This window comes from Ranitomeya imitator, chromosome 5 (genome assembly GCF_032444005.1).
Source record: "Ranitomeya imitator isolate aRanImi1 chromosome 5, aRanImi1.pri, whole genome shotgun sequence".
NCBI classification, from domain to species: Eukaryota; Metazoa; Chordata; class Amphibia; order Anura; family Dendrobatidae; genus Ranitomeya; species Ranitomeya imitator.
In genome coordinates, this window is record NC_091286.1 from 49,997,276 (window position 1) to 50,119,171 (window position 121,896).

The 121,896-nt window shown below is 45.5% G+C and overlaps 1 protein-coding gene across 1 annotated transcript; it reads left to right on the forward strand.

Moving 5' to 3' along the window:
• The first annotated feature begins 42,485 nt into the window (after positions 1-42,485).
• GTF2A1L (general transcription factor IIA subunit 1 like) lies at positions 42,486-120,985 on the forward strand. Its single transcript, XM_069768655.1, has 9 exons — positions 42,486-42,515; positions 44,824-44,925; positions 57,441-57,564; positions 71,747-71,784; positions 86,912-87,005; positions 97,468-98,060; positions 103,913-104,149; positions 108,109-108,198; positions 119,939-120,985. The coding sequence occupies exons 1-9, from the start codon at positions 42,486-42,488 to the stop codon at positions 120,044-120,046; spliced, it is 1,416 nt and encodes a 471-aa protein (XP_069624756.1). The 3' UTR covers positions 120,047-120,985.
• Positions 120,986-121,896: the final 911 nt, after the last annotated feature.

Here is a 121,896-nt window from a genome sequence, read left to right on the forward strand (position 1 = left end):
TTAGGGCGAATTAGGTAGAGCCTAAGTTGAGCGGGGGCGCCACTGGGCAGGATTTAGGGTGCCAACCTCTGCGGCAAGGTAGGGTACAGATAGTTTGTTTATCAGAGATATTGTGCACCCTGTATCTTTCAGCCAAACAACAGGCATTGTCTGAAGGTCGCATGTGTTATGTGGTTGTCATTTTAATTGATTAATATTTTAAATGTTGTTTTATTGGGTATATTTAGTTAATCTTGTGTATATAGTGCTTTATGTTGGTGAAGAAAAAAAAAAGAATAAAGTATGATGCCAACAAAAGTGACCGCAAACTAAGTATGATACCCCCATAGTGAATTCCCCCAGAGTGCCCTCCACACGCGTGCCATGATGACTGTACTGTACACCCCCCTCAACGCTCCTGGCAAAATATGGTGACCTCAACACAGTATGATTCCTCAACTGTAATCCCCACATAGCCTTTGGGCGTCATGGTTTATTTTGACGCTGGCCGTGGGAAAGAAATAAATTCCTGCCCCGGCCGCCTTTGGGGAAGCTCCATCTCCCTGTTTTCCCTTTAACACCAGCATTTTTAGTTGATGATACTACCTTTCGCCAAACATGGGAAGAGGCTTGCAATTTGTGTTCCTGCTCCATGATTGAATTACTGATTGGCCATGACAGAAGAAGCCTTGTTTTACTTGAGATAGAAATTGAAGATCTACAGAAGAAAATCAAAGAAACCTTATCTATCAGTCAGTTGGGGAAAAGGAGATCCAAGAAATGAAAACCAGTAAATTTAAACGTGACCTCCAAGATTATCAAAACTTTAAAGTATACAGTTGGAATGATAAATCCATAAGAGAGCGCACTCCATCTGTATCATTGCCAGTGTCTTCAACCTCTTCTGAAACAAGATACATGGAAAATCCAACTGGGACACATCCATATGACCTGAGGGGCAAGAGAAGAAGAGGACCATACTGGGAACAACAGTATTTCAAGAGGAGGGATCAGGAAGGAACAAGAGACCTCAAGAGATTACAGGTAATTCATTTATCTGATAAACCGTTATCTTCCTCCCAGATTGATGTGCTTAGTCTAGGGCATACCTTTTCTCCATCTAACGGATTTGACTTATTTTCAGCGATGATAGATTTGAACCTTTTTTGCCAGAAAATTGGTCTTTAAGAAGATCTATGGGAAATCAAAGTCTATAGAGCCGACATGGACAGAACAGGAGCTACAAGCTATTAAGATCTTGGAAGAACTGGAGATGGAAAATGAAGAACAATGTATATCAGGTAAGATTATTTGACCCTTCAAACCTAAATCTAAGAAATTTCCTCCTCTGAACATGTATCCTAACATAGAACTCTTTGTCAAATTGGTCTCAGAAGAATTTTCAAAAATACCCAATCGAATCCGAAGGGATAACCTATCTAATGAACAACGACGAGCTCTAAAAGATCTCAAGGAACTCAAAGGGGTGCTCATCAAATGGGCAGACAGGGGTGGCAATGTGGTGGTCTGGCCTGTAGTATTGTATAAGAAGGAGGTGTTTAGGCAATTGCGGAACACAGAGTGCTATAAGAGGTTAACATTAGTGATGAGCGAGTGTACTCGTTGCTCAGGTTTTCCCTAGCATGCTCGGATGATCTCCGAGTATTTGTTAGTGTTCGGAGATTTAGTTTTGATCGCTGTAGCTGAATGATTTACAGCTACTACCCAGCCTGAGTACATGTGGGGGTTGCCTGGTTGCTAGGGAATACTTCAGCAAAATATCTCTGAAAGACCTTCGATTACATATGGAAGGGTGAGAAATTTAAAAGACCACCTTGTCAAGAGCAATTACATAGGGGTAACACCTCAAGACACCTTTGGCACAAGTGGTCCTAAAAAAGGTTTTTTTTCCCTGTGGGACGTGTCTTGCACGCCCAAACAGGAGAAAAGATACAGCATTTTACTCTAGTGATGGTACCCAGGAATTCAAAATAACTAGACACATTACATGTAATACAGAAGTGGTCATTTACTATGCAACATGCCCGTGCAACTTGATATATGTGGGACTGACCTCCTGGAAATTACATGTTAGGATCCGCGAGCACATTTTGGATATCATCAATGCGGAAAAAATTGAAGATTTAAGTTCCTTAAAATGGATCCCAAGACACTTTAATTTTGCACATAAATGTAATTCCAAACTCTTGAAAGTAATTGGAATTCTTTGTGTCATGGCAGATCACGAGGAGGCGATGTTAAGAGGATACTTTCACAATTAGAATCAAGGTGGATATGGAAACTACAGACAGTGCGTCCTAAAGGCCTTAATGAGATTCTGAGCTATGCTCCCTTCTTGTAATTTGCAAGATTTTTATGTGGTTTTAATTCTTTTTTTAACTTCTAGTGTTGGTTCGTCATCAGACCACCAGATATCTAATCCTGGCTTGATTATACTCACCTTTATTGATCCACCGGAGAATTACATGAAGACTGAAACATCGTTATTCTGGAGGAAGTTTATAACTGGCATGAACATTGTTTTGAACGCCTCAGTCAAGCATCTGAGCAATACCGTTCGAACTGGAGGACTGTGTTTTTGAAAAAAAGGGACTAATGTGGTTTCGGACCAATTGTATAGCAGGACTTCCAGGGAGTTATCTTAAGAGACACTGTCTTTTTCTTGAAATTTTCTGCAACAATGTTTATGCTATATATCTTTTGTAAAAATGAGTAATTTCTACCCTCGTGTACCAATTCTTAAGCAAACCGATTGAAAGTTTGGTGAGAGTTTTGTGCCATTTGTATATTTGATTGACGCCCTGCAGCTTTTCGCTAATTTTTTCTCTTCCCTCTTTTTTCTTTCCTCCTTTTCGCATATATTTACTTTCTCATTTAATTACATATATAATGTTGCAAGACATGCTGTTGTGCACACCTATAGCTTTTGAGGCCTTATTGACTTACTGTGTATCTCTTTTTAGAATTAATAGTTAATGCCTTCATGGTTACAGTACTTATTTGTGTTTTACATGTTTTAGTTATATTATGGTATTATATCTTGCTGCTATGTGATGTGTTTTCAACACCCTTTCACACTTTCACATTATTTGTAAATATCTATTTATATAATCATCTAAAGGGTACTTCCGTCTGTTTGTCTGTCTGTCTGTTTGTCTGTAGCTGAAATCCCACGTCGCTGATTGGTCGTGGCCGGCCACGACCAATCAGCGAAAGTTTTTTTTTAATCAAATAGATTTTTATTGATTTATAAAATGCAATAAACATTTAACAATAACATATGTGTTTTTCAATTCCCCCCAAGCATTAACCCCCCTTTACCCATCCCACCCCCTTCATCCCCATCCCTCCCCCCTTTCCCAATTAGACTGCTCACGTCCTTCTTTTAACATTTCTTGTAGCATTATATACTTTAGTATAATATAGTGTCCTTCACTATGAATTTATATACCATTATTTTATAGGAAAAACCTCCTCAGGCCTATTTCCCCTTAATCTCCTCCTAACCCAATTCCAACCAAGGCGTCCACAATTTGTCATTTTCCCTCTTTTCTGATATACTCCTTTTTCTAAGGCTATGACCTTCCCTGCATACTTGATGTATTCTCCCCTCGAGGGAGGCTCCTCTTTCATCCAGTTTCTTGCTATGACCTTCCGAGCCATGTATAGCAGTCTAGCGATTGCTATTTTCAATGTGTTATCTACAATTATCTCATCCACATATCCCAGCACGCACACCACTGGTTCCCTTGGAATTACACATCTATACGCCCCTTCTATCTGGCTGAGAACTACTAACCAAAAAACAGTCAACCTCGGACACGACCAGAGCATGTGGAACATTCCAGCATTATCATTCCTACACCTAGGGCATTCCCTAGCAATGTTGGATATATTTTCCCAAGCATCCCAAGGGAGCCATCCTCTAAACACTGTACCGCCGGACTTCTTTTGGTGATCTTTTCTATTAAGAGTTGTACCCTGTTGGCGGACGTCACCTGCTCCCAGCCCTTTAAATGTTGACATTGGGCCGCAAGGAAATATATCTCAGGATTAGGCAAGGCCAGACCCGCAGCATCTTTAGGCCGCTGAAGCGTCTCCAACCTAATTCGTGGGTGCTGTCTCCCCCACACCAAACTTCTAAATAATGAGTTAATCAGTTTGAATCTCCCACGTGGTATCCAGATAGGTGAATTATGAAGAATATACAATATTTTAGGCATCAGAATCATTTTGATAAGGTTAACTCAACTCACAACTGACAAATGCAGCTTAGACCAAGCCCCTACCTTAGCCTTAAGAGTTTCCAGTACCGGTGTCAGATTCTTATGCAAGTAATTTGTAATCTGCAAAGAGATTGATATCCCAAGATATTTGAATTGGTCTATCTTAAGTCTACCCCCTTCCGCAGATTCACCCAGCTCACGCCCCACATCATCCACCATGAATAAAATTGATTTATTCCAATTTATTTTAGTCCTAATAGAGAGCCAAATCCCTCAATGAGCCACATAGCATTGCTCAATGAGTCATGCGGGTCCCCCAGAAATAGCAGTATATCGTCAGCGTAAAGCGCTATCTTTTCTTCTATCGACCCCTATTTGAACCCTAAAACCTCGGTGGACTGTCGAATTTTGGCGGCCAACGGTTCCACGGCCAGACCAAACAAAAGAGGGGAGAGCGGGCACCCCTGTCTCATTCTTCTATGCAGCTGAATCGTATGAAAAAGCTCACCATTCACTCTCACTCTAGCTGATGGTTGCTCATATAGCAGCTAAGCCCAAGACACAAAATTTGGGCCAAAGCCAAAACAGTGCAATACCTGCCACAGGTACCCCCATTCCACACTATCGAATGCCTTATGGGCATCTAAGGAAGCAATAACTCTATGCCCACCGTTATCAGCCCCAGTTGTAAATTCAAAAAGAGTCTTCTTAGATTCACTGCCGTAGACCTATCAGGCATAAAGCCGGACTGATCTGGGTGAATTGGTTTAGAAACAACACCTGTTAATCGGGCCGCTAAGAACCCGGCCAGGAGCTTAACATCTGTAATAAGTAGAGATATCGGGCGATACGATTCAGGCCATCGCAGATCTTTATCTTCCTTCGGAATTACTACTATTATGGCTTTCCTCATGGAAGCTGGCAAGGTTCCCCTAAGCTTGGCCTCCTCCAAAACCACTCTTAATCTGGGTATTAACACCTCTTCCATTTCTTTATATATTTCGGCAGGTAGCCCATCTACTCCTGGCGCCTTACCTCTTGCCATTGCCCTTAAAGCCCGACTTAGTTCTTCATCAGTAATAGGGCCCTCCAAACTTTCCCTATCCTCCTCACTCAGTCTAGGCAAGGCGATGCCCTCTAAAAATGCCATATTGTCTCCCTCCGATGGGACCACACCAGAGGAGTACAGATCCGCGTAGAATTCCATAAAGACTCTTAAAATCTCAGAGGTCTCCGATACTTTCATACCATTGTCAAGTTCCAATGAATGCACGAATGATGTACTCCTCTGAGCAGAAGCCACCAATGACAACATATGTCCAACTACCTCTCCATCCTGGTAAAATGCCAGATGTTGGAACTCTCTCTTCCTCTCTGCCCTCTCCATTAGAATTGTATCCATGCGGTTCTCGGCTTCTTTTAGCAGTTTCCCAGCCTCAGGAGTACCCAGTGTAATCAAATAATCTTCAGCAATTCTCAGCCTTTCTCTCGCATCATTCTCCGCCTGTTTTGACCGACGTTTACATCTACTAATATCCCTAAATAGCAGCCCTCTCAAAAAAACCTTCATAGTCTCCCAAATGGTAAGTATATCCGCACTACCCTCATTAATGTCAAAGAACTCCTCTACCTCTCGCTGTATGGTCTCCAAACTCACACTATGCAACCAGCTAGGATGAATTTTCCACTCTCCCCTTTGTCGTGCCCATGTCCCCGCCGGCCTCAACTCCACCTCCAATGGATTATGATCCGAGAACGCCCGTGGCAAATACCTGACTTCGCCCACCAAAGTGTCAAACATGTTATTCCCGAGCGCCATGTCTATTCTAGTTAGCGCGTCATGAGTCGGTGAGTAGCAGGAGTATCCCCTCTCCCCCACGTGTCACACTCTCCACAGATCAATCATACCGATCTCTCGCACATATGTTCCAAATGCCATAGTATGACTTTCCGTCCTATGGTGTATGTTTTTAATTCTATCCAAAAAATCATCGCAAATGTTATTGAGGTCTCCTATAATTAAGAGCGGCAACGGATCTCCCCGTCCAATCAATTCCAAAACTTCTCTAATTTTTGGGCTAGAATAGGGGGGAGGGATGTACATAGCCACCACATACATCAAAACCCCAAGCTGTCTACATTTCACTATCACATATTACCTTTCCACATCAACATACACCTTCACCTCTTCATAACGCACACCTGCTGGGACCAGCACCGATACTCCTCTTGCGTACATAGAGAAAGTGGAGTGATATGACCTCTGCAGCCATCTTCTACTCAAGACATCGACCCTCTCACGTACCAAGTGCGTTTCCAACAGACATATCAAGGAGGCCCTTTGATCACGAGCATATTGAAGAACCGCCGCTCTTCTGGTCTTGTCTGCTAGGCCTCTAACATTCCAACTTAGTATTTTAATGCGTTCCCCCATTATGTCGCAGAATAGTGATCCAAGAATCCTTACTCCCTAACCTGAGCTGTCTAACCCCCCTCCCCCCCTTGAACTCTCCCCTCCCACCCCAACAAGGCCCGTTTGAGACACTCTCACCTAAGTTATCACCACCCTCTGGCTTCTGCCACCAACAGCACCACAACTCCTTACATTGATTAATAACATATCAAAACATACAATAAAGTAAAGAAATTACAAAGGCAATATTTGCAGAACACCCTGTCAGCATCCCCCACCCCCCTCCATATTATCCAATTCAAACTCTGTCTGGCCCATTAATCAACCTGGCCATACTCCACTCTTCCAAGGTTTGAAAGAACTATAAGCAGAAAATAAACATAGACAGAAGCCCAGTTCTCTTCTGTCAAAAGTGAAGCAATAACCACACATGTTGCCACAGAAAGTCAGTCTCCTGCAGCCTGCAGTTTCTTGGCATTAATATCAATCCACTGAGTAGAGTCCTCTGGCATTGTGAAGAAGTGTGCTTTATTGAAGGCGACCACTCTCAACCTCGCAGGGAAAAACATGGAATATTGCACCCCAGTTCTCTCAATCGCCTCTTGACGCCATTCTCTGTTTCTGGACCGCAGCAGAGTAGTCCGGATAAATGGCAATCATCTGTCCTCCAGCACTGAAGTCCTCCATTTCCCTGGCCTTCCTCAGCGACAGGCTTAGTCTGGCCGCAAATTGCCCCTCCCTACTCTCCTACTGTCAGTGCCAGTGTGTCACCCCATCCCGGACCAACGTTTTACTATTGATGCTGCCTATATAGCAGTGTGAGCACCATATCCCTAAAATAAAAAATAGTTATATACTCACCCTCCGGCGTCCACCAAAGCTGTCCCGATGCGCGCGATGATGCCGTCAGCTTCCGTTCCCAGTGATGCATTGCGAAATTACCCAGATGACTTAGCGGTCTCCGTGGGCAGAGTGTGGGCGGTGACTGTGTGCTAGTCTGTGTATGTGTGCGGGGTCTGTGTGTGTGGATTTGAGGGGCTATGTGCGGGATCGGCAGGGCTGTGTTCGGGGTCGGAGGGGCTGTGTGCGGGAGTCTGTGGAGCTGTCTGTGGGTCTTTTGGGCTGTGCAGGGGTCTTCCGTGGCTGTCTGGGGGTTTGTGGGCTGTCTGGGGGTCTGCGGGGCTGTGCGGGGGTGTCTGCGGGGCTGTCTGAGGATCTGCGGGCTGTCCGTGGGTTTGCAAGGCTGTGCGAGGGTCTGCCGGGGATTTGCAGGCTGTCCGGGGGTCTGCGGGGCTGTCCAGGGGTCTGTGGGCTCTTCGGGGGTCTGCGGGGGTCTGCCAGGGCTGTGTGTGTGTTTGCAGGCATTATACGATGGGACTACAAGTCCCATCCGGCTATGCCTGCTACAGTGACAGTGATTGACACATTAGCCAATGATGGGACAGTAGTAGTCCCATCATCCAGCTAATATGTTGAATGTAAACAAACAAACAAAAAAAAATACAGTATATACAGTATATAGTTCATACTCACAATCTACACCTAATCCCCAAAGCCCTCGCTCACCTGAAAAAAAATTAGCATAATAAACCAACAATATACTCTCTGTGTCCAACATAATCCAATTAATACGATTGTCCCACGACGATCTCCCGTGGAGATCTGTCAAATCAGCTGATGCGACCGCTCTCCAGGGGCTTCGGGATACAATGGCGGAAGGTATCCTTCCGCACTGTATCCCTCTACCGCAATGAGTACAGTAAAGTTCATACTGTCACTTGCGGCACAGCTGCGTGGGAAAATTCCCAAGCAGCAGTGCCATAAAGCGAGACAATGAAGTAAAGTAACCTCTTCAGTGATGCACTGCAGGAGCTATTGTCTCCTGTCAGTGTGTTACTGGAGGCCCTATAGAGCACCCGATGTCACTGTTCTATAGGGGAGATCATCGTGAGACACTTGTTATTAATTGGACTGCATCGGACAGGGAGTACACGGTTGGTTTATTATTTTTTATTTTTTGCAGACGATCGAGGGCCTCGCAGGAATTAGATGTGGTTGTATGTATGGTGAAATTAAGATTAAAATACTTTTTTCTGCAGTGTTATTTTTTTTTTAAACTCTTTCACTACTATAGGATTAGTAATGGATAGGTGTCTTATTGATGCCTCTCCATTATTAACCGGGCTTAATGTCACCTTACAATACAAAGGTGACATTAACCACTTATTACCCCATATGCCACCACTAAAGGGCAGTGGGAAGAGAGAGGCTAAGTGCCGGAATTGGCGCATCATACAGATGCGACATTTCTGGGGCGGCCGGCAGCTTGTGTTTGTAGCCGGTGGGGGGGCAATATCCATGGCCCCTTCCTAGGCTAAGAATATTAGCCGGCAGCTGTCTGCGTAGCCTTTCTGGCTATAAGATAAATGGGACCCCCCATTTTTTGGGGTGGTCCCCCTATTTTAATAGCCAGTAAAGGCTATGCAGACAGCTGCGGGCTGATATTCATAGCCTGGGAAGGGACCATGGGTATTACCCCCTTCCCAGACTACAAATATTGGCCCCCGGCCTTCGGCTTTCCCCCTCTGGCGCAGAAAACTGCATGGGAGCCCACGCCATTTTTTCCCCATTTTTTCCAAAATTAACCATATTGTTCATTAATAAACATCGGCCTTGCTATTAAAAATGTATGGATATATCTATGGATATATGCAGTTTTTATTGTGTAAAAGCAGGAAAACATAAAAAATACTGTATTAATGTGGTGTCGCTGTATTCGTATTGACCTGAAGAGCAAAGCGCATCAATTTTACCACACGATGAATGGCGGAAAAAAAACCATTTCCTGAATTACTGTTTTTTTGCACTTGTTTTGTTCATTCAGCCTCCTAAAAATTGCAAAAGAAAATTATCTAAAAATGTTATGTGCCCCAAAATGGCATCAGACAGTTGTTTTTTTCACTTGAGACACATGCCAGTCCGGCTTGGAATAAAAGCCACAACAATATATTTTTCGATCAAGGATCTTAATTTTGATTAACGCTGCCCAAAACTGTGAATTGAGTTTTCCTTCAAGCATCCTGGTGGATTTCATCCCCCAGCAGCAGCCGCTATTCAGCTTTCTCAGGAGTTGAACAACTCCCTCAGGTGAGCGTATTAACTGGATCAATTATATCTTTTTATAAATGTATCACCCTATGGTCTGGTGCACGCTGGTGTTTCCCTACGGTGTTTATCTAATAAAAACTACTTATCCTGCAAAAAATAAGCCCTCACGTGAGAAAATACAAAATGCATAGGTCTCAAAGTATGGTGATACATATATTTTTTGTTTGTAAAAAAATGTATGTGATAGTAGCAAAACCTAAAAAAGTATATAAATCTGCTATTGATGTAATTATACTTATCCAAAGAATAAATCAGTCTTATCACTTGTACTGTATGATGAATGTCATAATAAATAGATGAATAGCTAAAACAAATTTTTTACCTATTGTTGGTTTGTTCATTCTGTCTCCCAAAGATTGCAGTAAGGCTCGGCTCACATTTAACCTGCGCTCTGCGCTGAGAGCTTACACCGGGGTTTCCATGTAACTACGTGATTCAGATGGAACCCATAGAGGAAGATTTCCTATAAGGGTCTGTGCACACGTTGCGGATTTGTCTGCGGATCTACAGCGGATTTGGCCCTGTGGATCCGCAGCAGTTTTCCATGCGTTGCACAGTACCATGTTAACCTATGGAAAACCAAATCCGCCGTGCACATGCTGCGGAAAATTCAGCACTGAAACGTTGCGGATTATTTTCCGCAGCATGTCAATTCTTTGTGCGGAATTGGCAGCGTTTTGCACCTATTCCTTTATAGGAATCCACAGGTGTAAAAACGCAAGCGAAATCCACACAAAATCTGCTATAAATCCGCAGAAAACCCACAGGGAATCCGCAGGTAAAATGCAGGTCATTTTACCTGCAGATTCTGCATAATCCGCAAGGAAAAATCCGCAATGGAATCCGCAACGTGTGCACAAACCCTAATGAGGCAGATGAGGCACTGCAGACGCTGTCTGGCCTGTTATCTGGCAGTGTCGATCTTTTTAGGCGTGCATAAAAGTGCCTATATGCAACAGTTATGTGCACCATGGAAAAGATGGAGAAGTCTGTACAAAGGCCAGAGTAAGTCCAGAATCACTCCGCTGAGTCATTATAATTAACAGATCCCTTTAGGACTTCGTCTGAATCACACAATTCAGATATTTAGATGAAAACCCTGATGTAAGTGCTCAGCTTAGAGCAAAGGATAAATATGAACCGAGTCTGATCAAAAATGTTCTATGTCTCAATATGGTTTCTGTTGTTTTGGCACTTTGGGGAAAACTATTCTAGGAATAATTGCACTCCAAAAGTCAAATAGCGCTCCTTTCTATCAAGCCCTGTTGTGTGGCCACACAGTATTGTACAGCCATATATGGGTTATTACCGCATTCAAAAGAAATTGTGTAGCAAATTATGGGGCTAGTTTTACCTATTTTCTCTTATGAAAATTTAAAATCTGGGGCTAAAACAACATTTTAGTGTTAAAAATGTTCTTTTCAACGCCCAATAATATAACATTTTGTGAAACACTATGGTGTCAATATATTCTCTATACCCCAAAATGAATTCATTGAGGGGTGAAGTTTGTAAAATGGGGTCTCTTATGGGGGGTTCTGCTGTCCTGACACCTCAGAGGTTCTACCAATGTGACATGGCACCTGCAAACCATTCCATCAAAATCTAAACTCCAATTTGGCGCTCCATTACTTCTGAGCTTTTCACTGAGCGTGAAAATGCACTACATATGGGATATTGGTGTACTCAGGAGAAATTGCACAGCAAATTATGTAGTCAATTTCCTCCTATTAACACTTTTGAAGATTAAAAACTTGGGGCTAAAACAACATTTTAGTGATGAAAAATTAATATTTCATTTCCACAGCGTAATATTATTCAATTCTGTGAATCACCTGAGGGTTTAAAATGCTCACTACACCCCTAGATGAATTTCCTAAGAGGTATAGTTAGTGGTCACTTGTGGGAAATTTATGTTGTTTTGGCATCTCAGAGGCCCTCCTACTGTCATGTGGTGTCCATAATCTATTACAGCAAATATTTTGCTCCAACAGTCAAATGCTGCTCCTCCCCTTCTAGGCCCTGCAGAGCGCCCAAACAGTAATTTCTGACTATTTGTGGGTCACTGGCATACTGAGGAGAAATTGAACAACAAATCATGAGGTCTTTTTTCTCCTGTTTCCCTTATGAAATGAAAAATTTGGGGCTAAAGCAACTGTCACGACAAGGATGGAGAAAGCGGAATAAACCAAAGTAGAGGCGGGAATGGGAATGACCACACTTACAAACCACGCAACAGTCACAGATAACTCCTCCAGAACTCCTTCTCATATGAACTCCTCTCCTCCTAATTCATGCAGCAAATGCTAGCTCTGACATGGATCTGAATCAGGAGCCAGATTATAAAGGGACTGGGAATGGCTAACTGAGCTCAGTTGAGAGTTCAGGGTTTTCCAACATGGCCAATTATCCCCTGTTCTGCCAAAAGGAATAAACACCATTAAAACGAAGGAGAAGTGCTTCCTCTCAGCGCAGGAGTAGAAGCAATCAGATGCCGCGGTTTTCTGGCTCCTCTCTGTTGCAGAAACCCTGTGACAGCAACATTTTCACTGTGCAATATTATAACATTTTGTGAAGCACAAGTGGGTTGAAGATGCTCATCACACCCCTTGACGAATTGCTTCAGACAAAATCAAGCATTACACTTTTCTATATCTGGGATCCCAAAGAGCGACCGATCACTATTGACAATTTCTTCCATGACCCGAAGAGTCGCCAAAAAAACAAACAAGAAAAACACAATTTGTGTCATGTATTTCCAACAGATATATATTGATGCCACCTAAAATGTCACCTATTAGTTGTTGGAAGCAAATAAAATCATTATTGTAGCAGATTGACATCAAATAAGTATGATAAGAGTTACCAAACAAATATTCTCCAGACCCCTAATGGATCCATAATTTACCTTGTCATGTATCAGTCCTGGGTGTTATACAGACCCTTTCCCTCCAGTGGTCAGGATGTTTCACATAATACAGCAGAAATGCTTTAACGCGATTATGTCCATTTTAGCCGCATTTATTTATATATTATAAATTGTACACACAGCAGGCAGAACATTAGTTTAGGAGTTTGGACGCTTAAGCAGTTTTTCCAAAGCACAGAACAAAAGGGTCAGCAATTTTAAAATAAATATCCTTTCTTATTGTACAGTCAGTGTCCTAATATACAGGGACAAAAAAAACACAACAATATATAAACTACAGAATAGAAAAAAAAAACCTTTATATATCATCTAAAAATGATGCCTTGAATTAGACACAATGCTGTCCAGCAGGAGGTCCCTCAAACATATCTACGACCTTAAAATAGTTGATCTTTTATTAAATATTCTGTATTTTCTTTTATATCACACCATCATTTTATGTGGAAGTATTAAAAGAAAATGTGTCTTTATGGATAGATTCTGATTAGGCTTTGCAAATTTAGTCAAGGATTCACATTTCTAAATACATTATTAGGACAGGCTAGCAAGTGCTCGACATGCTGCAGTTCACATCACGACCATGCAGCCACATAAAGCATGAGCCATCCTTGACAGAGTATCAGAAAATCATATATTTTTTCTAAGCTGGTGTTTATCTAACGCCAGTTATGTTGAGAAATATTGCGCCAAGAGAAAAGGTAATGAAGAATACTTTTGTTCTTATTATGGTGCCTGTTCATGTTCTTTGGAGTCCCTCTCTCGACATCCGCCAGTATCAGTGGACACATGTACTTCGAAGTCCAGCCCCGCTGCCTGGATCCTTAGGCGGCGCATGCGCAGTAGCATCTATCACGTACCGAGAGATGCTCATGCTCAAATGCAGCCGCCAATGCCATTTTGTTGTTGTGTACATTTTTTGGCTGCAGCAACAAGGAGATGGCGACGGCACTTGAGCTGTAGCATCTATCGGAACTCTATAGATGCTAATGGCAGGGCCACCCGACGGCGGCATAGTGATGGTGATTTTTTTTCCTTTGAAACACAGGAAGATAATAGGTACTGACGGATAAGGGAAAGTGCGCAGGCGCCCCCCATTTTGATTAAGCGACATGCTTTTTTTCAAATACACACATTAGTATATTCATTATGCAAACTAGGGGGGGGGGGTCAGTGAGGGAGCAGTGACCTGTCAGCAGTCTGCATTATGAATACCTAATCAGAGCGCCACATACATGAACCCCGCCTTAGGGCACGAGCATATCATTAACACAAAACTAAGAAACAACAACAAGACGGATTTCATCAACCAAGGTATCATTGTAATCAGTATAATGGCGCCGACCTGACACTGTCTGTAGTTTACTGTGCACAATCCTGCTGACAGGTTCCCTTTAATAAAAGTGAGTGGCAAATTATAGAGCATGATAATTGGGAAAGTTCCTGGTCATATTAGACAGTATTGACCCCTTAAGCAGTTTTAACTTGGCAGTAATGGTACGAAGATCACGGTTTTAAAAGGACGGGTACACTGTAAAGTACACCATTATACAGATTACTGTTTCCAATGACCAGAAAAGACAAGAACGCAGCAGTAGCACATGACACAGACCGCACATGAAGCATTTCAGAAACCTAATTGAAAACTGTAGAAAGACAGGAGACGGGTGTCTCAGCGTTATGACCGTACATCATCACTGCGGAGCTGTAGTAATTATGATCACAAAGCAGGGAAGACAAGCGCAGGATATTCTCTCTGATGATGTCAATGGAAGTTCAAGGTTACGAATAACTTCACTATAATGTAAGAACCCCGTCATGAGACTCGGTGATATGAACCTTAGCTTCCAGAACGTAGCATTCAGACCAGCATGGCAGAATTACAGTTTAGACCTGGCTTGTTTATTTCTTTACCCATGAAAAATACAGTATTTCTGATCAGGATGAGACCCCAATTTTTTTTGTTTTGAGACAGATATTCGCAACGCTCCATTTCTACAACATTTTCCAACTCTTCAGACATCTGCTATGTGATTTCACTAGTACCAAAATATTAGGCTGATATCTTCATCTTAATTGTATTGGACAATAGTTAATTGTAGCATATTGGTGATCCATTTCAGCAGTAGATCCGGTATGTACAGAACTGAGAGGATCCATTCTTTATTTATGGCTAAAGTTGGTAAATCTAACCCCTTATTGACCAGGCTTAGAGTACACAAGTGTATTTTCTCTCATCCGAGAAAATTGGGCTGATTATGCTAATCACACTCTGATCAGACTGTGATCCGATTCTCTCGGATGAGGAGAAGATGGAGAAAAAAATATTTCCATCTTTCCATTTCGTAAGGCCACGGAAATTAGACTGCACTCAGATGACATGATGTTTTCCACAGACTCATTGACTTGCATCAGAATATGGGATCAAACTCGGGTCTGTCCAAGGATAAATTGGAAAATATGCACGGCCTCATAGAATAGTATTGGTCTGAGTGAGATCCGATGTTTTTTCAGATCGTACACTGACCGATAATACAGTCATGTGCATGAGCCCTTAACAGGACCCAATGACTGGCCATTTTTTTTTCATGTAAGCCTTTGAGATGGTAGTATGGGGGCTTGTTTTAAAGGGGAGACATGACAATTGTTTCGGTGCCATTTGAGGGTATTTAGAATTTACTGTGAAATGTATATAGATTTTTTTTCAACCCAAATATAGTAAAAAAATACATTTATGGCATTTTTTTAAATGTTTATTTGTTTCATACTGTTCAACTGAGCTGGACTATGAGCTGGTATACGTGCAGAGTGTAAGCGCATATTCACACTGTGGCCATTTCATAGAGAAAAACCCAAGCAAAAAACCCCAAAAATGAGCATATACTCTACAGCAAGTAAATCAGTAAATAGTAACAGCGCATGTAAAAAACATACGGTACTTAGTAAACGCTATTTTGATCAAAAAAGCATAAAAATAATCCCACCACGACAAGGTGTAATTTGTCTCTGGTATTAAAACCTTACCATGAGTCAAACACATCAATGTGAATAAGGGCAAAGCAGGACATGGCCTGTCAAGTATATTACTAAGGTCAGGGAACTCAGGTTAGTAGCACCACTCCAGCGCTGAAATAAAAATAAACCATTGGAGTGGTACTTTAAGGGTATGTGTAAACAATGTCCTTTATACACCAGCGTGTGCACTGAGTTTTTCAAGCAAAAGACACTTCAGGAAAAATAAAAGATATACTTGATGATCATGGAACCATCGGGTCTAATTGAATCAGTGGTATTGGTACCTGCTGCAAAGAGCTCTGAGGGCTTTATGTCCTGAAAAATACTCTTATACAGGTCCTTCTCAAAAAATTAGCATATAGTGTTAAATTTCATTATTTACCATAATGTAATGATTACAATTAAACTTTCATATATTATAGATTCATTATCCACCAACTGAAATTTGTCAGGTCTTTTATTGTTTTAATACTGATGATTTTGGCATACAACTCCTGATAACCCAAAAAACCTGTCTCAATAAATTAGCATATCAAGAAAAGGTTCTCTAAACGACCTATTACCCTAATCTTCTGAATCAACTAATTAACTCTAAACACATGCAAAAGATACCTGAGGCTTTTATAAACTCCCTGCCTGGTTCATTACTCAAAACCCCCATCATGGGTAAGACTAGCGACCTGACAGATGTCAAGAAGGCCATCATTGACACCCTCAAGCAAGAGGGTAAGACCCAGAAAGTAACGTACTAGTGGACTAATTTGGGAGCAAGCAATAGCTCAAATAGGTGCCAGGGCACAGAGCAGGCAGTGCCTGGATAGTTACTAGAGAAGCGCGCCAGCTAGGCTGCGGAGTAGAGGTGAAGTACACATGGGTCAGACGCGGTGGACTTCACCTCTACTCCGCAGCCTAGCTGGCGCGCTTCTCTAGTAACTATCCAGGCACTGCCTGCTCTGTGCCCTGGCACCTATTTGAGCTATTGCTTGCTCCCAAATTAGTCCACTAGTACGTTACTGATGAAGGTCCCAGTTGTAGCGGACCGAAACGTTTCTAGTACTACAATAAAATTGCATCTGAGCATAATAAGTTGAGTGCAAAGGTTTATCTTTTACTTACGTGAAGGTGTGGGAACCTACCTTGTTGCACCACCACTTAATAGTGCACGCGTTTTTCTCTGTAACGTGTGTGCCACACTAGGCATGGAGAACAGAAAGAGAAGAAGAGAATTGTCTGAGGACTTGAGAACTAAAATTGTAAAAAAAAATCTACAATCTCAAGGTTACAAGTTCATTTCCAGAGGTTTTGATGTTCCTTTACAACCCATGGCACTGGGTTGGAAGTTTACAACCCATGGCACTGTAGTTAATCTCTCTAGACATGGAGGGTAGAGAAAAATTGATGAAAGGTTGCAATGCAGGATAGTCTGGATAGTGGATAACCAGCTCCAATCAAGTTCCCCAGAAACTGAAGCTGTCATGCAGGCTCAGGATGCATCAGTGTCAGCATGAACTAACCATCAACATTTGAATGAAATTAAATGCTATGGCAGGCGTCCCAGGAGGACCCCACTGCTGACACAGAGACATAAAAAAGCTAGACTGCAGTTTGCCAAAATTTACATGAGTAAGCCAAAATCCTTCTGGGAAACCGTCTTGTGGACAGATGAAACCAAGACAGAGCTTTTTGGTAAAGCACATCATTCTACTGCCTACTGAAAACAGAATGAAAGCCTACGAAGAAAAGAACACACTACCTACAATCAAATATGGTGGAGGTTCCAAGATGTTTTGGAGTTGTGTTTCTGTCTCTGGCACTGGGTGCCTTGACTGTGTACGAGCCATCATGATATCTGAAGATTACCAAAGGATTTTGGTTCTCAATGTAGTGCCCAGTGTCAGAAAGCTGAGTTTGCGTCCTAGTTCATGGATGTTCCAGTAGGACAATCACCCCAAATATACTTAAAGAAGCACCCAGAAATGGAGAGTTCTGAAGTAATCAGCAATACGTTGAGATCCAAATCCCATTGAACACTTGTGGAGAGATCTTGAAATTGCTGTTAGGAGGAGGAGGCGCCCTTCATATATGAGTTACCTGGAGCAGTCTGCAAAAGAAGAGTGGATCAAAATGGCAGTTGAGATGTGTAAGAAGCTTGAATGCAGTTATATATTCAAAAGGGTGTACAACAAAATATTAAGTTGAGGGTGCCAACAATTTTGTCTGGACAATTTTGGGGATTTTGTGTGAAATTATGTCAAATTTTCCTTTTTTTCCTCTGTTTTTCTTTGTGTTGTTCCAACACAAACAAAGGGAATAAACATATGAAATACAATATTTCATTTTCTGGAACAATTTCAAGGGTGCCAATGCTTTCGGCCATGACTGTATATGGGCCTTTTATATGCCTGTAATTTTAGTCTCTGCTTCCTCTGACTGTTTGCCAAAAACATGAACAAAACTTGAAAAATATTTGAGAAACATGTTTTTTTCTATGACGAATTTTATATTTAGCTCGATATATAAAATATAAATACAGCTGTTATAAAATGAATATAAATATGGTTATAAAATAAGTAAAATAAATACACTGCTATAAAAGTGTGCAAGCCTACAATGGTCCTTTAAAAAGTCAAGGGCTGCAGTTGAGGTCTCCATAATATTCGAGGTTGACCTCCACTGGTGTAAAACAAAGCCTAGGATCACAGGTGGTGTCGGTATGTGTGTGGTCGTACCTGGCTATCATTAGTAAACTGTCTATTCCAATATCCATTGGTCTGCAGTGAGAAATGAATTTTTATTGAAGCATCTCTGCAGGTCAGTATTTGACCTCTCACAGTATCTATCATTGGAAATCAGAAGTCAGAAGAACACCTTCTACAGCGGGACCATGGGCTGTAAATTGCCTCCAACCTTTTACTCCCCAATAACAAGTATTTTCAACCTAAGATCAAGGATGCGTTATGATACTGCCTGAAGAACTTTGCACCTATTTCACCATTTTGGAGCAGAGTAACATGAATGAACCGGGAAAGTCTTTCTCTAGCAGCGATGGATGTGTTTGGAGCCCTGCTGCGCAGTGTCATGCAATCCAGCTTAGATCAAGCCTAACTCCGTCTAATGAATTACTCCCAAGCATTTATCTGAAATATCTTTGAAGTGTATCTGAATGATGATAAAGAGATCAAATCCAATTCAAAGGGGTGAATACAATGAATGTTCCCCGTCTAGTTGATAAGGATTTAACCCATTTATGTCTTCATAACATTGATCTCTCCAACAAGATTATTATTATTTATTATTATAGCGCCATTTATTCCATGGCACTTTACATGTGAGGAGGGGTATACATAATAAAAACAGGTACAATAATCTTGAACAATACAAGTCACAACTGGTACAGGAGGAGAGAGGACCCTGCCCGCGAGGGCTCACAATCTACAAGATCTTACTATTTTTACCTTATTGGCCATATACAAAATCAATGTTTCAAATATTTCGAATTGGTTGTATATAATATGACACACTGTACCAATCAGTCATTACACCCATGATAACATGCATGCTGTCATGTTTGTCAGAAGCTGCAAGCTGAACCTCGGACAGAGTTGTGCAAGTCTGGCAAATTCCAGAGGAACACTGTCCTTCATACTTATCCATTTCTACAGGGATCTGGACTTAAAACGCAGTCCACTGGATTGCTTTCACGGAAGAGCTGCTATCCGGAGGAGCTGTTAGGAGGTGGATGTGTTGCCCATGTTCCCCCTTGAATACACGTGAATTCTTTCAGTGAATTTGGATGTGCAATGTGTTTAGTGATGTATGTTATTTGCAGTAGAACGGTATTCTGCCCAGCCACTGTGTAACGCTTGCGCCGAGACTGGTTGGCGCGGGCGTCCGGGGGATGTTGCCCCACTGGACCACAGACCAGACTTCCCTGGAAGGGGCGTAACTAAGTAGCTTCCTAGGTGTTCGCTGGAGCCTCTGATGGTGAGGTCAGACTTGTGCAATAGGAAGCTACCAGGTGCCACTCCAGGGTGGAATCTGACTGTGGGTGCTGATCCCACCGGGAACTAGACACAGACAGGCAGGCACGGCTATGACACTGGCTAATGGACGGGCACGGCAGAGGCCCTGATGGGCAGACTGGCTTGACGTGGATGCAGGCAGGCAGACGGGCACGGCTGGCACTCTGGCAGACAGGCGGACAGGGCCGATACTCTGGTAGGAACTGGTATACAAGCGGGTGTATGGAAACAGGTAAGAACCTGTTCAGACTGGAGAATATTAAGAAACAGGTAGAGACCTGTACGGCAAGTTGCTGAACAGAAGCAGAGCAAGAGCGGATGCAAAGCAGAACCACAGGAGGCAGAGTAAGAGCAGGAGGTGGAGCTAAGAGCAGAGAAGGAGAAGATGGAGCTAAGAGCAGAGAAGGAGAAGACAGAGCCAGAACCGCAGGAGGCAAAGCCAAGAGCCAGAGGGTTCAGAACCACAGGTTGTGGCGAGCAAAGCTGAGAGGCACAGAACCACAGGTTGTGGCAGAACTGAGCAGAGAAACACAGAGCCACAGGTAGTGGCGAACAGAGCAGAGAGATGCAGAGCCACTGATAGTGGCAAGCAGAGCAGAGAGGTAAACACAGCACAGTGAGAAAGGTTAACAAACAAAGACGGAAAAGTAACGGACATAGACCTGAGTTCAGACACAGAAGTAATGGAACACAGATAAAGGCCTGCGTATTGCAGCCCTCAGAGACAGGAAACAGACACGACCTGGCAGCTCAGTAGCAAATGCTAACTGAGGTAAATAATTTGCTCAGGCATCCTCCAATGGGTGAGGATGCCTTAAGTATCAGAGGCCTCTAGGCTATTGGCCAGGGACACTTTAGGGAGGCGCACACAGTCTCAATAAGAATCCGTAGTTGCCTTGCCTTGCGCAGGCGTGTACTACGGAGGACAGAGAATGATCTTCAATCAAATATTGTGGCCAGCGGGTAAGGAAAGGGTGAATCAAACACCTGAAAACTCCGCCCATATGACCGAAAACTGGTCCCGCCAAATTCAGGTGACAGGTTCCCTTTAAGTCTGTAGAGACTTTTATATGGGCGACTATGCTTAAATGTATTCATGTGTTTATAATTTTTACAACTACTAGCACTTCTCCTTGGCTCTGCCCTGTCCTTCAAACCGCACATCTAAGCTCTCACCACCTCCTGCCGCCTTCAACTTAACAATATTTCCAGAATCTGTCCTGTCCTCAATCCTGAATCAGCTAAAATTTTAGTGCATGCCCTCATCATCTCCTGCTTTCACTACTGCAATATCCTCATCTGTGGCCTCCAAGATAACATTATCACACCTCAGCAGTCCATCCTTAACTCTGCTTCCCGACTAATTCACTTCTCTCCTCACTAATCCTCAATTTCTCTTCTCTTTAAATCCCTTTATTGGCTCCCATTTCCCCAACGTATCCAGTCTAAACTACTAATATTGACCTAAAAGGCGGTCCATAATCTTTTTCCTCCATATATCTTCAAACTAATCTGATATCCTCCCCATATAATCTCTATTCTTCTCAAGACCTTTTCCTATCTTCCACACTGCTATGCTCCACACCCAATCGCCTCCAAGACTTCTCCTGAATATCCCTCATCCTCCTGAATTCTGTGTCCCAACACATCCAAATTATCCACCACGTTTGGAACTTTCAGACAAAACTTGAAAACCCATCTCTTCAAGAAAGCTTAAAAGCCTGCAATGACCCAGCCGTCAACTCAACACCCCCGGAGCTGCTGCAACCCCCAACCTACTGTCTCCTTCCCCATTGTCCTGTAGACTGAAAGCTCACAAGGCAAGGCCTTCTCCACCTCCGGTCCAGTCTGTCATCGTTAGTTTATTCACTGTAATTTATATTTTGTATGTAACCCTCTCTCATTTACAGCACTATAGAATCAATGGTGCTCTAAAAATAAATAGTAATAATATTTATACAATAGTAGCAAAACCTTTGACATGCTACAATCCTTATCGTTATCACGGGATGGCCACTAATAGACACGTATACCATATGCATTTCCCAACAGAGTATTGCAAACATATGTCTTTTTAAAGCTAGAAATCTAACTCAATATAACCCAGGATGTAAAAAGTAACGTAGGATACATCTGTATGCCCCAGAGGCATAGCGTGGAGAGGCCACAGAAGGGATAACCTGGCTGCAAAATTCTTAAGGGTGTAAAATTTCAAAAGAACAAAAAAAAACTGCCGATTTCTGCTTTTTCTTTTGAAATTTGCACCCCTAAGAAGCGACATCTTTGGCACCAAAGATCCAGGGCAGTGCATATGCCTCAGACTTCTGACAGTGTGCATCTGATCTTTGGGCCAGCACCACTTTGAACTTGTATTGGCATCAACTTGATGCAGATATGGTTGGATCATGTCCTGTCGCCTGTGCCGCCTTGCTCTGTGTGCCGGGATGAAGAGGACTTTGTTGCTCGGCTTTGGTAAGTATAAACAATATTTTTTTTGCGGGAGGTGGCACAAAGTTGGCTTTACTACTTTTGGAGAGTTCATCATTACTTTTTAAAGGGGCACTAACACTTTCTAGAGAGGGTGACATCTATCCATTTGGTAAGTGACATGCAAGCGTAAGGAGACTTATAGGTCATGCAAAGCTCCTCTGGAAAATCAAATAAGAAAATTTCCTTTTCAGAGAGGAAGAAGACTTGAACTTTTGTACCATGTATTGTAAGTAGCAACCTTAAAAGTAATTATCGACCCTTTAACGATCCTTGCCACATGACTTAGGATAAAAGTAAAACTCAGAATCTCTATTTGCGGATATATGTTTCTGATATTGCCCCTCCTCAGTGGAAAAGAAGAGATCTGATTTTTACAGGATAAGAGGCCTCTGACTGGGTTTGAAGGGGTAACGTCTCTCCTTGTGGAGAAGACATGCCTGACATGACAGTGTAAGGAGACTTACACTGGGCATCCGGGCATTGGAAGTAGCAATGCTAAAAGTCAATATTAACCCTGTAATGATCCTTGTCCCGTGAATTAGGGTAAAAGCCAAACCTAGAATCTCTATTTGCAGATGTGTTTCAAGGTGTTAATATAATCCCCCAAAAATATTCATTAAACATATGATGGATTAATTATATTATTTTATTGATACATAAGGAAAAATTACACTAAATACCAAAATAAAAACAAGGAATTTTATTAAAATAAATTAAAATCAAGGATATAAAGGAAACTAAATAATTTGCTAATCCTGTATGCAGGGAGCAGACTATGTCACGCCAATTGGTAATATAACAAAAAAATAAAAAATGTAAAAAATATATTTCCTTTTCCTTTTATATTAAATAGTGGCTGACTGTATACATAAAAAAATAATTAAATATGTGAATGTAAAGTTTTCAAGGTTTTGCCCCTCCTCAGTGCAAAGCAAGAGATCTGATATGGCTGCTTGATTGGCCTCTGACTAGGTTCTATGGGGTAACTTCTCTCCTTGTGGCGAGTGACATGCCTGACATTCCAGTGTAAGGAGACTTCTTGGCCATGCAATGCTTCTATGAAAAATTAAATATGCAAATTGCCTCTTAATAGAAGAAGAGTACTGGAACTCTAGAACCACCTATAGGAAGTAGCAATTTGACCTTTTAACAAGCCTTGCCAGTTCAAGTCCTCTCTAAAGAGGTAATGTCACGGGGCTACCGTGACAGAGAGGTTCCAGAGAACCGCAGCCCTCTGGGCCTCGTTCACACACGATGAACAGAAGCTCTTCTCCTGAATTCTGACCTGGCTGTCTTGTGCCAGCAGGGCAGGAGTTAAACCTTGTTACTGAAGTTACTGAAAGCTATGTCTCTCAGCTTATTTGGTTTTGGTAATCTGCGCTCCTATATAAACTCAGCTTTGCCTACAACTGTTGTCAGTGATCAGTTCTGCTGCCTGGGTTGGAGTGAGAAGGAGCGTGTATTAGGAGCTTGGAGGTTTATTTACAGAGATTGGTGTGTGCTGTTTTGGTTGCATGTTAAACCTGTTTTCCTTCCTAGTTTTTTCCTTCTCTTCCCTTCTCTGTGTTTCCTCTGTGGTTGTGTGAGCATTTGGTGAGTTTGAGACTTTTAGTTACCTTGTCTGTATATCCTGTTAATTGTCGTATTTATACACTGGTGCAGTCTACCTCCCTTGGGGGGAGAGGGGGCCACTGATAGGGCTTGCACAGGAGACAGGGCCCGCACAGGAGACAGGGATACGCTGGCGGCTCAGGCCTCCTAACCATTATAGGTACCCCTGAGATAAGGGAAAGCCAGGGCCCCATTATAGTGGCAAGGACAGGTGCAGGTCCCAGTACGCCGTCCTGCCCCTTTATCGCCATTAACGGCGTGACAGGTAATTTCCATATTTATTTTATGGAGGCATTGTTTGTTTTAAGGAATTACTTAGGGGGCATCAATATTTTAGAAAGGTGGCATTATTTGTTTTCATGGGGGCATTTGTACGGGATAGGGGGTACAATACTTGCTATGCCCCGGGCATTGGCATCCTATGCTACACCTCTCACTGGCACATAAATAACACTTAAGGTCAGTAAAGTGATTGTAACATTGCATTTACAGTAAATTGCTGTTTCCTACGGACATAATATCAGTTTTAGCAAATTGCATTTAAGCATGACGTTCCTAAATAATAAAAAAAAAGGTAATCCTTGAAGTCCTTTATGCAGAAACAGCAACCGCACAATGCCAGTGGCTAGTTTCCAAGGTGACATCGTACTACGCTGGTATTAAACTATAAGTGTCATGATTGCTTCTTAACTCTTTCCCGTCTATGGCCAGTTATAATTGCATTGCAGCAGGGAATGCTCGTCACTTGGAGATATCAGCATATGAGCTCGGGGAATGTAATTTTCCTGTAATCAGCTGAGACAAATTATATTTCTTCTCTTGGCAGATCCTGCAGATTGTAATGATACCCGTGGTTCGGATTTACTCGGCCACATGTTTTAAAAGAATTATTTAAGATGTTTTTTTTTTTTTGCTCAGAACTTCTTTAAATCATTTATGCTGCCTCCGTAGCCAATGTATATGAAAATGTTCTCAATTTCCATATCCTTCAAATAATGTAAATGTATTACCCAGAGATTTGCATCAATCTCTGATTGCTAAGTATGTGGCATGTCATATTAATAGAAGAAGAGAAAATGTATGTGCTGACATGGAATATGAGCGATGACACCCAGCAAACAGGGAAACAATGATAAGAGCAATATATAACGTCTGCTTAACAATGCGACATGTCAGAGGTTCCCCGACTAAGTGAGCTCATTACTTATCTTTCCGTCCATTGCCCTTTCCATCCGCCCAGGGGCTCATGTACTCATGTCCTTTCTCCTGACCCCAGGCGGCAGATACTGACATTGAAGCATGGAGATACATCAGGAGGGCATTACCTCGGAAATAGAGCTTTTAATATTAAGGGTGGATCACATTAGAAATCATAACATTTCTTTGCAGCTCTAAACTTCCATTTTTATTAGCTCGGTAAAATTCCATAACTGGTAAAAACTAAAGATTAGAAGAAGCAGGTGAAGCAGAAACCGCTAAAAGATAATGGTAAATGCAATTACAGCACAGATGTAGCAGCACCGTGCCATAGTGCTCTATGATATTTGCACCATTCTTAGGAAATGTGCACACGTGTATTTGCAGCAGAGTTTTTCTGCACCAAAAACCAGTGTTGGCAGGAAAACCACTGTATAAAATTTTTTTTTGATTATTTTTTAATTCGCATTTTTCCCCCCATTTAATTGAAAAGGAGAAAAAATTGTGATGCTGCAGAAGTGGTTCAAATCTGCAAAGAAAAAGTAATCCGCATGCGCAGGAGATTGCAGAAATCTCATTCATTTATGTGGGTACAGAAAAGTGCAGCACTTTTTACCCTTGAAAAACGAGCAAGAAAAAAGCAGAAAAAATACAGAGTGGGAACAAGCTCTAGTAGAAAGTGTATTAGAGTGGCGTGCTACTGAAACAGCGCAGCAAACCATGGCTCAATATTCAAACCGTGGACGTTGTACTTGCTACATTTCTTATAACTATAAACACTGTTGTTGTATTATGTTGTATTATGTCTGACTGGGTGAGATGATTCGACTCTTCAAATAAAAAGGTCATAGTCAACCTTGTACATCTTTGTTGGCCTTTCTTCCATCTTCCTTCTAACTTTCCATTACAGATAGTCTTTCTGTCTACTACATCTGTTTCATTAGCCAAACGTTCCTAATTTTAAGATCTGTCATTAAGTCTTGGTGATCGCATATCAAGTTCCTTGTTGCCATTCTTCACCATCAACTAGACCAAGTATCTTCCTTTGTGTCTTGCCCCAACACATGTCTTACTCTTGTTTAATCACCGTTGAAGTGTTTGTGCCACATGTGACATCTACTTTTTCTTACGGTGCATAGATCACTAGAACTAAAGTTTGCGAACGTGGCCCTGACGGGCTCATATCCATTACAAATAACTGTACAAAGCGTACAGCATTGGAGATGCCATACCAAAAAATAATCAGTTCAATGGGTTAAACAAAAGGGTTCAGTGAATTTTAAGATCAAATTGGATGCCCCCTTTTTAAGATGTCAATCTATGGCCCCTTGCCCATGACGTTCAGGAGATAGGGTGGATAGTAGAGAACCAGTGCAATGGGGCAGAAGTGTAGAGGCAGGACTGCACACACACTACTGAATTCACGCAACGGAAGCGGAGCAGGAAAGCACATGGATTGGGGTAATGAGTTGTCAGAACATTAAGAGTTTCACTTTGGGTGTTTTTATTTTGGAATTTGAAAACCTCTAAGTCTTCACTTACAAAATAAAGCAGAAAATTACACTGATCACTACTGTGCAACCTTCCCTTTGTGGTTTCTGGATGTCCTCCTCTCACCGCCTGGCTAGTGCCCAATAAAAACATACATAGGAAATGATTGTTTTAACATGTAACTCATATGCAAATTGTACTCTTAACACATGCCCTGGAGCAAATGCATACAAGAAATGCTTCCTTAGCTTTCACAGAAAGCTGAGCTCTACTCATTTGTAAATGCCAACGCAAAGAATACTTGCCAACGGGCCTGAGAAAGAGGGAGAACCTCACCCTAGGAAAATTGGCAAGTCACTTGATGCCACACAAACCTCCTACAAGGAAACCCTTTCACAAGGTCTCATTTGCCATCATGCTGAACCTTGTGACTGCAAACTTCTGAATTTTCACTGCATGTGCACTGCAAGAATTATCCAGTGTCGGGAGTGTCAGGCGCATCATTGCAAGTAAACGATTTGCATACATGTGGTCACATGCCGACTAGACGTGCGCGCTCTCTCTCCGTGCAAGTGTATTGAGCGTGAACAGACACATCTAGTTGGAATATGGCTGGAAGTATGCAAAGCGCATACTTGTGGTCACATGACCGCCCGCTCCTGGTGACGGCACCGCAGAATTCTCACAGCATGCAGTGTGCACCATGTGAGGATTCAGTTGTTTGCACTACAGCTCGCAGACTTGTCGCCTAAGGCCGGACAACCCCTTTAATACGATCGTTCTGTTCCCATGCAGCATCATGTTGTCAGCAGCATGTTCCTTGTTTACACCAGGAGATGTGCTACTGAGGATTTATATGACAGCAAAAACGATCAAATCACCCGACGAATGAGTGTTCCTCTCATTCACGATGGCGAGCACACTGAAACAGACAGAAAAGGGCCCCTGTGCAAGGACAACTCATGGGCCCTTTGCAGTCCAATAGCTCGTCATAATGTGCAAATCCACCTGTTTTGGAGGTGGAAATGGACCCTCTTAAATCTTGGGCCCCTGTGCAGTTGCACATGTTGAACCAATGATATGTCCGCTCCCTGGGCGAGCATGTATATAATTGGGAACGAGCGTTCGTAAGAACTCGTCTAAATGGACAATACGGTCTCTTGTGACTGACGGGAAGTAAATCCCTGCAATCGCAGTCCCAAATGTTCCACAAATACATATACAGTATAAAGGTAATCGTGGGTGTGAAATGCAAAGAATAGAGGGTGGATTGGTATAAAATGATGCTCACAAGTTTCCTACATTTAAAAATACATCGTAGAGAGAGAGGTAGCTTTCTTCAAAAAGCTCTTTACCTTTATTAGGTGATAAATGAACAGCTTCACAGCATATTTAATAATGGGTCGTAAGGATTTTGCTTGGAGAGACTATTTCAGAAAAGCACAAAATCTCCGAAGCACATAAATAAAAAGTCTCGGTGATACAGAAAATAACTGACAGTATATTTAAAAGTAAAATTGCCTTGATACAAAGACAGACTGTAAGAAAGCCTTCTTGTGTCTGGAGGACGAATAGCGCCAGTCATTCATCATAGTCTGCCAAACTGGGGCAAATATAATGCACTGAAATGATATAAAAAAAATCATTATTGATTTCAATGTCAGGGTTTCTGTTGATTGATTTGAGGCAGCTTTGTGACCCAGTTGCGTAGCCAGAAAGCTTTTGTTGGTAGGTGTGTGGATGATGACAATAGCATTTCAAGAGGCTTAACGGGGGCACATCCATCAAATGAGGTGGTGAAAATGGTGCAAGTAATTGCTGCAGATTTGCCAACGCAATGTAGATTGGCCCACATAGTGTAACATACTAGAATCAATGGTGAACACAATTGTGCATGAATTATGCATGGATGATGCATGAATGGTGTATGGATGATGCATAGATGATGTCTGGATGATGTATGGATGGTACATGGATGGTGCATGGATGATGCTTGGATGGTGCATGGATGATGCATGGATGGTGTATGGATGATGCATGGATGGTGCATGGATGATGCTTGGATGGTGCATGGATGATGCATGGATGGTGTATGGATGATGCATGGATGGTGCATGGATGATGCATGGATGGTGTATGGATGATGCATGGATGGTGCATGGATGATGCTTGGATGGTGTATGGATGATGCATGGATGGTGTATGGATGATGCATGGATGGTGCATGGATGATGCTTGAATGGTGCATGGATGATGCATGGATGGTACATGGATGATGCATGGATGGTGCATGGATGATGCTTGGATGGTGCATGGATGATGCATGGATGGTACATGGATGATGCATGGATGGTGCATGGATGATGCATGGGTGGTAAATGGATGGTGCATGGATGATGCATGGCTGGTGCATGGATGGTGCATGGATGATGCTTGGATGGTGCATGGATGATGCATGGATGGTACATGGATGATGCATGGATGGTGCATGGATGATGCTTGGATGGTGTATGGATGATGCATGGATGGTGCATGGATGATGCTTGGATGGTGTATGGATGATGCATGGATGGTACATGGATGATGCATGGATGGTGCATGGATGATGCATGGATGGTACATGGATGGTGCATGGCAGGTGTATGGATGATGCATGGCTGGTGCATGGGTGATACATGGATGATGCATGGATAGTACATGGATGGTGCATGGATGATGCATGGATGGTGCATGGATGATGCATGGATAGTGCATGGAAGGTGCATGGGTGCAAATCTTAGTTGTCGCTTATGCCATTTATGCAAAACACTTTTTTTTAATTAAACTAATGTATCCGATATGAAAAATTAAATCAACTTTGCAATAGGTTTTCATAAAAAAAAGTCTTTTTTTTATTTTTCACAGGTCTAACGCTAGGGTCAGAAAGGTATCTTTTTTTATCTGAGAGAATTGGGCAGATTATGCAAATCATACTCTGATCATAGTGTGATCCGATTTTTTCGGATGAGGAAAAGATAATAACCAAAAATTTCTCCATTCTGTCAGTCCATGAAAATTGGACAGCACTCAGATGTCATCCAACTGCACTCCGATGTCCTCCACGGACTCCTTGACTGTCATTGCCGAGTACAATCCTAATATTGGATCCAACTCGGGCATGCTGTGATTTTTGACTCGGAAAAGCGTGATGTAAGTAGGAGACACAAAGAAGGAGGCATGACGCTAGGATTAAGCACAAGACTTATGTGAGGCATCTAAATAGGAAAGGGTTCTTTACAGTTAGAGTAGGCAGACGAGTACTAGTCAGTACTATTAGTGGTCAGAATGCCCTCAAATAAGAGGTAGTAATGGCAGCTATATCAGCATTAAAAAGGACTGAATGCTTTTCTCACACCAAAAGGCATTGTGGGTTATAAATAATAGATAATGTTTAAGTGGTTGAGAAAGGATGAATTTGATGGACCTCTAATTTTTTTCAACTTATATAACTATGTAATATGTTGTGAATTCTGTGGTCGAGCTCCCTCCTGTGGTCACAAGTGGTACTTCGGCTGATTCTGTCTATGGGCTTCCGTTGGTGGATGTGAGTGGTACTGCGGCTTCTGAGTTTCCTTCCTCAGGTAATGAGGTTAAGTCGTTAGGTGCTGCTCTATTTAACTCCTCCTAGTGCTTTGATCCTGGCCTCCAGTCAATGTTCCATACCTCCCAACCGTCCCTCATTGTGCGGGACTTTCCCGGATTTCATGCTTGTCCCGGCTGTCCTGCACGGGACGCAGAGCGTCCTGCAGACAGAACAGGAGAAGCTGCTGTCACACGCCCCCTTTTGTTAGGCCACGCCCCTTCCCCGTCGGTATGTTCCTGAGTCTTCCAGTGTGCCTCTGCCTCACAGTTCAGAGAGAGAGGGGACACCTGAGGTGAACATAACACAGCCGGACACAGCCTGGGTGCCAGCGACAATGTAAGCAGCAGACCATGAGTGGACTGGAGGCTGCTAATGGGACAGATGCAGATCAGTGAGTAATGGATGTCACAGAGATGACGCACTCCATCCAGTGCATTGTGGAGGAGGAGCAGCTGCAGCTCCCTGGGAGATAGTGACAACACTAATCAATGTGGCTGCTTTATTTCCCCAGGCATAAAAGGGCTAAGCCTAAGCCCCTATGACAGTCAGTCACTGTATCATCATGTGCTAATTACAAGCTGCAGCTCAGCTTGGTACACACACACGGCTGAGGCTCCGCTCAGTACACTTCGTACACAGACACACACGCGGCTCTGCTCGGTGCACCTCGTACACACACGCGGCTCTGCTCGGTGCACCTCGTACACACACGCGGCTCTGCTCGGTGCACCTCGTACACACACACGCGGCTCCGCTCGGTGCACCTCGTGTACACACACACACGCGGCTCCGCTCGGTGCACCTCATACATACACGCGGCTCCGCTTGGTACACCTCACACACGCACGCGGCTCCGCTTGGTACACCTCGTACACACGCGGCTCCGCTCGGTGCACCTCATACACACACGTGGCTCCGCTTGGTACACCTCGTACACATGCGGCTCCGCTCGGTGCACCTCGTACTGTGAAAGGTGTACGGAGCAGAGTCGTGTGTAAGAGGTGTACGGAGCCATGTGTACGAGGTGTACGAAGCCATGTGTACGAGGTGTACGGAGCACAGCCGCGTGTGTACGGAGCGGAGCAGCATGTGAAAGGTGTACGGAGCTGAGTCATGTGTAAGAGGTGTACGGAGCCGTGTGTACGAGGTGTACGGAGCACAGCCGCTTGTGTACGAGGTGTACGGAGCACAGCCGCGTGTGTACGAGGTGTACGGAGCGGAGCAGCATGTGAAAGGTGTACGGAGCTGAGTCATGTGTAAGAGGTGTACGGAGCCGTGTGTACGAGGTGTACGGAGCACAGCCGCTTGTGTACGAGGTGTACGGAGCACAGCCGCGTGTGTACGAGGTGTACGGAGCGGAGCAGCATGTGAAAGATGTACGGAGCGGAGTCGTGTGTAAGAGGTGTACGGAGCCATGTGTACAAGGTGTACGGAGCACAGCCGCGTGTGTACGAGGTGTACGGAGCGGAGCAGCATGTGAAAGGTGTACGGAGCGGAATCGTGTGTAAGAGGTGTACGGAGCCATGTGTACGAGGTGTACGGAGCACAGCCGCGTGTGTACGAGGTGTACGGAGCGGAGCAGCGTGTGAAAGGTGTATGGAGCGGAGTCGTGTGTGTACGAGGTGTACGGATCAGAGCAGAGTGTGAAAGGTGTATGGAGCGGAGCCACGTGTGTACGAGGTGTACGAAGCGGAGCCACGTGTGTAAGAGGTGTACAGAGCAGAGCCAAGAGTGTACGAGGTGTGCGGAGCAGAGCCATACGTGTACAAGGTATACGGAGCGGAGCAGCATGTGCAATGTGTATAGAGCGGAGCCGTGTGTGTATGAGATGTATGGAGAGGAGCCGTATGTGTACGCAGCGGAGCCGTGTGTGTGGAAGGTATACGGAGCGGAGCAGCGTGTGCAATGTGTATGGAGCGGAGCGGTGTGTGTATGAGGTGTATGGAGTAGTGCCATGTGTACGAGATGTATGGAGCGGAGCCGTGTGTGTATGATCTGTATGGAGCGGAGCCGTGTATGAGGTGTATGGAGCGGAGCTGAATGTTTACGAGGTGTATGGAGCGGAGCTGAATGTGTACGAGGTGTACGGAGCGGAGCTGAATGTGTACGAGGTGTACGGAGCGGAGCCGTGTGTGTATGAGATGTATGCAGTGGAGCCGTGTGTACGAAGCGGAGCCGTGTGTGCAAAGTGTAGGAGTAGCTATGCGTGGCCATTATATGATACGAAGTATCATGTGCGGCCAATATACAGTATGGAGGATCATGTGCGGTCATTATACAGTATGAAGCATCATGTGCGGCCATTATGCAGTATGGAGCATCATGTGCGGCCAATATACAGTATGGAGCATCATGTGCGGTCATTATACAGTATGGAGCATCATGTGCAGCCATTATAGAGTATTGAGCATCATGTGGGGTCGTTATACAGTATGGAGCATCATGTGGGGTTGTTATACAGTATGGAGCATCATGTGGAGTCGTTATACAGTATGGAGCACTGTGTGGGGTCGTTATACAGTATGGAGCATCATGTGGGGTCGTTATACAGTATGGAGCATCATGTGGGGTCGTTATACAGTATGGAGCATCATGTGGGGTCGTTATACAGTATGGAGCATCATGTGGGGTCGTTATACAGTGTGGAGCACTGTGTGGCCATTATACAGTATGGAGCATCATGTGGGGTCGTTATACAGTATGGAGCACTGTGTGGGGTCCTTATACAGTATGGAGCATCATGTGGGGTCGTTATACAGTATGGAGCATCATGTGGGGTCGTTATACAGTATGGAGCATCATGTGGGGTCGTTATACAGTATGGAGCATCATGTGGGGTCGTTATACAGTATGGAGCATCATGTGGGGTTGTTATACAGTATGGAGCATCATGTGGGGTCGTTATACAGTATGGAGCATCATGTGGGGTCGTTATACAGTATGGAGCATCATGTGGGGTCGTTATACAGTATGGAGCATCATGTGGGGTCGTTATACAGTATGGAGCATCATGTGGCCATTATACAGTATTGAGCATCATGTGGGGCCATTATACAGTATGGAGCATCATGTGTGGCCATTATACAGTATGGAGTACTGTGTGGCCATATTTTTTTGCTTATAATTATTCTTTATGAACAGTGTGATCAGCAGTGCTAAATGGGTGTGGTTGGGACGTGGATATGGGTGTGACTAGTGAATGGGTGTGGTCAGAGGCGTGGCCTAAAATTTGCCGCTGCGCGCGTTGCGCACCGCAAACTTTGTCCCTCTTTCCCAACTTCAAAAGTTGGGAGGTATGATGTTCTAGTATTGGTCTTGCTTCCTCCTGGATCGTTCCTGTGGCCTGTCTGCTCAGCATAAGCTAAGTTCTGCTTGTGTTATTTTTTGTTGCTATATTTTCTGTCCAGCTTGCTATATTGGTTTTTCTTGCTGGCTGGAAGCTCTGAGACGCAGAGGGAGCACCTCCGTACCGTTAGTCGGTGCGGAGGGTCTTTTTGCCCCTCTGCGTGGTTGTTTGTAGGTTTTTGTGTTGACCGCAAAGCTATCTTTTCTATCCTCGGTCTATTCAGTAAGTCGGGCCTCACTTTGCTAAATCTATTTTATCTCTGTGTTTGTATTTTCACCTTAACTCACAGTCATTATATGTGGGGGGCTGCCTTTTCCTTTGGGGAATTTCTCTGAGGCAAGGTAGGCTTATTTTTCTATCTTCAGGGCTAGCTAGTTTCTCAGGCTGTGCCGAGTTGCATAGGGAGCGTTAGGCGCAATCCACGGCTACCTCTAGTGTGGTTTGATAGGTTTAGGGATTGCGGTCAGCAGAGTTCCCACGTCTCAGAGCTCGTCCTATGTTTTTGGTTATTGTCAGGTCACTTTGTGTGCTCTGAACTTCAAGGTCCATTGTGGTTCTGAATTACCTATTCATAACAGTACTGGAGGCCCAAAGTACTATGCTTCTCAATAGAGGGAAAAAAGAAGTTCTGAGACCATTTTTTTTTCTTTGCACTGTGTTTTGCCTTTTTTTTCCCCTAGACATTTGGGTGGTTCAGGACACAGGTGTAGTGATGGACATTAAAGGTCTGTCTTCATGTGTGGATCTTCTCACTGCATGAGTACAAAATATTCAAGACTTTGTGGCTCAGAATTCTATGTTAGAACCAAGAATTCCTATTCCTGATTTGTTTTCTGGAGATAGAGCTAAATTTCTGAGTTTCAAAAATAATTGCAAACTGTTTCTGGCGTTGAAACCTCACTCCTCTGGTGACCCAGTTCAACAAGTTAAGATCATTATTTCTTTATTACGTGGCGACCCTCAAGACTGGGCATTTGCCCTTGCGCCAGGAGATCCTGCATTATGTAATATTGATGCGTTTTTTCTGGCGCTCGGATTACTGTACGATGAACCTAATTCAGTGGATCAGGCAGAGAAAAATTTGCTGGCTCTGTGTCAGGGTCAGGATGAGATAGAGATTTATTGTCAGAAGTTTAGAAAGTGGTCCGTGCTCACTCAATGGAATGAATGTGCGCTGGCAGCTATTTTCAGAAAGGGTCTCTCTGAAGCCCTTAAAGATGTCATGGTGGGATTTCCTATGCCTGCTGGTCTGAATGAGTCTATGTCTTTGGCCATTCAGATCGGTCGACGCTTGCGTGAGCGTAAATCTGTGCACCATTTGGCGGTATTATCTGAGCATAAACCTGAGCCTATGCAGTGCGATAGGACTTTGACCAGAGCTGAACGGCAAGAACACAGACGTCAGAATGGGCTGTGTTTCTACTGTGGTGATTCCACTCATGCTATCTCCGATTGTCCTAAGCGCACTAAGCGGTTCGCTAAGTCTGCCACCATTGGTACGGTACAGTCGAAATTTCTTTTGTCCGTTACTTTGATCTGCTCTTTGTCTTCCTATTCTGTCATGGCATTTGTGGATTCAGGCGCTGCCCTGAATCTGATGGACTTGGAGTTTGCTAGGCGCTGTGGGTTTGTCTTGGAGCCCTTGCAGTGTCTTATTCCATTGAGAGGAATTGATGCTACGCCTTTGGCTAAGAATAAGCCTCAGTATTGGACCCAGCTGACCATGTGCATGGCTCCTGCGCACCAGGAGGATATTCGCTTTCTGGTGTTGCAAAATCTGCATGATGTGGTCGTGTTGGGGTTGCCATGGCTACAAGTCCATAACCCAGTATTAGATTGGAAATCAATGTCTGTGTCCAGCTGGGGTTGTCAGGGGGTACATGGTGATGTTCCATTTCTGTCTATCTCATCATCAACCCCTTCTGAGGTCCCAGAGTTCTTGTCTGATTACCGGGATGTATTCGATGAGCCCAAGTCCAATGCCCTACCTCCGCATAGGGATTGTGATTGTGTTATCGAGTTGATTCCTGGTAGTAAGTTTCCTAAGGGTCGACTGTTTAATTTATCTGTACCTGAGCACGCCGCTATGCGGAGTTACGTTAAAGAATCCTTGGAGAAGGGTCATATTCGCCCGTCGTCATCGCCATTGGGAGCAGGGTTCTTTTTTGTGGCCAAGAAGGATGGTTCGCTGAGACCTTGTATTGATTACCGCCTTCTAAATAAAATCACGGTCAAATTTCAGTACCCCTTGCCGCTGCTACCTGATTTGTTTGCTCGGATTAAGGGGGCTAGTTGGTTCACCAAGATAGATCTTCGTGGTGCATATAATCTTGTGCGTATTAAACGGGGTGATGAATGGAAAACTGCATTTAATACGCCCGAGGGCCATTTTGAGTACCTAGTTATGCCATTCGGACTCGCCAATGCTCCATCAGTATTTCAGTCCTTTATGCATGACATCTTCCGAGAGTACCTGGATAAATTCCTGATTGTATACTTGGATGATATTTTGGTCTTCTCGGATGATTGGGAGTCTCATGTGAAGCAGGTCAGAATGGTGTTCCAGGTCCTGCGTGCTAATTCTTTGTTTGTGAAGGGATCAAAGTGTCTCTTTGGTGTTCAGAAGGTTTCATTTTTGGGGTTCATTTTTTCCCCTTCTACCATCGAGATGGACCCTGTTAAGGTCCAGGCCATTTATGATTGGACTCAGCCGACATCTCTGAAGAGTCTGCAAAAGTTCCTTGGCTTTGCTAATTTTTATCGTCGCTTCATCTGTAATTTTTCTAGTATTGCTAAACCATTGACCGATTTGACCAAGAAGGGTGCTGATGTGGTCAATTGGTCTTCTGCTGCTGTGGAAGCTTTTCAAGAGTTAAAGCGTCGTTTTTCTTCTGCCCCTGTGTTGTTTCAACCAGATGTTTCGCTTCCGTTCCAGGTTGAGGTTGATGCTTCTGAAATTGGAGCGGGGGCTGTTTTGTCGCAAAGAGGTGCTGATTGCTCGGTGATGAAGCCATGCGCCTTCTTTTCCAGGAAGTTTTCGCCTGCTGAGCGAAATTATGATGTTGGCAATCGAAAGTTGCTGGCCATGAAGTGGGCATTTGAGGAGTGGCGTCATTGGCTTGAAGGAGCTAAGCATCGCGTGGTGGTCTTGACTGATCACAAGAACTTGACTTATCTCGAGTCTGCCAAACGGTTGAATCCTAGACAGGCTCGTTGGTCGCTGTTTTTCTCCCGTTTTGACTTTGTGGTTTCGTACCTTCCGGGCTCTAAATATGTGAAGGCGGATGCCCTGTCTAGGAGTTTTGTGCCCGACTCTCCGGGTTTGCCTGAGCCGGCGGGTATTCTCAAAGAGGGAGTAATTGTGTCTGCCATCTCCCCTGATTTGCGGCGGGTGCTGCAAAAATTTCAGGCTAATAAACCTGATCGTTGCCCAGCAGAGAAACTGTTTGTCCCTGATAGGTGGACGAATAAAGTTATCTCTGAGGTTCATTGTTCGGTGTTGGCTGGTCATCCTGAAATCTTTGGTACCAGAGATTTAGTGGCTAGATCCTTTTGGTGGCCGTCTCTGTCGCGGGATGTGCGTTCTTTTGTGCAGTCCTGTGGGATTTGTGCTCGGGCTAAGCCCTGCTGTTCTCGTGCCAGTGGGTTGCTTTTGCCCTTGCCGATCCCGAAGTGGCCTTGGACACATATCTCTATGGATTTTATTTCGGATCTCCCCGTCTCTCAAAAAATGTCGGTCATTTGGGTAGTTTGTGATCGCTTCTCTAAGATGATCCATTTGGTACCCTTGTCTAAATTACCTTCCTCCTCTGATTTGGTGCCATTGTTCTTCCAGCATGTGGTTCGTTTGCATGGCATTCCAGAGAACATCGTTTCTGACAGAGGTTCCCAGTTTGTTTCGAGGTTTTGGCGAGCCTTTTGTGCTAGGATGGGCATTGATTTGTCTTTTTCCTCGGCTTTCCATCCTCAGACAAATGGCCAGACTGAACGAACCAATCAGACCTTGGAAACATATCTGAGATGTTTTGTTTCTGCTGATCAGGATGATTGGGTGTCCTTTTTGCCGTTGGCTGAGTTCGCCCTTAATAATCGGGCCAGCTCGGCTACCTTGGTTTTGCCGTTTTTCTGCAATTCTGGGTTCCATCCTCGTTTCTCTTCAGGGCAGGTTGAGTCTTCGGACTGTCCTGGTGTGGATACTGTGGTGGACAGGTTGCAGCGGATTTGGACTCATGTAGTGGACAATTTGACCTTGTCCCAGGAGAAGGCTCAACGTTTCGCTAATCGCAGACGCTGTGTGGGTCCCCGACTTCGTGTTGGGGATTTGGTTTGGTTGTCATCTCGTTATATTCCTATGAAGGTTTCCTCTCCTAAGTTTAAGCCTCGTTTCATTGGTCCATATAGGATTTCTGAGGTTCTTAATCCTGTGTCTTTTCGTTTGACCCTTCCAGATTCTTTTTCCATCCATAACGTATTCCATAGGTCATTGTTGCGGAGATACGTGGCGCCTGTGGTTCCATCTGTTGATCCTCCTGCCCCGGTTTTGGTGGAGGGGGAGTTGGAGTATATAGTGGAGAAGATTTTGGATTCTCGTGTTTCGAGACGGAAACTCCAGTATCTGGTTAAGTGGAAGGGTTATGGTCAGGAAGATAATTCCTGGGTCTTTGCCTCTGATGTCCATGCTGCCGATCTTGTTCGTGCCTTTCATATGGCTCATCCTGGTCGGCCTGGGGGCTCTGGTGAGGGTTCGGTGACCCCTCCTCAAGGGGTTGGTACTGTTGTGAATTCTGTGGTCGAGCTCCCTCCTGTGGTCACAAGTGGTACTTCGGCTGATTCTGTCTATGGGCTTCCGTTGGTGGATGTGAGTGGTACTGCGGCTTCTGAGTTTCCTTCCTCAGGTGATGAGGTTAAGTCGTTAGGTGCTGCTCTATTTAACTCCTCCTAGTGCTTTGATCCTGGCCTCCAGTCAATGTTCTAGTATTGGTCTTGCTTCCTCCTGGATTGTTCCTGTGGCCTGTCTGCTCAGCATAAGCTAAGTTCTGCTTGTGTTATTTTTTGTTGCTATATTTTCTGTCCAGCTTGCTATATTGGTTTTTCTTGCTGGCTGGAAGCTCTGAGACGCAGAGGGAGCACATCCGTACCGTTAGTCGGTGCGTAGGGTCTTTTTGCCCCTCTGCGTGGTTGTTTGTAGGTTTTTGTGTTGACTGCAAAGCTATCTTTTCTATCCTCGGTCTATTCAGTAAGTCGGGCCTCACTTTGCTAAATCTATTTTATCTCTGTGTTTGTATTTTCATCTTAACTCACAGTCATTATATGTGGGGGGCTGCCTTTTCCTTTGGGGAATTTCTCTGAGGCAAGGTAGGCTTATTTTTCTATCTTCAGGGCTAGCTAGTTTCTCAGGCTGTGCCGAGTTGCATAGGGAGCGTTAGGTGCAATCCACGGCTACCTCTAGTGTGGTTTGATAGGTTTAGGGATTGCGGTCAGCAGAGTTCCCACGTCTCAGAGCTCATCCTATGTTTTTGGTTATTGTCAGGTCACTTTGTGTGCTCTGAACTTCAAGGTCCATTGTGGTTCTGAATTACCTATTCATAACAGTAATAGCCATCGAGTTTCACAGATAGTGAGCATAAGAAACTACGTAACGCAATAGCAAATATCAGTGCCTCAATTGCGCCCCAAAATTTGCCATGTAGCCTAACCTAAAGACCACCATACACATTAGACTAAAGTCAGCCGAGGACGCTAATATTGGAGGGCTTGTCCGAGTCATGCTGCGGCTCGGAAACGTGAACAGCGGGCGAGTTTACGCAATGTTAAAAAGAAGCACAGTGGGCATGGGATTTCTATAAATAATACAGAACGCAGCATTTTGGGTGCAGCGAAAATACAGTGTCCAAAACGCTACTATTCCTGATCGTGGCCACGCAGGCAGCCTAAGGGCTATTTTCCTGTAAGCTGTCAATTATTATCCTCAATATTTTTGTGAGTACTTTTACAAAGGCCCCATCAGCGCATATGCCCGAATCCCGTTTTCTGGGGCTTCAGGCGTAAGTACTGACAGAGTCACTGACTGTAGGATAAAACACTGTGTGCATGCAGCTTTAGGACAGAGACAGACTGCCATATAACTTGTGCGATGATCGCATCGCACTGCACGGACTGGCCGGCACCTCTCCTCACTTGAGCATGACGGCGTGATGTATTTCTATGCAGCTGTCAAGCTCAGGTCAGAAGTGCAGACAGCCAGTACTAGGTTTACGATGCGATCCTCGCACGAGTTAGGCTACGTTCACATTTGTGTTGTTGGGCGCAGCGTTGTCGACGCATACCGACGCATGCGTCATGCGCACCTATCTTTAACATGGAGGGCGCATGGACATGCGCCGGTATGCGTTGTATTGCATTTTACGACGCATGCGTCAATTTGACGCACCAGACAGGGCGTGGAAGACGCTACTTGTAGCGTTTTCCCTCCGCCAAAATTCAAGAACATTACTAGTTTATGGCAACGCATGCGTCAAAAAAACGCAGCGTTGTGTTTTGCGTTGACGACGCTGCGCCGAACAACGCAAATGTGAACGTAGCATAATACGGCAGTCCGTCTCTGCCCTTAAAGCCATTTTCACTCTCCTTCTTCAGCGCTGCATTTGTCATCTGTAGTACTCTGCTAAGACCAGCGATTGGTAGCAGTGGTCATGTGTGGTAGACCCGGTGTCATTGCTTCATTACACAGCATATTTCACAACTTTTTGGAACATCCGGAAGCTCCAAGGAAAAGCGCAGACCTCGTGGACAAGTTGGCAAATATGCCTCGCCAGCATTTCCAGTGGCCTTTGACAAGTTATGAAGGGGTGAGGCTATTTTGAAAAAAAAAGTTTATTTCCATCAATTTGGAAATCTGATCGATGTGAAGATCTGGAGCACTGCCTTGTAATGGTAGCGGGATATAACAAGTGACTACAGTATGTGCTTATGTATTATTTTATCGCATTTCACCCCATTAAACTAATTTGCCAGGAACTTGTAAAATCACTTACAAATCAGGCTATGTGCACACGTATTCTGGAGGACTGCGGATTTTTCCGCAGCGGATTTGGAAAAACCGCAGTGCAAAACCGCTGCGGTTTTTCCTGCGGATTTATCGCGGTTTCTACTGCGGATTCCGCTGCGGCTTTACACCTGCAGTTTTCTATTGGAGCAGGTGTAAAACCGCAGCGGAATCCACACAAAGAATTGACATGCTGCGGAATGTAAACCGCTGCATTTCCGCGTGGTTTTTTTCCGCAGCATGTGCACTGCGGATTTCGTTTCCCATGGGTTAACATGGTACTTTAAACTCATGGGAAACCTCCGCGGATCCGCAGCAAAATCCGCAGCAAAATCCGCAGCGTGTGCACATACCCTCATAGTGACTCACATTGTGTGACAGATATTTTTCTCTTCCTTACACTATTTATTACTGTACACTAAATATTTGCAAAAAATTGTAGCGCAATTTGACACGTTTTCCTGCCTTCCCAAAGGGGATATTTTCTTCCAGAAGATTTTTTTTTTTTAATTTTTACAACAACATAGCCGTGTGAGGTCTTGTTTATTTGCGGGACGATTTGCAGTTTTAAATTACACCATTCATATTCCAAATAATGTATGGGAAAAATTAAAAAAAAAAAAAATCCAAGTGCAGTTAAATTGCAAAAAAAAAAAAAAAGAAAATAATGAAATGTAATTCCACCATTTTTATTTTTTTGCATTCATTATACTATAAAAATGACATCTTCAGGCACCAATACAACTCTGCTCCTCCCCGACAGGATTTGTATATGTGACACAAAAAGGGAAGGAATTGACAATATCTGAACCTGTTAACAGAATCCGGGCCAGTACCGGGGCCCATTGGCGACATCCGCCAGCCATGTATGTGGGATGCACTCACTGAATGCATGCAGCGGGCACCGGATGTGAGCCCACTCCATACAGCGCACGATCTACCTGCTGCGAGCGCCAATGACCGCAGTTTAACCCCTTAAATTATGACAGCGGCTTTTTAAAGGTTGGAGATGAGGTGTCTTTTCTGATGTCCATCTACTCCCTCCACTTTGCTACGCGATTGTGGGGCGCTGACGGCGCTGTTATGCCATTTTTGTACAGCAAGCATCATAGGAGATCGGCAATCTTACAGTATTCTTCAATATTACACTATCCCTTTGAGGGACTAAAAAAAATGTGAAAAATATATATATAAGTTGTAATCGTGCCGCACTGTTTTCAGAATGTGAATAAAATCTAAGGAAAAAAAATTGGGTATCTAAAAAAACACAAATTTAGTAAGACGATGACCAGAGTGACCTGTGAGGCAAAGTTATCATGTCACAAAACAACGGTGGGATTTTTTTTTCTGTTTTTCGGTACATTATACGGTGAAATGATTGGTGTTCTTCACTATAACTTGTCCGGCAAACAACAAACCGTCATTAGGGAAAAATAAAAAGTTCTGGCTCCTGTAACGTGAGGAAGAAACAACAAAAATCAAAAGTGAAGATCCCAATGGCCTGTGTAAGCCTGGAGGGGTGGAGGGGCGACTGCCTGGGGAGACCAGAGACCTACAACCACTAAAAGGAACAGCCCAGCAGTTGCCCTTAGCAACAAACCAATTTTTTTTTGTGTTTGTTTTTTCCGTCCAGTGCAGGTCAGACATAACAACAGATGCCCTGCTATCCGCACAAACAAGTAGGCACCAGAGCACGCATGCGTACTAGTCTGGATTGGAAATTACACAGACGTCGCCAGTCGACTCGTCTGCGCTGCAAGCACTAGGTGGCGCCTGTGAGCTCTCCGCGGCTGAGTACAGCGCCGGGTCACGTGACCGGATTCCCCGCGCGCTCTTCGGAGACTGCTACGGTCGAGAGGAGCTGCTGGCGGGACAGAAGGTCACAACTTGCCGGAGACCGGTCTGCCTCAGCCATGGCGCACTCTGGTAATCCAAACCCCGTGGTAAGGGCCGCTATTTCATTTAGGAGCACAATGACGGCCTGAGTGTGTGGTAGGAATGGATCCCTGATGTGGCTGCAGCAGGTGTAGAGTTCATGGTCGCTTCCTACAGACACCATCTTGCCTGTCTTATGAGCTGTTAAGCTTAATTTCCATAAGTTTAATCACCGTGACCACACAGTTAAGAAAAAAGTATCAGCAACTGAGCACGCACCACTGATTTTTTTCCGCTTGTAATACCACGGTTCTCCTGTAGTGGCCGCTGTCAGCGAAGGTCATCACTGGTGTCCGATTATTCAAGCAAAATTGCCCCTTCCGGAACCGTCGCCGCGCCCCTTCCGGAACCGTCGCCGCGCCCCTTCCGGAACCGTTGCCGCTCCCCGCCCGGAACCGTCCCGTCGCCTCGCCCCGCCCGGAACCGTCCCGTCGCCGCGCCCCGCCCGGAACCGTCCCATCGCCGCGCCCCGCCCGGAACCGTCCCGTCGCCGCGCCCCGCCCGGAACCGTCCCGTCGCCGCGCCCCGCCCGGAACCGTCCCGTCGCCGCGCCCCGCCCGGAACCGTCCCGTCGCCGCGCCCCGCCCGGAACCGTCCCGTCGCCGCGCCCCGCCCGGAACCGTCCCGTCGCCGCGCCCCGCCCGGAACCGTCCCGTCGCCGCGCCCCGCCCGCAACCGTCCCGTCGCCGCGCCCCGCTTGGAACGTCCCGTCACTGCGACTTGATCAGATTTCAGGGTGTTTTTGATGAGATCAATATTAGTCCTTTCAAGCGTCAGATTTTGGGTGGTTTTCCCAGATATCACATGTACCTATGACAGTCAAAAACTGATGACCCTGATCAAAATCACTATTGAAATGCTGAATGAGTTTTCTCGTCCGAGAAAATCAGTGACAAGTGAATAAGCCCTAATTCGATGTTGTCCTTTTAAAGGGAACCTGTCACCCCCCCTCAGGCGTTTGTAACTAAGAGTCACCTTGTGCAGCACAAATGCTGCATTCTGACAAGGTGGCTCTTTTAGTTATGATGCCTGCACATCCTGAAATAATCACTTATAAAATGTGCCCCCTCTTACCCTGAAATCAGATGCAGCACAGCCGTCACTCCAGGCCTGTGCGCCAGGCACCGCCTCAGCGTTGTTTGAATCTGTCCCGGAGCCTGCACTGTGTTGTTAGCCCTTGGGCATGCGCAGTGTGAATAAGGCTTCTTTCACACTAGCGTCGGAATCTCCCCGTCGCAATGCGTCGAGGAGAGATTCCGACGCTAGCGTTTAACGCTTTGCACAATGGGTGCAGCGGATGCATTTTTCCGGCGCATCCGCTGCCCCATTGTAAGGTGCGGGGAGGTGGGGGCGGAGTTCCGGCCGTGCATGCGCGGTCGGAAAAAGCGGTCCGTCGGGAGAAAAAAACGTTACATGTAGGGTTTTTTTTTCCCGACGGTCCGCCAAAGCACGACGCATTCGTCGCAAGACGGATGCGAAGTGTGCAAATCCGTCGCAAATGCGTCGCCAATAGAAGTCTATGGGGAAAAAACGCATCCTGCAAGCACTTTTGCAGGATGCGTTTTTTCTGCAAAACGACGCATTGTGACGGATTTACAAAAAACGCTAGTGTGAAAGTACCCTAAGTCAGAAGACACTGCGGGGCGGGATGTCTGGCAGGGCGGCCGCGCAGTCAGCTAGACTGCAAATGAGGACAGAGGACGGGCAGCGCTCACTGCGCATGCCCAAGGGTTAACAACACAGCGCAGGCTCCAGGACAGATTCAAACAACGCTGAGGCCGCGCCCGGCGCGCACAGGCCCGGAGTGACGGCTGTGCTGCATCTGATTAGGAAGGAAAGCACTTGATATTTTTTCAGTACACTATATGGTAAAATCAATGGTGTCATTCAAAAGTACAACTCGTCCTGCGGAAGAAAAAGCAAGCTCTCATATGGCGGTGTTGATGGAAAAATGAAAAACTCATGGCTCTTAGAAAAAGAAAAGGGAAAAAATGAAAACGATAAAATGGAAAATTGCCGGGTAGTGAATGAGTTAAATGGGTTTCCCACTTATTTAAAACTGATTCTCCCAGAGTGGTGAAAAAAGTATGCTAGTTGCCGGATCAGCGCTGCGCTTTATTTCTCCGCACCGTGTTCCCCTTCGATCTCCAGGCGAAAGTGTCATTAGACAGACCTGGCCCCCAGCATGTGTGTCCATTATCCATTTGGTGCAGCTTTTTATTACCTCCATTTTATTGAGATTTTTTTTTTTATCATCGCCATTGCAAGTGGTTCATATATTTCACTCACATCATGTGTCGTTTTTATCTTACTTAGCCCAAGCTTTACAAGTCCATTATTGAAGATGTTATTGAAGGAGTGTCAGAACTTTTTGCCGAAGAAGGTGTAGACGAGCAAGTTCTAAAAGACCTTAAACACGTGAGCTATAATTTTTTTTTATTAATAGTATACAATGTGTGCTTTCAGGGCCAGCATCAACACCTGGGCAAGTGCTGGGGCCCTGAGCAAGGGAGGTTGGTCTCACTCGCCGTCGGGGACACCGGCGTGCTATGGGGGCCAGGCACCAGCGCCTGCGAGTAGGCATCTCCTGATTGCAATACCTACCTCTCCCCGTTCGTCCGCAGCTGCGGCTTCATCCTCGTCTTCTGACTCTATGACGTTTCAGGTCAGAGGGTGCAATAATGTCACTGCAGCGCGCTGTCTGCTCTGAACAGTCACAGTGCAGAGAGCCGGATGACGCTGAGGAGTCCAGAGGAGAGCAGCGGCCAGCAAAGTGAGGTGAGTATTTATTTACTTATTTTTTTTATTTTATTTTAATGTTTGGAGCATTATATAGGGCCCATTCTGTATGGAGAATTATATGGGACTCATTATACTGTATGGAGCATTATATGGGGCTCATTATACTGTATGGAGCATTATATGGGGCTCATTATACTGTATGGAGCATTATATGGGGCTCATTATACTGTATGGAGCATTATATGGGGCTCATTATACTGTATGGAGCATTATATGGGGCTCATTATACTGTATGGAGCATTATATGGGGCTCATTATACTGTATGGAGCATTATATGGGGCTCACTATACTGTATGGAGCATTATATGGGGCTCACTATACTGTATGGAGCATTATATGGGGCTCACTATACTGTATGGAGCATTATATGGGGCTCACTATACTGTATGGAGCATTATATGGGGCTCACTATACTGTATTGATTAATATATGGGGTTCATTGTTCTGTATGGAATATGTAATACGTTAAATACAGGCGAGCCCTTTCCTTTGGGGCGCAGTCAGACGTCCGTGCAAATCAGTCTGATATTGGACCTCCATACACAGACTGGTGGCAGGTCTCCCGATTCGGATGTGGCGTCTTCATAGAAATGTATGAAACTGACATGCTCGTAGCGGCAGACTCATGGCCACTCCGTGCATTGCGGTCTGATCTCGGAGCGATTTGTACAGGTGTCTGAATGGACCCATCGTGTGATTTACACACTCTACAGCAACATCATCATCTTTTACTGAAATGTAGCCTTTTGTCGATAAGTGTGTATACCCAACACGCTTCCAGTATAATGGAAGATCAAGATCTAGTGTCTGCAGCTATGGAGCAGCAAGTAGTCTAGATTAAAGCACCCAGGGTGCAAAACATTGTTACATTACAGAGGTGTTCCCACAAATAGCTTAGACAAAAATGTAACTATTTTTCAGTTTTTAATGGGAACCTGACAGCTGATTCATGTTGCGTGATATCTGAGCAGTGTGTATCAGGCATCTGCTATGTGATTTTAGCCAGGTATATTTGACTGAAACTTTGTCGCATTTCGGAGAAAAACCTTTTCTACAAGCCACCGGGCATCAAGCCGCACTGTAGACTAAACGGACAGGTGGGTGCCTTGTAGCTTCTCCCTGAAAGCTCCTTGACCCCCTGTGTGTGTGTATAGGGAGAAACCATTCAGTCACTGGCAGTGGGCAAGAAGAAGCCACTGGTGACCTATCTGTCCAACTAGCCTCCCGTTCAGCTTGGTCCCAAGTGACTTGTAAAGTATGTTTCTGTTTTCTTAAACGCCACGCAAAGTTTCACTGTCAACCATATATGGCTGAAATCATACAGCCGGTGTCTGATACATGCTTATGGATCGGGCATCATGTATCAGTTATCCGGTTCCCTTTAACATCTCCAGCGTCCATCATGAAATAAATGAAAAAAATTGTACCTATGTGTAACCATGTCAGTCCACTTAGCAGCTCTGTTGTGAAAAGATTTCAGATGTCACTCTGTGATGTGCATGGTGGGGGCAGACTGTTGGCGCGGGCGCTTTGCAGACTGTTGGCGCGGGCGCTTTGCAAGTGTGACGTCAGCATCATAAATTGACATGCTGCCGTTTTCAAATCTATTACACCAGTCAATTTATACTTCTGGTTATTCTCTCTAAGCACATGAATGAGAATTTACTGTATTTTTCGGACTATAAGACGCACCGGACCATAAGACGCACCCCAAATTTGGGGTGAAAATTGCAGAAAAAAAGATTTTTTTATAAGATGGGGGTCCATCTTAGTGTCCGAATTTACAGTATCTTACCTGAGGGATGGCGGTGGCAGAGCAGGGTCACAGGAGGCAAGGTGTCGGCAGAGGTGGGGTGATGCTGGGATGAGGAGGTGCTGGGATGAGGAGGTGCTGAGATGAGGAGATGCTGGGATGAGGAGGTGCTGGGATGAGGAGGTGCTGGGATGAGGAGGTGCTGGGATGAGGAGGTGCTGGGATGAGGAGGTGCTGGGATGAGGAGGTGCTGGGATGAGGAGGTGCTGGGATGAGGAGGTGCTGGGATGAGGAGGTGCTGGGATGAGGAGGTGCTTGGACCAGGAGGTGCAGTGAGAGGTATGGCGTGAGAGGGGTCCCTGGCTTACCATGCAGGCTTACCTTGGTGGCATAGGTCCGGTGGCAGAGGTGCGGTGGCGGGGGTGTGGCGGCAGAGGAGGCGCAGTAAGCGGGGTCCCTTTCCCCGGTATGGTGATGCAGCAGGCCCGGTATGCAGCAGAGCCGGGTGAATCCTCTTGTTATCGGTGGGCGCGGCCATCTTCCTGAGGCCGCGCGTGTGCAGATGAAGCGCTCTGCTCCCGGGGCTTCAGGAAAATGGCCGCGGGAGGCCGCGCGTGCGCAGATGGAGATCGCGGCGGCCATTTTCCTGAAGCCCCGGGAAGCAGAGCGCTCCATCTGCGCACGCGCGGCCTCCGGAAAATGGCCGCCACCACCGATAACAAGAGGATTCACCGCACCTCTGCCGCCACGGTAAGACTGCATTGCGACTATTAGACGCACCCCCCATTTTCCCCCCTTTTTTGGGGGGGAAAAAGTGCGTCTTTTAGTCCGAAAAATACGGTACTAACGCTAGTGTACTACATCTTGAAATTTGCAGCGTGGTAGCAGAGCCTAAAAGGAACTGTCTTGCCCACATAGACATCATTGATAGGCAACCCCTTTTAAGATGCGACAGCATCTGTAAGACACAGTACATAGATTTTGCTGAATACTAGTAGATTTGAGAAGAACTGTGACTTATTTTGTTCTTTAATTTACCGTAGCTGAATAAATCTAAAGGTGTATACTGGACATTGTGCCACCATAGCTTCCCGCATGTCTTGATAAGCAAACAAAAACTATTTTTTAGGGTAAAATGAGAAATGAAATAGTAATTCGTGGCGATGCACGCATAAGCCAGAACTAGGGCTATAAATCTCCTTCAGTCATGAAGGCTTTGATGGCCTGACTAAATAACTGCATATAAACTTATTTTTCTGTGTCTAGAACAGCGGGCAGTCATTTTCCTTTTGGCACTTTTTAGCCCTTAATGTTGTTCTGTGCTGTATGTCTTGCCAATACACGCATCCTGTTTAAATATAATTTAATGTCGTCTTTACGTCTAATGTGCATCTGTTCAGTAATGTAGTTCTCATACATGGCTGCTGTGTGTTATCTGTTTGGCTTGCTGATGATTTATATTGCGAGCAGACAGCTCTCGGTCCATTTTACACAAGGATGCTGTGATCCGTCGCCATCTCACCAGGCAAGGTAGGAGTCAGGAGTCTCCTGTTCTAGATGTAGACCCGGAGATCAAATATATATATGGCACATCTTGTGGATCATTTGTGGAAGACAGATCGTACGTCCACAGTCCTCCTAAAACTTCTTCGTGATGTGTGATGCACATGTACCGTATTTTTCACTTTGTAAGACGCTCCGGATTATAAGACGCACCCCAAATTTTGAGGAGAAAAATAGGAAAAAAACTTTTTTTAATAAATTGGTGGGGCGTCTTATAATCCATGCGTCTTATTACTCACCAGGGGTTGTGGCTGCAGCGGATCAGGGTCCCAGGGTCGGTGCTGGAGGCAGGAGTGGAGCATTGCTGCAGGCTGGGATGAGGGGGTCTGCAGGGGGGCTCCTGTGCTGCAGGGCTGTCTCGGGGGCTGCAGGGCTGTCTCGGGGGCTGCAGGGCTGTCTCGGGGGCTGCAGGGCTGTCTCGGGGGCTGCAGGGCTGTCTCGGGGGCTGCAGGGCTGTCTCGGGGGCTGCAGGGCTGTCTCGGGGGCTGCAGGGCTGTCTCGGGGGCTGCAGGGCTGTCTCGGGGGCTGCAGGGCTGTCTCCGGGGCTGCGGGGGGCTCTGGCGACATTTTGTGAAAGACCAGAGCCCGCCGGCAGTTCGTCCATGCGTTCCTGTATGACTGACTCCGGGAAAATGGCCGCCGGAATCTCGAGAGATGAGATCTCAGCGCTGAGATCTCATCTCTCGAGATTCCGGCGGCCATTTTCCCGGAGTCAGTCATACTGGAACTAACTCCGGGAAAATGGCTGCCGGAATCTCGAGAGATGAGAGCTCAGTGCTGAGATCTCATCTCTCGAGATTCCGGCGGCCATTTTCCCGAAGTCAGTCATACAGGAACGCATGGACGAACTGCCTGGGGGCTCTGGTCTTTCACAAAATGTTGCCAGAGCCCCCCCCGCAGCACTGGAGTTTCCAGGATCTCCCGGGACAGCAGCGGACAGCAGCAGACAACCGCGGCAGCGGGCGATAGCGGTGGCGGGCAGCAGCGGACACCCCCTCATCCCAGCCTGTAACGGTAAGCGGTATATCCGCTTTGTAAGACGCACCCCCATTTCCCCCCAAAATTTGGGGGAAATAAAGTGCGTCTTACAAAGCGGAAAATACGGTATGTCTCACAGCAGTGTTGGCTGTAAGGAGGAAGCTCAGGAGCGAACACACAGCGGATGCTGACTGTGTTACACAGCCGACATCTGCCATTAACAGCAGTGACCAAAGCTTGCTCCAGGTACTACTATTAAATTCTTTAAATGCCTCTGTCAATTTCTCACTCTCTGACAGCAGCAATCTGGGTGTCCTTTCCATCAGCGATCACAGGTTGTACATGGTCCCCCATGGCAAAGGCCCCATGACTGGTATGTTGGTGTTCCCACAAAGCAAGAGCAGAGGTTAAAGGGAACCTGTCATGTAAAATAACACTATTAACCTGCAAATATGGGGTTATTCCAACATCGCCATCACTGAGAGCCCTTCTGCCGGAAGGATATGAACTTCCAGTCATTGGGGCGGTGCCGACACAGTTTGTCACTATTCTTTGCATAGCGAGTGGTGGCTGTAATTGCCTCCGGCACTGATTGACAGTCTGCTCTAATGCTGAGCTGCTGGCAGTCCGTGCTGGGGTTGCGATCACAGCCTCCGCTCTCTAGGCACAGAGCCGATTCTGCCCTATGACTTAAAGCCAGATGCTGACGGAGGGCATGAAGATCATTTCCGCCTGGCAGAGGGGCTCTGTGTAGGGGCCACGTGGTGTCAGAACGCTATTAACATGCAGATTAGCCCAATATATGTAGGTTAATAGCGTTATTTTACATGTTCGGTTCCCCTTAACTTCACAGGAGACTTATTTTGACTATAAAGTGCAATACTGTTATTGCTCTATACAGTAGAAGCACTCGGCCAGTCACATAAAAATGTGATTTGACTCATGTTTCCCCCAGTTAAAAGTTAAATTAAAAAAACAAAAAAAACCCAAGTACCGTATATACTCGCGTATAAGCCGAGATTTTCAGCCCACTTTTTTTGGGTCAAAGTCCCCCTCTCGGCTTATACCCGAGTCATACCTAGGGGTTGGCAGGGGAGCGGGGGCTGTCTAATTATACTCACCTACTCCTGGCGCGGTTCCTGCACATCCCTGGCTTCCCAGCGCCCCAGTTTCTTCCTGTACTGAGCGGTCACATGGTACCGCTCATTACAGTAATGAATATGCGGCTCCACCTCCCATAGGGGTGGAGCTGAATATTCATTACTGTAATGAGCGTTAATGGTGACCGCTCAATACAGGAAGAAGCTGCGGGGAAGCAGGGACTGCACTGCGTCAGGAGCAGGCGATATTCACCTGCTCCCCGTTCCGGTGCCGCTCCATCTAAAGCGTCTTCTGCAGTGACGCTCAGGTCAGAGGGTGCGGTGACGTGGTTAGTGCGCGCCCTCTGCCTGAACATCAGTGCGGAAGACGCTTTAGATGGAGCGGCGCCGGAACGAGGAGCAGGTGAATATTGAAAGTGCCGGGGGCCTGAGCGACAGAAAGGTGAGAATGTGATTTTTTTTTTTTTTTTTTAACCGCAGCAACAGCAAATGGGGCAAGTGTCTGTATGGAGCATCTTATGGGGCCATAGCATTTGTGCAGCACTATATGGGGCCAGTGTCTGTATGGGGCCATAACGTTGGTGCAGCACTATATGGGGCCAATGTTTGTATGGGGCCATAACATTTGTGCAGCACAATATGGGGCCATAACGTTTGTGCAGCACTATATGGGGCCAATGTCTGTATGGGGCCATAATGTTTTGTGCATCACTATATGGGGCCAATGTCTGCATGGGGCCATATCGTTTGTGCAGTACTATATGGGGCAAGTGTCTGTATGGGGCCATAACGTTTGTGCAGCACTATATGGGGCAAGTGTCTGTATGGGGCCATAATCATCGTTTGTGCAGCATTATATGGGGCAAATATCTTTATGGAGCATCTTATGGGGCCATAATCAACATTTGTGCAGCATTATATTGGGCAAATGTGTCTATGGAGCATCTTATGGGGCTATTATTAACCTTATTTTAATATGGAGCATCTTTTGGGGCCCATCATAAACTTTATGGAGCATTATATGGGGCTCCTGATTCAATATGGATATTCAAAAACGCTTAACCCACTGATGTCTCAATTAATTTTACTTTTATTGGTATCTATTTTTACTTTTGACATTTACCGGTAGCTGCTGCATTTTCCACCCTAGGCTTATACTCGAGTCATTAAGTTTCCCATTTTTTTGTGGCAAAATTAGGGGGTCGGCTTATACTCGAGCATATACGGTGTATTACTGTATTGCCGCGTCCGTCAAACCCCAGTCTTTGAAAAGATAGTTATTTAACGCGTACCATAAATAATTTAAAAATAAAATCAAGATTCCAAAATTACCATTTTTTGATCTCTGCAGCTCCCCCCAAAATATGTTTAAAAAGCGATCAAAATGTAATGCGTACCGCAACATGGTGCCATTAAAAACTGCTGCCCAACGTGCAAAAAAAGCCCTCACACAACTCCATCAAAGGAAGAATAAAACAGTTATGAATCTCAGAAAATGGCAATATTTAAAAATGTTTCTCTTTTTTTTTTTTTTTTTTAAGCTACTAAAATAATAATAAACAAAACTATACAAGTTTGGTATCGTAGTAATCGTACTGACCCGGAGAATTGTTCTGCCAGATCTATGTTACTGTAAAAACAGAACCAGAACCTGGAATACTGATGTGGTTGTGTTTCAAGTAGTATAGAGATCCCATCAACACCATCCAGGGTGGTTACATTTCTGACAGCAGATATCTTCCATTTACAAAACCCAGTTACAGAACTCACTAGTAGATCACCAGGAGTCAAGATGTTCACACTAAAGTACAGAAGTCTTCCTAGTTCCCCAGCTGCAGAGCTGCTCCTGTATACACACTGACACAGTAGTCATCATCACCGCAGCCGAACAGACAGAAGTGAATAAATCAGAGACAAAAACATTTCATTTTTTTCTTCCAGTCCTTTTTAATTACCAGAAGAAGGCATTTGTATGTCAAGCCGCTTGGATTGTGGCCTCTGGGACCTTGAATTCCAAGGTCTAGTGTGAAGTTTCCACAATCAATGATGGTTTGGGGAGCCATGTCATCTGCTGGTGTAGGTCCACTGAGTTTTATCAAGACCAAAGTCAGCTTCCAAAGAGGAAGATGAGACACTAAACCTAACAGTGCAGACGAGCTGAAGGCCTCTCAAAGCAACCTGGGCTTCCATAACACCTCAGCAGCGCCACAGGGCTGATCACCTCCATGCCACTCCGCATTGATGCAAAAGGAGTCTCGACCAAGTATTGAGTGCATTTGCTGAACATACATTTCAGTAGGCCAACATTTCAGATTTTGAAATCCTTTTTTCAAGCTGGTGTTATAAAGTATTCTAATTTACTCAGATAATGACTTTTTGGTTTTCATTGGCTGTAAGCCATAATCATCAACATTAGCAGAAATAAACACTTGAAATAGATCACTCTGTTTATAATGACTCAATATAATATGAGTTCCACTTTTTGTATTGAAGAACTGAAATAAATAAACTTTTTGATGATATTCTAATTTTGTGAGAAGCACCTGTAGGTTGTGTCCGGCAACCCTTCCGAACTTCGAAATGTATACAGTTCTCAACATAAATGAGTACACCTCCTTTGAAAAGTATGATTATCTCACAGAATATAAAGACTATTTCCCAAATTTTGGCAAGGCTGAATTTCACAGAACATCCAACATTCAGGCACCAAAGGAGGACGTCCTTGACGAGCGGAAAAAGATGTTGCAATTTGTCACCAACTTGTTTATTCCCTGCCTAGAAGACTTACTGCTGTCCTTAAAAACCATAGAAAATACTGGTGTATTTCAGGTGGGGTGTATTCATTTTTACATCAACTAATTTGAGTAAAATTGGTGATTTTATAATGAACGTTATATTATTAACTTAACTTTCATGTTGGAGATAAACACAAAATGTTCTGTGCAACTCAGTCTATCAAAATGTTGGAAATTGTTTTTGGGTTCAGTGAGATAATTATTAAAATCTTACTTTTCAAAGGGTGTACTTATTTATGCTTAGCACAATATATCCCATGAAATAAAGGCTAATTCATGTGTTCTCCAATTATATTTTAAAACCGGATTCTCGTTTAGGTATATATTTTATTAGAAATATATTTTTTTTCTTTTTAAACTAAAACTTTTAAGATGTAGTTGGAGAGCAGATAAAGTCGCCTTTTTCCTGGGGTGTCTGTTCTTCTTCATATCCATCAGATCTGCCTGTGGATGAGGAGTGTATGTAACATGAGACTCGTTCTGGCATGTGCACTTCTTATCTAAGGCAATTTTTAATTTATATCTTATAAAATGCTCAAACGTCATTTGTAAAGTTATATTAAAAGCAGATGGTTGTAGGCGTTGTCGGGATGACTTCTGCCCTGATTTATGTTACCTCTTGTCTGTCTTCTAGAGATATTAAACTCTGCAGCGCTCTGTTTTCTGGTCGAGTACTCGGGACCTGCCGTTCCTGGCTCTAGAATAATCATTTTGTAATATGCGTTCCCACCCCCCTTCACTGTGAGAAAATCTTCTGCATACATTTGTGTTGTGATAAACCAATCGATCAGCCTCCGACCACCAGCAGTCAATGTAGACAGAATGCAAGGGAAACTGGATTAAAGGTGTTGAAAAGATTAGCCTGCCTTCTACCAGGTCTAGTTTGATGCAGTTGCAAACTCCTACTAATAGCAAGTAGTGATGAGCAAAAGTGCTGGGATAAGGTGTTATCCGAGCATGCTCAGCTGCTAACCGAGTGACTTTGCCATGTTTGAGTCCTCGCTGCTGCACGTCTCGCGGCTGTTTGACAGCTATAATACTTGTAGGGATTGCCTGTTTGTTAGACTTTGTGAAAGTTTCATAAAATGGATTTGCAAACGTGGCGATACCAATTATGTTGTGGGTTTTGTTTGTCTTTCTAACAAGGGGCTAATTTTTTTATTATTACCATATATACTCGAATATAAGCCGACCCGAGTATAAGCCGACCACTAATTTTGCTACAAAAAAAGGGTAAACTTAATGACTCGAGTATAAGCCTAGGGTGGGAAATGCAGCAGCTACTGGTAAATTTAAAAAATAGATACCAATAAAAGTAAAATTAATTGAGACATCAGTAGGTTAAGTGTTTTTGAATATCCATATTGAATCAGGAGCCCCATATGATGATCCATACAGTTCATGATGGGCCCCATAAGATGCTCCATATTAAAGTATGCCCCATACAATTCTGCACAAATGTTGATTATGGCCCCATAAGATGCCCCATACAGATATTTGCCCCATATAATGCTGCACATGGCCACATAAGATGCCCCATACAGATATTTGCCCAATATAATGCTGCACATGGCCACATAAGATGCCCCATACAGATATTTGCCCCATATAATGCTGCACATGGCCCCATAAGATGCCCCATACAGATATTTGCCCCATATAATGCTGCACATGGCCACATAAGATGCTCCATACAGATATTTGCCCCATATAATGCTGCACATGGCACCATACAGATATTTGCCCCATATAATGCTGCATATGGCCCCATAAGATGCTCCATACAGATATTTGCCCCATATAATGCTGCACATGGCCACATAAGATGCTCCATACAGATATTTGCCCCATATAATGCTGTACATGGCACCATACAGATAATTGCCCACATATAACGCTGCACGTGGCCTCATAAGATGCTCCATACAGACATTTGCCCCATATGCTGTTGCTGCGATTAAAGGAAAAAAAAGTACATACTCACCTCTCAGGCCCCCGGCACTTGCTATACTCACCTTTCCCGTTCCACCGACGGGCACCGCTGTGTCTTCCCCGTCCTCTGCGCTGTCTGTTTAGGCAGAGGGCAGTGTGCACTAATCGTGTCATCGCGCTCTCTGACCTGAGTGTCACTGCAGAGGACGGGGAAGACGCAGCAGCGCTGACGGTGGAACGGGGAGCAGGTGAATATCGAGCTCTGCGTTATACTCACCTGCTTTCGGGTCAGTCCCTGGCTCTCCGGCGCCGGCAGCTTCTTCCTGTATTGAGCGGTCACATGGTACCGCTCATTACAGTAATGAATATGCGGCTCCACCCGTATGCGAGTGGAGCCGGGTCCATACTCATTACTGTAATGAGCGGTACCATGTGACCGCTCACTACAGGAAGAAGCTGTCAGCGCCCGGGAACCAGAGACGGTTCCGGGAGCAGGTGAGTATTATCACACAGCTGCTGCTCCCCCTCCCCTGCCGACCCCTGGGTATGACTCGAGTATAAGTAGAGGGGCAATTTCAGCCTAAAAAAAATGGGCTGAAATTCTCGGCTCATACTCGAGTATACACGGTACATCTATTAATGTTTAGCCTAGCAGGATTGTGCACAGTAACCTACAGACACTGTCAGGTTGGAACTGTTATGCTGAGTAAAATGATACCTGGATGATGAAATCTGTCTTGTGGTTGTTGTTTAAACTGCATTTGTAGTTTTCAGTTAATGAGATTCTGGTGCTTCCGGGGGTCTTCATGTGGTGCTCTATTTACACATACATCTTTATGGGCTTATGACAGGTCACTGATCTGCCCCCTCATGCTGCATAGAATATTGTGAAAAAAATAAATATATATTAACATTTATCACGCTGGCGCCTGCAATGTAGCTTTCTACAATGGATAATATGTATCTATTCATTTATTATTTAGTCATATAGTATTGTGGGGAGAAAAGTCACCAAAATTGCACTGGCAGCCGCAGCATCTATCACGTTCCGATAGATGCCATTGCCCAGTCGCCGCCACCAGAGCTATTTTGCTAGAGAAAAAAAAAATTGGTTCCATCAAGATGGCGGCGCCTGCGCAGTAACATCTATCGGAACGCGATAGATGCTACTGTGCCAGCGGTGCCATTTTGCTATAGGAAAAAAAATTGGCTCTATTAAAATGGCGCCTGCACAGTAACCTCTATCTGTGGTAGATGCAACTGCTCTGGCAGCATTTTGATAGTCACATTTTTTTTTTTAACTTTATCAAAATGGCACCACTGGCGCAGTAGCATCAATCGGAACGTGATGGAAGCTACAGAACCTGCGTCATGAATGTTAATTGTTTTTTCCACACAATATCTCATGCAGTATGTAAAATAGGGGACTTGTCACTGAAGGATCAGTGAACTGTCAAGCCCATACAGGTGCATATGTAAGCAGAGCACCACATAGAGCGTTCGTTATGTTTGTTTCTTCGCTATGAAGCCTAAAATATATATCACACAAATATCGGACCAATGCAAATTGATCATTCCTGACCACTGGCTCCAAAAGAGCTGTGAAAGATTCTTTAATGAGGAAGCTGTTTGGTATGGAAGCGTACTTCCCCTATTCTGCTAAAAACGAACCTCAGCCTTGGTGTTTTCTTCCCAGCAAATGTCCTGCTGCAATTACCTAGTCACTGCAGGCAGGGCCTACCTCAATGGAGATGGAAGTGTCAACTCACACTTCCTCTGCTTTAAATACTGTAGTTACTCTTTTTCAGTTATGATTAGTCTCATAGGTTCAATGTGAGGGTGATATGTCCCCTCTCTTTACATGTCATTATGGATTTTAATTTTTCTCTGACTCAGTAGAGCAACAAAAGTGTATTTTCCCCATGCTTGTTCTGGTTGCTCTGAACATACTAGATTTGTTTTATATCTCTTGTAACATTTTCTTTCATTTTTTTTATGCCTTTTATCAGTTGTGGGAAACCAAAGTTATACAGTCCAAAGCCACCGAAGGTTTCTTCAGAGATCACAGTAACATACCTCAGTTTGTTCTTCAGTTACCACAGCATTTACATCATTCGCTGCATGCATCAACAGGTTGGTGTATCTATATCTAGCGATGGACGGGCAAGAATAATTTGCTTCTTGGTGGGTTGTGAATGGCAAATCTAAGGTTATATGGGAACAAAAGATGTCACATTATTTCCTATTCAGAAGTCCGAAATGGATATAACTAATTGTGGTCCATAATGCTGGTTCTTCATGAACGAGCATAAAGATGGCGGAGAGGGCCTGCAGTGCATTACTAAATTATAAAAGAAAACACTTTGTCAAATCTGCCTGATAACTGAGAACAATTGCACTAGTCAGAATCGTTATTTTCCATTCACCACGACAGCACCCACTAGAGAGGGGATCCGCCCCTAGGAACAGGAAACCTACAGAGAGATAAAAGGGGCGGCCCCCCTCGCTCCTCAGTTGGTTTCCTGTTCCTAGAAGGGAACCCACAGAGAAAAACTCTATGGAGTACAGATGAAGAGGAAGGTCCGCCTGGATGCCGCCTGTCCGTCTCTGATGAGAGACAGGGGCTCCAGGACGGATGGACAGAGTCGGGGGTTCCTGCTGGCTCCCCCCTCATCTGCTGTGGCGTGGAGCAACAATGTCCCTGCTGGGACATCGTTGTGAAGTATGACCGAGGAGGGGAAATGTACCTCAGGTAAGCGGTGCTGCCTTGTGTAGAAGCCGGCGTCGCTGTTTCCGATCCTGGATGGTGGTGAGAGCGGCCGGCAAGCGGCAGGGACGCCGGCGCTGAGCAGTGCAGCGGCGCTCCCTGGACTCAGAGGTCGCGTTACCACTTCCGGGGGCGGCGGTGCGGCCTAGCGATGGCGCCGGCGGGTGGAAGGAATGCCGGCGCATGCGCAGTGCGGCGACGCTCCCTGCACTCAGAGGTCGAGTTGCTACTTCCGGGGGCGCCGCCATATTGGATTTTATGAGCGATCCTCCCCCCTGGGCTGCACTACGGCGCTGGTAAGAGAAAAAAAAAAAAAAAAATGGGAAAGGGGTGTGTGAGACCGGCGCTATAAATTGCAGCTCAGCTGTGTAGAAGGTGCGTTAACATGTCGTCTCATGAGGAGATTTGTGAGCGCCCTATGGAGGTATTGGTTGTACCCAGTGAAAAGGTCAGGAAGAGAGATGGTGCAAAAGTGAGCGACTCCACTGACAAGTCAGGAAGGAGGTCGTCCCGTGGCACACCCCAGGCCGAACAAAAGAGCCGAGACCCGGTATATAGAGATACTTCGGGGTGAGTGTTCATTTAACTTCATGAAAGCTTATGTTAGGTCTCCTCTCCTTATGTGTTTGTAGGGGAAAAGGACGGGGAAGACCAAGCACGTGCAGTGTGCAATATGTACTGAGCCCTTACCTGATGCTTATAGCAAAAAATTGTGCCCAGCTTGTATAGATAACACCCTGCGGCAGGAAGAGTCCATTAAAATGGATGAAATCCGCCTTATGATTCGGGAGGAGCTTCAAAGTTTGCGAAGCAGTCCGTCCGTAAATATTGAGAGGAGAGTTAGCAGAGCATCCTCGCCTAAAGCTGACACGTCGGCAGAAAGTGGGGAGGTCGAGTCAGATGTCTCTCAGTTATCAGATTCACCAGATGAAGAGGACTATGTCTGCTTTCCCACAGATGGCATAAATAACTTGGTTAAATCCGTAAGAAGTACTATGGGGGTTTCTGAATTAAAAGAACCTCAGACTCAGCAGGAGGTGATGTTCGCGGGTCTCTCAGCGAAAGGGCCATGTATTTCCGGTGAACCAGGCTATAAAGGACCTGGTCAAGAAAGAATGGAGTAAGGGTCAAAAGGGGTTTGTGCCAGTGTCCTGTAAGAGACGCTACCCCTTTGATGATGAGGACTTGGCCACTTGGGCTAAAGTACCGAAAGTTGATGCGGCTGTAGCATCTACTGCTCGCCGTTCCTCTTTACCGGTAGAGGATGCGGGTTCTTTGTCCGATCCAATGGACAGAAAATCTGATGCGCTTCTCAAAAAATCATGGGAAGCCTGTGTGACTGCATTTAAACCTGCAATCTCCGCTACATGTACCAGTAGATCCATGTTGGTCTGGCTGGATCAGCTAGATCAGAACATCAGAAGTGGCATTTCCAGAGAAAAGTTGCGAGCCTCCATTCCATTAATCAAGGGGGCTGCGGCATTTATATCTGATGCCTCAATAGACTCTCTCCGCCTGGCGGCTAGATCAGCAAATCTCTCAAATACGGCTCGTCGAGCGTTATGGCTAAAGAATTGGAAGGGAGACGCCCAGTCCAGGGCTAAATTGTGTGCCATACCCTGCCAGGGTGAGTACCTCTTTGGATCTGTCCTGGATGACATACTCACTAAGGCGGGCGAAAGGAAAAAAGGGTTTCCTAATCCCTTTATTCCTTCCTACAGAAGAGCGTTCAGAAAGCCACCATTTGGAAGGAAAGGAGGCTTTAAAGACCGCTGGAGTAACAGGGAGTTCAGGCAGAAGGGCAATCTGTTCAATAAGCGTCCCTTCAGACCAGCGGATAAATTCCGTGAACCCTATTCCACCAGTGGGCGGTAGACTACTACAATTTGTGGAACAATGGAGAGAGATAACGGCTAATACATGGGCCTTAAATTTAATTTCATCAGGTCTCACTTTAGACCTCATCCGGACACCTCCGGATTCTTTTCTTCTTACATCCCTGAAATCCAGGCTGCAGCAAGAAGCACTGGAAACTGAAATCAAGTCTCTTTTGTCTAAACAAGTATTAATAAAAGTTCCACCATCTGAAATAGGAAAGGGCTTTTATTCTCCGTTATTTCTGATAACTAAGCCTGATGGGTCCTTTAGGACTATATTTAATTTAAGGAAGTTGAACACCTTCATAAGACCTAAAGCCTTTAAAATGGAGTCCATTCGGTCAGCCATTAAAAATCTATTTCCCAACTGTTAAAATAAAAAATAAACATATACTCACCCTCCGTTGAAGTCCTGGCCCTGTGTGTGGTGCACGCAGCAGCTTCCGGTCACAGGGTTGGTATGGGCACAGGACCTGTGATGACATCGCGGTCACATGACCGTGACGTCATGGCAGGTCTTTCTCGCAGGACCTGTGATGGCGTCGCGGTCACATGACATGGCAGGTCCTTGTCGCATACCATCCTTGCCGCCGGAACCTGCCGCTTGCATGGAGCAGTTTCCGGAGCGTCGCGAGGAGCGGGAAAGGCGCCAGAATGTGAGTACAGTATATGATGATTTTTTTGAATTTTTTTTTATTTTTAACATTAGATCTTTTTACTATTGAGGCTGCATAGGCAGCACAGGGTTAATAGCAGCGTTAATGGAGTGAGTTACCCGCGGCATAATGCGGTCCATTAGCGCTGCCATTAACCCTGTGTGAGCACTGACTGCGGGGAGGAAGGAGCGGCCATGTTGCCGCCGGATTGCGCCCATCGCTGATTGGTCGTGGCAATGGTCGTGGGCGTTTTGCCACGACCAATCAGCGACTTGGATTCCATGACAGACAGAGGCCGCAACCAATGAATATCCGTGACAGAAAGACAGACAGACAGAAGGACAGAAAGATGGAAGTGACCCTTAGACAATTATATAGTAGATTACGCAAAAAACAATTGCCTGCACACATTTAGTATTAAATTAATGTACAGGTGCACAAATACGCTATGTGGCCAATATACAAAGATGCATGCACTATTTGTAAGCACTCTGCGATTAATGAATACATGAACACCACTATTTCTGTAAATGTTTAAAAACGTAAGGTACTCAGTGTTTTTTGATCAGAGAGCCCAAATCACACTTATGTCTGCTGAGCTCAAGCAACTTGTTCTCGTTCTGCAGTGAGATCGGGGCTGTACATCATGTCTCAAACAGGAGTAAACTGCCTGTTCTGGACTTCTCCTTTGTGAGATGTAATGACACCCTGCTCTGATCTCACTGCAGAGTGAGTGCAAGTTGAGCAAAACAGATATGTGTGATTATTGATACATCTCTGGATAGGACGTTTGGGGATAGGGCAGAACAGCAGAGTTGACAGTGCTAGAACAGGAAAGCTGATAAAAGGGTTTATAATGTGACACCCCTAAACTCCGCTGTGCTGCCATTCTTCCCACAGGGATGTTATCTGAAAGGTGTTAGTTAACTTTGCTATCTAATAATGCAGGAGGTTAGACCAGGGTATCAGAGCTTTCTGTCATACACTCTCAAATCTGCTCTAAGCTTTGGCGTTGGTGTGTTCTTATTTCCTTTGTGTGTTGCTGCCTGCTCATGATTGGTCAGCATCATACAGTGAGAAGAAGTACACACCCCCTAGTGAAAACTATCTCATAATATCCAAATGAACTTAAAATTAACTCATTAGATGCCAAATACTTTGCTAATATCTCTGAATAAAATATTTATTCCACTGTGTAGTCACTATTACATTATGTCCAATTCAACATGAAATATTATGAAAGGTTCTCTTTAACACACATCATGATTGTTTCCGTCCCTGCCACATCAGTGCGTTAAATGTGTAGCACGTTTTCTCAGATTATGATGCAAAGCATGACATGATTGTTCACGGGGCAGACTCAGTAGACTGATAAATTGAATATCTTGTTGAACATTTATTTTTCTTTGCTTATGGTAATGAAAGGACTACATTTTAGTTGCTCACTCGCCTTCTAAACGATGTGGCCAGGCTTACAGGGGCATCTTCGAGGCCATTTTGTTCAAAGTATGTTTCTCATCAATCTATTACTAGATCATATCAAACTTACACCAGAGACCTACGTATGGCATATGTGGACGTGCACAGATCTATATGTAGGCTATGGACACCTTTTTACATTGATAAATTATTTTTATATGTGCCGGTGAATATTTCTCTACCGCCTCTCATTGGGAGACACAGGAACCATGGGGTGTATGCTGCTGACACTAGGAGGCTGACACTAAATTGCGCTAATTTTCAAGCTGCAATCTTCACTCCGTCATTCATTTTCAGCCGTCCTTGATATGCAGTTTGCAGGCATTTATCCAAGTGTCACATTTTTCCTCCTTGTCTACAGTATATTTTCTCTGCCATCCTTGAGATACCTTCTCTTCTTTTCATACCTTGGAATTCTGTGTACCACCACTGCTCCTTTCTCTAAAATCCCTCCATGTATATTAGATGAAAGTCAGCCGAACCTTTTGGTGATCTAATAGGTATGGTGGCCTCTGACTCGAAATCCCCTGCCCCCATTGAAAACCAATGCTGAGCTGACCTCTGCCATGTATGGGGGAGACTGTAAAAATGTCTGTCTAGCAAACAAAGGTCGACAGCCACCTCTTGTATAGCCAGTTTAAAGGGGTTGTCTGGTGAAAATGCATCTATCCACAGGTAAGGGAACTTTTATCACTATTAAAATGCTGCAAAGGTGCACATGTTCGACCACCGCTCCATTCATACCTTGTGGGGCTGCGGACTACTGTACTGTTTTTGTGGCAGCCCCAGAGAGAGAATGGATCTGTGGTCGGGCGATCGACTGCTCCATTTTGTAACTGGGATAAAAGTTCCCCATTGATTTAAAAAAAACAAACAAAAAAAAAACATTTTTCCAAATAGTGCGGGTCCCAGAGGTCCGACGCCCAACGGATCAGCAAGTTCTCACCTATCCTGCGAATGTGCTTTGTGTGAAAAATAGGCTTTAACAACCAAATCACAGGTCAATTTCCGCATTATACTATGAGGCTATGTTCACATATTGCATTTTTGCTGCATTTTTTTTTTTCCCGAAGGCAAAATCTGTTCTCTTTGACAGTAAGAAACTTTCCTCAAGAAAGCATGTTTGGCTTAGATTTTGTTGCGTTCTTTGATGCGTTTTTGTCAGGGTACATTTTTCTCTTGTTGATACCAATAAAGTTTAGCTCATAAACTAGAATCAGATTGTTTTTTTTTAATCAGGTTTTGGCACCAAAAATGCAGTAAAACCTGATACCTGAAAAAATGATGAAAGAAGTGACATTGTACTTCTGCAAAAACCAAGGTCTACCACAAAATACTGAGAACAAAAAAAAAACAAGCTGTTCATGAGATTTCTGAAATCTCACAGACTTCTCTGGTACTTGTAAAACACAGTTGAAAATTTGCATTAAAAAAGTATTAAAAAAACGCAACGTGTGAACATATCCTAATGGTTACCGTACATTTTGTGCGCTCCGCTTCCTCTTTCTTTTTTTCATACAAGGTGATAGTGTTGCCTCCAAGGTGATACATTAAAACACAGTGTGCAATTCTCCGTACACGAGGATAAAGGAACAGTGATGTTTTTTTTTTTTTTTTGTTTTTTTTTAATACATTAAAACACAGTGTGCAATTCTCCGTACACGAGGATAAAGGAACAGTGATGTTTTTTTTTTTTTTTTTTTTTTTTAAGCTGCAATATTTGGAAACCAATCCACTTTTCTAAAAGTCGGTCTGAGGTTTCTCAAGCCTTTAGAAGATATCCCAAGTTTTATTTAAGTAAACCTCTCCTCCTCCATTTTTATAGTAATTTGTTTTCATTTAGTTCAATAATTCATCAAAGTAAATTTCGCTATTTATGAAGTCGAAACACAAAAAGTGAAAAAAAGCTAATTTGATTATTTATTGGGTTCACGCCGAGTGCAAACAGCAGTTGATGTGAGCAGCTGCGTTCCTGTAAGATCCGAGTGATCTAAGGAATTACAATGAGAGGTTCCAGGGTAAAGTTTTAGTTTGCATAAATGTAATAACTCTCGGTCGTTAATTGCTTGATCTGTTTACTTCGCTTGACAATGAAATTGATGATTTGTTAATTTCTTTTTTTGTTTGACATTATTTAGCTGTTCTGATCATGACATTTTTAATATCACTACATAACCACATTCCTGTTAATTTAAGTGTTCTATAGTGTTGCCTATAAAGGGTTATACAGGATACGAAAAACATGGTTGATTTCTTAAAACAAACAACAAAAAAACAGCGCCACCCACTCAGCTGGTTGTTTGTGGAATTACAATTTTCAAAGTTTTATTCACTTTTTAGAAAAAGGAGCACCTGACACGACCGTGGCACAGGTGAGGTGCCATTTCTGGGTAAAAGCGGCTATGGCTTTCTTGTACTCTACCTTTCCAGGGGTCTTTGGCATTTGAGTGAATGAGTCAGAGTAGTAATGCCAGACATGAGCTTTAGATCGTCAGTTCTTGGGGTACGTGCATACGACATCTTTTCTCTATCCCCATGATGGCACCACGGAGAGAGGGGTCCGCCCCCAGGGACAGGAAACCTACAGATGAAAAAGGGCGTACCTCTCTCCCACATCAGTTGGTTTCCTGTCCCTGACGGGGAACCTACAGCACGTACCTGAAGGATTCTTCGTGGGATTCCAGGGAGCTGGCCGGTCGGTTCCTGACAGGGGGCGCCCTGTCACGGCTGGGTCCAGCAGGTTTTCGCCCCCCTTTTCATCCAACCCTGAAGCACCACCACGAGGGTCGGCGGGCCCTATGGGTGAGTGTTGCTGGGGGAGGCAGTGAAGAGGATCGAGCCTGCCTTCCCCAGGGAAAAAAAAAAGGGGGAGGAAAGAGGCAGGTGACGGCGGTCACCGATACAGCCTCTGTACCGCTATTCGGTACATGGAGGTAGCGGCGGCTACGCTACCATAGCAGGCGCAGGAGCGCTAGATCGCGCAAAAGCGCCTCATGTCACCGCCGGACACCGCCGCCCAAACCGGAAGTGCGGGCCAGGGCGGAACGATAGAACGCGCGCCCAGGCGTCCCCGATAATATCTTCCCTATAGGGCGCCTGTGCCGCGAACCGGAAGTGACGCGCGCGCATGCGCAAATGACCGCTTCTGCCGGCGGCAAGTTTAAAAATCAGCGTTCTCTAAGGAGGAAGCGTGGGAAACCCTCTCTTTGCGGAAAACGCAGAGCGAAACCACTATGAGCGATAAAGAGCAGCAAGAGGCACAGGAATGTGCACAATCATCACCTGAGCAAGTACTGCGGCATCCGCGTTCACAGCATCAGCGCAAGGGAAACACTTCCTCCCAGCAGCGCAGCAGCAGCGGACGCTCAGGGTCACAACGCAGCCGAGTCTCTGGGAAAAGTACACGGCCGGCGACGAATCCAGTGGATATAGTCCCGAGGCCAGAGACGGTATCTCTTAGTCGTAAGGGGTGAGTGATCTGCGTGAAAGTAATAATGTAATACGAGATTAATTTTTTCTCCTAGGGAAAAAAATGTACAGGCAAATCAAAGCACAAACAGTGTGCAATATGTTCGGAAGAACTACCGTCCTCATGGGAAAAAAAGCTATGCGGGTCCTGCATAGAAAAAACCATTCAGGAGGAATCTCCGGCGTTCGCATCGGACCTGAAAACACTAATAAAGAATCAAGTTGAGAGTGCCCTCAAAGGCATTAAAATTCCGAGGAAAAAACATAGATCCGGTCATAAGTCTCCCGAATCCAGTGTAGAAGAATCAGAGAATGAAACATCTGACTCTAATGACTCATCGACATCCGAGACCTCTTCACTATCATCAGAGGGGGGACGCAGTTGCTTCCCCATCGAGGAGACAGACGCACTGGTAAAGGCCATCAGAACAACTATGGGTCTGGTAGACGAACGTCCTAAAAGAACAGCACAGGACATAATGTTCAGCGTACTAGAACAAAAGAAAAGAAGAGTATTTCCAATAAATGAGAAAATTCATTCTTTGATCAAAAAAGAATGGAAGAGACCGGATGAAAAAGTTCTCTTGACCCCCAAAAGGAAGTACCCGTTCGATGACCCAGCCTGCTCATCCTGGAGCAAGGCACCCAAACTGAATGTGGCCATAGCAAAGGCCTCTAAAAAATTCGCCCTGCCCTTCGAGGACATGGGCACACTAAAGGATCCAATGGACAAAAAGGCAGACACCTTTTTAAAAAACTCCTGGGAAGCAGCAGGAGGGGGTCTAAAACCAGCCATCGCAGCCACCTGCACGGCCCGTGCTCTAATGGTATGGCTTGAGCATTTGGATTCGCAACTAAAAGAGAAAGTCCCAAGAGAGACAATACGAAAGTCAGTGTCCATGATGAAAGGGGCAGCAGCTTTTCTGGCGGACGCTTCGGTGGACTCAGCAAGATTATCAGCCAGGTCAGCTTCTTTCTCAAACGCCGCAAGACGCGCCCTGTGGCTGAAGTGCTGGCCGGGGGACCTGCAGACAAAGACCAAGCTTTGCTCAATACCTTGCGAAGGTGAATTCCTGTTTGGGTCAACGTTGGACGACATCCTCGACAAAGCAGGAGATAAAAAGAAATCTTTTCCCGGGTTCCCCAACCAGTCATATAGGCGCTCCTTTCGGAACAGAAAGTTCATGCGCAGAAGACCTCCAAAAGGAAATAAAGACGGATGGGAAGACAGAAGAAACAAAAACAGGGGCTTCTTGTTCAACAAACCCCCCCCTCCAGATAATAAAAAATCCCAATGAAGGTACTCCCCGGGTCGGAGGGAGACTAGCCGAGTTTCTTCCAGCCTGGGAAAGAATTTCAAACAGTCCTTGGATTCTAGGTATTATACGAGAAGGCCTCAAATTCAAATTTCGTGTTCCTCCCGGCAACTCCTTCATGGTAACGCCTCAAAAACAATCACTCGAACAGTCAGCTCTCCAGAAGGAGATTCTGAGCCTAATCCAGAAAGATGTATTGCAAGAAGTTCCATACCAGGAAAGAGGCACGGGTTTCTATTCTCCTCTCTTCCTCCGCAAAAAACCGGACGGATCGTACAGAACGATCATAAATCTCAAAAAACTAAACAGTTTCCTGGAGATACAACATTTCAAAATGGAGACAATAAAATCTTGCGTGAGAATACTCTTTCCTTTGTGTTTCATGACTGTTCTAGATTTACGAGACGCATACTACCATGTGCCCATCCACAGAGATTACCAAAAATATCTCAGACTGGCAGTGAATATCCAGGGGGAAGTAAAACACTTCCAATTCCGGGCTCTCCCCTTCGGGATAGCTATCGCTCCTCGGGTATTCACGAAAATAATGTCAGAGGTAATGGCCCACATACGGGAACAGAATATCCTGATAGTTCCCTATCTGGACGACCTCCTCGTGGTAGGGAACTCATTTCAACACTGCGAACAACAGTTGAATCTGGTCATTGCTTCTCTGTCGAGTCTAGGGTGGCTGCTAAACATACCCAAGTCCAAAATGGTCCCATCCCAGGTACAGGAGTATTTGGGGATAGTCCTAGACTCGATCACGCAGACATGCTATCTTCCTCAGGAGAAGGTACAAAAAATGACTCAGGCAGTGTTACAGCTGACGGTATCCCCAGTCACCACTCTGAGGAGAGCAATGTCCCTCCTGGGCTCTATGACTGCCTGCATTCCGGCAGTTTAGTGGGCACAACTTCACTCCCGGGATCTACAATGGGAGACTTTAAATTTAGGCATATCTCTGCACGGAAATTTAGACGGGCAGTTAGGTATTTCTCCAAACACGATACACTCCCTAGCATGGTGGGCAGACCCAGGGAATCTAACCAAAGGGGTTCCTTGGGCGCTACCGACGGAGAAGATTCTAACGACGGATGCAAGCCCCTGGGGCTGAGGAGCACATATAGGCGATCAAGTGGCACAGGGGAGTTGGAACAAAAGTCAAGAGCTAGACTCTTCCAACATGAAAGAACTGCTAGCGGTAAAACTGGCCCTAACACACTTCCTATATCTCCTTCACGGTCATCATGTAAAAGTCTTTTCGGACAACCAGGTAGTGGTTGCATATCTAAACCACCAAGGGGGAACCAGGTGTCGAGCTCTGATGGAGGTAACCCAATCCATCTTCCACATAGCGGAACACAGTCTAAAGTCCTTGACAGCTCTCCACTTAAAAGGCTCAGAAAACCAGACTGTAGACTTCCTGAGCAGAACATGCTTAAAGCAGGGAGAGTGGGAGCTAAACCAATCGGTCTTCGATCAAATCGTGAATCTCTGGGGCCTACCAGTAATAGACCTATTCGCGAACAGTCAAAACCGCAAAGTAAAAACATTCTGCTCAATCGATCCCCGGGGGAACCCTGTAGCTCTAGACGCATTGACAATTCCTTGGAACTATCACCTCGCCTATGCGTTCCCTCCAATGTCACTCATCCCCTTAGTGCTGAGGAAAATTCGGGAGGAGGGGACTACAGTGATACTAATAGCGCCATTCTGGCCCCGCAGAATATGGTTTTCTTGGCTAAGAAAAATGTCCAGATCAAGTCCATGGGTTCTACCAGACACGCCGAAACTTCTGTCCCAGGGTCCAGTATATCACCCCAATGTAAAAAATTTACACATGACAGCGTGGCTTTTGAAAGGAGGTTGCTAAGGGACAAAAGGTTCTCTCCTAACTTGGTGTCCACTCTATTACAGAGTAGAAAACCCGAAACCACTAGAATATATGGGAAAGTGTGGAAAAAATTCATGTCAGTATCGGGGGCAGACCCGTATGGGGAAATTCCTATAGGGAAAGTCCTGGAATTTTTACAGAAAGGTCTGGAAAGAGGTTTGGCTACAAGCACCCTAAAGGTTCAGGTAGCAGCCTTGGCAGCATTGTATAATTATGATCTGGCCAGAAATCGTTGGGTCATGCGATTTTATTAAAGCCTCATCTAGGTTCAGACCCATTCCCCTCCACAACTCTCCCCCATGGGATCTAAACCTCGTACTAAACGCTCTAACCAAACCTCCCTTTGAGCCCCTGACAGAAGTTCCGTTAAAGATCTTATCTCTAAAGACCACACTCCTAGTGGCCCTAACCTCAGCTCGTCGTGTCAGCGATATACAAGCGTTATCTTCATGCCCGCCCTTTACTCAGATACTTGATGACAGAGTCATTCTAAAAACTGACCCGGCTTACCTCCCTAAAATAGCGTCACAGTTTCATAGAACGCAAGAGATTTCTTTGCCCTCCTTTTGTCCCAACCCTAAAAATGAGGGGGAAAAAACACTGCATACCCTAGACGTAAAAAGATGTCTGGTCCAATATCTATCAGCCACTAGGGAGTGCAGGAAGGATAGGGCTCTGTTTGTCTGCTTCCAGGGTCCACGCAAGGGACAAAAAGCATCGAAAGCCACGTTAGCAAGATGGATAAGAGACGCCATCGCCCTATCCTACTCATCCTGTGGGACAGCTATCCCAGAGAACATAAAAGCTCATTCGACCAGAGCAGTGGCATCATCCTGGGCGGAGAGAGCTGGCGCTTCAATACAACAGATATGTAGAGCGGCCACTTGGTCTTCCCAGTCTACATTTTTCAAGCATTACCGCTTAGACTTGACCTCCTCTGATCCTACCTTTGGGCGAAGGGTTCTAGAGGCAGTGGTCCCTCCCTAATAGCTCTATCTATTCAAATCTCTCCGTGGTGCCATCATGGGGATAGAGAAAATGGTAGTTACCTGCCGATAACGGTATTTCTCTGATCCCATGATGGCACCTGTATATTCCCTCCCTTTTCACACACAGGTGTGCACTTGATAATGTACTAGTAATTAATTTTAGTCACGGTGCCTCTGTTAAGTTAAATAGCTTAAGTTTAATTTGTGCAAATATTGAGTTGCAGCTGAAGTTCTGTATAAGGCTCTGTAATCCAACTGATGTGGGAGAGAGGTACGCCCTTTTTCATCTGTAGGTTTCCTGTCCCTGGGGGCGGACCCCTCTCTCCGTGGTGCCATCATGGGATCAGAGAAATACCGTTATCGGCAGGTAACTACCATTATTTTTTGCAGGCATAGCTGCTCCAGGAAACTGACAGCATTTTTTTGTATCTGAAGTGGCTGGCTTCCCTTACTCGCCCTTTTTTTTTTTTTTTTGTGGTTGCTTGTCCGGTGCCATTTTTTTTTTTGCTGTACCTTTTTTTAGTAACCAGAACCAAACCAAAGAATGGTAGCCGTGCGGCACTAGAACCACAACTTTTCACAGGTGTGTGGATGAGCGTCGGCAGCGTCGGCTGCAACACTATCCAGAGAAAACAGCTCAGGGTGGTGCTCACAGAACAATCCACAGAGGACCAAAGGCTTCACTGACGGTATATCAGAAGAGAAAATATGGCACTCACCCCTAGAAATGCTGTGATGAAGTCCTTTATTTGCTACAAACAGCAATCAGGTACACATGGAGAGGCGGCAGGACGTGAACAGGAGAGGGTGCGGGGAACCGGTAAGGACTACGGCCGTTTCGCGCAAAGCTTTGCGCGAAACGGCCGTAGTCCTTACCGGTTCCCCGCACCCTCTCCTGTTCACGTCCTGCCGCCTCTCCATGTGTACCTGATTGCTGTTTGTAGCAAATAAAGGACTTCATCACAGCATTTCTAGGGGTGAGTGCCATATTTTCTCTTCTGATATGCTGTACCTTTTTTTTGCTGTACCTTTTTGCTGACACTAAAAGCGCAAGAAAAAACAAGCAAAACGTATGGTTCTTTTTTTCTACATCTTTACTGTCAAGGGAGCAGGTTTTACCGCAGAAAAAAGCGCAGCAAAAACGCTGCGTGTGAACATAGCCTTAGTAAACAAAAAAAAATAATATATAACTGGTCTATTGAAGATCTTGTGTATCTTGTCCTGATGCATTTATCCTCATAGTCTAAAGGTTAAACAGAGGAGCATCCTGACGAGATGAGACTGACAATCAGCACCATTCCTCTCCTGCGGCTGTAAGAGAGAGTGTAGTCTTGTTACCCTGGTGGTCCTCTTACAGGGTCACACTGGTATCAGCCGTTCTGTCACATGGTGGTAATGGCAGGGTGGGGGGCCGGATGTTATACACAGGGGGCGATGGGACAATGAATAACCTGAATTCACTGATTAAGGGGTGCGTCCCAATACTTTTGTCCACGTTGATGAGGCAGTCGTACTTATTGCTTCCTTGTACCTTCCTTTCACAAGCTTCAATCAATAGACTTGTTTAAAACATACAAAAGTCCAGGTTGTCCTGATTTTTGGAATTTAAGTTCCTTTTTTTTTTAAGCAAATGAGTCTAAGGTCGGCTTACCTGTCTGAGACTAATGGCTGCACTTTATCACCTGAAGCTCCTGTGATTCATGAACCAGGCCCTAGATCATCATAAAAAGCCCTGTAGTAATGTATGGAGAAGTGTATCAGGACCACAGAAGGTCCTGGGCTAATATTGGGACAAAGTTATTGCTCTGCTTTATGGTTATAATAGCGGGATAATGAACTTTTCTCTTTGTTTTGAAGTTCTTCAAGGCGGTAGAAATTTATCAAATTTTACAGGAACTGACATGGTAAGTAAATTTTGTTCTTAATCATCTCATAAACTTGAGAACGTTTCAATTGTAGCGTTTGTTCCTGAGATATTAATCTTATCAGTGTAGATGTGGATGATTTTATAAATAGATTTGTATTCCTCTATAAGTTTGTCCTGTCTTCTGGGTAATGAGAGAGGAGAGGTGGCCACAAGGTGGAACCCCATTCTGGAGATACAGGCATTATCTGTTCCCACCGCGTCACAATGATCTTTCTGTCTTGCTCTCAAATTAGGTAGCAATAGAAGTTCTAATTCTTCAGATTAACTGGAGATCTGGATTAACACCCCCCTTAGGCTACGTTCACATTAGCGTTGTGCGGGGCAGCGTCGGGCTGCTATATTTAACATGGGGGGCGCATGGATATGCATTGTCTTGCGTTTTGTGACGCATGCGTCATTTTGGCGCAACGGTCAGGGCGCAGAGGACGCTGCATGATGCAGTTTTTTCTGCGCCAAAAATCATGCAAAAATGAACGCATGCATCATAAAAAGCTGCGTTGTGCATGCGTTGTGCGTTGCGTCGCCGACGCTGCCCCGCACAACGCTAATGTGAATGTAGCCTTACCCACGTCATACGGCGGGGACGCACATATGAAACGGGCTCACTAACATAGCCAGCACCATAGATGGCGTCTGTCTGTATCAGCAGCTACCAGAGCTAAATTAGATCACTGCTATTTAACAATGTTCTTATTTGGCATTGAAATGGTGCAATTATCGGTGCTTATGTGTTTTTCCGGCCCCGACAGGCTGTTGGATGCCAATGCTTTGTCATGGATGCCTGTTGCTGACATCTAAAAGCGCAAAAAAAGCGATCAAAACAACACTTTTCCTAAGTGGTATCAATGGTGCACTTCGGATCACCACCTAAAAAGAAAACCCTTAGGCAACGTGCACATGTTGCGGAAAGTGGTGCCGATTTTTCCAGACTGATTTTGGTAGACCGCACTGTGGATTTCCTGTGAATTTACCGCGATTTCTTTGCAAATTTTGTGCGGATTCCACCTGCAGTTTTATACCTGCGGATTCCTATTGTGGAGCAGGTGTAAACCGCTGCAGAATCCGCACAAAGAATTGACATGCTGCGGAATAAACAACGCTGCGTTTCCGCACGTTTTTTTCCGCAGCATGTGCACTGTGGATTTTGTTTTCCGTAGGTTTACATGGTACTGTAAACTCAGGGAAAACTGCTGCGAATCCGCAGCGGCTAATCCGCTGCAAATCCGCAGCAAATTCCATATCGTGTGCACATAGCCTTATACAGGTCCTTTGAGGCAAAAATAGTTGAGTCCCAGGAAATGACACAATTTTTTTTTTTTAATACATTTCATAATTTTTATTGACTATTCAAATAAAAAAAAACTATACGGCTTTGGTATAGCCACAATCGCACTAACCTGAATAATTACATTGTATGGACCTTTTTTTAATGCACAGTGAACACAATAAAAAATAACTTTAAAAGCAATGGCAGAATAGTTTTTTTTTTTTGTATTTGGTAAAATGAATGGTGTCACACAAAGCTACAACTTGTCCATTTAAAATGTAAACCCACAAACAGCCATGCCACAGAAAATGAAAAAGTTTTGGCTTCTGGGAGAAGTGGAATTGAAAAAACCTAAGAGCAAAAATTAAAGTTGACTGCAACCGGAAGGGATTAAAAAAAGCAAAAAGTAATATACTTTTAGGCTATGTGCCCACATTGCAGAAATGCTGCGGAAATGTCCGCAGCATTTCCGCTACTCCCTGCCGTGGGTAAAACGCATGTGGAAGACGCATGCGTTTTCCCACAAAACACAAGGGTTTTGCAAGCGTTTTTAGCTTCCAGAATGCTTGCGCTTTACAAGCAATTTGAAGCATCGCTTGGAAAAGTGATTGACAGGTTGGTCACACTTGTCAAGCATAGTGCTTGACAAGTGTGACCAACTTTTTGCTATTGATGCTGCCTATGCAGCATCAATAGTAAAAGAATGTTAAAAAAAAAAAAAGTTATTCTCCCCTTCCGACGGCCCCCGATCTCCTCAGCGGCGCTCCCGGTACTTTCCCAGGGATGCTTTGCGCGAAGGACCTTTATGACGTGACGGTCGCGACGTCATCTCAGGTGACTCACGCAATGCATGCCTGGGAACGGAAGCTGCCTGGTGCACCACTGAGAGACAGGAGGACTCCGGGGGCCATCGGAAGGTAAGTATATCCCTATTTTTTATTTTAATTCTTTTTTTTTTACATGAATATGGATCCCAGGGCCTGAAGGAGAGTCTAGTCTCCTCCAGACCCTGGGTACCATCCACACATGAAGCGCTCACTTCACTAAGGTGGGCATAGCCACATGCGTAAAATTAGCGTTTCAATGCAATCCTATGGTTGTGGAATCGCCGCGATTCCGCAGAAATAATGAAAAATCCGCCGCATGGGCACAGCAACTGCGGAATCCCATAGGATTGCATGGAAATGCTTTTTTCTTTATTGCCTCTCATTGGGGGACACAGGAACCATGGGTGTATGCTGCTGCCATTAGGAGGCTGACACTATGCAAATATAAAATTTAGCTCCTCCTCTGCAGTGTACACCCCACCGACTGGCATTATACTCTTCAGTTTAGCTTAGTGTCAGTAGGAGGTGGACACGGGTCTTTCATTAGACCCTTATCTACCTCAATGTGCGTCGTTTCTTTCAGGTTTCCGGAGGGATACAGGGTGAACAGTCACACCTGTAGTCCCACAATGCGGACTATGAGTACGGTGTGTACTGCCACCCCATATCCTCATAGACCCTTCTGCAGGACCAAGAGCCTAGCACACAAGCGTGCTGAGAAGTCCGGTCCTGCATCCGTCCCCCACCCACTCTCCCACCAGAGCCTATCGGTTGCGGAGACGAGGACGTCCATCAGCCCCTGGACGTCTGATACCTTCCAGGTTAGTACCGGTGTGGGATGTCTAAGGTGAGTATTTTCTTCCACTGTGATACCCCCATCCCACAGATTCTCAAAGGAGGTGCCTTATTTAAGGGGGTTTTCAGGTTCAGGTCACCTTACCTCCTTTCCGGAGCTGGGCCCCATTTCTTTCCTCTTTGGCGGCGGCCGCCTTGCCCCTGGGCCCGGCGCGGCTACTTTACTATAGCACAGCTTTACTATAGCACAGCTCCGCTAGCCGCCGCACCGCTGGTCCGGCCGCTCTCAGCGGCGTCCTTTCTATCAGTGCGGCCTTCTCGGTCCCCCGCACTGCCTGCGGCTGCCCGGCTTCGGCCGCTGCAAGCGGCCGTTCATTATTTTCTTCAGTGCGGCGGCTCTGCTAGCCGCCGCACCGCTGCGGGTCCCTGCAGCTATGCTTTCCCAGGCCGCTGTATGCGGCCGTCCAGCCCGTTTTTGCGCGGCGGCTTGCAGGCCGCCACACTGCGGTGTGCGGTGTCTCAGCTTCCGCGCCGATCCTGCCCTTAGACGCTGCGGCCTTCTCCGGCACCTATCTCTAATTTAGGCCCCGGCTTCGGCCGGGGCCTACTTCTGGTGCCGGACTCCGCCCCCCTTTTCCACTTCGTCGGGCGGGCTTTTTTCCCGCCCGACAACCTCTTTGTGACAGGGGCACAAGTCCCACCCTTTTCCCCACCCACCGGCGCCATCTTGGAACACGAGGTTCCTTCTGCAGACACCTGTCGCACTTCTCAGTGGTCACGTTCGCAGCTCGGCTTCCACTGATCCAGATTGCGGCAGAAGCCCACACCTCCTGCCAGAGGGACTACTTTTTGCCGGAGGTCCATTCCATCAAGCCGGACAGCTTTCTCCGAATTCCGTTTTTCATCTGCCGTGAGTAGCTGCACTGCAGACTGACACCCTCCTCTGCCCCACTGTCCCCTAACCCGCTGGCATTTCTTCAGGGATCTCTTAAAATGTCTACCTCTAAAGGGGACCGCTCTCGCCCCCCTACTTCTTCATCTTCTGCCTTAGTCACATACTTTGCATGTTTGTCCTGTAACAGCAAGCTTCCCTCGGGTCAGTCCTCCCCGCTGTGTTAGTCCTGCAGCAACCCGATTGTTCCCACTGCCCAGGATCCCGCGGCTGTTCCGCCCGAGAGTGATACCCCCATCCCAGGCTGGGCCTCCTCTCTGTCTCAATCCGTGGCCGATTTAACACGAGTGTCTCAAACCCTGGTGGCCGCGCTGGATCGGTTACCCCTGCAGACCCCGGCAGTGGCCAGCGGGTCGCAGGAACCGCCGCCCGAGCCCTCTTTGATAAGCCACAAAAGGTCCAGAAAGGAACGTCGGTCTGAGTCCTCTTCTCGCTCCATCTCGCCACACGGCCCTCCCCTGCGGTCAGTGTCCCCTCGACCCTCCTCCCCTGAGTCAGGCGAGGCATTCTCTGATGCGCCCTCGGAGGATATTTCGGAGCTGGATTCTAACCAAATCGCCATCATGAGGGATATGGTCCAGAATCTCATTGGGGCAATAAACCAATCCTGCGGCATAAAGGATCCCTCTGCGGAACCCGCAGATCAGGCGGTTTCGTTTAGACGGGCCAAACCACCTTCCAAGTTTTTTGCTCCTCATCCTGAATTCGAGGAAATCATGTCCAGAGAGAGAGAGAGAACCCCACTAGGCGTTTTCAGAGGGGAAAACGCCTGGGTGTGTTATATCCTTTTCTTCCAGAACTTACTGCCAATTGGACGGTCTCTCCCTCGGTGGATCCACCTGTGTCCAGGCTGTCCACCAACACGGTGCTTCCTCTGTCCGGCGGAGCATCTCTGAAGGACTCTAACGATAGAGTTATAGAATCCTTTGCGAAGTCAGCTTTTGAAGCGGCTGCAGCGGCTCTATGCCCAGCTTTTGCTTTTGGGTTTCTAAATCCATTTCCAAATGGGCTAAAGATCTCCGTCGCGGTATCCTGGACGGGGCGCCCCCCGTGCAACTAGCTGAGCTTGCCAACCAGATTTCCCACGCTGGCGAATACCTGGTCTCCGCCTCCCTGGATGTCGCGTCTTGTGCGGCTCAGGCTTCCAGCAATGCCGTTGCTATCCGCCGAACCGTTTGGCTCAAGGCCTGGCAGGCGGATTTATCTTCCAAAAAGTCCCTTACTAGCCTGCCCTTCCAGGGCTCTCGTCTCTTTGGCTCCCAGCTGGACCAAATCATTAAGGACGCCACCGGGGGTACAAGTTCTCTTCTCCCCAGGCTAAGCCTCGTCGCCCTCCTCCTAGACGGCAGTTTCGCTCCTTTCGGCCTTTTCGTCGCTTCGCTGCGTCAAACTCCTTTTCCCAGCAGCAACAGAGGCCACAGGCACGTCAAGAGAAGGCGGTGTCCTTTAGGCCTACTCCTTCCTGGCGTCCTCGCTATTCCCAGGGTAGATCCTCCAGGCCCAGGACTGGAAGATCCATCTCGGCATGACTCTCGGCAAGACTCCAGTCCAACTCCCAGGTTGGGCGGCCGTCTTCTCCTTTTCAGGGACGTCTGGATTTCCGCAGTAGAGGACGCATGGGTCAGGGAAGTTGTATCCTCGGGATACAAGATAGAGTTCGCCTCCCGACCCAGGGATCGTTTCTTCCAATCCCGTCCTCCAAGAGATCCCGCTCTAGTTCCGGGCTTCTTCGCAGCCATCGCTTCTCTGCTCAAATCCGGGGTAATCGTTCCTGTCCCAGAGAAAGAACGGTTCATGGGTTTCTACTCGAACCTTTTTGTGGTACCGAAAAAAGACGGCAAGGTTCTCCCCATTCTGGACCTCAAATTGCTGAACAGGAGAGTTCGCCTGAGACACTTCAGGATGGAATCCCTTCGTTCAGTAATTGCTTCCATGGAGGCCCAGGAATTTCTATGCTCAATAGATATCCAGGATGCCTACCTCCATGTCCCGATATTTCCTGGTCATCACCGTTTCCTGCGCTTCGCAGTGCAACGGGAACACTTTCAATTCGTCGCCCTGCCGTTCGGTCTCGCAACAGCTCCAAGGGTGTTCACGAAGATCATGGCAGCGCTGTTGGCCATATTGAGAGTCAGAGGCCTGGTCCTATTTCCATACCTCGACGACATCCTCATCAAGGCACCATCCTTTTCTCAGGCTCACGAAAGCCTGTCCATCGTTCTCGACACCTTAGCCCGTTTCGGGTGGCTGGTCAACCGGAAGAAGTCCTGCCTTATTCCTTCTCAGCGCATCATCTTTCTGGGCATGCTATTCGACACTCGTCAGTCCAGAGTCTTCCTTCCCAAGGACAAAAGATCCACTCTTTGTCGGGACATACGCTTGCTCCAGCGTCCTCGGCCTCCCTCCCTCCGATCGGCCATGAAGGTTCTGGGAAGGATGGTAGCTACCTTGGAAGCGATTCCCTTCGCCCAATTCCATTCACGACCCCTTCAGCAAGCCATTCTGTCTGTCGGACAGGTCTGTCTTCTCCCTGGATCGGCCGATCAGACTCTCTTCTCGGGTCAAGCGGTCTCTCAACTAATGGCTGACGTCACCTCTCATCTCCCAGGGCAGGTCCTTCCTTCCAGTTCACTGGCAGGTGGTGACAACGGACGCCAGCCTGCTCGGCTGGGGTGCGGTTTTCCATCACCTGACGGTTCAGGGCCGTTGGTCGTCGCAGGAGTCAACTCTGCCAATCAATGTCCTCGAAATTCGGGCCATCTTTCTGTCCCTCCGCCACTGGGAAAGGATTCTCAGGGTCCTGCCAGTCCGGATCCAGACGGACAATGCCACGGCTGTGGCATATGTCAACCATCAGGGGGGGACCCGGAGCTCCTTGGCCCTTGCCGAGGTATCCAAGATTCTCCTTTGGGCAGAGGCAACGGTTCCGGTGATATCCGCGGTGCATATCCCCGGCGTGGACAACTGGGCCGCCGACTTCCTCAGCCGCGAAGGCCTCGCGGCAGGGGAATGGTCCTTGCATCCGGAGGTCTTCCATCAGATTTGTCTTCGATGGGGGACTCCAGACGTGGATCTCACGGCGTCCCGAATGAACAGGAAGGTTCTGCAGTTCGTCTCCAGGTCTCGCGATCCTCTCGCAGTGGGCGTCGACGCTCTGGCCATTCCTTGGTCACAGTTCGGGCTGCCCTACCTGTTCCCACCCCTTCCTTTACTTCCCAAACTGTTGAAGATCAAAGCGGAAGGGGTGCCAGTCATCCTGATCGCCCCGGATTGGCCCAGGAGAGCTTGGTTCGCGGAGCTCGTCAACCTTCTCGCGGACGCTCCCTGGCGCCTTCCAGACAGGCCCGATCTGCTGTCTCACTGTCCGATCTGCCACCCGAATTCTCGGTCGCTCAGTTTAACGGCGTGGCTGTTGAGACCGCGGTTCTAAGAGCGTCCGTCCTTTCGGACCGGGTAATTCACACCATGATTCAAGCTCGGAAGCCTTCGTCGTCCAGGATTTACTACCGTACCTGGAAGGCTTACTTCCGTTGGTGCGAGTCCAACCGCGTTCCATCTATGGTTTTTTCCCTGCCTTCTCTTTTGGCCTTCCTTCAGGCAGGACTGGATTCGGGCCTGGCTCTTAGCTCCCTGAAGGGTCAGATCTCTGCGCTTTCCATCCTCTTTCAGAAGACTAGCTTCTCGGCCACAGGTTAAGACCTTCCTTCAAGGAGTAGCCCACGCTGTCCCTCCGTACAGGGCCCCTGTGGATGCATGGGATTTATACCTGGTACTGGACGTTCTCAGGGTTTCACCCTTTGAGCCTCTTAGGGAGATTCCTCTATCAGTTCTATCTTGGAAGGTGACCTTTCTTGTGGCCATCACGTCTATTCGCCGCGTTTCCGAGTTGGCGGCCCTGTCTTGCCGCCCTCCGTTTTTGGTCATTCACCAGGACAAGGTGGTCTTCCGGCCCCCACCTTCTTTTCTTCCTAAGGTGGTTTCCACTTTCCACCTCAACGAGGACATCGTTCTACCTTCCTTTTGTCCAGCTCCGACTCATCCTCAGGAGCGATCGTTGAACAAGCTGGACCTCGTCAGGGCAGTGAGGATCTATCTGGATAGAACATCCTCTTTCCGGAAGACGGATTCTTTTTTCGTCATTCCTGATGGCGCGCGCAGAGGTCAACCGGCTTCTAAAGCGACTATTGCTCGCTGGATCAGAATGGCAATTTTGGAGGCTTACCGGGTCAAGAACAGAGTGGCTCCTCCTGGGATTAAGGCTCACTCTACCCGGGCAGTCGGCGCCTCCTGGGCGGTGCGCCACTGGGCTTCCGCCCTACAGCTTTGCAAAGCGGCAACTTGGTCTTCCATCCACACGTTCGCCAAATTTTACAAGGTCCATACCTACGCTTTGGCGGACGCCAGCCTAGGCAGAAGGATCTTGCAGGCGGCAGTGGTGAGTCCTCTGACCTGAGGGAAGTCTGGTTTTTCCCGCCCGTGGGACTGCTTTGGGATGTCCCATGGTTCCTGTGTCCCCCAATGAGAGGCGATAAAGAAAACAGGATTTTTGGTTGCTTACCGTAAAATCTGTTTCTTGGAGCCTCCATTGGGGGACACAGCTCCCTCCCAATGTTTCTGTTATATGTTCTCTGACTGTTCTCACGTTTACAGTTCTCAAGTTTGTGGTTATGGTTTTTCAACCTTGTTCATTATCTCCTACTGCTTTCTCACTAACTGAAGAGTATGCCAGTCGGTGAGGTGTACACTGCAGAGGAGGAGCTAACTTTTTTATTTGCATAGTGTCAACCTCCTAGTGGCAGCAGCATACACCCATGGTTCCTGTGTCCCCCAATGGAGGCTCCAAGAAACAGATTTTACGGTAAGCAACCAAAAATCCTGTTTTTAAGCGTTTTTATGCGTTTCCGCTATGGCAAAAAACGCGGCATGTGGACACACAGCCTTAAAGTGTAACTAAACTGCTAAAAACAGGATTTTTGGTTGCTTACCGTAAAATCTGTTTCTCGGAGCCTTCATTGGGGGACACGGGAAACCATGGGTGTATGCTGCTGCCACTAGGAGGCTGACACTATGCAAATAAAAAAGTTAGCTCCTCCTCTGCAGTATACACCCTACCGACAGGAAGTAGGATATTCAGTTAGGCTACTTTCACACATCAGGTTTTTGGTTTCAGGCACAATCCGGAAAATTTGTTAAAAAACGGATCCGGTGTAAATAGTGAAAAAACGGATGCAAACTGATGCAGCGGATCAATTTTTTTTTTTTTAGCCGGATCCGACTCTATGTACTGTGCATGAGAGACTGTTAGTTAGTGGTAGGCCCGAACAACCAGATGGAGAGGAAAGGCCCCTGTGGAGCAACACACAATTAAGGTACCTGACCAGTGTGTCCAACCTACCTGAAAGTGGACTGGCCACTTATGCTGCCACTGAGGTCCACCCTGTGGCACTGAGATCCACCTTGTGGTACATAGTAGATCTTCTGTTTAGCTGTTAATAGACCACAGACGTTATTGACCCTGAAGCACACGGTAAAAGTTGCGCCTCTGACTCACCTGAAAGCGGATTGTAACGGCTGCGGCAGCCAACCAGAATTGATGAATACCGGGCACCTACCTCTGAGTGGTGACTAGAGGGAGCCTAGGCATATGCTGCAAAAGACCCTTAAGAGCGTGATAGAGGGCGTTTCTAACTCACCTGACACTGGGGCAAAAGAGCAGGACCAATGCAGCAATCGAACTCAGACATGTCTAAACCACTGGAAAGAAGAAGTATTGACAAATGTGTCTGGAAAAGGACATCTAAAACCTGGATAGCGGACAGCGTACTAGGAATAGGAGAGTGCGTCTGACCTACCTGGATACAGTACAGAACGCCAGTACCACTGCAGTGGTCAATCCAAGACACGTCTGATCCGCTGAGGAAATGACAGTTTCAAATACCGTACTGTACCTGGAATGTGGTGCGTGTGAAACCTGGATGGCAGAGTACTGCTGCGATCGGCTCTCGGTATCCTGCGACTATGGCCAATAGAGTACTGCTGCGATCGGCTGTCGGTATTCTGTGACTAAATCAGCATGGAGAGAACCCTGGAGAAGGGTATAGGAGAGAGTAGGTTCTGTGTTGCGGTCTAGGTCATGATACCTGATGGCATTAGGCAGAATAACAGCTTCTGTGTAGTAAGCCGCAGCACGGAGTCTGTCTTGAAGTATGTCCTGCCTTGCCCATTCTCCTGAAGGTAGGCTTGTCAACAGGGAGACTAAACTCTACTCTCTGTTGTGCACCTGAGTTCAAACCTTTGCGCCTGCTATATGTGGTCAGATTCTTTATCCACTGAGCCACAGCAGACATTCCTGGGAAATACGGACTCTTAACCAGCTGGAAGTCAGGTCCGAACACTGCTGTCGTGAAGTGGGTAGGAGCAGCTCCCCTCTCTGCTTAGAGCAGAGTAAAAGCCCCTTCACATTAAGCGACGCTGCAGCGATACCGACAACGATCCGGATCGCTGCAGCGTCGCTGTTTGGTCGCTGGAGAGCTGTCACACAGACAGCTCTCCAGCGACCAACGATCCCGAAGTCCCCGGGTAACCAGGGTAAACATCGGGTAACTAAGCGCAGGGCCGCGCTTAGTAACCCGATGTTTACCCTGGTTACCAGCGTAAAAGTAAAAAAAAAAAACACTACATACTTACCTACCGCTGTCTGTCCCCGGCGCTCTGCTTCTCTGCACTCCTCCTGTACTGGCTGTGAGCACAGCGGCCGGAAAGCAGAGCGGTGACGTCACCGCTCTGCTTTCCGGCTGACCGACGCTCACAGCCAGTACAGGAGGAGTGCAGAGCACAGCGCTGGAGGACAGACAGCGGTAGGTAAGTATGTAGTGTTTTTTTTTTTTTTACTTTTACGCTGGTAACCAGGGTAAACATCGGGTTACTAAGCGCGGCCCTGCGCTTAGTTACCCGATGTTTACCCTGGTTACCAGTGAAGACATTGCTGGATCGGTGTCACACACGCCGATCCAGCGATGTCCACGGGAGATCCAGCGACGAAATAAAGTTCTGGACTTTGTTCAGCGACCAACGATCTCCCAGCAGGGGCCTGATCGTTGGTCGCTGTCACACATAACGATTTCCTTAACGATATCGTTGCTACGTCACAAAAAGCAACGATATCGTTAACGATATCGTTATGTGTGAAGGTACCTTAATGGTTGCATCCGGAGGAGGCTGCAGGGAGATGGAGGACGAGTGCCTGTGAGCAGGAGATATAGAAAAGTTTGATATGCCAGCGCTCTAGCAACCCTGTGTGTAGAGAAATAGCTGAGCCTCGCTCTGCTGAAAATCAAGGCACAGGTCTGCAATAGCAGAAATCACAACAGCAGTCTGACAAAACGGAAAACTCAGAGGAAAAATTGCAACTGAAACCTTCTGCGAAGTGAACACTATATGGCAGGTTTTATAATGGTCCATCTCCCTGTGGAGGGTGAGGGGCGGACAGTGGCACAGATGACGGCAGCGTGGGGCATACTGCCATACTCCGCTGGTAACTGCACGGCTCAAGGGCACATATTACACCAGCGACTGCATTGCTCTAGAGTACTACTACGCCAGTGACTGTACGGCTCTAGAGTGCTACTACGCCGGTGATAGTGTGGCTCCAGAGTACTATTACGTATTACGCCAGTGACTTCACGGGTCTAGAGTACTACTACGTATTACGCCAGTGACTGCACGGGTCTAGAGTAGTACTACATATTACGCCAGCGACTGTATGGGTCTAGAGTACTACGTATTACGCCAGTGACTTCACGGGTCTAGAGTACTACTGCGTATTACGCCAGTGACTGCACGGGTCTAGAGTACTACGTATTACGCCAGTGACTGCACGGGTCTAGAGTACTATTACGTATTATGCCAGTGACTGCACGGGACCAGAGTACTGATACACCATCGACTGCATGGTTCTAGAGTACTACTACGCCAATGATTGCATGGCTCCAGAGTACTATTACGTATTACGCCAGTAGCTGCACGGGTTTTTAGAGGGTTAGGGGACGGGGCAGAGGGGAGAGTAAATCTGCAGTGCAGAAGTACTCACGGCAGACGAAAACGGATTCCAGGTGGAGGAAGCTGTCCGTCTGGCGGGTGGACCTGCGGGGAAGTAGCCCTTTAGGCAGGAAGGCAATGTGAGCTCCTGCCCCAATCCAAGAAGTGGGAACATGCAGATGGTGACCCCAGAGGACGCCAGGATGCGCGCTCTGCAAGGGGCAGAGCGGCGATGTGTGGCGCCAAGCATAGTTGGAAGGGCGGAGTCTGCCGTGCGCCCAGGAGCACCAAGATGGCGCTGGTGGGCGGAGAATGCGGGGAGGAAGATTGTTGGGCGGGAGAAAAGCCCGCATGAGCAAAACAGAAGTGGGCGGAGTCGTGGCGCCGGAAGTAGGCCCGGGCCGAAGCCAGGATTTAAATTAGAGGCCGGCGGCCGCCTGTGAAAAAGGCTACGGCGCCGAAGCAGTGCGCTGCAGTAAATAAGCGGTGCGGTAACAGAAGGCATTGCGGCCGCCGAGCCGTGCGGCCGGAGGGGGAGGAAGCGCGTGGCAGCCTGCAAAGGCCGCCGCGCTGGAATACATTGCGGCCGCCGAGCAGGGAGACGGCCGCCCTGAGAAGGTAGAGCGGCCGTAGCCACCGGGGAAACGGAGCAGCTGCCAGGAGGGAGCGCGGTTGCCTCAAAAGCCGCCGCACGATACGGCGATTCTGCCCGTGCGGTTGCCTCCATGTAACGTTCCTGGGATCCCCTAATACAAATAAAAAAATTTTTAAAAATCAAGCAGCGCAGCTCCAGAGGGACCCCTTCTCGCCACTGAAAAAAGCCCCCACATCTGCGAGTAATATGGGATGGGGAAAATACTTCAAACATCACATGCCGTTACTAACCTGAAGAGGAATGAGACGTCCAGGGAGCTGTGATGGACGTCTCCGCAACCGACAGGCTCTGGTGGGCGAGTGGGTTGGGGACGGAGGCAGGACCAGACTTCTGAGCACGCTTGTGTGCTAGGATCATGGTCCTGCTGACGGATCTATGAGGATACGGGGTGGCAGTACACGCCATACTCATAGTCCTTATTGTGGGATTACAGGTGTGACTGTTCACCCTGTATCCCTCCGGAAGAACCTGAATGAAAACGACGCACATTGAGGTAGATAAGGGTCTAATGAAAGACCCGTGTCCACCTCCTACTGACACTAAGCTAAACTGAATATCCTACTTCCTGTCGGTGGGGTGTACACTGCAGAGGAAGAGCTAACTTTTTTATTTGCATAGTGTCAGCCTCCTAGTGGCAGCAGCATACACCCATGGTTTCCTGTGTCCCCCAATGAAGCGATAGAGACAAAGCTTTTGACATGTCATAAAGACCTCACCAAGATGAAAAGTTCTCAGCGATCGCTGCTCTCCATGGAGTGAAGACCGGCTCCATGTACTTTCTGTTGTACCATTTTTGGTGTCGGAGAAGAGCAGATTCAGCTGCACCTTCATTTTACTGATCGATGTGAATCTCTGCACCCTGTCGTGTTTTTTTTTTTTTTTTTGTTCCCCAGAAGGGCAGTTACTCTTCCTCCAGGTGTGTACGTGTCTGTGAGCATGATCTATTACCATGTAGATGACTGCTTTCCCTAGTGAAAAAACGGCAACTGGGAAGACCTTTGGAACCATTTCAAAGTGTGAATTATGGCCTAGCTATAGAAGGGTTAAAATCTTTAGCGCTCCCGGTCATTCTTCCTCTCTATGTACATCAGCTGGCTCTGACATAAATAATCCTTTTGAGGCTCGACTTACTGGCACCGAGCTATAGAGATTTTCAGCTTTTACTTTCAGAGCGCTCTTTGGATAAAGTGTGAAATGACAGCGATTTAGTGGTATATAAGCAGGTGATTGATAAAAGCGTGCCGGAGAGCCACTGCCGTATTATATCCATTTGTACTGTGCGCCGTTAACCTATCTATGCTTGAAGAACATTTCAACTGAAACCCCCTCTTCCCCCCAAAAAATCACCTGTAAATCTGTCTTTCAGTCACGTTGTTAGAGCTTCCAAACCCTCCTAGCTATGGAGTAATTCAGGATATGCAGGATACCAGAAAATCGGACTGGGAACCCCTGTGAGAGAGGCTGAGCTCCATTCTCTCGAGGTTCTGGTGTTATTTTGAGGTCTGTTTGCTGTTAGATGACCTCACTGATCTTGGATCTGTCAGGATCCATTCAGATTAGTCCGTCATACCTATCATTACTCTGTTAAAGGGGTTATCCAAAGATAAGTTTTCCCAGTCCTGTGTATAGAAGGTAATTTGCGATTTTAGGAATAACCCTTTAAGGAGAAAAGCCATGGCGGTAGTTCTAACATGGCCAAGTCATGTGCTATTATTTTCATATTCTGCGTTGAGCAAAAATACTTGCAGGACTGATCCGGCGGCCACAGCAGTAGTTTCTAGACTCCAAACCAGAGCAGTACAACCCTCATCCTCCCTTCGGGCAACCCTGGTCTGATTACTAAGCTTAGTGTGACGACGTGTGCCTAAAAACGTTCAGCTGGACCTACTAATAAGAGACCCCAGGAATGCCATCGGGGCAGTAGGAGTTTCGTACTGATCCTGTCCGGAGCCCACAGACTACCTATATGGCTGCGGGACCAGGGTCAACTCTACACATTCTCCAAGGCTTGCGCATTTCAAGGTCAAATCTACACATTTCAGGTTAGCAACCCAGCTATGAATTAGGAATGCTAACCCGAATCACATAAGATTACAGATTCATATTTCTACTTTTAATCTTTTGGTTCACCTTCCAGTATGTGTTTTTTTTTTAATTCGAGTGAAAGTAATTGGAGACAGGATCAATGAACAGAATCAGTCTCCTTCTCCTTCTGGCAGCCACAGTGTAGTCATTTTTTACTTCCCCTTCAGAAGAAGTCTTCTCAGTTGTATTGCCATGCTGTGACCGTGCCATGCTATGACCGTGCCATGCTATGATCGTCGCTTTGCTCCTCTCCTGGCGTGCAGTCTAGTAGGTTATTTCTTTCGGCTGCAGTGATCAGAGGATTACTATGCCGATACCTGGAGTGGAGCGTGAGCTGTGTGTCCACTAGTACAGGGCCCAGTAGTTGGATATGTATGTTGCTCTACACTTTGGACACTTGATGGCTGGCGCTATACTATGTTTATAAATTTCATATTTAATGATGGGACAAACCCTACAAGCCTACATTGCAATATTTTTTTTCAGAGCTCAACTGGATCAAGTGGTTCGTTCACTTTGCCACCTGGCCTCACATATCCCATTCACTTACCAGCTGGGATGACCGTACAGACAGCATCAGGTTAGTTGAGAAATGGTAGTTTTATTTCATGCTTCACCTTTAATTTAAGATATTTACTAGAAAAAGATAATGTGCATTATTAATATCAGAAATGATCTACCTGGGAGTATTTTCTCCCTCGGCAGCTTCATTGACTTATTAGTGTTTTCTGCCCTCCAGTCATTGCCAAACCTGCCCTATGGCGTCATTCTTCTGGTATTTCTACTGGAAATGTATGAGTAAATTGTCACCTGGGTGTCACAATTACCCGCTGTGAATGAGGATGCACACACAAATTCCAAAGCTTTTTTGCTGGAAACAATTATTTTATGCAGAAGAATAGGAATGAACTCACGGACTTGAGAGGAGAGCAGACATTCTTTATTGTATTTGTTTTTATTATGTATACCCCTCCTCACATGTAAAGCGCCATGGAATAAATGGCGCTATAACAATAAATAATAATAATAATAATAAAGGAGCTGTCTCAAAGAACATTTATTGCCTAGCCATCGGATAAGTGCTAAATGTATGATTGCTGGGTGCCCGAACGCTGAGATCCCCCACCAATCGTGAGAACAGGGGATGCCAAATTCCCTTTGTGAATGGAGCAGTAGTGAACGTGTGATCACCGCTCTATTCGCCTCTACAGGACTGATAACTCGACCGCATGAGCCGGTCCCAAAAATAGTGGATTGACAGATCTGTCACTTACACAATCCCTGTTAAAAAGAATCAGTCAGCAGGTTTTTGCTATGTGATCTAAGAACAATATACCCTGATTCCAGTGATTTGGCACTTGCTAGGCTGTGTTGTTTTACTGAAATCAGTGTTTTATCTGCAGGAGATTATCACTAGAGGTCAAGGTGTCTTGTGCCAAGTTGTCCTTTTTTTTTTAATGCGATGTCGCGGCGACCCAAAAAAATACAATTCTGGCGTTTCTAATTTTTTTCTCGCTACACCGTTTAGCGATCAGGTTCATCTTTTTTTTTTTTTTAATTAATAGATCGGGCGATTCTGAACGACTTGATTTTTTTTAATTGTTTTATTTTTAATGGGGCGAATGGGGGGGTGATTTAAACTTTTATATATATATATATATATATATATATATATATATATATATATATATATATATATATATATATTTATATATATATATTTATATATATATATATATATATATATATATATTATATATATATATATTTTTTTTTTAAATCAGATTTTTTAAAACATTTTTTTTTTTACTTTTGCCATACTTCAATAGCCTCTATGGGAGGCTAGAAGCTGGCATAGCCTGATCGGCTCTGCTACATAAGAGCGATGCATAGATCGCTCCTATGTAGCTGAATTACTGTATTGCGATGAGCGCCGACCACAGGGTGGCGCTCACAGCAATCCGGCATTAAGAACCATAGAGGTCTTCAGTAGACCTCTGGTTGTCATGCCGACGCATCGCTGACCCCCGATCATGTGACAGGGGTTGGCGATGCGCTCATTTCCGGCCCGATGCCCAGAAGCGCTAGTTAAATGCCGCTGTCAGCGTTTGACAGCAGCATTTAACTAGTTAATAGTGGCGGGCGGATTGTGATTCCATCCGCCGCTATTGCGGGCACATGTCAGCTGTGCAAAACATCAAAGCAGGGGATCTGACCTTGGACGTACTATCCCGTTGGAGGTCAGAAAGGGGTTAAGATGGGCCCACAAGTTCTCAATAGGGTCTAGGTGAGGAATTACTGGTAACCAAGCAGTGGAGACTTCGATGCTGCGATGGAGCATTGTCCTGCAGAAAAATCAGGTTGTTTTTTTTTTTTTGAAAGATTCAGATTTTTTTTCCTGAAGAGTGTCTTCTAAAGACTGGGAGTAGGTTTGGGAGTCCATCTCAAACCCAAAAGGTCCAACTAGCTCATCTTTAACCCCTTCCCGACCTTTGACGCATACGCTGCGTCATGAAAGTCGGTGCCATTCCGACCCATGACGCAGCATATGCGTCATGGTTTGATCGCGTTCCTGCGGGTCGGGTGACCGGGGTCAATGAAATGTCACCTGACCCGCAGGTACGTGAGGACCTCTAGTTGACCCCAGGGGGGGTGGCTTTGCCCCCCCGTGGCCACGATCGCTCCTGTGCCCCCTGTTTCACCCCCCTCCAGCTCTGATTGGAGAAAGCGTCCATGTGACGCTTTCACTCCAATCAGCGGTGGAGGGGCGGAGTGAAACATGTCTGACATCACTCTCCAGCTTCATCCCGTCCGTGGAAGCTGGAGAGTGAGGTCCCTGCGTGCCGCACCCGCCGCCGCCACTGCCAGATCGCCGCTGCCAGATCGCCGCCGCCCGCTGCCAGATCGCCCCCTGCTGCCGCCTTCCGGTACTCCCCCCTCTGCCTCCCTCTCCCCCCACCATCCGATCCCCCCCCGCCATCCGTTAACCCCTGCACTCCCTCCCACGCCCCAGAAATCAGCCCCCTGCCCAGTGATCACCCAGGCTCCTACATCTACCCTGCCCCCTCCTCCCCCCCCTCCCGCTCCTGACAGCCACCTTCTGACCCCCCCCCCCCCCCGTGATCACCCACCCCAGTGATCACTCTGATCACCCCCTGATCACCCCCCCCCCTGCTGCTGCTGGCTCCTGCATTACCTTAGGCCCCTTCGCTTGACTGCTCCCCCGTGCCCCACTGATCGCCGCCTGTCCGCCTTCCCATCCACTGATCGCCACCTGTCCGCCTTCTGGTACTCCCCCCTCTGCCTCCCGCTCCCCCAACCGTCCGATCCCCCCCCCCTGCCATCCGTTAACCCCTCCACTCCCTCCCACACCCCAGAAATCAGCCCCCTGCCCAGTGATCACCCTTCCTTGCTGCAGGCTCCTACATCTCCCCTGCCCCCACCTTCCCCCCGCTCCTGACATCCACCTTCTGCCCCCCCCCCCCCCCTCGTGATCACCCGCCCCAGTGATTACTCTGATCACCCCCTGCCCCCCTGATCACCCCCCCCACTGCTGCTGCCGCCTCCTGCATCTCCTCAGGCCCCTTCGCCTGACAGCTCCCCCGTGCCCGGCTGATCGTCGCCTGTCCTCCTTCCGGTCTGCTGATCGCCGCCTGTCCGCCTTCCGGTACTCCCCCTCTCTGCCTCCCGCTCCCCCCGCCGTCCGATTCCCCCCTCCCGACCGCCACTCTCTCCCACGCCCCGGAAATCACCCCCCTGCCCAGTGATCACCCTTCCCTGCTGCAGGCTCCTACATCTCCCCTGCCCCCACATTTCCTCCGCACCTGACAGCCACCTCCTGCCCCCCCCGGTGATCACCCGCCCCAGTGATCACCCTGATCACCCATCCCCCCCTCCCCCCCGCGCTGCTGCTGCCGGCTCCTGCGTCTCCTCAGGCCCCTTCGCCTGACAGCTCCCCCGCGCCCCACTTATCGCTCCCGCGTGATCGCTGCCGCGCCCTGCTGATCGCTCCCGCGTGATCGCTCCCGCGACCTGCTGATCGCTCCCGCGTGATCGCTCCCGCGCCCTGCTGATCGCTCCCGCGCCCTGCTGATCGCTCCCCTTACTGCTGCTGCCGGCTCCTGCATCTCCTCAGCCCCCCACGCCTGAAAGCCCCCTCCTGCAGTAAAGTTTCACTAAACACTCACACATACACACACGCACACTAATAAAGCTTAGTTTTTTTTACACGCACGCACACACAATGTCCCGCTCGTCCCAGTCACAAAGGCTGTACTCGGCAGAGGAGGCATATTCTTTTATTGCCTCCGAAGCTGATAGTGAGGGAGAGGACCCTACCTTTCTCTATTCCTCCCACTCTTCCTCCTCCAGTGACACGGACTCGCCACCACCACGAAGTCGCAGGACGAGAAATCGTCCGCAGCCCAGGGAAGAAGAGCCGGAGCCCAGGGAAGAAGAGTCGGAGGCCGGGGGAGAAGACCCACAACCAAGTGTGAGTAACCCCCAACCTAGTGCTAGTCACGCCCAACCTAGCACTAGTACCCCCACCTGGACCCCCGTCCCTGAAAATTTTGCTCCACGGATTCCTGATTTCATTCCCCAATCAGGAATCCAATTTGAGACTGCCAACCTCAGGGAAATAGACTTTTTCAAAGTCTATTTCTCGGAGTCAATCGTCAGTCTCATGGTGGAGCAAACAAACTTATATGCCCTGCAATTTTTTGCCCAAAACCCAGTTTCATCATTTTCTGCTTGGAGTCCCGTTGACTCTGCAGAAATGTTGAAATATTGGGGACTGGTCCTTCACATGGGAATTGTGAAGAAACCAGAACTTCGCCAATACTGGAGTACTGATATTTTATATCAAACTCCAATATATGGCATGGTTATGATTCGCAAGCGTTTTGAGGCGATTCATAAATTTCTCCACTTTAGGGACAACACGGACATCCTTCCCTGCGATGATCCGAATTTTGATAGACTGTTCAAAATTCGGCCGGTCATCGAACACTTCAGCAACAAGTTTGCTGAAGTGTACATTCCCCAAAGGGAAATTTGTGTGGATGAATCCCTCATCCACTTCAAAGGGAGGCTTCAGTTCCGTCAGTACCTGCCCAGCAAGAGGGCGAGGTACGGGATTAAGCTCTATAAGATCTGCGAGAGTACCTCAGGGTACACTCTCAGCTTTAGAGTTTATCAAGGAAAGGACACCAGGATCCAGCCCCCAGAATGTCCACCTGCTCTGGGGGTGAGTGGGAAAATAGTGTGGGATTTGGTCCACCCACTGCTTGATAAAGGTTACCATCTGTACGTTGATAACTTTTATACAAGCATCCCACTCTTTCAATCCCTCTCTGCCAGAGCTACCGTTGCTTGCGGTACCGTGCGCAGAAACCAGAGGGGTCTACCTTTGTCACTAATTGAGCAGGTTCTCCCAAAGGGTGAGAGCCGGGCCCAATGTAGTGGCAACATGCTTGTGGTCAAGTTCAAAGACAAAAGGGACGTCTTTTTCTTGACAACAATCCATGGTCCCGGCACCACGGCCACCACCGTTCGAGGTACCACAGCACAGGTCCACAAACCGGACTGTGCGCTGGGGTACAACAAACACATGGGGGGAGTTGATCTTTCTGATCAAGTCCTCCAGCCCTATAGTGCCATGCGGAAGACAAAGGTGTGGTATAAAAAACTGGCTGTGCACATCGTACAAATGGCATTGTATAACGCATACGTGCTATCACGATGTGCAGGTCAGACCAACAACACCTTCCTTCAGTTCCAGGAGGCGGTAATAAAGGCCCTGATGTTTGGAGACGAGGAAGGAGCGGGCCCCAGCACTGCTGGAACTCAAGGTTCCAGTATGGTACCAGGGCAACATTTTCCCGGTGAGGGGCAAGAAAGAAAAAGGTGCCGGGTATGTTATAAAAGGGGGATAAGAAGGGAAACTCGTTTCCAATGTGAAACGTGTCCCGACAAACCTGGACTGTGTTTGGATGAATGCTTCAGAATTCATCACACGTCCGTGGACTAGCCACATCCTGATATTCGACTACAGCACTCACCCACACCAGGCTGATATACACAATACACCACACACACCAACCTGACGTACACTACACCACACACCAACCTGACATACACTACACCACACACACCAACCTGACCCTACGTCAGGTTGGTATGTGTGGTGTAGTGTATGTCAGGTTGGTGTGTGGTGTGGTATACGTCAGGTTGGTGTGTGTGGTGTAATATACACCACACACACACCAACCGGATGTACACTACACCACATGTACACTACCCACCAACCTGATGTGCACTACTCCACACTCGCCAACCTGACCCTACGTCAGGTTGGTGTGTGTGTTGTAATGTATGTCAGGTTGGTGTGTGGTGTGGTGTACGTCAGGTTGGTGTGTGTGTGGTGTAATATACACCACACACACACCAACCAGACATACACTACACCACATGTACACTACCCACCAACCTGATGTACACTACTCCACACTCGCCAACCTGACCCTACGTCAAGTTGGTGTATGTGTGTGTTGTAGTGTATGTCCGGTTGGTGTGTGGTGTGGTGTACGTCAGGTTGGTGTGTGGTGTATACTACACCACACACACCAACCTGACGTACACTACACCACATCCTGATGTACACGACGTACACTACACACCAACCTGATGTACACTACTCCACACTCGCCAACCTAACCCTACGTCAGGTTGGTGTGTGTGTTCTAATGTATGTCAGGTTAGTGCGTGGTGTAGTGTACGTCAGGTTGGTGTGTGTGGTGTAGTATCCAACACACACACACACCAACCTGACGTACACTACACACCAACCTGATGTACACTACTCCACACTCGCCAACCTGACCCTACGTCAGGTTGGTGTGTGTGTTGTAGTGTATGTCAGGTTGGTGTGTGGTGTGGTGTACATCAGGTTGGTGTGTGTGGTGCAGTATACACCACACACATCAACCTGACGTACACTAGAACACACACACACCAACCTGATGTACACTATGTATGTCAAAAAGTCAAATGGCGCTCCTTCCCTTCTGAGCTCTGCTGTGCGCCCAAACAGTGGTTTACCCCCACATATGAGGTATCAGTGTACTCAGGAGAAATTGCTCAACACATTTTAGGATCCACTTTATCCTGTTGCCCATGTGAAAATGAAAAAAATTGAGGCTAAAAGAAAATTTTTGTGAAAAAAAAGTACTTTTTCATTTTTACGGATCAATTTGTGAAGCACCTGGGGGTACAAAATGCTCACTATGCATCTAGATAAGTTCCTTGGGGGGTCTAGTTTCCAAAATGGGGTCACTTGTGGGGGTGCTCCAATGTTTAGGCACACAGAGGCTCTCCAAACGCGACATGGTGTCCACTAAAGATTGGCGCTAATTTTTCATTCAAAAAGTCAAATGGTGCTCCTTCCCTTCTGAGCTCTGCCGTGTGCCCTAACAGTGGTTTACCCCCACATATGAGGTATCAGTATACTCAGGAGAAATTGCTCAACACATTTTAGGATCCACTTTATCCTGTTGCCCATGTGAAAATGAAAAAAATTGAGGCTAAAAGAAAATTTTTGTGAAAAAAAAGTACTTTTTCATTTTTACGGATCAATTTGTGAAGCACCTGGGGGTACAAAATGCTCACTATGCATCTAGATAAGTTCCTTGGGGGGTCTAGTTTCCAAAATGGGGTCACTTGTGGGGGTGCTCCAATGTTTAGGCACACAGAGGCTCTCCAAACGCGACATGGTGTCCACTAAAGATTGGAGCTAATTTTTCATTCAAAAAGTCAAATGGTGCTCCTTCCCTTCTGAGCTCTGCCGTGCGCCCAAACAGTGGTTTACCCCCACATATGAGATATCAGTGTACTCAGGAGAAATTGCTCAACACATTTTAGGATCCACCTTATCCTGTTGCCCATGTGAAAATGAAAAAAATTGAGGCTAAAAGAAAATTTTTGTGAAAAAAAAAGTACTTTTTCATTTTTACGGATCAATTTGTGAAGCACCTGGGGGTACAAAATGCTCACTATGCATCTAGATAAGTTCCTTGGGGTGTCTAGTTTCCAAAATGGGGTCACTTGTGGGGGTGCTCCAATGTTTAGGCACACAGAGGCTCTCCAAACACGACATGGTGTCCACTAAAGATTGGAGCTAATTTTTCATTCAAAAAGTCAAATGGTGCTCCTTCCCTTCTGAGCTCTGCCGTGCGCCCAAACAGTGGTTTACCCCCACATATGAGATATCAGTGTACTCAGGAGAAATTGCTCAACACATTTTAGGATCCACCTTATCCTGTTGCCCATGTGAAAATGAAAAAAATTGAGGCTAAAAGAAAATTTTTGTGAAAAAAAAAAGTACTTTTTCATTTTTACGGATCAATTTGTGAAGCACCTGGGGGTACAAAATGCTCACTATGCATCTAGATAAGTTCCTTGGGGTGTCTAGTTTCCAAAATGGGGTCACTTGTGGGGGTGCTCCAATGTTTAGGCACACAGAGGCTCTCCAAACACGACATGGTGTCCACTAAAGATTGGAGCTAATTTTTCATTCAAAAAGTCAAATGGTGCTCCTTCCCTTCTGAGCTCTGCCGTGCGCCCAAACAGTGGTTTACCCCCACATATGAAGTATCAGTGTACTCAGGAGAAATTGCTCAACACATTTTAGGATCCACTTTATCCTGTTGCCCATGTGAAAATGAAAAGAATTGAGGCTAAAAGAAAATTTTTGTGAAAAAAAGTACTTTTTCATTTTTACGGATCAATTTGTGAAGCACCTGGGGGTACAAAATGCTCACTATGCATCTAGATAAGTTCCTTGGGGTGTCTAGTTTCCAAAATGGGGTCACTTGTGGGGGTGCTCCAATGTTTAGGCACACAGAGGCTCTCCAGACGCGACATGGTGTCCACTAAAGATTGGAGCTAATTTTGTCATTGAAAAAGTCAAATGGCGCTCCTTCCCTTCCGAGCCCTGCCATACGCCCAAACAGTGGTTCCCCCCCATATATGGGGTATCAGCGTACTCAGGACAAATTGGACAACAAGTTTTGTGGTCCAGTTTCTCCTTTCACCCTTGGGAAAATAAAAAAATGTTGCTAAAAGATCATTTTTGTGACTAAAAAGTGAAATGTTCATTTTTTCCTTCTATGTTGCCTCTGCTGCTGTGAAACACCTGAAGGGTTGATAAACTTCTTGAATGTGGTTTTGAGCACCTTGAGGGGTGCAGTTTTTAGAATGGTGTCATTTTTGGGTATATTCAGCCATATAGACCCCTCAAACTGACTTCAAATGTGAGGTGGTCCCTAAAAAAAATGGTTTTGTAAATTTTGTTGTAAAAATGAGAAATCGCTGATCAACTTTTAACCCTTATAACTTCCTAGAAAAAAAATATTTTTTTTCCAAAATTGTTCTGATGTAAAGTAGACATGTGGGAAATGTTATTTATTAACTATTTTGTGTCACATATCTCTCTGGTTTATCAGAATAAAAATTCAAAATTTGAAAATTGCGAAATTTTCAAAATTTTCGCCAAATTTCCAATTTTTTCACACATAAACGCAAAAATTATCGACCTAAATTTACCACTAACATGAAGCCCAATATGTCACGAGAAAACAATCTCAGAATCGCTAGGATCCGTTGAAGCGTTCCCGAGTTATTACCTCATAAAGGGACACTGGTCAGAATTGCAAAAAATGGCAAGGTCTTTAAGGTCAAAATAGGCTGGGTCATGAAGGGGTTAATAATCCCAGCCCACAGCAGTACCCCACCTCCACCTTCTTGGCATCTGAGATGAAGTGGAGGTCTGTGCCCGTTACTGATCCGGCCACTGGCTCGTCTATCTGGTCCGTGAAGAGTCGCTCTCCTCTCATCAGTCCATCAGTCTCATCTTCGGATATTTCTTGGCCCAGTCTGGAAGTTTAACCTCCTGTGTCTTGTTCAGCGGTGGTCGGCCTCAGCCTCCTCACCTCGGCCATGCCAATGAGCAATGAACACCTTCTACTGGGCATCCAGGGAGGTTAAAGTTCTGGAATATGACAGCACTGGAGGATAATGGCTTCATTGTCGCTTCACGTTTCATTATTCTCAAATCTGTTGATATTTGCAACAAAACTTTTGATGGTTCTGTGATTACGCCCCCAATATCTTAGCAATTTCAAAAATGCTGAATCCCTCTGTGAGACTTGTAACATTTTTTTTTTTTTTTTCAGAGACCTTTAAATCTTTTTTTACCTATTTTGTCTGAGGAAAACAAGCTGCTTAATTTACACAAATACACAGCACCTGATCTTCATCTAAGAAGCATTCAACGTTTTACAGCTTGGCGTTGGAAAATGTGCATAAAAATGATATAGTGAAAATTACTCACTTACCTAATAGTGCACACAGTGTGTTTAGCCGCTGCCACCAGGTTTGCAGTGAAACTCGGGATGACCATGTTATGTGGCGAAACGCAAGGTTTTTTTTTTTTTGTGCAGATCAGATGAACTGTGCTTTAATAAAAAGTTGTATAGAAAAAGCCAGATCAATGGGCTTAACATGGAGACTTATTTCAAAGTAAATCCAGTAGAAAATCAATGATCATATGTAATTCCATTGGGGGAATAACACTTAATGCTGGGTCCACACCATCCTCTCCTGCCCGCTCTGCACTCCATCAGGGGCTGCCATCAGAATTCCTGAATAACAGTGTTCAGGCATTTGCAGACTTGTCAGTGGAGCAATATTTCACTTTAGACTCAATTTGGCCTCCATTTTACTCATATTCTTACATTTAGCATATTTGACATCGGTATTGTCAGTCATGACGATGGTGGACATTCGTGGAAAGGTGGTCAGAGTCCAAAGTTTGATGTTTAAAACTTAATTTTCTTTATTGAAGTCAATGCCTATGTTGAGTGACACCTGCTGAGCAGGGATGGGGAACATGGCATGAGCCCACACTAAGTCCCAGCACCGTCCTAAATAACCAGTGTGTGGGTTAATCTTGCGTGTGAGATCTTTCCTGTTTTCTGTTTTAGGGCAGCTTTACAAAGTGACGGTGCCAGTGATGGTGACTCAGGCCCCTGGAGCGCCCAGGATCCTCCAGCAGCCAGTTCAGCAGTATTTTCAGAATCTCGCTCAGCCGCCCCGACCGATCCCAAGCAGCCAGTTTGGTGGAAATGTTCAAGTAGGGCAAAATTGGCCACAGCCGGTGCCACAAATCAGCAGGCCTTGCGAAGCTGTAAATGGAGGGGAGGCAGAAAGGCTGCCGGATAGTAATTTTGGGAATGCTAACGGTGAGACATTTATTCAGCAGGTTGTTGATATGCAGAACCAGCACGTTGCAAGTAATGTGATTAATCAGCCATTGAACGGCTTAAAACAAACTAATTTTGATGATACGCCTCCACCGCTGTTTAGTCCAAAGCAGACTGAATTAACCTTGGCTGATAACGCCGAAGCTCTGAATAACTTAAACATGGCTCAGATGGGCCAAGGACAAGAAGACTACTCGAGTCTATTGAAATCGCCGAGCGTTGATAGCGTGGTTGACCTGTTATTACTGGGCGATGATGAAGATGAGAATAAAAATATACCGCTACCTAACAACAACGTAAACATTCTAGATAAGGTAAGATGGAGATTGTAGAGGCTTTTAGATCTCTGTAGTAACCTCCCACCTGGGTTTATAGGTTGGTGAAGTTTGGCTCCATGATAAAGTGCACATCCGCCTGACCGTCCGTGTGAGACGGAGATCAGTAAGTACGTGTAGATTGGTGTGATTGAACATGGTGCCCTTATACATTTTGGGAGGTCATACCGGTGCCATGCTTCTAAGTATGGACTGTATACAGAGAGTATGTTGTAAAAATGTACAGCTTTTTTTTTTCTTTTTTTTGTGCTATGCAATAGCTGCATACTATGCAGATGAGCCTGGTGCACAGATTGCCATTTTTGTAGTTGGGTTTCGTTAAAAAATGCTGACCCCCTTTGCCTTCTATAGCCTCTGTGTTGCACTGTCTACTGCTGGCTACACAATGAGTTATCTGAGAATCTGTCAGCGAGCCTGTTACAGGGAGATTGTTACACATACCTGTCTTTTTTGAGCTCCTCTTGGCTGATTTATGACCACAGACCACATCAAAGTTGAATGTGCAGCGAAACAGAGAGCTGATAAGTCAGCCCCTGCCAAATTTGTAATGAATCCCCCATTAGCAAAAACGATTTTTCTTTTCCTCAAATCCATGTATTTAAAGGGGTATTCCCATCTCCAAGATCCTATCCCAATATGTAGGTGTAATGATGATAATAGCAAATACCTCCATTAGAAATGTAGTATAGTTTTTCTGATTGGCTATGTCTTTCCTCATGTAGAGGCATTGCAGGACCTTATATATCCATGGTAACGACGAATGATATAGTGACAATTAGTTAGCTAATGGTTGTAACCATGGATACCTAAGGTCCTGCAATGCCTGCATGTGAGGAAAAACAAAGCAAATCAGAAGAATTATACTACATTTCTAATTAGAGGGATTTGCTAATATTATTATTACACCTACTAAATATGGGGATGGGACCTTGGAGATGGGAATACCCCTTTAAGTTTAAAAAAAAGTTAAAAAAATGGACAACCCCTTTTAATGTAGCGGTATTATAGACTGGCGGGCGTTGTAATATAACGTGTGTGCCTCAGTGGGGCGTAATTAGATCTGGAAATTAGTCTCCGTAACTACCGTATATACTCGAGTATAAGCCGACCCGAGTATAAGCCGACCCCCCCTAATTTTGCCACAAAAAACTGGGAAAACTTAATGACTCGAGTATAAGCCTAGGGTGGGAAATGCAGCAGCTACTGGTAAATTTCAAAAATAAAAATAGATACCAATAAAAGTAAAATTAATTGAGACATCAGTAAGTTGTGTTTTGAATATCCATATTGTATCAGGAGCCCCATATAATGCTCCATACAGTTTATGATGGGCTGCATAAGATGCTCCATAGAGATATTTGCCCCATATAATGCTGCACATAGCTCCATAAGATGCTCCATACAGATAATTGCCCCATATAATGCTGCACATGGCCCCGTAAGATGCTCCATACAGATAATTTCCCCATATAATGCTGCACATGGCCCCATAAGATGCTCCATACAGATAATTGCCCCATATAATGCTGCACATGGCCCCATAAGATGCTCCATACAGATAATTTCCCCATATAATGCTGCACATGGCCCCATAAGATGCTCCATACAGATAATTGCCCCATATAATGCTGCACATGGCCCCATAAGATGCTCCATACAGATAATTGCCCCATATAATGCTGCACATGGCCCCATAAGATGCCCCATACAGATATTTGCCCCATATAATGCTGCACATAGCTCCATAAGATGCTCCATACAGATAATTGCCCCATATAATGCTGCACATGGCCCCATAAGATGCTCCATACAGATAATTTCCCCATATAATGCTGCACATGGCCCCATAAGATGCTCCATACAGATAATTTCCCCATATAATGCTGCACATGGCCCCATAAGATGCCCCATACAGATATTTGCCCCCATATAATGCTGCACGTGGCCCCATAAGATGCTCCATACTGATAATTGCCCCAAAAAAAGCTACACATGGCCCCATACAGATATTTGCCCCATATAATGCTGCACCTGGCCACATAGATATTTGCCCCATATAATGCTGCACATGGCCACATAAGAAGCTCCATACAAGTATTTGCCCCCATATATACACTGCACATGGCCCCATAAGATGCTCCATACAGACATTTGCCCCATATGCTGTTGCTGCGATTAAAAAAATTACATACTCACCTCTCAGGCCCCTGGCACTTGCTATATTCACCTGCTCCGTGTTCAACCGACGACCGTCGCTGTGTCTTCCCATCTTCTGCTTTGACGTTCAGGCAGAGGGAATCGTGCACTAATCGCGTCATCGCACCCTCTGCTCTGAGCATCAGTGCAGAGGAAGCGAATATGGACCCCACCCCTATGGGAGTGGGGTCCATTTTCATTACTGTAATGAGCGGTACCATGTGACTGCTCACTACAGGAAGAAGCTGCCGGCGCCAGGGAAAAGATGTGCAGGAACCGCACCAGGAGCAGGTGAGTATTATTACACAGATCCGCTCCCCCTCCCCTGCCGACCCCTGGGTATGACTCGAGTATAAGCCGAGAGGGTTACATTCAGCTCAAAAAAGTGGGCTGAAAATCTCGGCTTGTGCTTGAGTATATACGGTACATCATAAAATAAAGGAATTAGTTTTACCAACAACTCTGAACCCCATCGCTCGGTGCCTCTAATCAGTGACCGGGTGATTGTCCATTCAGTTACCCGGCCACTGATTGTCTGCAGGGTCAGGTGACTGATGGATGGCACATTATCCCGTTCATCAGTCACCATGCCCTTCAGCCAATTATTGGTCAGATGACTAAATGGAGATGGTGTCATCACTTCTGGTCTCCACAGAGATCACAGGAGATGCAGGGGTTCACAATGGCTAGTAAAATGTAATTTCTTTTTCCTTTTTTAAAAAATCCTTTCTTTCTGGCACGTTTTTAAAAATCCCTTGAAAATCCCTTTTAACACCGCTTTGTAGGGTAGCAAATGGTGGTATAACCGCTGAGGCCCCATGACAATCCTAACGAGTCCTTTTCTTAGCGCTGACCTAGCTATGAAGGCACGTGCAGCCGAGTAGGAATTGGGCCCGGGGTGTCTTCCTTAGGACACGTTCACACGGCCATATTTTTGGTCCATGTTTGTGGTCGGAGGTTCCCGATATACTTGTATAGTGAAATTAGTCACGTGAACGCGTCCTCAGTCACTTTCTATCATGCTATACAAGGTTTATTATTCACAGTTTTTCACCGTTTGAGCCCTATTACAATATTTAAGCTCCACGTCTTTAGTATTTTTCTGCTCCAGACCTTCCCGTACTTTGCTGATATTTCTGCTGTGCGATCTGTGTTTTCGGCGATGCAGACTTAAACTCAAGCTGACAACTCTCCATGTAAATTGGTTTTTAGAAGCTTTTGAGAAATGAGTCTGTAAAAATATATTGATTTTATTTTGTTTGCCTTTTTACGGATCTGCACGTGTCCTCACGGACTCTTTATTTTCAGCGTTTGCAGTTTGTTGGTTTGAGAAATTGGAATAGTAAGATGTCCCAGCGGCCGTAAAAAGGCCCATTAATGGGGCACATGGATTAAATCTGTGAGGATTGCCATCTTCGGAGCCTGATCTCTTCTTGAATCTTTCTCTTCATACCACAGAATATTTCATCTGGGGCAATAATAAAGAATGTAAGCTTCATTGTATACCGAGAGGTTTTAAAAAGTCCAATTCTCTGATTTTTTTGCTTATTAAAGTATCTCTACTTACTATAAAGTAACGTTTTTTGTTTTTTCTTGAAATTGTTGAAAGATTTATCCAGGTTTTTTTTCCGGTTGTGTTAATGCAGGGAATGTCATAAACCATTCCCTAAAAATGTATTCTCGCCTAGTAAACACCCCCTTCCCCTGCTCCAGCAATACCAAGCTGTAAAGGGGTTGTCCAGGCAAGGGACACAAGTCTGCAGTCACTGTATATGACCTCACGCTGATAAATTCTGACAGCGTGCGGTGTGCCCACTGTCACAATCCCCCAGTATTACTTGTGCAAGCAGAGGGCCATGTGAACCCTTGTGTGTGCGTCGTGCTTCTAGACATGTTCGGCCTCTCAATAGAAATGAATCGAGAGAAGTTGAATGAGACTAGTTGGCACATGCAAATCGTGTACATGCAGTCGCGTGGCCGCCCCCTGCACCACCAATATGCACACTGTCACGATTCTGCTTTCCACAGTCACATGGAGTGACTGCAGACGTTTTTGTTCCAAGCCTGAACAAGGGAATCTGTCAACAGGATTCCTCACACCCACCCCACTATGTATATGAATATGTAAGTCTTTCAAAAAGAGGTCCAGATGTACATTTACATGGCCAGTCTATTCCTCTGTTACTGAGGAATTGGCACTTGAACTGATATGCAAATGAGAGTGTAGATCTGAAGCCTCTGTCACTCCAGCCCTATTCCCCTTTGCGCCATCTCCTCCTGGTCGACTGATAGCCCCTTTGCCTGAAGTCACACAGCATAGAGGCTGTCGATCAATGAGGAGGAGTTGGCATTGGGCGAGGAATAGAGCTAATCTAACATAGCTTTTTAGTCTAATTTTTATATCAATTCACACTTAACCCTTAGCCTAATTTTATATCAATTAACACTTCTTAGTAACGGAGCAACAGGCTGACCTTGTAAAGGTATTGCTCATCTTGATTTTTGAAAGGGCTACATGTGCATATAAATAGATTGAGGGGGAAATCCTGCTGACAGATTCCCTTTTAACTTTCTGTTAGTGATAACATGTTGACCATGTCTACATGGCTGTAACCATTCATTGTCCTCTGGTGCTGTCAAGTGCGGCCATTGATGTCTCCCTGTGCGGTGCAGTCTCCCTGTGCGGTGCAGTCTCCCTGTGCGGTGCTGTCTCCCTGTGCGGTGCTGTCTCCCTGTGCGGTGCTGTCTCCCTGTGCGGTGCTGTCTCCCTGTGCGGTGCAGTCTCCCTGTGCGGTGCTGTCTCCCTGTGTGGTGCTGTCTCCCTGTGTGGTGCTGTCTCCCTGTGTGGTGCTGTCTCCCTGTGCGGTGCTGTCTCCCTGTGCGGTGCTGTCTCCCTGTGCGGTGCTGTCTCCCGGTGCGGTGCTGTCTCCCGGTGCGGTGCTGTCTCCCTGTGCGGTGCTGTCTCCCGGTGCGGTGCTGTCTCCCTGTGCGGTGCTGTCTCCCTGTGCGGTGCTGTCTCCCTGTGCGGTGCTGTCTCCCTGTGCGGTGCTGTCTCCCTGTGCGGTGCTGTCTCCCGGTGCGGTGCTGTCTCCCGGTGCGGTGCTGTCTCCCTGTCTGGGGTGGGTGCGTGCCTGTGGCTATCCCTGTCTGCTCCTTTTGCCCGGTTTATAGTCCGGAATCACTACTGTGTAGAACTCCTTACACTGCGGAGATCAGGGTTTTCTCTGATTTTCGCTGTTGGAACAGGAAGGCTGCTATGATTGTCAGCTGCGCTCCTGACCCTTTGCTTACACCATGTCAGTATCATATTAGCACGGTTCTGTGCTGGATAATTCCTGTTCCTGTTGCTGTTTTTCTATGTCACGTTCATTTTGATCATTTATCACGTAACTTTGTCAGCCAATCATGGCAGAGCCCTATGACTGTGTATATAGAGCTGTCCCATGATTGCCTATTCTAGCGATGCGGCATGACCTCACATGTCACCACCTGGCGCACCAGTGACTGTGGAAGCAAACTTTCCCGGTGGTGTGAATGGTGTTACAGATTAGATGTGATTTAGTATACAGTAATACCACAATTAATGTTTTAATGTAATCTAATGTTTTCTTGTTTTTTTTTTTTTTTTTTTTAAGTTGTCTACTGTAGCGAATCAGATGGCTCCAAATGACAACGAAATAATTCAGGTTGATGGCACCGGGGATACGTCCTCTGATGAAGAGTTAGGAGCGGTGAGAGATATTGATGAGAACGAGTTCCTGGGTATTATTGACACTGAAGATCTGAAGGCGCTGGAAGATGATTCTGGATCTAACGATTCCACCAGTAATAGCAGCGATGATGAGGATCCGGAGATTGACGTGATTGAGGAGGTACGGCACATGATACTACAGCGCTGTATTCAGGTACACTTGGATTGTTGCTCCTAAGTCTCACCTGCGGATTATAATCTAATGCCGCTAGGCAGCTCGTGGGTCTACAGCTCCATGCATTTGCCAAAGAACACATGTAAGTATAACTGCAGGATCAGATTACACACTGGGTTTATTTTTAAGCCTGAAATCATGAAGTCCATAAATCTACTCAGGAGCTTGATATGCAAATGTATAGAATAACTTGATTTAATCGAGGCCTTATGCATTGTTGCTTCACTTTTTGAGTCTAGATGAAGGTCAAGTGCGTACATGAGGAATAACACTACTTCCTTTTATTATGTGACTCATATCCTGCGTTTTCACTATGCATGCACAATACAGAATTGTCTTTTCTTGAGCTACTGGATGGAGACTAGTTGCTATGATATATCTCATACACACCAAATACATAAATAATGGATTCCTACTCTCATGACAGAAGGAACGGCCTGAAGGATGTTTTACTGTAGTGCTGCTGACCAGTGTAACTGTGAATCCTGCATTGGGATGGGTTAAAACATTTACTAGCAAGCAGCAACAATATCTCTGTGCAACCATTTACTCCAGCCATCTCCCCTACTACCTGTCGCTCTGTCCATACATGTATGTAGGAGGCATCAAGTGTATGGAGTTCTGGGTATGGATTTTATCAGCAGGTATGCTCAGTACGGGAGGCAGAAGAAAGGTAAAAATATGTTTTGTTTTTTTTAAAAGAAAATTTAAGAGCAGGATTTTCCACTATTTTTTATGTGCGTGCAACTTTCAAAGACAAGTCCAGCAATACCTTTACATGGCCAGTCCATTTCTGAGAAATCAGTGTTTGAATTGACTGAGGAGCTATGGTAGATCTTAAGCCTCTGTCACTCCAGCTCTATTCCCCACCCAGCGATGCCACCTTCTGCATGACTGACAGCTGCTTTGCCTGATGTCACACAGCATAAGGCCTGTTTCACACGTCAGTGTCTCCGGTACGTGAGGTGACCGTTTCCTCACGTACCGGAGACACTGACACACGTAGACACATAAAAATCAATGCATCTGTGCAGATGTCATTGATTTTTTTGCGGACCGTATCTCCGTGTGCCAAACACTGAGACATGTCAGTGTTCGTGGGTGCGCACGTATTACACGGACCCATTAAAGTCAATGGGTCCGTGTAAAACACGTACCGCACACGGACGTTGTCCGTGTGCAGTCCGTGTGCCGTGCAGGAGACAGCGCTACATTAAGCGCTGTCCCCCCCCACTGGTGCTGAAGCCGCGATTCATATCTTCCCTGCAGCAGTGTTTGCTGCAGAGAAGATATGAATAATAGTGTTTAAAATAAAGATCTATGTGCCCCCCGCCCTCCCACCCCCTGTGCGGCCCCCCGCTGTTCTGAAAATACTCACCCAGCTCCCTCGTTGGCTGTCGCTTCTTCCTGTTCTGGCCGCATCTTCTCCTGTATGTGGTCACGTGGGGCCGCTCATTTACAGTAATGAATATGCGGCTCCACCTCCCATAGGGGTGGAGCCGCATATTCATTACTGTAATCAGCGGCCCCACGTGACCGCATACAGGAGAAGATGCGGCCAGAACAGGAAGCAGCGCCGGCGAGGGAGCGAGTCGGGTGAGTATTTTCAGAACAGCGGGGGGCGCACAGGGGCTGGGAGGGCGCTGGGCACATAGATCTTTATTTTAAACACTATTATTCATATCTTCTCTGCAGCAAACACTGCTGCAGGGAAGATATGAATCGCGGCTTCAGCACCAGATGCTGGTACGTGTGGTACCCAGCACGGTGCGTGTGGTACCCAGTGGGCACATGGGCGGCACACGTGTGCTGCACGTGTGCCACACTGATGTGCCACAGAAATGTAGGGGCACACGGACACGGATAATTCCGGTACCGATTTTTTCCGGTACTGGAATTATCTGGACGTGTGAAACCGGCCTAAAGGCTGTCAGTCAAACAGGAGGAGGTGGTGGTTCTGGTCAAGCAATAGAGCTGGAGTGACAGAGGCTTCAGATCTACAAATAATTTTCAGCCTCTTGCATATCAAATCAAGCACTGATTTATCACTAGACTTACCATGTAAATGTATATTGTTGGGCTTGTCTTGAAGGAGCTACATACACATACAAATAGCTTGGGGGTAAAATCCTGATGACAATTCCCTTTAAGTGGTGATATTTATTTTTCGCTATGAAATTATATTACATAGTTGCCCATTTTCACTTGTAATATGGATTTATTTAACAAAAAAAAAAAAGTTAATTTCTTACCAGGTACTCATGCTGAAGCACAACTGTTTTTTTTAATCCCAGCTGATTAACCCTTTACATTGCATAGCAAAAAAAATAAATTCTGCAACTACGGTTGAAGTATAAGCTCTGTACATTAATTTATTTTAGTACCTTATTCATCAAGTTACCTTTAATCCCATTGTCGAGTTTCTTCTACATGAACAGATATTTTTCTTCTTTTCTTACCTCTCGTCATTGGCTGCTGGCTTCCGAGTATTTAATTATTATTAATTATGCAGCGACCAATTCCTCCAGTTCTTTTTCATCTATAATAGGAGCACCGGGTGCTAATGTTTAATGTGTTTTATTTTTTAATAAGCTGCTGATTTAGAGTAGCACTTTAATACCTTTCCTTTCATTTGATTCTTTATAGCCAATTGCTGTCATGCTAACACATCTTAAGGAATCAATTAAACTGATGGATTTTATGCCGCTAGATAAGTCTCCGTGTAATAAAGGGCCCACATGTCCTAGTCTGCTGCAAACGTCTCCTGTTCGGAGATTCCAGTTCGGAGTTGTCACGCAGCGGAAATTATTGGTGCCGTTTAATGAGACGAAATTAAAGAGTGAATTGTTTAGACGCCTGTCTGGATTTCCAAAAGTCTTCTAAAAAAGATTGAGGGGGAATATTACACTATAAAGTTATCCTGGGAGTCCATATCAAATCACGTGAACTGTTAGAAAAAAAATATAAAGTTACGGGAGGAGTTGCATATACCATGCGGCAACATAACTATTTATTTTTGAACATGAAATACAAGAAATAGGCAAAACATTTAAATATAAAGGAACCCCCATACCTGGAAATCAATGAGGGCACACCAACTTCTTAGACCCACACCTACCCGATATTTTTCTACAGGAATATGCCATAAATGTCTATCATTAGACAACCCCTTTAACATCGTCCTCTGCTTATATCGAATAAATAGCTTGCAACATTTTTTTTTTCCCCTGTATAGGATGATTGTGCCTTTTTAGTGAAAATCTTGACATTGTGGAGCCTCTGTGTTAGTGATTTTCAGTAAAAAGTGGCACATTTCTAAAGTGAGATTTGGAATTCTGCTGTTACCTTGTGTACATAACTGCAGCTTAAGGGTAAGTTCACACTAAGCGTTTTTTCCAGCTTTGGTTTTTTTTTTCTGCAGAAAACCTAATCTCTTGGTAGGAAAGAAGCTGCAAAAAAAAGCATTTTTTCCCTGGTTTTTCATGTGTTTTGCTGGGGTTTTTGGCATGCTAAGATTTGTCTCTTGTGCATGCTGATAAAGTTTAGTGTTGAAAAAAAGTCCTATTCCATAGAATTCAGTTTTGGCACAAAAAACCGCAGCAAAACCTGACACCTGCGTTTTTTTTCAGCGTTTTTTCACTACCCACTCAAATCAATGGATGAAAAACTCTGAAAGAAGTGACATGCTCTATGTCCAAAAAAAACATGCAAAGTACAAAATACTGATGACAAAAAATGAGATTTCTGAAATCTCGTAGGATTTGATGGTACTGTAAAACACAGCTGAATATTAGCATGAAAAATGCAGCAAAAACGCCAGGTGTGAACTTAGCATTAGGCTCTGCATGTAATGCCTTTTTTTTTTTACACCCTTATTTTAATTTAGTTTTTTTTCCTCTCTCTAGGATCCTTTAAATTCTGGAGATGATGTGAGTGAACAAGAAGTTCCAGACCTTTTTGACACTGATAACGTTATAGTTTGTCAGTACGACAAGGTACTCCAGCTGTTCAATTACCATTGACTTTTGCCAAGCAGCTTTTTTTTTTATGTCAAGTGCTGACATTGATGTCTCCCTGTATGGGGTGAATGCCTATGTGGGGTGCACGCTGGTGTGTACTTGTGTCTGTCCCTGTATGGTGTGTGCGTGTATCCCTGTAGGGTGTGTCTCTGTATTGTGTGTGCCCCTATATGGTGTGTGTATGCGTATCCCTGTATGGGGTGTGTCCCCTGTATTGTGTGTGTGTGCGCTCGCATGCGTGTCCCTGTATGGGGTGGTGTGTGTTGTGTCCCTGTATGGTGGGTGTGCATATTTTTGTCCCTGTAGGGGGAGGTGTGCATGTGTGTATTCCTGTATGGTGTGTACATGCGTGTATCCCTGTTTGGTGTGCATGAGTGTCTCTGTACTGTGTGTGTGCATCTATGTCCCTGTTTGGTGTGTGTATTTGTGTGCGCATGCATGTACCTGTATGGGGTCTGTGTGCGCATCCATGTACCTGTATGGGGTCTGTGCGCATGCATGTCCCTGTATGGGGTCTGTGCGCATGCATGTCCCTGTATGGGGTCTGTGTGCGCATGCATGTCTCTGGGGTGTGTGTGCACATGCGTGTCCCTGTTTGGGGTGTGTGTGTGTGTGTGTGTGTGTATGCGTGTCCCTGTATGGGGTGTGTGTGCATGTGTGTACCTGTATGGGGAGTGTGTGTTTGTGTCCGTCTCTGTATGGAGTGTGTGTGTGTGTGTCTCTGTATGGAGTGTGTCTATCACTGTATGGAGTGTGTGTCTGTCCCTGTAAGGTGTGTCTCTGTATGATGCCAAGAACGGCCTTCTAACTACAGGCCTCATTACATAATATCAGGTTACACGTTGTGTTAGGGGACAGCTATATATATTTTTGTAGATATTATATACTTTTCCCAGCCTTCAAAATAGCACTTAATGGCTTTCGAAATGGTCATGATATGGGTCTGAGGTTAAGCCCTTCATGACCCAGCCTATTTTGACCTTAATGACCTGTCCATTTTTTGCAATTCTGACCAGTGTCCCTTTATGAGTTAATAACTCAGGAACGCTTCAACGGATCCTAGCAATTCTGAGATTGATTTTTTTCGTGACATATTGGGCTTCATGTTAGTGGTAAATTTAGGTCGATAATTTTAAATTTCACAATTTTCAAATTTTGAATTTTTATTCTGTTAAACGAGAGAGTTATGTGACACAAAATAGTTAATAAATAGCATTACCCACATGTCTACTTTACATCAGCACAATTTTGGAAACAACATTTTTTTTGCTAGGAAGTTATAAGGGTTAAAATTTGACCAGCGATTTCCCATTTTTACAACAAAATTTACAAAAGCATTTTTTTTATAGGGACCACCTCACATTTGAAGTCAGTTTGAGGGGTCTATATGGCTGAAAATACCCCAAAGTGACACCATTCTAAAAAGTGAACCCCTCAAGGTACTCAAAACCACATTCAAGAAGTTTATTAACCCCTCAGGTGCTTCACAGCAGAAAAGCAACATGGAAGGAAAAAATAAACATTTAACTTTTTAGTCAAAAAAATTATCTTTTGGCAACAATTTTATTTTCCTAAGGGTAAAAGGAGAAACTGGACCCCAAAAGTTATTGTACAATTTGGCCGTATTATGCATATACCCCATATGTGGGGGTGGGGGGGAGGAAACCACTGTTTGGGCGCACGACAGGGCTCGGAAGGGAAGGAGCACTATTTGACTTTTTGAATGAAAAATTGGCTCCAATTTCCTTTAGCGGACACCATGTCACGTTTGGAGAGCTCCTGTGTGCCTAAAGATTGTAGCTCCCCCACAAGTGATCCCATTTTGGAAACTAGACCCCCCAAGGAACTTATCTAGATGCATAGTGAGCACTTTGAACCCCCAGGTGCTTCACAAACTGATCCGTAAAAATGAAAAAGTACTTTTTTTTTTTCACAAAAAATTTATTTTAGCCTCAATTTGTTCATTTTCACATGGGCAACAGAATAAAATGGATCCTAAAATTTGTTGGCCAATTTCTCCTGAGTACACGATACCTCACATGTGGGGGTAAACCACTGTTTGGGCACACGGCAGGGCTCGGAAGGGAAGTAGTGACGTTTTGAAATGCAGACTTTGATGGAATGGTCTGCGGGTGTCACGTTGCCTTTGCAGAGCCGTTGATGTGCCTAAACAGTAGAAACCCCTCACAAGTGACCGCATTTTTGAAAATAGACCCCCCAAGGAACTTATCTAGATATGTGGTGAGCACTTTGAACCCCCAAGTGCTTCACAGAAGTTTATAACAGCCATGAAAATAAAAAATAATTTTGTTTCCCCACAAAAATAATTTTTTAGCCCCCATTTTTTTTTTTTTTCCCAAAGGTAACAGGAGAAATTAGACCCCCAAAGTTGTTGAGTATGCTTATGCCCCACTGTTTGGGCGCACGTCGGGGCTCGGAAGGTAGGGAGCACCATTTGACTTTTTGAACGGAAGATTGGCTGGAATCAATGGTGGCGCCATGTCGCGTTTGGAGACTCCTGATGTGCCTAAACAGTGGAAACCCCTCAATTTTAACTCCAACAGTAACCCCAACACACCCCTAACCCTAATCCCAACTCTAGCCATAACTCTAATTGCAACCCTAACCCCAACACCCCTAATCCCAACCATAACCCTAACCACAAGCCTAACCCTAACCCCAACACACCCCTAACCCTAATCTTAACCCTATTTCCAACCCATAACCCTAGTTCCAACCCTAACTCTAATTCCAACCCTAAGGCTATGTGCCCACGTTGCGGATTCGTGTGAGGATTTTTCCGCACCGTTTTTGAAAAATCCGCAGGTTGTAAAAGGCACTGCTCCCGCAAGCGCCGGTCAATCTGAATGGCCAGAGACATAGAATCACTCAGACCGGAAGGCGTGGGAAACCCCACCATAACATCTTTAACGGATTCAGAAAGACCCTTTTTGAAAATTGCCGCCAAAGCATCATCATTCCATTTAGTCAACACAGACCATTTTCTGAATTTCTGACAATACAATTCTGCCGCCTCTTGACCCTGAGACAGGGCCAACAAGGTCTTCTCAGCTTGATCCACAGAATTAGGTTCATCATATAACAATTTCCAGTGTTTTTTGTACAGATTTCACCTGCGGATTCCTATTGAGGAACAGGTGTAAAATGCTGCGTAACCTGCACAAAGAATTGAGATGCTGCGGAAAATACAGCGCCGCGTTTCTGCGCTGTATTTTCCGCACCATGGGCACAGCGGATTTGGTGTTCCATAGGTTTACATGGTACTGTAAACGTGATGGAAAACTGCTACGAATCTGCAGCGGCCAATAGGCTGCGGATCCACAGCCAAATCCGCACCATGTGCACATAGCCTATTTCTAACCCTAATTCTAACCCTAACCACAACCCTAACCCTAATTGCAACTGTAACCCTAATTCTAACCCTAATTGCAACCCTATCGCTAATTGCAACCCTAACCCTAGTTCTAACCCTAGTGGAAAAATAAAAGTAAATATATGTTCTTTATTTTATGTTCCTTACCTATGGGGGTGATAAAGGGGGGGGGGGGGTATTTACTTTTTTTATTTTGATCACTGTGATAGGTTCTCTGTGGAGTCCCTTTGCCAGATTCATGCCCCCGAAAATTATGCACCCCCTGTATCCAGCAGACGGTGAGGTCTAAAGGAAGGGTGGGGGCGGAGTGACATTAGGTCCAGATGGACGATATCACCTTTACTGTCCTCCCCAGGTAGCAGAAGAATCTTTGAATGTGGCAAGCCTAAAAGAGATGGTCAGAGCGGAAGTGAGGGAATTCCTGAGGTCCCTGTCCCAAGCGGGAAGTTCAAAATACAAGGCCCCTTCGGACTCTGATTCTTCAGAAGGGGAAAGAGAAGAGGGTTCCTATGATTCAGTTCCCTCATCCTCTTCGTCAGAAGAAGACTCTGGCCGGTTCTGCCTGCCTCTGGATCGGGTAGACAAGCTAGTAAAATCAGTCAGAGGAACGATGGGCATAGCCGAACCTAAATTGCAGCTTGCCAAACAAGAGATGATGTTCAGCGGGCTGGATCAAAGAAAGCGTAGGTCTTTCCCGTTGAACGATAAAATTCAGGAACTAATTTTTGGGGAATGGCAAAAAACCTGAAAAAAATGGGTTCTTTACCACCGGGCTGAAGTGCAGATACCCCTTCGACGATCCAGCAGTTAACACTTGGGACAAGGCCCCTAAATTAGGTGCTGCAGTGGCAAAAGCATCAAAGAAAGCCTCAATACCATTTGAGGATATGGGGGACCCTTAAAGATCCCCTTGATAGGAAGGCAGACACCTTCCTTAAGGATACCTGGGAAATGGCAGCCGGTTCTCTTAAGACCAGCAGTAGCAGCAACTTGTACGGCCAGATCCTTGATGGTCTGGCTGGATCAGTTGGAGTCCCAGCTGAAAGAGGGTGCTTCCAAAGATATAATTCTGAATGCTCTACCAGTGATTCAAGAGGCCGCTGCCTTCCTATCGGACACCTCAGTTTCATTTAAAATGGCGGCCAGAGCAGCGGGACTTTCTAACGCGGCTCGTAGAGCCTTGTGGTTGAAATGCTGGTCGGGGAACATTCAGAAGTGATCAAAACTCTGCGCTATTCCATGCAAAGGGGAGTATCTGTTCGGTCCGACCCTAGATGACTTGCTGGAGAAAGCAGGGGATGACCAGATAAAATTCCCTAACTTATCATCTGTGTCCTACCGTCGTCCTTTCAAACAGAAAGAGATTTGGTCAGGGAAGAAAGCGCACATTGTCACCCACTAGAGACCATTTTAGATGGGAGGATAAATGCAGAATAGGTACGGGCTTTATGTTCCGCCGTTCCTCAAGAGAGCGCAAAAACCTGACCAATGACAAGCGATTCCTTTGGGGGGAGATTGTCGGCCTTCTTTTCAGCATAGTCAGAAATCACAAATAGTGATTGGGTGCGGAGTATAATATCGGATGGACTCAGACTTGAGTTTAGTCACCTTCCACAAGATAAATTTAAATTAACTCCCTTGCGCTCTTCTCCCCTTGAACAAACAACATTGGAAGCGGAAGTTGTGAACTTGTGCCTTAGGAGTTCTGATTGAGGTTCCAGAATCTGAGAGAGGTAGAGGATTCTACTCTCCTCTATTTCTTATTCAAAAACCAGACAAATCATTTAGAACCATTATAAACCTTAAGTCTCTTAATGAGTTTCTGGTTAATAGAGCCTTCAAAATGGAATTAATCAGTTCAACAATAAAGATGCTGTTTAAAAACTGTTTCATGGTAGACGTAGATTTAAAAGACGCGTATTATCATGTACCTATCCATGAAGAATTCCAGAAATTCCTAAGGGTGGCGGTTCTTATGGGAGTATTATTTCGCCATTTTCAGTTTAGGGCACTTTCCTTCGGTCTATCAGCTGCCCCTAGGGTGTTTACAAAGATAGTTTCTGAGGTCATGGCGCATTTACGAGAATCCAATATTCTTGTTATCCCCTATTTAGATGATTTCCTTATAGTGGGGAATTCAGCAGACCAATGCCTATCACAAGTAGGAATGGCTAGGGCCAGAGTAGAACACCTAGGCTGGATTATAAATTATGAGAAATCCCGGTTACAGCCCCTAAATAATCAGAGATTCCTAGGTCTACTGTTAGATTCAGAGACCCAGCAATGTTGTCTTCCGCCAGATAAGTTATTACATATTCAACAACAGGTGTTAAAGGCGATCGATAGACCCTCCATGACCCTTAGGCAAGCTATGTCCCTGTTAGGACCCCTGATTTCATGTATCCCAGCTGTCCGATGGGCTCAGTTTCACACTAGACCTTTACAGTCAGAGGTGCTGGTTAATGATAGAGCCTTAGAAGGGTCCTTGCAGGGTCAGATAATATTCAGTCCATTAACCCTTACGTCTCTTAGATGGTGGCTAAATAACTTATCTGCAGGTGTTCCCTGGGTGACACACGTGACTCGTGTAATAACCACAGATGCTAGTCCTTCGGGTTGGGGGGCCCATATGGGTGACATTTTGGTTCAGGGGCAATGGGTCTTCCAGGTGAGAGCTTCATCCAATCAGTGGGAGTTAATGGCAATTGAACTATCAGTTAAAAAAACTCCTTGTATATCTACAGGGTCACCATGTCAAGATCCTCGCGGACAACCAGGTGGCAGTGGCTTATGTAAATCACCAAGGTGGAACGCATTCCGAGACTCTGACGCAAGTGGCGGATCGCCTATTCCAAACAGCAGAAAAACCTTTTCAATCTTTAACTGCACTTCATATCAGAGGGAAGGAAAACTTAAAGGCAGACTTCCTGAGCCACAATACTCTAAGGCAAGGAGAATGGTCTCTGAACATCTTCTATCAGATTGTCTGCAAATGAGGTCAACCAGAGGTGGACTACTTTGCCACCAGAGACAACAGAAAAGTGAGAAAATTCTGTTCCCTAAACCCCAGGGAGAATCCTCTGGTAGTGGACGCCTTTTTGATAAGATGGGATTTTTCTTTGGCTTACACATTCCCACCATTGACCCTGTTGCCTCTAGTGGTGAGGAAAATCAGGGAGGATCAGGCAAGAGTCATACGAATTTCCCCGTTCTGGCCCAGGAGGGCCTGGTTAGCGTGGCTCAGGACTATGTCAGTAGGCGACCACTGGGTGCTTCCAGACATTCCGGACTTGCTCTACCAGGAACCGATCAGCCATCCACAAGTGAAGGGACTCCATTTATCGGTATGGAATTTGAAAGGTCATTGTTAAAAGACAGAGGCTTCTCCCCAAATTTAGTAGATACCCTTCTGAAAAGTAGAAAACAAATCACAACAAAGATCTACTCTAGAACCTGGAAGAAGTTTCTGGCCACTTCAGATTTTAACGTTGAAGAAGGGGTGCCGATACGTCAGATCTTAGAATTTCTTAAAAAGGGGTTGGAGTACCACAAACAAAATTGAACATATTACTAAATTCCCCCTTCAGGTACTAATTCGTATTTTCAAAAAACCCCTACCTAAAATCTGGCATGACTCAGAAATAAAGAGAATTGGAAACATTTTTAATGGTAACAGTTTTCTCACTTTTAGTGAGATGAAAGCAAAATACAACCTTCCCTCATCCGAACTAATGGTCTATTTTATGTTAAAAGAGGCCATTCAAAAAATTATGCTAGGAAAAACTATGGATCTGGAAACTTTTGCTTCACTGCTGTGCAGTCCTAACAACAAAAATATATGGAGCCTAAAGAGCCTCTATAGATGCTTTGCCAAAGACCGCAATTCTAAAAATGTATACATGAAAAGATGGGAGGCTGATATCAATAAGGAATTTACAGCTGAGCAATGGGACAGCGCTATAGTCAGTACATACAGGTCTAATATCTCCATGGCCTTGCATGAGTCCTTTTTTAAAGTCATGACGAGGTGGTACCTGACACCCGTAAGAATGTCTCACATGAATCACGAACATTCTTCTCTTTGTTGGAGAGGATGTGGGCTCCTGGGTAGTGTATATCACTTGTTTTGGGTTTGTCCAAAAATTATCAAATTATTTGCTACAGGTAGCGAAACACATTGCCTCGTTTGTTGATAATTTCACAATTACTCCACAGAGCGCGTTGTTATCCCTTGACTTAGACCAGTTTCACGTTTTGGTGAGACTGGTTATCATACACATTTTCTTAGTGGTTAAAAATGCAATAGCCTTTTACTGGAAAAAATCCAGTCCTCCCACGTTGAAGGACATTATCGATCAGGTACACCTACACCGCACCCTAGAATGGAGATTTGCTTTGAACAATAATAATGTTTCCAAGTACTTCAAAAAATGGAGAGTTTGGAGTGACAAATTCTGCATTACTTAACTTGCTGGTTGTTTTATCTGGTTTTATGATCCAGCGGTGCCGTCTTTATCTCCTTCCACAAAAATTATTCTTTTCTGTGTTTTTGTGTTTCAGGGATCGAAATACCTATAATATTAACACTGTTAAAGTTAATGTTTGAAATGTGAAATGTGCATTGTGAGTTCTCTAAATTTTAATTATTCTTGAATGCTTCATATCCCACCCTTTCCTTCCCCTATCCTCCCTTCCCCTTATTACAAAAACTTCAATAAAAACACACATATATAAAAAAAAAAAAAAAAAAGGGTTTGGAGTTAAATCTTTCCACAAGTACACTAAAAGTACAGATCTCAGCCCTGGGTGCCCTGCTCTCTTGTAACATTGCCAATAACTTGGGTTTCGAGGTTTATTAAGGCAGCTGGTAGAGCTAGACCCATACACAAAAATAAAACCGTACCATGGGATCTTAACCTAGTCCTTTCAACTTTGACAAAGGAACCGTTCAAACCCTTACATTTAGCCTCAATTAACCCCTTCATGACCCAGCCTATTTTGACCTTCATGATCTGGCCGTTTTTTGCAATTCTGACCAGTGTCCCTTTATGAGGTAATAACTTAGGAACGCTTCAACGGATCCTAGCGGTTCTGAGACAGTTTTTTCGTGACATATTGGGCTTCACGATAGTGGTAAATTTAGGTCGATAATTTTTGCGTTTTTGTGTGTGAAAAAAATGGAAATTTGGCTAAAATTTTGAAAATTTCGCAATTTTGAATTTTTATTCTGTTAAACGAGAGTTACACAAAATAGTTAATAAATAACATTAACCACATGTCTACTTTACATCAGCACAATTTTGGAAACAAATTTTTTTTTTTGCTAGGAAGTTATAAGAGTTAAAATTTGACCAGCGATTTCTCATTTTTACAACGAAATTTACAAAACCATTTTTTTTAGGGACCACCTCACATTTGAAGTCAGTTTGAGGGGTCTATATGGCTGAAAATACCCCAAACTGACACCATTCTAAAAACTGCACCCCTCAAGGTGCTCAAAACCACATTCAAGAAGTTTATTAACCCTTCAAGTGCTTCGCAGCAGTAGAAGCAACATGGAAGGAAAAAATGAACATTTAACTGTTTAGTCAAAAAAATGATCTTTTAGCAACAATTTTTTTTTTATTTTCCCAAGGGTAAAAAGAGAAACTGGACCCCAAAAGTTATTGTACAATTTGTCCTGAGTACGCCAATACCCCTTATGTGTGGGGAATCCACTGTTTGGGCACACGACAGGGCTCTGAAGGGAAGGAGCGCCATTTGACTTTTTCAATGAAAAATTGGCTCCAATCATTAGCGGACACCCTGTCGCGTTTGGAGAGCCCCTGTGTGCCTAAACATTGGAGCTCCCCCACAAGTGACCCCATTTTGGAAACTAGACCCTCCAAGGAACTTATCTAGATGCATAGTGAGCACTTTGAACCCCCAGGTGCTTCACAAATTGATCCGTAAAAATGAAAAATTACTTTTTTTTTCACAAAAAATTTCTTTTAGCCTCAATTTGTTCATTTCCGCATGGGCAACAGGATAAAATGGATCCTAAAATTTATTGGGCAATTTCTCCTGAGTACATTGATACCTCACATGTGGGGGTAAACCACTGTTTGGGCACACGGCAGGGCTCGGAAGGGAAGGAGCGCCATTTGACTTTTTGAATGAAAAATTAGCTCCAATCGTTGGCGGACACCATGTCGCGTTTGGAGAGCCCCTGTGTGCCTAAACATTGGAGCTCCCCCACATGTGACCCCATTTTGGAAACTAGACCTCCCATGGAACTAACCTAGATGTGCGATGACCACTTTAAACCCCCAAGTGCTTCACAGAAGTTTATAACGCAGAGCCGTGAAAATAAAAAATCATTTTTCTTTCCTCAAAAATTATTTTTTAGCCTGCAATTTTTTATTTTTATAAGAGTAACAGGAGAAATTGGACATCAAAAGTTGTTGTCCAGTTTGTCTTGAGTACGCTGATACCCCATATTTTGGGGGGGGAACCTTTGTTTGGGCACACGTCGGGGCTCGGAATGGAAGTAGTGACGTTTTGGAATGCAGACTTTGATGTTAAAGAATGTTCTGATGAAGGTCCTGTGACGGACCAAAAACATTCATAACCATTTTTGTCTGGATACACAAATAAAAGGAAGCTCTTTTTTGTTCAAATACTGAGTGCCAAGTTTATTATTATATTTTGACGGGTTGGATGCCTGACTTGAGCACCAACAACACCTTTACTATAGAGTGCCGTGTTAGTCTATACTATTCGATCCCTTGAATGTGCCACCCATGTCCAGTATGAAGTGGTTCACCAATGCTGCCCAGAATTGGAATGATGACAAGACAGCATGATTCTTTTCTTGTGCTGCTTCCACATAAAACGTCCACAAAAGTAACCTTTTTTTTAATGCGGTTTTAGGTGTCCTTTTATAGGGGTACATTTCTGAGCTATTGCAATGATTGAGGTGTGCGCTTGGCACATTTATTGGAGAGAGGGGGGACATCAAGCGTAATAGGGTCTTATCCAGTGGAGAAATTAGTCTAGGCGAGAAGTAAAGGAAATGTCCACCTATTGGGCAACTGAGGAATTATGGTATGACAGCTTCTGCAGTACCCTCAGGTGGGAGATCCCACCATGTAGGAGGCTAGGAGTAATAATCGGCGCTACTGTGCTAGACTTGAGAAATCCTGAGGACATTGTCAAGGATTGGAACATGCGTTTTCTCCTCCACGCGTTTCGAAGTTGAACCAACGTCTTCATGAGGAGATCCACAATCCTATGAGTCTTCTGATTGTGAAGTTGGTTCTGCTTCGAAACACGTTGAGAATAAACCGCATGGTCTAATCCTTTAAATTGTCCTCCAGGTTTCTTGAATGTAACATAGCTCAGACTACTACTCCTATCCTCCAAGCACTTGTCAGATTTATTGAACGTATCTATAGGTTTCGGAACTTTCTTTAATGCCTTTTCAGGGGGTTTGACCAGATTCATTTCTACTGTGGGCCACCATAAAAAAAATTCAGCCTTACATATTTTTAAAGAGAACTTGACAAGCAGATTCATGGTACCTAAGCCTGAATCTGATGCCTGCGGCTCTGTTACAGCCAGGTATGGTTTACTCTGAAACACTGCAGCATTTCGGAGAAGATCTTTTTGGAAGAGCTTCTGGGGAATGTGTCTCAGCTGACTAGACCCTGATGGCTTCTGTCCCCAGGCTTCCCTACTAGACTGACCAGTCTTTCCCAATGTGTGACCTGTCAATCAAGGGTAACAGAGTGGGGATATATCTCCGGGTGCCGGCCTCGGACTTATCACCCCGTCTGGCTCTTTAAAATATTTTTTTTATGAAATGCCACAGTGTCTTAGAGTAAAACATACATACAGTAACTGTAATAAAGCAGTCGTCTCATTAACGCATCACATATCCGATAACAGGTGCCATTAGGCTATACAGGAGGTATACTTTGGGGACTATTCCATAAGAATATGTCTGATGCAAGGCTCTACTGTAATGTGAACAGAGTCTTACATGAAACATTGTTTTCTACATTGTAAGTACACAGCTTTCCTTTCCCTTTTCGATCCCCCCCTGCTGCTTTTTCCTTTTAGAGCGTCTCCTTGTGAGGCGAAGTAAAAAATGAATATTGTATTCAGCAGCCAAATTATCTGGCGACTGTTAGGATGGTTTGCTTGATGCAAGAAGCGATAAACTGAGCAACTTCACTGAATGGATTAGCTGTTTTTTTCTGCAATAACTGCTATAAACCTAGATTGCTTCCAGAGGAAATGTTCTATTAGAACTTTTAACTTTTTTTTTTTCTTTTCCAGATCCACAGAAGCAAAAATAAGTGGAAATTCTACTTAAAAGATGGAGTCATGTGCTTTGGAGGAAAAGACTATATTTTTTCAAAGGCCATCGGCGAGGCAGAATGGTGAATTTGGATGAAGTGCACATCGCATTGCCTTATTTCCATAAAGTCTTTATTTTTGTTGTCTTTTGAAAAATCCCTTTTAGTTAAAAAAAAAAAAAGGCATTAACCCATAAATTGCTCATAGGCTTTTTCTTGTTTTCTGTTGTTCTTTTGTTAGAATTTTTACCTGAGAGCTGCCATCCTTTATTCTTTGAAATTGGAGGCATTGGGTTTGTTGAAAGTGAATCTTCTTAGTTTTTTTATTTAGTTCCAATATTTTTCCAAGTTTTTGTTATTTTCAAATACAGAGCTCCATAGTCCCTTATATTGCCACTAAATTTCCGTATGCGCGCTGCATACATAAATACATAGATCTTAGACCGTATGATGCTAGTGTACTTGCTTTGAAAATCTACGTCACAACAGCTGTGTATGATCCTGTTTGAAAGCAAGAGAGTGAGAAAGCTCATATCAGTACTGGTGTTTTATATGCCAGTGTCGATAACCTGCACTGGAGTAAGATGTGCCAAACAAGCATACTCCTCTTAATGAATTTGGTGCAACACTGCAAAAAATATACTCCGGTCAGCGATTGGGGTACATTTCTGTCATTTACACAACTTTTGTTATGTTAATTCTGATGAATTTGTCAGCCGAGTTCACCTACCCTTTCCAACTTTGGGACCTTTAAGAAAACAAAAAAATGCGAACTACAAGATGTGGAAAAAAAGTCAGATTACAAGTTTTGAATCAAAGCTAAAGGGTATGTTCACACGTTCCTGATTTCCATCCTTTTTTTTTCAGGACTGTTTTTTAAAAAACTGCAGCTCTTGGCAGAAAACGCAGGTCCTTTTTTTGGTCCTTTTTTGGTCCTTTTTTGATGCGTTTTTTGATGCAGTTTTCTAGCCAGAGTCTGTGTGTTTTCTAGGAATTTTTTTTAGGGTTAAAATGGCTGAAAATACCCTAACCCTACCCCTAACCCTACCCCTAACCCTAACCCTATTCTAACCTTAGTGAAAAAAAAAAAAAAAATTATTTTTTTTATTGTCCCTACCTATGGGGGTGACAAAGGGGGGGGGGGGTCATTTACTATTTTTTTTATTTTGATCACTGAGATAGGTTATATCTCAGTGATCAAAATGCACTTTGTAACGAATCTGCCGGCCGGCAGATTCGGCGGGCGCACTGCGCATGCGCCCGCCATTTTGCAAGACGGCGGCGCCCAGGGAGAAGACGGCCGGACGGACACCGGGAGGCCGGGTAAGTATAAGGGGGGGAGATTAGAGCACGGGGGTGACATCGGAGCACGGGGGAGGGGCATCGGAGCATGGGGGGGTGGGATCGGGGCAGCCACACTCCACCCACGCACTTCCGCCCGCTTCCCCGCACTTCCTGCTGCAGCGGTTCTGCACCACGAACCGCAATAAAACCCGCAGATCTATTTTTGATCTGCGGGTTTTACTGCGGGTTTCACCTCACAATGGAGGTCTATGGGTGCAGAACCGCTGCTGTTTTACAAAAAGAAGTGACATGGTACTTCTTTTTTACCGCAGCTAATCAGTGCGGTTTTTTTTTTTCAATTCAGGACCATGTGCACAGTGGGTCCTGTTTTCCATAGGGTACAGTGTACTGTACCCTGCATGGAAAACAGCCGCGGAACCGCAGCGGCAAAACCGCTGCGTTTCCGCGGTAAAAAACGCACTGTGTGAACATGGCCTAAGTGTATTCATGAGCTAAACTTGGTCTCCTCACACTCAGCCTGACTGACAGCTGCAGCTTGTACTGAGCAGTGGGAGATCTCCGCAGGAGCATTGAAGGAAGGACACAGGAGCTGTCAATCAAGCTAGTTGGGTGATGATTAAGTTCTGCTTTATA

Coding starts and splice junctions, on each gene's coding strand:
- GTF2A1L (XM_069768655.1), top strand. CDS start 42,486: ATGGCGCACTCTGGTAATCCAAACCCCGTG. Junction 42,516..44,823: donor CTGGTAATCCAAACCCCGTG/GTAAGGGCCGCT, acceptor TATCTTACTTAG/CCCAAGCTTTACAAGTCCAT. Junction 104,150..108,108: donor AGATTGACGTGATTGAGGAG/GTACGGCACATG, acceptor TCCTCTCTCTAG/GATCCTTTAAATTCTGGAGA.